We start from the raw sequence: 142878 nt of genomic DNA on the forward strand, positions 1-142878 counted from the left end.
ATCACAACAACAGTATAGGGCTCAATTTTCCATTGCTATATGTACACAGGAATCTTGACAGAATGTACAAACCACATTAGTAGCTACTGATAGTATGAATTGTCTAGATAACAGAGCTCAATGTAAAGGATGTGGAAAACATGTACACTTTAATTTTATATACAAATTGTTCATGACTGTTAAGTAACACGGCCATACTCCATAACACAGTAATTGTCTGTAACACTATATAGACAAAATCCAACTGATCAAGACTGGAATTATGGAAGCATTACTAGTCAGTGGTGGACCCTTTCTGAAAATAGTACGTGTCCCTACTTTATTTATGATTCATGTGGGTGATAAAATCACCAAGTATAGTGTATTATTATATTAGGACTTTTTCTACTGGCCAAACTTCATATTTTTGCCTTTGAAATCACCATTACAGCATTCAACAGCATGTAGTTACCTCATTTTTTTTGTCTTCATAGATAATATACCTACTGACGCATTATCTATACTTAAAGCTAGGCTGAAGTTGCAATTCCAGAGTGGAACTCCTCCTTTCAAAAGTCTGGATCCGCCCCTGACAGTTATTGAAAACTTCCTCAATCTGAAAATTCCTAGATCCACCACTGCTAGTATGTAGGGAATAATCTATGGTATGAGCTATGTAGTGTCTCCTGCACAAGAAACCTAAGACTAAAATATTGCTGTATTTGTAACATAGACTGATACACTATATACAATCATATAATGAAACAATAAATCAGCCCCATACACAAGAATAAAGTACATAAATTGTGAAACAAAAGAATAGGACAGGTGTCCACACAGCATCTCTATACATGGCAAATGTGCATGAGTGACTTATGTGAGAGGAAACCTTGTGTCCTGATTTGTTATTGGTGTAATGGCTCGGTGATATGTGTCCTATGAAATGTCAAACATGTTTTATTTTTCTTTATTCTTCACTTGATGACATTAGTAACTCCTTGACAACATGTCAGCTGAAATTAGATGCAGACAATATACAATTCATGTGTGGATCTGCAGCTGTACAGTAGATAAGCAATGATGGTATATTAGAAGGATTGGAGGAATATAATATTTGGAGGGCAAAAATATTGCAGGCCATGAGGTAAACTGGAGGAGTATTGAACTGGTAGCTAAACAATTGCCTGTTAAATCAACTGTGACGTATTTACTGACTTCATATAGCTGACTGTGCAATAAGGGTTGTGCATGTACATGAGTGTTCAGAAATTATTCACCTACATATTATCAAAACTATACACTACGGTCACATTACCTTATAATGTAGTGAACTCCTTATTGTCACAAACTATCCTAATTATATAATGATTATAGCATTTCACTAGCCATAGCACTGTATAATCTTCATTCTGAGATTCTGAAGTCCAGAATTATTCTTTCACACCAAATGTGACCCCTAGCTATATTTCAAAATATTTTCATGAATGACAATCAATACCATGCAATGTATCTTAAACATGAAACCATGATTTAAACCTAATAATGACTCAGAGCATGTTAGTGTTGAAACAACACTACAACTTTGCAATGGATATGTGAAATATAAATCCAAGGCTGCAGCACATGTTACTGTCAGACCTTCAGTGCTGGCCACTCTAAAGCTTTAAAAATAACATCAACAGTACACTCTTGGCCATATAGCTATATACATATGATTTTCTGAATTTCTCCAATAAGACAAACTGAATCTAGTGGGTCCAATAAGACAAACTGAATCTAGTGGGTCTGTTAGCTATTGACAGAATCCATCAAGAACAGTTTCCATGCAATGTTATGTACACAAGCAGGGATGGTTAAGAATCCCTCTCTGATGAGGTACATGCATGCATGTATGCATGGGTTCACAAAATGAGACACAATGTTACGACTTAACTTGGTTCCCACACATGTACCAGCACACCTTCAGGATGTTGTGTAATATCATTGAAAATCATGTGATGTTGTCATTTCACATTATAAATCATAGTACACAAGCAGACTACACCAACTATATACAGGCTGTATATACATGGCAGGGGATTTCATCATACATTCATACACATCTTCTTATCAATCTTATGAATATATGCATACTCTTAAGTAACATCATGCAGTGGTTAATTATGGGTTATTGTGGAACTTTACGTTCCACGGCTTCTCTCCTTGAGAGAGTCCACTTGCAGGCTACTATAGCTAGCTCAGAGAATTTGTCTACAGAAGACTCAAATGCTTGAGTGGTGCACAGATCACAGGGTGGCAATGCTGCTGCTTTTCACATGGCTGCCAGTGGAGTATATAATGCTTGGACATTTCTGATGTAATCAATTGCATCATACATAAAATTTGTCGTCACAAAACATGAATGTACACATACCAATTAAAATTTTATGCTAAAATGTTTAACTGTATGTTTGAGGAGGTCATGGTGGTGGTAGGGGTGGTGCCAGATGAGGAGACTGTGTACATTTAAAATAAAATGGGAGCGAAATTCTACTCAGTATTTTTGTATAGATATTGTTATTACTGTAATTATGGGTATACAGGCTGCACCTTTACCCTGTACCTCATAATCACAATCACTACATTGTGTAGTGCCTAAACCTCCTAAATTACTCCTGACCACTAAATTTTTCTCTGTGTGTGTTGTGTGTGTGTGTGTGCACGCGTGCACGCACGCTCGTCTGTGTGTATGCGTGTGTGTGCACATGTGGATAAAGATGTCTCAATGCAACAACAACACACAAGTGACTGGATTTGTAAAAAAGTATACACCTTTTAAACATACAAAATTTGACCCATTTTTCAAATCTTAAAGCTTCATAACTTTTATATACCAATGCATATAATTGCCTGAAATTTTCCATGAGTGCAGCTAAACTATCTGGCTGCATTTTAAAACTAGCAAGTTATTCTATATTCTTATTCTTATCCTCTTTACCAGTTAGGCACTGGAGGGCGTACACAGAAGGCAGAGCCTGTATGAGTTAATCAGTGTAAGGAGTCAAGTGTTGAATCATTTTGTTTGCTGTCATGTAAAATGTGTAGAAAACATTTTGCAAATCTGGTCACATAGATTGTTACGTCAGGGTGGCTGCAGAAGCCAGGGCCAACTGTAGCATTACACATAGAAGGGAAAACATACCTTAGCATGAAGTATGCAAATCTGTAGTTCGGTATGCATGGAACCAAATAATTTAGAAGTTGAATTTGAGATTTCAGCAGCTTAATAAACCAATATGTTATATACTTTACTCTTGTATTATGGTGACTGCTTTATTAGGGCAATAACTTGATGATTTGCTTGACCCCTGTTTCCCCAAAGCCTCAGAAACCCCCCCTGGGGCTGCCCCTGATCACCATCATACTGACTATTTGAAGGATATATAACTACACTTCATTTATGCTGTTGAAACCTGAGAACCTTTATATTACCCTACCGCAACAACTACTAGGTGTGTCTATATAAATCTAGCTGGGCTTTAGCTATAGCTAGGAGTTCCGTTTTCGAGGAACTCAACTTGAAAATAATTTAGAATTCGTTATAAATCCGGTTTAGCTACGCACAAAGATAGGCATATGGGTGTAGTCGCCAATAGGAGAGACTGAAGGAACGATAGCTAATTGTAGCGGTTTAGAAAGCAGCATTTATATCTAGCTAGCCAGCGCTATACTGCGGAAGCGTTCTTCCCAACAGAACTGACCCGTCTGATTGTCAATTTGGTACACTCCTTCGTGCATCAAAATACCGTCAACAGAACGATCATTAACAGATTGTTAATAAACCATTAGCTGCGCATGAACTGCACGCGCAATTACCCGCGTAAATATTTGCATGGTAGCTATACAAGTGTTGCAGTTTCCCGGATTCCCACTGGATATAAAGACTTACTGTCTAAACTGAATCGCTATAGCCAGCTACGAACCCCAAGCAGCAGCAGAACTCATTACTGAAATGGCAACGTCACATATGTGGAGTGCTATAGTCACTGTGCTTGGTTGCTCACTAGTCTTTCGGCTCGTGAGCTGCTGCTCCAGCGCAGACAAGGTAAGAACGTCTTTAGGCAAAAGTTTAGCTTTTCGTGTGCGTTTGAGAGGCCATAATATCTGCACGCTTTGTGAGGGTAGCTATACATGAGGTGCATGAATGTGTAGCTTTTTTTTTTTTTTACTGCATGGAACAAATTCCAGCTACAAACTTGCATAATCTTATACTGATCATATTTCAACAGAATTCCCATCTGTGGCAGATCGGTAGTAACCCAGTTTCTTACATATTTGGTACAATGCATGTACCCTACAACAAGTTATGGCACAATATTCCTGATAATGTCAAAGTGGCATTTGCTTCCAGTCAAGATGTGTTCCTGGAGCTGGACAAGAATGATGAGGATACAATGAACAGCATCAACAATTGTCAACTACTACCCAACAATGATACCATCAGCAAATATGTGTCATTGAGAGTGTATAAACGACTGACCAAGTACATGAGGAGACTGCAGAGGGAGATCCCTAAATGGTATGGTGATGGAGGAAATGACAAAGTAGCAAAGAGAATTCTTGGAAACTGGCAGCGCAAGAGACCAATATGGGTGACCCTGCTGCTCAGCTCACTCAACAAGGAAGCTGTCGAGAACAATGATATTCCACTGTTGGATACGTTCCTAGGAAATGCTGCTCGTAACATGGGCAAACACCTCAAAGCTGTAGAAGACGTACAGGATCAATGTAGTGCATTCAACAAACTTGACAATGAACAGGTTTGTACTTGATGTACGTACATACATGTACACAACAATAATGCTTGTTGTAGATGTGTATAGCCATTCTGAGCTGTACGCATCTGCATAAGATAATTTCTATGTACAATAGAATAGTAGCTAGCATGAGATTATCCTGTAGTTGAAGTTGGTTGTTTGAAATTTTATAGATAGATCAAATTACAGGCTTAGTTAAATGTTACATAGTTTGTTACCTGAGCTCCGTACAGTTGCTATACAGGCTGCATATCATAGCCAATGAGCCTCCCGGATTTGATATAATATTACATCATGTGCATGTTTCTATAGGCTGAGTACGTAATGAAGAAAGAACTTGATTTTTTGGATGAGCAGGGATTTGAGGGAGGGTCTGATACAGCAGAACGTGACATCAAGTTCTATACATGCGGAGATTTTGAGCAAATGGTCATGTCAGACAGCTTGCTGCCTGTGCCAATTCACAACACCCATAATGAGAAGCAGCAACAGATTGTCAATAACATTGAGAGGCTATTAACAACTCATATGATTGTGAAGAGGAACAGGAAAATGGCCAGGACTATAATAGCAACCATCAAAGCCAATCCCAAGAAGACTCACTTCTTTGCTATCGGAGCAGGTAAGTATATTAGTAAAATTAATTGCTTTAAATGTATAATGATATTGTACTCTTTCTCAGGTCACCTAGTTGGCAATGACAGTGTTATTAACTATCTAAAGAGGAGAGGAGTCACTGTGCAACATATACCAAGTGACACTACTATACAAGGGTAAGTTATACCTGTATGATATTTGTGCAGGAAGTTGCTTGTATATTTGTGTGTAATTGATTTACACACATAAGGTTTCCTACAGGCACCATGCACTGTTATAATTCATTGCTGATTTCCTGCAGGAGTCAACTACCTGAAGATTTTGAGTCACTGGGTAAATTCAAGACTTTACCAAAGAACATCAATATTGGTGACCTGTTGCCCACCTCTACACCTCCACCAACCACCCCTATTCCTCTAGGGGAAGTATCCACTGGAACTACTACACAGGAAATGTCTGACTATTGGCAACATATATATCATGAGTTAGAAACGTGAGTAGCTTGTAGACATTTAACTTGACTTCATGTAGTAAATATTATTGTGCACTTAATAATTGTAGCTAAAGGGTAGGGCACTCAGTAACTAGCTACCACCACACACGTACAATGCCATTTGCATGGTCATGATATTACTGCAGATCTGCTACATCAAGACCAACCTATGATATGACACTTTCCACCATTTCAACCAGATCAATTAGCAGAACAAGTCCAACCACAACCACTTCTACTAGTCCAGCTGCTACTAGTAGTCAGACACAGGAAGACATCACTACCACATCACATCACAATACAGATTCTCCAATGGAGTCAAGTTCCTCTGGAGTGATGTACAACACTACAATAATCAGAACATTGTGTCTGATAACAATTATCTGCAGTAGATTACTGACATAATATAACTAGTAATGTGTGTACATTTTTAAACTTCACTGTGTCTCAGTATAATAGACTATATTGTATTTTAAGCTCTACTAGTACTACTTGCATTCAAGTACGGTATGTAGCTATAATGAAATCACATGCAACATTCCTTTCTTGTTTAATAAACAAGCTACATACAGTACAGTACCAAGAAATCGGCAATTATATATGTACTTTACAAGGTTTCATGTGCAGCTGCTCTAGGCTATAAAAAAGTCAGTGGGTTTATACAAGCATGTGTGCGCAGTAATATGGCTATGCAATGAATATAATATCACATAAGCCAGATCAAAGAAAACATTAAACAATTAATGTATATATATAACATTTGTTTATGTAAACTGTCTGGATGAACAGACTATAGATGTGCATGCATACTGCAACTGTGGAATAACAACAGTTGTCAAAGGAATGCACACTGCATAACTTAGTTATCATCTCAAATGTGTTGTAGTAAAATATTTTAAGGGAGCAAACCTGAGGAACAGTCACATTATATAGCTAGTCTAGCAAATGTATTAATTCTCTGATACACAAACTCTGTATATTATATGATAAGTCATCAGACTACTGTCTAAGCATGTTGGATGTTGTGTATTTAATGTTGGAAACAAGTGTAAATACATAAATTTAAAAAATGAAAAAAAAAACTGGTTGTAACACAAGGTATATGAGTAAACAGTTTTATACATGCTGTATATGCTGTTAACAAAATGCTCATATCCTCGAAATACAGACCCTATAAATATCTCAAGTTATACATACAAGAAACATACATTGTTACTGAAATTGAAGAACATGAGACAGTGATATGTAGTAACTGACTGGTTTGATAGTGGTATGCAAAACAATAGCTGGTATGCTTGGTTACAAATAAAATTATCTTCCCAGTTGCTATGCCACTTAACCAAATTAGACAACTTGTCAAACTGATACTACAACACTTGGTCATCCCACACCATCTCATTAATCATTATATTGTTATTAACAACATTCATCAATTGATATGAAATATTCTAATCCACTCAAATTACAGCTCTACTAGTTCTCTAGTCTACATATTGGGTTAGTGTAGACCATCTCAAGGTTGACCTTGTGACCGACTAGTTCACGAATATTATCCACTCCATACATGATCATCGTAGGTCTGAAATGAGTATCACATTAACATTTTGTATCATGTATATGCTTTACATGCAAAGTTAAGTATTATCTTTTGCGTAATACGAATGGTAAATAAGATAAGAATAATGCTATTATGTGCATGGCTGTAAATGTAGTTTTAAGCATACCATATTTCCTTGGTTAAATGTCATACCTTCAATAGTAACTGCACTTAAGCGGTGCCACAATCGATTTTAATTGAGTGGTGGTTGAGTTCAAATATTCGCTGCATCGACTTTTCAAACCAAGGCAATAAATGCTGTGGTGTTTAACCAAGTATATATGGTACTTACAGAGATAGTTAGACTTTGGCCCTTGATTAACATGCACCCTCAGTCAGTATACCACACTGTATGGTGTTTATGCTATCACATTTAATAGTGCCACTACACATTTGAACAGTGTATCACACAAAATATAATGTAGGTGTCACTTTATCAGTAAATATTACACCTGTGAAAATCTTTCCCATCTTTTAAAGCAAGATTTACATCTTTTGTAAGCAATATAACCAAATAAAATGTATCACGTTATGAAACTAACTAGTGACTTCTTATATGATACAGTTTAGGAGCATTAGTTGGAGCAACTGAATGTAGTAATAATTGTATTAATATAGTTGTCCTTCTTATGTACGACAGGTTAATGTGTAAAAGTACGTCCAGTGCAGCAGTATTATTGGGAAAATTTTGTTGTCCTAAATTTCAGGGGGGAAAGATAGTACTGCTGTGGTAAAAAACAATATTTGAAATTTGACAAAGACGGTACAGAGACAAGAAGTTAGTTAGATTACTGCGTGCAGGTGTACACATGCATAGGATCACTATCTGATAGGGATCAAAACAGAAATTAAAATCTGAAAGTTTAATACCACAAAGCTTACCAGTGTCAGTGGTTAGTTAATATCAATATAGTTAAATGTTTACATTTTCCCTAGCTTAAACAATCCTTTCTATATGGCTAACTACCACCAACAAGCACCCAATATAATCTTGATGCATGCATACCTCTGTTGTAAGTATTCATGGTCCCACCTGGAATACTAAGAGGGTCAGTGAGTCACCCTGGTCAGTATATTACTGGTTTGACAAGCTGGTGTGGCTCCACGTAAGTTACAGACAGCAAGACCCAATTTCAAACACAACTCACCGTTTGTGAGATTGCACATAATTTGAAGCTGCTACTGCACTCCGGCTCATCTAGTCTCTTCCTCTAGTTCCTATTCTAGGTTGGCACTTATCAATCAGAGATCATAAGCCACTTCCTTTTGTGTTTACAATAGCTAAATGATAAGTGTCATTTCAGCTGGAGAATAAGATTGTAGTGCAAATTTCTTTTCAAATCAAATTGCCTCCATCGAAAGCTCTTGGTTATATATACTTTTGTTGTAGCACAATGGTGATTGATTATCATTACATGTGGTACAATCTGGGTTGGAACAAATTTCCACAAAGCAGACGAGACCTGTTTGACAAAGGCAGGTCTTATTTACTGTGGCCAAAGTGACCCAGAAAATCCAGGTATTCCAATACTGTTTAGTATAGAAACAAATACATGGAAGCGTCAATGTATTTGTTGGTACAACAGAAATTAAAGTATTGTTAGCTTAAATTATCCACAAACTAAATTCTAACAATGATTAATTGGTAGTTTAACAGATAGGTGAAGTACAGACCTATGCTAATAACATGCACAAGACTCAAGCGGTAAAATTGATGCGATAAAAGTAGCAGAACCAGTACATGTAATCACATTGTTTGAATTAGCTACAAATTGTCATAAAGAGGTGCCTACATGCTGATAGCTTAACAGCCAATAGCAAATCAAATGAGGTGATGTTACAGCTAGCATCCTACGCACACTAACTGCACAAATCACAAGACAAAACTAACCTCTCCAGTGATAGCCCCCAAGCTATGACAGACACATTATCAGGTAGCCCCATCGGTAGCAACATTTCTGGCCTAAACACACCAGAGTTACCAACCTCCACCCATTTCTTGAGACCTATAAACATACAGAAAATCCTTTTACCAATGATGTATGGCTTCTTTTGTTACTATAGTTGCGAGTTAATTTACAAGTACATACGTACAGGTACATTGCATGTAGTACAGACAACATATATACAGGTATTTTAGCATACAAATTTACTGCATCCTATAGTACATACCTTCGTGATAGCTGAACACCTCCATGCTAGGTTCAGTGTATGGGTTGTATGCTGGTTTGAATCGTAACTTCTCAATACCTGCACATATGGAAACAGAACTGTGATTGCCACATCAAACCAACACTTGGTATAAGAAAACTGCCACAACCTTGACCATGGGCGGACATAACAGAGCAGTACCTCAACAAGGGACAGAATTGGGGTTACTGCTTTAAACGTGTAGCTTGTTACATATCAATAGCAATGTAACACACTATAGGTTTACATTACTCTAATGAATTACATATTATTCTGAGGGCAGTAACTAGTAGAATATAAGATATACAACCTGCTAAACACAAACACCCCAAGCCTACAAATAACATATTTCTCATGTATTTCAGCCACAAAACATAGCATCTTAGCCTCAGAAGCACTCCCCATGCATTATCACTCTTTGTAAATGCCTACCATGCTATCTCCAGCATTGTCTTAACTCCCATATGTACTTCTTGTGTGCTGGGTACAATTAAAAGAAGTAACATATGTTATAAATTATGGAGGTAATATCCATTACATAGTATCCGTTACTTGTTGTGTACAGTACTGCCCAGAGATAACGTTACAATCCCTTGCGAGTGTTCAAATCCAGGCCACCACTTAACATGACACACGACTGGAACACATCACCTGCAAAAGCACGTGGTTACTGGAGCAGCCACCTGAGGGAGCTCGTGTGTCGTGCTACACTTGGTGAGTTAGCTAGCACACACAAGCCAAAGAAACTCGCAGGTCGACAATGGGCTACACGAGTGTCAACTGCTTGCGAGTGTAACGTTACCTCTGGGCGGTACTGTATTACTAGTTACTGCATTATTACATAACACATTACAATTGTAATGCACTATTCTCAACTGTGATCATGGGTATTTAGTTGCTGTAAAATAGCAAGCAACTTCTTAAAGACACCAAAGAAGTGCACTTAGCTGTGGAAAATTCACCGTAAACAACTTACAATGTGCATGTTATTCATACTTGAATAAGAAACGGCACAGTTTCCCATATAGTAGATGTTTACAGACAAGCTCATGCTATTAACTAGTTAAAACATTATAACTGCATCACAACAAGTGAAGGGGCTCAGATTACTATGGCTATCCCACAAGATGCACTTGTCAGGTGCCTTGAGAAAATAACCACATCAGTAAAGTACCATGAATTGTCTTGATAACAGAGCTCATGCAGCCATTAGCAATGTAAAGGATGGGGAAACATGATGGTGTGCACTACACACTTGAAGTCTACAAATTGTTCTCTAGTGTTAAGCAACACGGACATACTCTCCATAATACAATAATGGTCTGCTACATTGTATAGTACTGCACTGCTTAACACTGTAACTCTAGAACAGTATGAATACACACAAAGATGTAGCTAGTTACTTGTGAACGAGAAGCCTAAGACAATATTACTATGAAGTAATGAATTGGCTCTCATGAACAAGAATAAAAGGACGTTATTATAAAACAAAAGAACAGGGAAGATTCTCACAGTGTTCTTGTTGGCAAAACCTAACCTATGTGAGAGGAAACCTTATGTCTTGACTTGTTGATAATTAATGTTGGCCCTAGTGTCATTGTGAGATGTGTCTTCAGACACTTTTGATTTTTTTATTCTTCACTTCACTTAACAACAACTCGTACGTAACCTAGTAACTCCTTCACAATATGTCGACTAAAATAGAATGCAGACATTGCAAAAATATTCATGTGTTTGTGCTTGCAGCAATGATACTAGCAGTAAACAGTCAAGAAGTAAACATTATTGAAGTGATAAAATTTGGAGAATCAAAATATCAGAAAAATAGTATTACAGATAAACATTTGGCACACTGCATGCATACACACACATTTGAACCAGTAGAGCTGTTGTGAGATACCGACCTTATTCAATATTACAGCATACACAGAGACAGTCTAAAGGGTCACTTTACTAACTGCATGTTCACAAATTACTCACTCAATAAATCCTACATGTTTCTATGCAGCTCTAAAACAGCATACCGATAGTCTATTGTGGCTATAGCACTTTCAATTTAGCACCTCAGTTTACTAATTGGGTTAACAACTACACTATGGTCACATTACCCTACAATGTACTGAACACTTTGATGGTCCAAATTGACTACCACAAACTATCCTTTGTTACATAATGAGTATAGTAATGGTTACACAATCACAGGAAGTGTTGACACATGCTTAACTACAAACTAGTCAAGTTGTGAAGTATCAAATTACTATACAATGGGAAATTGTGAACGGTTCTTACGTTGAGCAACGATTCTCTGTGTTGAATGGTCAGTGTTTTATATTGTTAACTTGCTGAAGATTCATGAGCTTGTGCCAAACTCTAGTGAAAAAGCCTCATTCTTTGCCATCAATTAATAGCTTCAGGTGGGAATAATTTTCCTACACGCACGCATACACACACACGCACGTACGCACGCACATGTGCATGCACGCACGCACGCACAGACACACACACACACACAAACAACACACACACGACCACAAGTAGGTAAACTAGCAAGCAAGAGCTCCATCTTTTACCAACCTAATTTCCTAAAGAAAGCATACAGGATTCCAATGAGGTGACCCAGTGTTAGATCATAATCAGCCACTACTCCTTCAATCTGGTGAAACTCCGCCAAATGAGTTGCATCTAGTGTCTCATTACGGAACACACGATCAATAGAAAAATACTTTGCTGGAGTGAACTTTTCCTGTGAAGAAAACATCATCACCAATAATACTAACATTTGAACACATACAACATACCACACAAGTGGAACCAAATATAAGTAGACATGGACGTACATGCTTGAAGTACATACATGTGATACATCTACTTATAAGGCTTTATTGTTAGTTTCTTATCCTTACCACATCACCATTCATCAGGTTATTGGTATCATGCACTGATTACTAGCCATTACACATATTTTGAAAGTCAGTAAGTACGGTACCGCCAAAATGCAACATCACAAGTACATGATTAAAAAACTCGATAATAAAGAGGCGTGGTAGCTGTTTTGTTTGCGAGTAACAAAATAGTTGTCATGCCCCTGAAGGCTCATGAATAAATTGGTTTCCATGCCCTGTTATGAGCAAGCTTTTTATCTGTGTGCAATTAGTACTCGCTACATTGCATTTGGGCGGTATGATAGCTGCTAGAGTAGACTAAATTTGAATTCATAACAATGTGAGGTAGCTACGTACGTAATTAAAACCATCCAGATAATAATAAAATCTTCTCACTCTCATCATTGTTATTGGTGGATGACAAAAACTCTAGCCTATGTCAAATTCCAATGGAATGTGGCACAAGGCACTGCTAATTGGCACAACCCCACATATATGTCAACGTATTGTCATTAACAGTTGATACTTTATTAGTGCAGGACTGCTTAAGGGTATGTGTGAATATATGACAAATTTTTTTGCCTTAGTCGGTCTAATCAGTTCACGTATATGAATCACAAACAACCCTAACTTGCCGATGATATTAGAACTGATGTGACATGCTAAAGGAAAAACTTTACACTTTGTATGGCATTAAGTACCTGACTGATAGCCAGTGTGAAATGTGTACACTATGAGTGCAGTAAACAACACCATCTAATAATGAACATTGAGATCACACACACACTTGGCAGGTTGAACTATAACACACACTGAGACTTCAACCCCGAGGGGACTTAGTAAGGTTTTAGGTTGTGTTAGAATATGAATATTGAGGAGAGGATTGACAATTGAAGAGCATGTGGCCTACTAGCTCAAGAAATAGCTATCAGGTGTGACATTAAAATACTGGAGGCAATATTATTCAATTATGACAACAGAAGGAATATGTGGATAACCAAAGCCAGAAATTAGGGACTTCATTACATAGAAGATTATATGCTAATGGTTAAATCACTATTTGAATTAAATAGATGAATACTAGTAAATCAAGGCAATTCGCATAGCCATTTGTTCTTGCTGACTAGATCCAATACATTTGTACTTCATGCAAACACAAAGACAATAGTGATAAAACATTTACTGCTGGGCTAGAACGAAGGTCAAACTTTAACTTCCAAAGTTTCTTACCAAAGCTTCGAAGCTTTGATATATGCCATATTAGTAATTATTGTCATACCTGATCGGTATACAGTTATTTGGTCTCACACTTTGCTGCAGCTGTAGTAGTAGTACAGGTTCTAGTACAACAGCTTAGACTACAAATATACCAAATTTAATCAATGATAGTTGCATGGTTTTTTGACTGATTAGACATGCCAGTATCCATGGTTACAAAGCTTTGGAGGAGTAAAACTACCGTTAAAGATTGCAAAACTTCCGAACCTTTGTCCCAGCCCTACTATGAAGTTATCAGATAATTGTTGCCAGTGTTTGACACATGCCGCACACTTAATTCAAGTACATAAACGTGTAAAATATAAAATTGCAATAATCAGACCTGCAAGGCATCTGCAAGAAGCCCAAAAGTTACACAAAGTTTTGGATTCCAGTGGAACACGATACCCCCAGATCATTACAGGCATTGAAAGTATTGGGTAGCTGGCCAGAGTTAATTTTAGTAATTTAGTGGCCTTGCATTTGAGGTAAACAACTAATTATGTTCATAGTTAAAATTGTGATATTGTTGAATTGCAGAGGGAAAACTAGTAATAGCTAACTGATAATTGTTAATGAATGTCAACAAAGTTTTAATTGATAACTAAACCCATACATTAAAGAAATATAACTACAGACACGTACAGACACACAGACACATACACATACATTGACAACCACATGTGACACACATTCAGAAGACACAGACCTGTTGTCCTAGTTTGTATAACATCCGGGCACTAACAGCAGTCGTGTGCGTCCTCAAAATATTCTTCTGAGCTTCCTCCAGTTTCCACTCATATTTGTACCTGCCAGGAACACAGTAGAGCTTACAGTGGAACCCACACACCATGTGACCATACATCCAAATTAGCAACGTGTCCTGTTGTACACTTAGACCAATCCAACTCAAACCCACAATCATGCTTTTCAGTTTTTAAAGAAGTACATAGAAATATTTGATGGTGTTAAAGGATGCAGTATTCCCTTGTGAGTGACTACAATAAAGTCTTAAACACTGATGACAACTTCTCAATTTTGCAAGATTGGTTACTTGTTAGTTTTTGAGTCCATGTTCAGCTCTATTCAGCTCTCGATCCTGTTCTACTACTGTACATCACTGTCTAACCACTTTGCTGTCGGATCAGTTTAGTTACCGTCTTAAAGGCAAATTAAATAGCAAGAATGGATGCGCATTCCATTTAGAGAAGTTCAGTATGGTATGGTATGTTACACATTGAATTTAACCATAAACTGATTCAACTCGAGATGGAGGGTAGTGTAAATGGGCTACAACATATAGGGTAACCATGGAGAAGAGATGCGATTATTAAGATGATCATTACAATTTATAATAGCACAGATCTTCTATACTGAGAGGTAGGTAAATCAATTGGTATTTTAAGCAGTTTGAATAGCATAAGATATTGCGAGTACAGATCTTTAAATAAAGTAGTGCCAACAACGTGAACAGAACCCAACTTCACTCTATTTTCTTTCTATCAACATTCACATGGTAGACACATGTAAGCAAATGGTAGCCAGATATTCTCACAAGTCTTATCAAAATACATCAACAACTAGTGATTCAGGAGTACCATACTGGCTGAAATTTGAATGGAGTGTATGTAGTGATTTGATTATCTAATGGCTGGACTTCCTTTTGTTGGTGCCATGTGTATTAACTCTTATATGTTACTCAAGAGTTCATAATAAAATGAGGCTATACAGTACATACATGAGTATTCACTGCTCACTCCTAGCAAACATGCTAAAGATACCTCTCACTATTTGGCTTCCAATTTAGTACACAGATATATTGAATTTTACACTCAATTTTTTCGGCTCTAGAATGCATGCTGCCATATATTAACAAGAGCTCAGTAAAAAGACTGGTTAGCTGCTAAGGTTATCTAGTAACACAATAGGTTCTGCTTGTTGCTGATGAGATTTTGCATCTACTGACAAGCGATTACATATCTAACAAAAGAAATCTCTAAATGTTTGACAAAAGAAAAAGTTGACAAATTTGACATATCTGTTATATTCTTTAACTTATAACACCATTTGAAAGTGCCTTTACAAGTATGTGTTTAGATCTTGAATTTTCATGATTGTCATCAATGTTTAATTCGTCAAATCTGATCAAGTGTGGATTCGTCGGCACTTTTCCTTCCATCAAAATTTCCTGTCATGCAGTATGATATAACTATTATTGTCATACATGACTGCCTAACCAAACATGGTGCCTGGCATTCATGCTGGTATTAGAAACCATTACAGACTTGGCTCCAGTTAGGGAAAGAAATGCTTTATGCGGGGGTGGTTGGAAAAATGATTATAAGAGTTCTGGGACACATATGGAATAGATCTACCAATTCACACATTAGAATACTTGGTGCTGATGCTGGGGTTGAGAGGGTTTGGCATTCCTTTGAGATCAGAAGATGGATAATGATGAAATGCTGTTGATTTCAGTTCCGTTTGAACAGCTCCGTCCATGTTGTAAGTTTCACATTATGAGTGAGACAAAGCTAAATATGTATCTTCAAGCTAAATCTCCATTATTGTAATGTTTCTGGGTGGGTGGTTTCGACTAATCCACTTTGCTTAATATTTTTAAAAGTTGCCACAAAATGCCTCAAAGTGTGGAGAAATATGTTCAGCATAACCAACCCTACATATACCTCTGTAAAAGTACAGTATCTTTTAACATAGCATTAAAATAAAACACCCCTGGGGGTATCCCTCTTCATAGGAGTCACTCACCCTTCAGATCCAAAGCCTCCATCTTGATGAACAGTTTTGACCTTTTCTAAATATTCCTTAGGAAATTCAAATGACCTTTCTGGATCTACACACACAAAAATGGTAAAGCAGTCAGCTGTAAGGATCACTATTCACACTACCTTTAAGAAAGAATGTATCATGAGCGTCCCTCGCTGGGTGTTGTTGTGGCTGAAACAAGGCATCAAAATTCCAGAAGGAGCTCTCAATATAATTGTTTGTAGGCATTTCAGCAAACCTGTGGGTAGAGACACTTATGTAAGTTGATGAAGGGATATGATTCTCAACAGTACCCCACTGTACTGTGCAATGTCATCTTTGTCATAAATGTGTGGACATTAACAAGCCAGTACCTATGCATCTACCAGAGCCACAACACTCGACTGTTACTAAAAGAACGTATCTGCATGTTAGCTATGTGAACATGTCATCCACCCACCAAGGCATATAATGGTTTGCAAATATGAGATGGTGATATTCGATACACAATTAAATCATACCCCATCTCTAGAAAGATCTGTCGGTATTGTGCTCGGACTTTCATTAGCGGATGTAGATGTCCCCTTATAGGGGGGATCCCCATTGCACTAAAGTTATAATCCTTGAAAGTTCTCTCCTTCCATGAACCACTGAAACACAAGATCCAACATCACTGTAACCATAACAACAACCAGAAATTCACCTAGCAATCATCTCTGGAGTAAGGTCAGTGTCCTGTTTTGCTACTGACGTGGAAAACTTAGCTCCTTTTGAGACAATGAAACTTTTGGTGACACTACAAGTACATGAAGAGTATGGTTTATGTACATATGACATTTAACGCATAGAACTATTTTCTGAAATACGATACAAATGTTCATGTATGTCACATGTCTTTGCAACATCCAACAGTGTATATACATTACGGCCTGCCCACAATTTCTTGAGAAGATGACTGTAAATTCAAATCTTACTATTCTTTTGCTGGGAAGTATGCAGGTGACCGCTAAGATTCGAACACAATTCAAATTTTGCAATTTGTATAATCACAACTGGAGGTTATTTTGGCTCTGTACTTTACAAAATCTTAACCTCACAAATAATCACAACACTAACGTGTTAATAACTAATTTTCTTTTCTTGTATTCTTTTAGTTCATCCTCTGGGATGGTAGTGTTGCCCTTAGCAACCTTTTGGAGCTTCTCCTGTACCACGTCAGTAATACTGTCTACCTGTAGAGGACATGACATTGTCAGCTACTGCATGGAACCCGCCACCCACAGGTTTAGTAACAACTTAATTATGGGCTCTTGGTATGGCTGTATTGTATATGTTTGCCTTATATAGGACATTAGTAGCGTAAGTGACCTATTATCGAACGGTACCTATTATCGAACATAAATATCATGTAACGTATTCGGAAGTTTACAATTTTATTCCGCATACTCGTAAGGTGTTTATATGGAGAATTCCAATGGTGTAGCCTATTCTTAATGAGCTTTCCATCCTTTAGAGTTTATGTGTGGACATCACAGCAGTCTTGATACTCATCACCACTGACGAAGAAATGAAGAAAAAGAACACAGGAATCGCTGTGAAAGAAGTACAACTTGAGCGTGATTTTGGCGGCGGATTTGGACTTACTGTTTGTCATTTACCTGAGTAAAAGATGTATCCACGAGGACTGTACAGAAGGGGTTGTTGTAAACAAGGATAATAAGACTGTGTTATTGGTCATAATGTGCTGATTTCTCACTGTACGCATTTTACACTAAACGATTCGCTGTTGTAACTCACAAGTGCATGCTTGTATCAAAACTATACTTCAGTTACAGTATCATGGTACTTCAGATAACACGTTGATATAATAGTTAAGAGTGTGTAGGGTGCACTGAAGTCACCACAGTAGAAAAGGTGCAAAACGTTTGATAATTGATTAACGCAAATTAATGGGCGTTCAATAATAGGTATTGGTGTTCGATAATTCAAATTTTACGGAATGCAGAAATCCACTCATAACACGGACACTAATCGGATACTATTACTCAAACTTACGTGAGGTATTCTACAAGAAAGGCGCTACCTCCTGGTTAAAAGTCGAGGTTGATACTACTTTCCTGGAGATATTTATGAAGTAAAGTATAAACTTTGTTCGATAATCGGTCACTTACGCTACACAGATATGAGCAATATCTCTTCCTAAATTATAGCATTGTGGAATTTCGCTGCATTTAAAGTGTATACTGGTGTCTGTATTGTGTACATATATACATTTTCTGATACACACACTGAACTATTCATATACATGTTATGATAATGCATGTAAATATTCTAGAAACACACTGTATTTCTACCAATATCAGGCCATTGAAATAGTTTACAATGCACACATACATCAATACATGTACACTGTACCTTTCTGAACACTCTTGCTCCATCCTTAGCACTCTTGTCCACTCTCAACCAACCATTAGACATGGCCTTACTGAACCCCACCTTAGCATTAGCACTGCTTTTCTGTAAGAGAATAATAATAATTATAGTGTTACAATATGACATACATATTGCTCTCTATAATTGCACTGTCAAGACCCCAGCCCCTTGTATAGGCTACATGTACGTTGGGTTCCAAGTCTCACTACTGGGATGCAAACTAATACATCTAGTATTTGGCCACTTTGACAGACTAAGGTTTGCATGGCTAAACTTGGAGGGTGGAGCTACACAGCATATGCTTATCCTTTATGCCCTGGGGCAATTCACCCCCTCCTGTGACTGCGTAGTATTTATTGTTCAGACAAACACGATCCATTACAGCTATTCCACTTGATGACATCACCCAATACTCACTATCACATCAACTTGAAGGGTACCAACACTTGGGTCCACTGCACCATACACTACTGCTTCATGGCTTCCATGTTGTAGCACTTGCTCGCCCTCATCTGTTAGTGACCATGAGTTGAAGGAGCGTTGTTCACTTGTTATCACCTTCAAATAAATCACTTCAGTCACTCAGTATTAATGGATATTTCATTTATTGACTCACTTCTCCCAGAGATTCTATACTCTTAATGGCGCCAACCACAGTCTGGTGGTCCCGCCCCGTGTTAGTCGCGTACTCGTACGTATCCAACTGTCCTTGTTGATCTATCACCTGCAAGATCTCTTCCAGCAAACTGGCCATGATTTAGCAGAAAACCACAATTAGTTATTGTGCGTATTTCGAAATACATTATTTATTTGTAGTAGGTTAAAACGTCATGTCTGAGTTTTTTCGGTCAGCGTTAGGATATTTTAGCGGTACTTCGGGAGAAGAAAGCGAGTTCGTTGGACAAACAGTCGATTTAGGTAGTGGAAATAAACTAAAGATCAAGAAAGTTATCGCGGAAGGTTAGTATCAGTGGGCGTTAATTAGAAATAGTTCTGTTTTGGCTGAAAATGAACAATAAACCAGTAGTGAAGTGGTGTATTGATTGTGATTAGTTGACTGTTCTAAGTGTTTACACATCACTTTTTTTGTAGATTTCCCAACAAAAGTTGTGTTGGACCAGTGGGTGTTTCAGGACGTGCCTTTATTGTGTAATGCGTTGTGTAAAGGCAACTTGTGTTAAAATATTTGGTATTTAAAACTACTACGTGTATGTAATGTAACATTTGTGTTGAATGTATGTTTCAGGACACTGCTGAAAAGCAGACTGAAGCAGTGTCCCTCAAAAAATACATAAAAACTGCCGTTACCAGTCACCATTGTGTGAACATCAATCTTCTCAGTTTGATTTGGATATGATGTTTGTTTCACTCTTCAGTCTTTGGCCAATCTTTTGCAAGTGGCTGGTTGTTATTATATTGTTTTAATGTGTTGACTTGGTTTAAACAAATGATCATCTATTGTCATTGTCTTATTGTTCAACCTTCTGGTCTTTATTCAGTCATTAACATGATATCACTGACAATATCAATCAAATTAGCAACTATGAATTGTGGTACTCTCTCAACCGTGAAGTTCTTATGGCCAACCATTGTTTGTATGCATGTAGTTTGGTATACGATATAAACCTGTCTTAGCCACCAGAAGGTCACCTTTTAAAAACTGCCAAATAGAAAATAGATTTCCCAAGTGCTGTAAATAGTCCACTTGTCTAACATAGCCTCCTGCTTGTTAAGGGAAAAAATTCATGGCCTGCCAGTTTTAGACATCCAGATACCATTGTCATTTAGAGAGAGAAAAATAGCTGATATTTCTTGTCCATTTTCTTTTATAAATTTTCTGGTATCGGTACATAATTTGATGTGCTATTAATGGTTGGGTGAAAATCTGTTTGTGTAGCGAGATATGTGGGTCTAGAATACTTATTGCAACTTTTACCAGTAAAATACAAATGCAGACTTTGTTGAAAAGAATTTAAATATTGTTTTTAATGTCAGTTTCATACAAATCAGTGTAACACAATAATTTGTAATGATGAATAGCCACATTCATACAATATTGCGAATAAAACTTCATCTGTCGTTCTGCCCTACTGTGGAATTAATTTGCCTTTTATCTGCTCTTCATTACATCCAGGTCAATTATTAATCAAGGTTTTGTTTAGGGAAATTTAATTCTCTTGGCCCGACTATATTTGTATCAATCAGACCTGCCCTAGTACCCCCCCATGTGCTGAATTAGTATGTCTATTGTGACATGTGGTGCGTTTGACATGTTACAGTGTGTACCATTAAATTTTATGTGTATGTACCAGTACTAGTCAAATATAGTATGCTGTAATACTGTCTTACCCTTATAAGTGTTGTGTGTCATTGTGTGTATACTAGTATTTTAAAAAATTGCTAATTTAAAAATGAATCAAGAAAGAGTAGTGAAACAAGAGATGAATGATGGTATTACAGTATAGCTCAGGGGAAAGTCCCTACTTTGGCATTGAGCAAAATTATAGCTAATTTGCCATAGTAGGGACTTTCCCATCGAACTATATATGCTGTAATACCATCATTAATCTCTTGTTTCACTACTTTTTCTTGATTGCATAGACCCCTACTTCATTTTTAAATTAACAATTTTTTTAAATACTAGTTTTTTTTAATTGTAGCACAGCTAGTTACAGTGTAACTTGTGACTGTTCTATTAGCTTATTAAACTACGTACTGTGCCAAAATTGGAAGTACATAGGCCCGTAGTAGCGTGCATAGCTTACCTTTGATCATAGTAGCAGTGGTGCTCAGATTTATGACCTGCCTCAGTACGATGGTCTATGTTCTATCCCCCCCCCCCAGGTCAGAAGTTGTTCGAACGAATAGGCCCTTTCAGTTGTCTGGAGCTTAGTCTCGACTAACAGGATGAAGTAATACAATTTCCACTCGTGTACTATTCAATCACTCGCTGATCTCGCCATCCGACACTGAGTGGCCAAGTCAGTGTGTTCAGAGGAACAAGCTGTCGAGTATTGGTCCATCTCAAATCTTTTCATTGATTGCAGTCCAGGCATTGGTAAAAGTTGGAGTGACAACTCAGTGGCCTTAATGTTTCACGTGCAACACTTGAAATTATAAGCGAAATTATAAGCGCCCCGCTCTTTCAGCTGCATAAGCGCTTTCTGAAATAATTTTGTGGTGTCTACAGAAAAGTGTTGATACCAAAAATTAATGCCTCGGTATGGTTTCGATGCTTGACAACCAATCTGATTGAAGATAAAAGGAAGGAAAGGCGCACAGGGCGTACACCCGTCTGAACCCCAAAAGGCACATCCCACTGGTGAGTTTGTTGTTGTGACGTAAAATGGTGACCGTGCGCTGCTTTGTTTTGGCTCTAGGCTTGCAACTGTGGTCAGTGAGTGAGAGACGAAATTTCAAGTTTTGGAGATTTTTTAAAAATTTTATATCCGGTCATCAGTGTTTTCTTGTTTTTAATGGACTAATGTTATTCTGTAAAGGTGATTTTTGTGGCATAAGATGTCTCTAGGATGGTTTTTGAAGGCGACATTTTAGACAGCTCGCGTCATTTTCAGGGGATCCCTACTTAAACAGTACTACCGTACTGTTTGATACTGTTGAGTGTGTAGAATGACTTCAATTTTCTGTACAATTGTCGGTTTACGATACATGTAATGTTTGACTTGATAAATCATGGTGAATATTTTACAGTATAAAATGGCTATATCATGTCAGATGTATAGTTACTGGATGATATAGTTCTGAAAGTTGTTGTAGCACTAACACTGGAGAATAGCACAATCTGCTTGGGACTTGCATGAATATTAAGACAAGTTTTTTACATGTACATGTCTGTTTGGTTGTCAGTACATTACCACTCTGCTAATTCCATGTATTACGAGTGCTTGTGTTACATTGTGTGTTGTGTGTCATGTCTACAGGTGGGTATGGATTTGTGTTCATTGCACAAGATGTTCGTACTAGCAAGTTGTATGCTCTGAAGGTGAGCCAGGCCAGTAGTAGTGTGTTGTATGTACTAGTGTGTAGTAATGGATGATTTTAACAAAAATATAATCACCATCAATATACATGTTCATTTGGAAGGTTAAACATTGTACCCTTCCAACTATAGCAGCATATATGTGGCACTACTAGCTATGTGCAACTACTGTATTTCAGTTGTAGGTATGTGTACTATACATGCATGTACATAATTCAGTGTTGATAGTTTTATTATGTCTCCGATGTGACGTATATATACTGTGATATATTCCTTTAGCGACAGGTCGTTGTCAAGGAGCAAATTGAGCTGGTGAAGAAGGAGATCTCATTTCTTGTATCCTTGAAGACCACATCACATTATAATGGCTGCCTAGTAACCTTGTTGTCCTTAACAACACGTTGTTGCTATAGAAAATATTATCAGGACATAATAATATTATTCAGTTTGTGGCAGCTGCTGGTGTGCCTGCCAGCAAGACGTCTCATGGTAGTGCTGAATTCCTTATCCAAACTGAGCTCTGTACAGGTAAGATTGTGATCCCTCAATGGAACTATACGGTAAATGTTCTGTCTAAAATTTAACTCATACTACATGCACAATGTTCCTGATAAACTTGTGGACACTGATGACAAGGACATACGTTCATACAACACAGCATTAATGCACACCTTACTCTAATAGAATGTACACAAGTTCTTCCAATACACAAGACACTGTCATATGGGGAAAAGCACACATGGCTAAATTTACCATGGCTAAAAGTTCTCAGAAACTTTTCCTGACCGCATTCCCAATACAAACAAGGGTGAGGTTAAAATTTTTGTAATTATAGAAAAATTGTTGAGTACTGAGTAATTTGTTATCATGCATGAAGCAATCTTCAATACGAAATGAAGAGTGTATCATTACTTCAGCTACAGTTACACCAACCTCGTCACTTTTCACCAGCATTAAACCAGGTCTGCAGCCCAGCCTCTTTTGTGAGCCACACCCACTTATCGGGATATGTTGCTGTCTGCAGGCTCCCGTGGAGCCATGCCCACTAATTGATTTTTATTGTACCTAGTCTTTCACAACAATATCCCAAGTGTTACGAGTACAAGGGAGCTGGAGTATTTCACCTTGAATCGGTGTCCACTGGGAAGCCTTGAGTCAGAATTCGCCTCTTCCTCCAGTATATAGCTAACGTCACCAAATGTCATGTTTTGCTCTTCGCATCCACACATGATGAAACTGTAAACCGAAGCTACAAAAAATTAGGACCATGTGTTATGAAGGTTTTCATGTACAGTTTGTACCTTTTTATCTATTACTTTGTTTGCTACACAGGAGGGCAACTATTAGAAGTGGTGACTAATAACCACCTCACTCCACGTCAAGTGCTGCGTGTCTTCTATGAGACATGCTCGGCAGTAGCTCACATGCACAATCAAATTCCACCAATCATTCATCGTGATTTGAAAGTAAGTGTGTACATGTTGAAGCCACCACCTTAATTACTCTCCCCAGATTATGGTCACACTCTTAAATTTAAGCCATTCCTACATGTGGGTTACACCCCAGATACATACAAGCTATACCATAGTTTTAGTAACCATCTATTGAGGTATTGAATAAGCTCCCCTATCAAATCTCTGTATGGATCATATACTAAAACTTAGTGTATCCACAAAATTCCATTCTATTGCATCCAAACTTCAAATAGTTTGTTTGTCCTGTAAACTATCTTAATCTGTTACTATAATCTACTGTTTATAGGTGGAGAATCTATTGCTCAGTGCTAAGGGAGAAATTAAGTTGTGTGACTTTGGTAGTGCCACAATCAGCCGAGTACAACCTGATGATAACTGGACCCAGTCTCAGAGAGGGCTCGTTGAGGAGGAGGTAATTCTTATGTATTGGTGCACAGTGTGCCACAGAACACCTGTGTCACAAAGGTGTTTAGATAATGAACTTGTTCAGGTAATGAAGTCCATTCAACAGGTCTAATAAAACATACTTTTCTCCAAGAGGAATGAAACAAACTAGTCTAATAGAATGGTCACTGTATGATTGGGTAATTTTGGTAATTGAGATCCTACTCTACACACAAGCACTGAATGTATTATCTTTATGAGTAGTACCAGCTCATATGTACATGTCCCCCAATACTGTAGTAGGTTTTGTGTGTGAGATTAAATGTTTTGTGAAGCAGCTGAATGTAACCTACAGCAGTAATTTTGTGATAGTGAAATGAGAGTATTAGATAGCTAGTTGCCTAGCAGAAATTGTTGGTAGCATACACACGCTGTACATAGCTTCAGTAAGTTTAGGCCTCATACATAGCACAGGCTAGATAATAGCAGTTAACTATAGAATATAGTGTGAATACTTATCTGTGTAATGTTACTTCTAGCTCCAACGTAACACCACACCAATGTACCGTGCTCCTGAGATGGTAGACCTCTATAACAACTATCCCATCGATGAGAGAACAGATATTTGGGTTAGTCCATCCCTGCTACTAAAGTAGGAGCCTTTTTATTCCCTCATACAGGCTCTAGGATGTCTCCTATACAAGCTATGCTATACTATCCATCCATTTGAGGATGCCTCCAAACTGAGTATCATCAATGCTAACTACAAGATTCCTGAGGATGATGTGTCATATTCTATATTTCACTCATTGATTCGTATGTGTGTCTGTCAGTGTGTGTGTATGTCCCTTGATTAGTGTGTCCTAGATGTAAGCCGCGGCACCATCCCAGAGCCTATGTCCTAGATATTAGCGATGTCCAGTCTAGTGTATAGCCACAGTACATATGCCCACAGTGTTTATGAGACACTGTGTATACGATATTGTTGTTTGTCTTAAGACACAAACTGCATGTGAAAGACCCTATTTTGTTTATAGGTCTGAACTATTAAGGGCTTTTTGCTATGATCATTAGGCCTAAATATTTTGGAGAAATTTTTTCAATGGCTTCAAGGTTTTGGGGGTAGCAGCGAAAATTTTATCATTAAAACATCAGACTTCCATATATAGTCTAATACGTTTTGGGATTGTTCACAGAGTGAAAATTTTAAATTTATTAACCTCAAAAATATTGTCCCTTGAAATGTTTAGGCAATACGGTACCTTCTTGTTGCTGGTATTAGTGGTGCTTGCGGTTAGATTGTGTCTTACATTTAGGTGCCTGTCTGGTGGTGGACCCATGCAAACGCCCACCAGTTAATGAGATAATTGCCCACCTGTATTCTGTTGCCCAGCAACTGGGTGAAGACCTAAGCTCTGAACCAGTAAGTAACGTAGTGTTGTCATGACAACATGACTGTGATATAGTCAATAATGGCAGTTATAATGTGGTGGTATTTCAACACATCTTCATGTATTTGTATATATATTGAACGCTCACATAAATTGTTCATAAATGTTTTCGGGCTACATATATGGCTGGCATAGGTGTAAGGTTTTTGCTAGATGTTATCTCTTGTGTTATTGACTGGTATACTGTGTTACCTGCAGACCGATCCCTTACCATTGTCAGTTCCACATGGTGAAGGGGAGTGGCTGGAGCATACTGCACAGCAGGCACACAAACTATTTGGCATGGTGAAGGGTGGAGCTGAACACTTGTTCAAGAACATCAAGGACACGTCCAGCAAAGTGATGCATACTGTAGCTGGGTTAGTACATCTGTTCATTTGTTTGTCTGTGCATTTGTGACTTTTCTGTCTGCTCATCCTTTTATCTGTCCATCCTTTTGTTTGTCTGTCCTCCTTTTTGTTTTTACATATTGTCTGTTTCTCCATCCATCTCTTTGTCTTTTACCCAAGTGAAGTTTTACATACTTTAATCATACTTGTGCTTCAAAAAAGGCTAAGAAGTAGTGTTTTAGTGTTTTACATTATCGCAATACATGTTACAAATTGCTGAATGTAAGTTGTAAGTCTGTTCAATTAGAGTATTTTGTATACTGAAGAATGTGTGCAATTTTTCTCTGTAGAAAACGCACAGTACTAGACATCAGCTATATCACCTCTAGAATATTAGGTTAGTCTGTAATGTATGATATATCTATAATTATTGGTTGGAACCTATTTCACAGTGATGTCACTACCGTCAGAGGATCCATTACAAGGTCACAATCTTGATGAGGTCAGAGCATTCCTGGATACAAGACACCCCGAGCAATACCTGGTGTTCAACTTGTCAGACCAGTCCTACGATGCCAGCAGACTACACAATCAGGTTTAACCAGTGGCATTTGTGATTATGGCTTTAGTTTTGTATTTGTGTTCTGCCACAGGTGGCTGATTTTGATTGGCCAGCAAAGCGTATGCTGGACCTTGAGAAGTTGATTGACTTATGTACCAGTATAGACTCCTGGTTGAGAGCTGATATCAATAATGTTATTGTGGTGCATTGCTCGGTGAGTAAAATGTATTGGTATATCTGTATATGTGATCTAATTCAAGAAAACCATCAATCTACACACAATAGTACTTTTGTAATAAAATGCATTTAAAAACAATGGGTAAAAAGTGCAAGCCCCAGAAAAAAATATGCAAGTTTATATTGCCTTGCTGGTCAGTGAATTGACACTCCAGTGGATAATGGGCATCATCATGTTCCCCTATTCTTAGGGAGTTCAAAAATCCTTGTTTCATCTTCATACACAGGTGGGTTTCTGAGTTACAGACATTTGTTTACGTTGCAGTGATGAAAGAATTTATGACGATCTTTCTCCAATGAATTTGCCTTCCTTCCGGATCACAGAAGAATACCTTTGGCAAAAGCTATACCTTGGTGGATTCACGAAACAAAGATTCAACTCCATACGCCATTGTGTCAGGAAGTTATGGTGGTTTATGTAAGCGCCTGTAGATTATTTTCTCGATGTCTTCTGTACATATTGATTTATTCACTTGTCTGGCTGTCTACTGCTGTATTTCCCACATTACTTAACTTCTGAAGCTGAAACTTAGCCAATCCATTCCTCTGTCCTTGTAGACAACAAAGAACCAATAAAACAAATTTTGATAAATGTGCGTATATCGACGGTTTTCTAAAATTAGGTCACATATGGAGTGTTATAACAAAGTTCCATATGTGTATAGTAACAACATAAGTGATGTTTGTTGATAAACAATATACATATAGAACATCACTTACTCTAATAGAACATTCATTTTATCACATGTAATCAAGTTAGCTGTACAACTCTACCATAATAGTAGGGACAAAAATTTTCCTGAGTGATGACAACTTCATGAATACGTAATTGTGACTGGCTGAGCAAAAAACTGGTCGTTTTCACAGATTCCTCAAATTCCATCTTCTTGCTTCTCTGTTATCTGTACTAACAAATAAGTGGACAGCCAAAGTTTCAGCCTGTTATGATGAATAATCTTGGAGTTATAGCACTAGACAGTTGGAACAGCAATAAATTTTATTTGTACAGCAACAATACACAAACAAAATATAGGCGCTTGTTTAATCAATCAATATCTCACGAATGAAACAAACTACAAAAGGCGGGACCTGCTCACCATGAACTACCAAATCCATCAAGGTATAGTGTTTTGCTTGTACTCCTTTGTGTGGACAATGAAGAATGCTGTTCCAACAAAGAAATGATCGTGGTAAACTGTATTTCTAGTGTATTGTAAATAAGCACCCATAACTCTCTTAGTCATGGTTAGGCTGGGTGCCATGTTTGCGAAAGAGACTATCTCACAAGGGTCGGAATAATTGAATGTGTACAGAAAGTGAGTGTACACAAGGCAGTGGTGCAAATTGTCCATGGTCATGTGTGCTGGTGACAACAGATATGGGCGTGGTTCCTGAGGATCATGCAGTTGTGAACCCTGCATGAGGGCCAAGACTTAAGTAGGTAAGGGGAACTGTAGGCGTGATTCACCGTAGCCAGTTCAATTACTCTAATAGAACATACACTAATGATGAAATACTCTAATAGAACAGTCACTTTAGTGTTCAGATACTGAGGTGTAGAAGATGTACTGTATGTATTTCCAGCATGTCACTATGTGCTAAAATTTCCCCTGCAAAGCACACTATGGTTATAATAATGACATCATGAATGATTACATCACTAATCACATGTTTATAGGATGGACGATTGTTGTCAGCCACAACAGTTGTAGCATACCTTGTTTTCATTGGATTATTTGCTGCTCCTCTCACTGGCTACAAGTTGTTCAACCTCAAACGTAACCCATCAGATGCCAGCAGTGGTCGTCATAGCATCATCCATCCTCCAGCATCACACCTCCGGTGAGCCGACATGATGTCACATGTTGTAATAATCACTGTTGCTATAGTTATGTCCAGTGTATCTCTGAGATGGTACGTGAAGATGATGGTTGCTATGGTAATGGTGTTAAACCACACCCCCATCCACTCACGGTATATTCCATCAGATTGACCACAGTCCCAGTATTCAATATGCACAGGTTAGTAATAGAGGGTGGTAGGGAGTGAACCTTATCATTACTGGTTTGTATTCCATCAGGACTGGGTGTAAACCATTTATAGAAGTGTTCCAGAATGAAAAGAGAGTCTTTACCTCAATTGGACATGAAGAAATGGACAAGTTACAGTAAGGACAATTGGGATAGACACAAGTAGTATGTACATGATGTGGTTTCAAACAAGGAATAACCAAACTTAAAGTGAGGGGGCTAAGAAGGGTGGTGGATTGTTGACATAATTTATACAAATGTTTAGCATGCAGAACATGCTAGGAGGTATGGTGGCATGCTCATTAACCTTCTGAGATAGGATTTGGTATCAATCCTGACTGAATTTGATATCTGAATGCTTTGTTGAAGTACATGACTGCTCTATTAGGGTATATCGACTAACAATGCAAAACTTAACCGCTAGGGTCATTGTAGTCCATGTAGCTATTAGCATTAGTGCCATCACCTTGCTTGACTATTACAACCAGCCTTCAGTTTGCTAGAGACCCCACCTATCTCTTCCTGCAGGAGTTACACAGCTGAAGATGGGGAGGTCATTATTCCCATTGGAGTTAGTGTGTGTGGCAATACTGTAGTTGTGGTACATCACATCAGAGCCATTCCCATTGTGAAGATGTCTGGAAGGGTGAGCATTAAATAGTATGCATTGTTATCACCATGGTGACTACTATACAGGGTATGTCTGCTGTACGTATGTTCCAGTTTCAGTTTCACACTGGAGTGGTGAAATCTGATTGGACAGAAGTGATGTTTAGTAGGTAATGAGTTGATGTCATTAAATATTGTGATTGATGGTGTGCATTAATAGGAGTGATCTTGATGGTAGTGCAATATTAAACGAGAGCAAGTTCCCTTCTCCGTTTAAGGTCATAATGAGTGTTGGTGTTGATGTGTCACGACAGGGACTGTCAGCCGACAGGTGTGCATCATGGGAGAACCTGCCACACCCACAGGACACACCCCTCACTTGTTTTACATCATCAGAAGAGCAGCAGTCCATCTTGAGAGAGTTTGGTGAGTTGTTTGTTGTTGCATGTGTGTGTGTTTGTGTGCATGCATTCATAGTATATCTTCCTTCAAATTATATATATTTTCATCCATAGCTGAGTTTGACAGCAGGGCTACATACCATCACAAACAGAAACTACAACAACAACAGTCACAGTCACGTAGTAGACTTCACTCTCCACCTTCTTCATCAGCTCAGCAATCTTCAACATCACATAGCAATGACCATCATCCCTTCACTGAGCCAATGACAACTGCCTACATCCCTTATCATGATCATGATGAAATATCTCCCTCTTCAAGTGATGATGATAGTGACAGTGATGCTAATGTATTATCCACTGATAATCCTGGTAACTCACAACAAGCACAATTTGGTACACTACTCAACCTAGATAGTCCTCCTGCTAGCACTACCACTACTACTGCTGTGAACAATACTACTAGAGGCCCTCAGCCTGGTGATGATTTAGCTGCAGTGTTTAGTAATCCTTTGGTTAATGTTAAGACTGCTAACTTGTTAGATGTGTCAATTGATGACCCAACTGGCAGTAATAGCAGTAATCACTCTGTGTCAGCCCCTCCGTCACGGATGGGACTTGCTACATCATCTAGCATTGAAGACCTCCTCTTTGGTAGGGAGGAGAAAAAGACAACACCTCTGTCCCCTCTACAAAAACCACTATCAGCAAGCAGTGGTAATCTAATGCGAGGTTGGGGCAGTAATGACACTAATCCTGTACAGCAGCCCCAGAATCCAACAATCTTCACAGAGCCAACAGTAATTGGTAATATGGGGGCACAATTTGGAGCTAACACTTCTATGAAGGGAGCCGCACAGTTTAATAATCATGCAATGGGCAAGTCAATGTCTCAAGGTGCTAACTTTACCAGCACTGCCAATAAGAACAATGACATGTTTGCTCAGTTTGTCACACAACAGGCAGGCAGTATGTCATCTTCACAGAACAGTACTCCTGGTACCAGTCCATGGCCTGGAACTAGTCCCCACCCAGGGGGAAGTCCCTATCAAGGGGCCAGTCCCAGATCTGGGGGAAGTCCTGTGCCACCAGCAAATAATATGTATTGGCCCAGTAGTGGATATCAGTCACAAATGGGTAGCCATCTTTCCCAGCAGAACAAAACCAGACACCACACGGCACCTACAACCAGTGGTACTCCTGCAGGAGGTGGTTTGAAGAAGCCAGCTACTAAACCACAGCCTGCTACAGGATATAGTAGTGTGATAGGGAACAGAGATGAACGTGGAGTTAGGAGATCTTTAAATCCTACTGGTTAGTGATTGGTGTAAATATACCTCACATAATTATTGTATAGTAGTAGAGACATCTTAGGATTACCAATTGCCATTCTCAGCTACATGTAGTATTGATGTTTACATAATAGTCACATGTTTAGTAGCTATGATTTTACTCAATAGAAGTTCATGTGTTAATCCTTAAACTATACAGGGTTAAAACCTAAACTGAATGTTGATGATTTCCAAGACCTGCTCGGTGCTGAAGGGTTCAATGTTCCACCAAAGGATAAACACCCACATACACTGGATGACCTGAAGGATAAGGGTGATCTGGATAATGAGGCAGACCCTGATAAGGTTAAGGTATGTGGAGCAATCTGATCTTGAGAATGACCTTCACTTGGTGTACACCTTGTAGGGCTGAGCAATAGTATCGATACTGTGATATATCGTGATAGTAAATCACAATTGTGATAGCGATAGTAGTGATATCACTATCGCGATAGTTATGATAAACTCAGATCTGCATTAAAATGGTATTATAATAAGCCTTCTATATTGTTTTACAGTTAGTATTACCAGCTTTCTTATAAAGGAGTGGCCTGTAATAGGGGTATACCAAAGTCCATATTCATCGGTCGCCCACGCAGTTAATTAACAAATGTCCTGTGCATGCAAAACAACTCTATATGACTGCAAATCATAGCTATACAACTAAGACTTTGTTAAGAGCAAAGTGTTTCATAAACTATCGGGATGGTATTCACTATCGCGATATTTAAGGAGTAACTATCGTGATAGTAAAATTTTTACTATCGCTCAGCACTAGCGCCTTGTAATTTAAAACTAATCTACCACTTGGCTAAAATTGACCTAACCAAATGCTGGGGGAGGGGGGGGGGACCAGTTACAAGGTCTTGTATAATTCATTTTGCACTCCGTTTGACAAGTACTCAGCTACCTGCTACATCAGTTCTAATAGTAAACACAATTGACCTCTTGTAACTGGTATAGTTTATTGTGTAGGTGGTTATGCTACATATCATCAAGTACCGTCAAGAGTTCATAATAGTAAGAGAGGTACTGTGTTATGAACTCTTGGTACCGTATATACTATTTTGAGGTAGAATGTTTTGTTGATCTTGAGGTTTTGGGGGTTAGCAGTGAAACTTTAATCCTTGATATACTTAAACCTGCGGATAGTCTGGATTGTTCGCAAATCTGTGAAAACTTTATTTTTAGCTACATTGCACTCAACCTCAAAAGTATTTCCCCTTAAATTTAGGCTACATGGTACTTGATTTATTTGTTAATTAATTAATTACTTAATTAACAATACCTCCTCCAAGTCAGCTACATTTTACCCTCACTTTGTCACCTGTGAAGTGGATTTAATGTAGAGATTTCTACTCAAACATTTCAGTAAAATTGTATAAGTTTTAGTGGGTTGGCTTGAACCGAACACTTACTTTATGAGGTCACCCTGTTACAGGTGATGTCATGGTGTAAAGGAAAGGAGAAGAACCTTCGAGCATTACTTAGTTCACTACACCTCATCCTCTGGGAGGGAGAAACTCGATGGAAGGAGGTCGGGATGCACCAACTAGTCCAGCCAGACCAGGTACTGTGTGAGTTGAAGTGTACAGCCCCAAAACACTTTGTCATGGTCAAAGGACAATGCACACAGTTGAATGTATTTTGCATGGTCACTATAATGAAGTGGTCTCTATATGTGACCCAGTCTGAGTCTGGGAAAACCAGTCTTATCGTCTATTTAAAAGTATCGAGAAACGCCGGTTTTAAGTATTTAGTGTGTTGTAACTTGCCAATAGTTGGAGCTATGTGTACCAAATTTTCACATGTTTTACACCAATTCCTTACCTTCCAGAGCATCTACTGTGCAAGTAGCCAACAGCTAAGTTTCTTGCCATTTTAGATAGTTTTTAAACTGCAATTGACTGTATCAGACGAGCTCCAAAAGGGGAGGGAGGTGGGGGCCTGGAAGGAGGGCAAGAGGCTGCTCAAAAAATTGAAAAGGAAGGTGTAGGGATGAATTAGGCCAAGTTATGGCCTCAAAACTGGCTGAAATTCACAGCAGAGGTGTTTATTCAACACCACGAGGGTGTACAGCCACTTACAGCTATCCACAGGCTGACCAGAGTTCCATCAAAACCCCACACTGCATGTACGGATTGCCACTGGGCTTGGAAAAAGCAGCCAGCAAAACCAGACCACTCAAGTCTAGCTGATTTTGATTGTGAAATTAGGTAGATTATTTAAATAGCTTTGTGTTCTGGGTAAAAATCCAACCTGCTGACATGGGCGATAAGACCGGTTTCCCAGACTGGGTCACATATTAAAACAAGTATACTCTCTGGGAAATAACTAATGTTGTGTAGTTAATTTTAACATAGCCTGTTTACCTTCTCTTGTGTTCTTCATAGTAGTAGTTAGTTATCAGATAGAAATTTGTTGTGCATACCAATAATTGTATATTTGTTGCTTCATTTACTGAATTCTACAACAGGTCAGAAAATGTTACAAGAAGGCTTGTCTGGTGGCCCATCCTGATAAGGTATTATTTTACAATGATGAATAACATTTACAACTTGTTTCAGTTACAGGCAATTGGTTCACCTCATGAGAATCTCGCACGACATATATTTATTGCACTGAATGAGGCACACACAATATTTGAGGAGTCTGGAGGACAGCCCTTGTTTTGATCTCTTTCTGTTTGTATTATTTATTTGATTTGTAATGTGTCAACTAATACTGTTTGGAATAAAATAACTGGTACTTATATCACTACTTTTGAGCACTTAAATACTATGGAATCATTTTGATTTTATATTTTCATATCATCATCGCAATGAATTGTGGAGGCTAATACGGCTATAAACTGTAGGTGATCAGTATTGACCCCTAATTTCTTCCATAATACTAACTGATATAGATACTATGGATAGTGATGCGTGTTACTAAAGTATAGTGTCAGACTTTAACACTGAATGATTTGACTGCTATACTGGTTCATACACAATGTTTGAAGCCAAGTATTATTGGATTAACTCCACTACTACATCATTGACTACTTGATCAACTTTGTGTTTGACCAAGGCTATATAGTCCTCACATCATGTGTACAGTGCTTTGCAACATGTTGCACTATGTTGATTCCTGGATTCCCATTTCTGCCCTTGATTGAAGTGCTACAAAATTTTCATTGTACATTCATCCAGTATTTCCGTGTACATCATGGACTTTCAAGTAGCTGTTCCCAGCACGAAATTTTCATTATTGTAAACTATAGCCACTGAGTTATGTTTTGCTCACCCCAAAAACTGTAACGACTGCCTGCAGCTGCTTAGGAAATGGTTTGGCCTAACATGTAGTTATTACTGGAGTGGTATATACATGCTCAATGATTATTTTTGCACTATTAAGTGTTAGTGCCTATAGCCTTGTTATAATTCATGGTCTTTTACAAGTGATCAACTGGGGTTGGAGGGATTTTTTTCCTTACTTTGGCCCCTTTTCTGTTACACCTTTTCAGCTATAAGTCACTAAGTCTAAGTCCTTGAAATTAGGTTAGGTAATCCTAAGGCTGCAGCACATGTTGCTGCAGACCTTCAGTGCTGGTCACTGTAAAGCATTTATACAATAATAAATACTTTAGGATTAAGGAAGAAAATCCATCCCTCCTGGAGGAGACTGAGTGTGGCCCCAACTAGACATTGGGTGACCTGCAGTTCGATTCCTGGGGTTGGAGGGATTTTTTTCCTTACTTTGGCCCCTTTTCTGTTACACCTTTTCAGCTATAAGTCACTAAGTCTAAGTCCTTGAAATTAGGTTAGGTAATCCTAAGGCTGCAGCACATGTTGCTGCAGACCTTCAGTGCTGGTCACTGTAAAGCATTAATACAATACAATACAACTAGGAGTCACTTATTGCAGCTAGTTGATGTGCACTGCTCATTTCAATCAATCAAACCCACAATTTATATATTTACTTGCCTAGACTGCAAGGTGTCAGGTCACTGCCTGGCCTGGGATTTTTATCTGCATTCAGCATAGTTTTCAATTACAGCTGCAGGTTTCTGACTCCCTGCATGCCTCACAGGCTTATACTGTTAGCCTCCTTGCAGGTCCCTAGAGGCCAAGGATATAGCTAGTCATCAATAAATGAGAAAGTACAATGAAGAGCCACTAAATTCATATTATCAAACTATCAATCAGACTATAAAACAAGGCTACTACAAACTGGTATGTTGCCACTAATGTACATTTACGAAATTGCCGACATATTATTCTTCATCAAATCCATCAAAAATCCATCAGACAAATTTGACATCTTGAACTATACCAACTTTACTACAGGTTCAACAAGATCTGCTGGCACAAAGTTATACCCCAAGACAGCTCATATCAACCCTATCATGAACTCATATTTTTATCATTTACCAAGATTATGGAACTCTTTACCAATAATTGACCTATCTCAATCACTAGATGTAATCAAACCAAAGTTGAAAGCATTTTTATGGAATCATTTTTTAGCTAACTTTGATAATACCCCCTGTACTTTTCATTACCTGTGTCCTTGTACCCGCTGCTCCAAGACTCCTGCACCAACCAACTATAATTATTTGTAACTATTATATAAATGTATGCATGTATAGTTTTTGTAGTTAAGTAATTAGTGCTCTAGGCTACCAGTGCAGGACACTGGTAGTCCTTCAGAATTGTATGTCTCTGTAATCACTGTAGCCTCTACTGTATGTAATTCCAATTCTGTAAAGCAATTATTAAATAAATAGCATGTGGTTGTTACTGGAGTGATACATACATTATTTTTGCACTATTAAGTGTTAGTTCCTAACCTTGTTATAATGGTCTTTTACAAGTGAAAAAAACTATTTCTACAACTAGCCCAAACCTGAGACCAGGGGGGGGGACATATAAACACAATTTCTTTGTGTTTGAAGTATTTTGTGTTCTATATTGTCATGATAGTTGTGTAGCAAAATGTCAGTGAAGGGAATGATTGAAGGGATTTCAGGGGAGTGTGGGAACATATTAATTTACATAGTTGAAACATAATTGTGGCAAGATGGAATCTGGAGACAAGTGACTGAGATATGGAGCTAGGAAATAGCAAATAAACTTACAGTGACGTACAAGCCAATTCTTTAGATCAAACTATTGTTTTATAAGTAGTGTTGTTTTACCTAAAACTAAATCCTATTTTAGTAAGCATAAATTACCTGACTTTTAGCCGGTGTACTATAAAACTAAAATGTTTTTTTGCTACTGGTAGCTACTCAGTAAAACTAAAATGAAAACCTATAGCTACTAACTTGAAGGCAATTATTTTATATCAACACTGGACTGTCCATAACTATAAGTTGCAATTCAGTTTAGTGGACCAAAGTGGAAAATGTTTGAAAGTGGCTATCTCAAGATTGGATCTTGAGGTACTTTTAGTCAAATCCCTGTATTAAAACATGCACAGCACATGTATATATATTTATATTAATATTATGTAAATTTTGACTTTATTCTTTTCTGTGGTGCAGTTGATATTTAGTCTGACTTTTACGACTTACAACTATAAACTTTTTTGGCCACAAACTAAACTAGCCCCTTTTTTAGCCGCTGTCCTAGCCTAAGCTATCAGTTACATATGAATATAAGTTGAACCAGCCCGTTTACTGCATGAGCAACAAATGGGCGTGGCTGATCATAACGGACCAACAGGCCCGTAGCCAGGGGGGGTTCGGGGGGTTCTGAAGAACCGCCCTCTTGGAAAAAAGGTCCACAATTTCAGTAAAAAGGTCCACAATTTTAGCATAAAGGTCCATAATTTAACCAAAAAGATCCACAATTTTAGTATACAAGTCCAAATTTTCAGGAGCAAAAGTCCATTAGCTACAGTTTACTAGATAGCACTAATAAGAAGCTAAATTAAGTGCTCCAAGTAACTTATTCAGTGCTTGTATTATATGCAATGCAAGATCGAGATACTCTAATAGAGCAGTCAACCACTCTAATAGAACAACCACTCTAATAGAACAGTCACGATTACATTTTCTTTTAAAAGCTACTTAATTTACATGTAGATTGTCTAAACCGAGCTTTCATTAAAATGTAAGATTTTGGTAGAAAAGCCTCTCCATACAGAGCCCACGAATAGCACCCATACTTCAACTCCATGCAATGTGTAAATTTCATTGTTTAAGACACCCTTTGTTCTGCTCCACTGCCCCTGTTGATCATGGCAGAGTGCTCAATCTTTCCCATTCTTATTCACTGTGACATTCCAATATATTATATTTAGATACATGCATGTGCAGATGGTATACAGTAGCAGTATAGAGATATTTTTCCAGATATCATCCATACAGCTGGTCTTCAGCTTACCTAAAAAATTGTTATTTATTGACTGAAATGCCACTAAATTCAACCTTTTAGTACCTATTTTCAAAAAATTTCCTGGGGAGGCATGCTCCCAGACCCCCTAGTTTTAGCATGCTGGGTGCGCACACCATAATATAATCTGAAACATGTCATATAAAAAGGTCTACTTTTCTTCTAAAAGAGCCTACCCAGATAAAAGTCTGGCTACGGCCCTGACCAATAATGAATGTGGTATAAATGCAGTTTTGCACAATTACAGGAGGTGGGAAGTTTACATAAGACAAACCCATTTCATTTCCGATCCCATTCAAATGGCGTCATTTCTAGCAGCAGCTGAAAATCTACGTCACCTTAAGATTCCTAGTTCTCGGGTGAGACCAATTGGAGTGGAACTAGGTCGAGGATCGTATGGGAAAGTTTTCGAGGTGAAATACGATGGAAAGTCGTGCGCCAGTAAAGAGGTTCATCGTTGGATGATGGAACTTCCCACTGCCGAAGAACAATCGAAAATAAAAGATGATTTCTTGCGAGAATGTCACTTCTGGAGTACTCTACGTCATCCTAACGTTGTACAGTTCCTAGGAATTTACTATCCTTCTAGTGACGAGTCCGTACCAGGGGCGGATCCAGAGTCTGGAAAGAGGGGGGGCACCTTGCTGAAAAAAGTTGAAGAGCAAAAAAAAAAATAAAAAAAAGGTCACAACAATAATAGCTAGTTATCCTTTACCAAATATATTATATCACGTATGTTATGTAAAATAAAATCCTATTTATAGCTTCATAAGTAAGGCCCCTATTTGGTGATTATTAGTTTCTCATCCACCGCCCGCATCCTCAGTTCTTAAGCTACCGCATGGTAAGCCATTATTTACTCCGAGCATGCTCAGAAGAACACGTGATACCAAACTGTTATAATTTTTGTTGATGAACGCTACAATGCGCTATATATCACCAGGAGAACTGTTGTTTTCCTTAGCAAATTGCTGCAGTGCCAGTTGCAATCGTGCTCTATCGACTTCATCAAAGCAGGCTTTCAGTTGACTGTCGAAAACGAGGGGTCACCAACTCACGAAAAAGTGGTACGGATTTTAAAATCTTAAACAAATTTCTCAAGATTTCACGGGTTTCAAAAGATTTCGCAAAATCGAACGAGAGCTGCAAAATCTGATTTTAAATTACAGGTTGGTGTAGAGTGATAAGTTCTGAAATCACCAAAAAGTAGTGAGAGAAAGAAACAGAAGTTCAGCAGGCATGTAAGAGCAAGGCCTCACGAAATTGAGAGGAATTGTGAAGCCATATAAAACCAGGAGTAAAGCCTTGGCATAACTATTAAATGAAACCTTACAAAACCAGGAGCAACTCGCAGCTGAAGCCCTATAAACCAGAAAAAGGAGGGGAAATCCCGTGCGAAACCCCTCAAAACCAGGAGCAACTGTCAAAGCTCTATCTGGTGTGAAACCCCACAAAACCAGGAGCATCTCAGTGTATGCTTAAGTTGCTTTTGTAGTTGGTGTGTTGCTAAGTTTATGAAGTTTTGCTAAGTTTATGTTGCTAAGTTTGCAGTTTGCTAAGTAAATCCATTCTTACTTTTGTGCAGGAGCAGTTTGCATGAATTCCCCAGGTTTTGTTTGGCTTCTTTCCCACAGCTCCTGGTTTTGTTTGGCTTCCACAAGTCGCTTAATATAAATCGGCTTCTTTCCCACAACTCCTGGTTTTGTTTGGCTTCCACAACTCGCTTAATGCAAATCTGAAACGGAGAGGAACATCGGATTTCATTCTCAATTCGATTCTCTCCTGGTTTTGTATGGCTTCTTTCCCACAGCTCCTGGTTTTGTTTGGCTTCCACAGCTCGCTTAATACAAATCTGAAACGGAGAGGAACATCGGATTTCATTCTTAATTCGATTCTCTCCTGGTTTTGTATGGCTTCTTTCTCACAGTTCCTGGTTTTGTTTGGCTTCCACAACTTGCTTGATACAAATCCGAGGCGGAGCGGAACATCGGATTTCATTCTTACGTTTGTGCAGGAGCAATCTGCATGGATTCTCCTGTTTTGTGTGGCTTCTTTCCCACAGCTCCTAGTTTTGTTTGGCTTCCACAACTCGCTTAATACAAATTCGAAACGGAGCGGAACAACGGATTTTATCTATATACTTTTGGACAGTTTGCATGGATTCTCTCCTGGTTTATTTGGCTTCTTTCCCACAACTCCTGGTTTTATTTGGCTTCCACAACTCGCTTAATAATATAAATCCGAAACGGAGCGGAACATCGGATTTCATTCTCTCCTGGTTTGTGCGGCTTCTTTCCCACAGCTCCTGGTTTTGTGTGGCTTCCACAACTTGATTATACAAATCCGAAGCGGAGCGGAACATCGGATTTCATTCTTACTTTTGTGCAGGAGCAGTTGAGTGTAAGCTACGGTACCAGAACGAGTATAGAATCAGAATCACGATAACAACATAAGATTTCGTATTTCAGGCAGGATTTTACTGGAGGTGTACGAGATTTCGAAGCAGTTGGTGACCCCTCGGTCGAAAAACAGTTGGCGATCACGAAAAGTAGAATCAGCTGGTGAAGGAAATGTTTGTAGTAAGAAAGAAAGACAATTTGGACAAGGTCTGTACATCAGTGTGTTAATATTATAAAATAATGGTAATACCCTCCCGCCCGCATCATAATAATTAGAAAGGCTGGATGAGAAACTAATAATCACCGAATAGGGTCCTAAGCTGCACTGCCTCATGAACATTGTGACTGCTTTATTAGAGTAATTGACTGCTCTATTAGAGTATCTCGATCTTATATGCAATTTCTTGAAGGGGGGGGGGGGGGCATTTGCCCCAAATGCCCCATCCTGGATCCGCCATTGCGTACTGCCTGTTATGGTGATGGAGAAGATGCAGGAGAGTGTAACATCACTGGTAGATAAACATGATAATATTCCCTTACTGGTGAAACTGTCAATACTACGATGTGTCTCTAGGACTGAGGTATCTTCATGGTCACAATCCTCCAATTGTCCACCGAGACTTGTCTCCTAATAACATCCTGGTGACCCTTCATCTTGAAGCAAAGATCACAGATCTCGGTGTGGCAAAGACAATGACGATGGGTCCAAACAGCAAGACGATGACTAAAACTCCAGGAACTGTTGCGTTTATGCCCCCAGAGGCATTGGACGATAAGCCAGTATATGGACCACCATTAGATATGTTCTCTTTTGGAGGTGTGATCCTCCACATCACTAGCCAACAATGGCCTACTCCAAAAGCTGTGAAGCAGTTTGATCCCAAGACAAGGAAACAGATAATGTTGTCACTGAGAGGTAGAACGACGTCAAGAGTACATAGACATGATGATTGGAAATGATGCAGATTTGAAGCCATTGGTTGTGTCATGTTTAGAAGATGATCCAGAGTTACGTCTTCCAGCAGCAAACATGTCTGAGAGGATCAGGATGATGAAGGAAGAGTACAGCAAGAAGACATCTCATGATGGTATGGACCCCATCTCATGTTTGGCTGAGATACAAGCATCAACACAGTCATCAGCTGAGATCAAACAAACATCAACACAGTTAAAGGTTTGTTAGTACACAGCTTATGATGTATTAGTATAAATGTGATATTGTTTAGCAACAACTGGTTGTGAAGGAGTCCACCATACCTGACTTGTTCAGTGAACCAGTGAACATCAAGTGGGAGGAGGGAGCCCCTGCACCAGTGAGTAGGGCTCGACACACTGTAGTGTTGTGTAATGGAGTGATTTATGTGGGAGGTGGCATGACCAAAGGTGATGATGATACAATACAATTCCCCCACACACTAGACATGTATCATCCAGACTCTAACACATGGGACACTTTTGATACTCCACATGAATCATTTGCCATAACAGTGTTGACTGGTAATGTTGTTATTATTGGTGGGAGAATTAGAACAAGTGGTGAGCTCACTAACAAGGTACTTGTACTGGAGAGTGGCCAGTGGAAAGACTATACAGAAATGCCTACAGCAAGATGTAATGTCATTGCTATTAGCCACCTGTCAATATTGATAGTGATGGGTGGTCAGGATGGTAAGGACACAATCAGTACAACAGATCTATTTGATGCTACTACTGGCCAGTGGTTCAAATGTGATGATCTCCCTCAACCACTTTACTGGTCACAATCAGTCATAGTAGGTGACACAGTGTATGTGTTAGGTGGGTCCACTAAAGAGAAACCCTCTACAGCAGTGTATGCTGCTCCTCTTGATACTTTGTCTAGTCACCAAGTAAAGTGGCAAAATCTGGTAGATACTCCATGGGGTGGTCCAGCTGCTGTTGGTCTGAATAATAAATACTTGTTAGCAGTAGGTGGAAATAATATTTACACCCTCAACTCTACAGCTACTACATGGATGACCATTGCAACTCTTCCAGTATTGACAAGTGCCACAACAATTATTTGTGATGACCAATGCAGATTAGTAATGATCGGAGGATGGGATAGGATTACAAGACCTACCAACAAAGTATGGATTGGATCATTCCAGTAGTGAGACAACACACAATTTGTATAAATTATATTTTATCTTTTGTTGTTCGCAACCTAAATTTATATTTTTACTGATAGTCAATAGACTACAAAGGCAATGAAAACTTTTATATTATAACAAAGTAGTGTATTGTTATTATGGTATCAGTGTTAATGGATGTTGCATCAAAGTATTGTGCAGATTGTTTTAATAATTTGATAAAGTTTGAGTTAAGGCCGCACCCTTTTTACAGCTGGGCTGTTTTGGATTAGATATCATTTGTTTTTGTATTTGTATAATATAGCTATGCTGGTATTTGTCTACCTTTTTTTTCCTACAGGAAAACAGAAGAACTAGACTCTATACATTATTGTATTCATATTAGCTAGTGCATGTATGAATTAATAAGTACATACATGTATGGATGACTTTCACATTGATAATCAACATGTACATACTGTAATGAGTTTGGAAAATTTGCTCTACACTATCTCCCTTAACAGTCATCAATTACACAAGACTTGCAGCTTAAAATTCTTTGTAGCTCCCAGCCAACTACAGGTACTATAATACAAACCAGTTGCTCTCTAGCAGGAAGCTCTCGAGGTATACTAAGTGAAACACTAGTCCGTACAAGCATAGAGTGATTACCTCGCACTATATGATGCACACCGTGCGGAGCTTACCCTACTTCAAATTAATACGTTCTATGCTGTACATGAAAATATATTAACACCAACTACTCCAGCTCCAGACTACATAATACTATTATACCTGGCTACATTATGCATACATCACTAGGACAATACCCAACATCTTACTTCACTAATGACTAATACAGGAAAGTTTGTATGCTATGAGCTAGTACAGTGATCTTAACAGCTTGTTTGTTACTGCCAACCACATCTAACAATTTGACAGTGACTGGCTGTTGTCCTCTGTTCATCACTATGACAACCACCATCTTAGTAGGGGTAAGGAAAGCAACTGCCTCCAGAGATGAACCAATCACAATGTTGGATATCTTTATGGATCCTCTGGGAACAAACTTGCTAGAAAGTTATGAAAGACTGTATATTAAATTGTGTATATGATTAATTTTTAAATTACAAAAAAGATCAGATGTTTATCATTCATTTCTAGCTTACATTTTATGTGCTATATCACTAGTGGCACACATTTGCGACCCACTGAACAAAAACCCGATTGGTTTAAATAAATCACATTGGTTTAAAATGCATGCAACAAAAATACTTTTTAAGAACATTCTCTCTTCAGTAACTCCAACAGCAATCACCAGATAAGCTGAAACATTGCGGTTTTTTTCCTCCAGACTAGGCATTGGCCTATTATGCTCAAAATTTATCTTTAATTTTCTTACCAGAATTTCCCAAAAATTTCTCCTATTGTTCCTTTTTCATTCTTGTATCTAACTCATTATTCTACAATATTGCTCATTTAGTTTCTGTAGCAAGTTGCTTAGTTTTCAAGATGCTGATACAAGTAGTTTTACAAGAATTAATTAACAGCCATAAATGAAGCATTCCATCTTACACATCATGTTTCTAGCCAATAGTAGACACAACAAACTTAGAATGGCTGCAATCTGTAGTAATAATTCAAGTGTTTTCAATTATTAGCGTATAGCTATAGCTACATAATGATATCAGCATGTTCAAAGACTTGAAGAAGATGCCATGGTATAAAGATGTACAAGTTTCAGAATTGCAGATAGTCATGCAATTAAATCAATTAAATCCCTGATGCTGGCTGCGGGTTGTTAGTATGAAATGATCTGACTGCTCTATTAGAGTATGTGAGTGTTCTATTAGAGTATATAGATCCTTTTCATCCAGCACACTTGTCAGTGGCGTATCTACGGCAGGGCTTTGTAGGGCCTAGGCCTTGCCAAATTTGGCTAGTCCCCTACCAAACTGAAGATTACTAAACCCAACTTTTCATGGGTCATTGCATTATCTAACAAGTGAAACTAGTTATTCTATACTAAAATTACTCACCAAATTATTAGCATTGAGCTGTCACGAAGCCAACAATTACTAATTAACACCCATCAATTGAGCACGTGATTAAATCACTTGTTGGTGATATTCATAAGGGTGCTGGTGTCTTCCTAGTGTTCTTGTAGTTCATATTTATAGATCCTTGTAAGATTTCATCAGATATAGGTGTATAAACTAGCTACTTCATGAAAATCTAAAAGCATGTTTTTTGTAGCTGAAATGGCCTCAGATGTCATTTTGCATCTGTTGAAATTCAATTTTTTTTTCTGGGGGGAATGCCCTAGCGCTAATATACAGTGCCCTAGCTGTGCCCTACCAATAGGGAAAGTCTAGATACACCACCACTGACACTTGTAGCTGTAGATATCATTCTTAGTAGCTCAACTCTTTCTTGTAGCTAATCAAGAAGGGACGCACCCTTTAATTCCATCAATTATTCCCTGGACATCTGATAATTCTAAAATTATGCCTGTAACCATCCTATAATTCCAGAATTATTCTCATGAAATTGGTGACATATTATTCTAAACATTTACTGGGGTAGGCCTGCACCTTTTATCCCGGCATAATAATCATGCCAGGATAATAGGTGCAGGCCTACTCCAGACAACAAATGAGTCATAAAAGAAGTTCGAGAAAAATATGCAAACCATAGTTGGGATTTTGCTTAGCAGGACACATTTGATATTCTTTTTCATATAAAATCATATTATGTATAACATTTTACAAATGTCAGTCACACACCAATGTATTCAATCAGGCTATATAGCAGTCATGCAGCAGTGGAAGATCATAAGTTTACATGCATCACATTATAGTGCAGCGGTTAAGCCTCAAAAATAAAGAGGAACGTTCACTTTGTGATAAAAGCATGGAATTTGGTGGAGATGTAGAGTAAGGCATTCTGAATCATTGCAGGATGGGTACCACCCAAATATAATTTAATTTAGTGGATTATTACACAATAAAAATAAACCATTAAATACCATTGATATGACAGTATCATATAGATCAGTACACACGTACATTAATTTACATAAATTGTTTGCTACAATGAATGCAGTTTATGAAGTGATATATCATACCTGTATATGGGGACCTGGGGACAAGCATTGAATTTACTTAACAAGAAGTTACGTTTCTTCCTGAATAGAATGGGGATGGAAACTGTCTGAAAATGGATTGCTTCCTATGTTTTGTTACAAATTCAAAATGTCTTGCCAAGGACTATGCAAATGCTTCTGAGCCATGTTCAACCCTTTTTGCATGTGTTACATGTTGAGCTAATGCTTCTTTTGTGGGTGAAATATTTATAACTACATGTACATATGACAAAGAGGTTTGGCATGCTCCATTACATTGTTTGGCTTCAGATGTTTTAAGTAAAGCAAAACAACATATTACATCTTTGCAAGCATCTCATCATTCAGAGCACAATCACTATTAGGAGCACTATAAAGTAAGCCAAATGTTAAATTTAACATTTCGAATATCCCATGCAGATTTTCTCCCACTAGCAAATGCTGATGTAGTGTCAAATGGATGGAAGAAAGGCAAAGAATTTGCCTTTTCATTACCTAGTTTTGATGCAATTATAATTAAATATATAAAGGTAAATCTTTAAACTCCCGTTCAAAGATTTACCTTTATATATTTAATTATAAAGATTTACCTTTATAATTAAATATATAAAGGTAAATCTTTAAACTTCCTCTGTCAAACCCAAATCGTTTTCTGGGGCAATTACTAAACTAGAACATCAGTGTCCATATTTAGTGGACCATGTCTTGTAGCATGAGCAGCAGGAATTAACAGTGTAGTATCAGTCACTTCATGGTTCCAAGGTTCAATTTCTGCTATCAATTCAGTGCTAACTTTATTCGTTGAAAGATCTCTGTTAAGATGAGTGGTAGCTAGCTATAAATTACTTTGTGGTTAATGTCTACATTTTGTGTTTGGAGAAATATACGTAGCAAAGATATTTCTATTATTGTTACTCAAAAGGTAGACCAGTTCTAGGTAATTGTGCTATTTAACACACATCTTCTGGAACTTCCCCCAGCCTTATGAACCTATTGTTTGAAGAATAAAGATCCAATACAATGTCTAGCCTCTCAACATCTGCAAACCAAAAATGGCATCAGATTGTTGTCCGCATATTTCAAAATATCTTGATTTTACCAACAGGAGATCAGACTTGACTCATTACCTAATGCAAGGATTTGGTAAGCTTAAGCCAGATGATCGATGGAGAAAGTACAGGACAACTTTTGTGAGGCTTTAAAGCATTTCTAATTTAAAAGCTGATTCTTTTGACTGCCATACAGTAAACAACCTAGCAGAGAGTTGACAATCTTTTTTGAGTGCTGCTGTTTTAAACAGTGTTTTCGCTCAAATTATTGAGCTAAACAAGTTTTGCTGTGATAGCGAGTTTGTCTCTGTGCCTAATTGTTTAGCATAAAAATAATTTGACTGCATCTTCATTTAAATCGATCCATAGGGTCTAGCATCTCCTTTGCAATACCCAGCTTAATAGAAGTAGTATTAACCTATTTTTCAAAAGGTGGTTGGTAGTGCAGAGCTTGTTCATGGTGCCTAGAACAGATTTTCCATCATCCACAAATTGAGCAATCCATCTCTATAAGTTGCACTATATAACTCTGTGCCATTCTATTATGTGTTGATCACTGAACACTAGTACTCCCATATCTTGAATGTGTGCTGGTAGCCAGCATTCATAGTTAACACAAGTAGATGGAAAAATTAGCAATTTTAAATTTGAGTAAGGACCACAGTAGAAAGAAAAAGCAATGAAACAAGGTACACATGTAACCATACTAGTGCAAATTTATCCCTACTTTAGTCATGGTTATAGTTAAAGCTACCCTGAAACAGCTAAAGTAGGGATAAATTTACACCAGAATGGTTACATGTATAAGCAACCCCTCCTTGTTTCATTACCTTTTCTTTCTACTGTGGTCCCTACTCAAATTTAAAATTCCTATATTGCATATCGCATCAAAAGAAGGAATGGTCCAGCTATAAATTGTTATCTGAAAAGTGAAGTATCTATTATACTTCATTGTCAGCTATGTTCAGCCTGTTACACAGCATTATGAAGGGAAGCCATCACACACTACCTCCGAATCAACACCTTGTACTGTCAGTAAGATGAATGGGACACAAAGGAGGTCACTGGTAAGTCCATGAAGAATGCATTGTACACACAACCTTGAATAGTGAAAAAATCAAGTCAGTAGCCTTAGCCGTTATCGAGTTATGCTTGTCTGAAGGAATCAGTCAGTCAGTCAGTCAGTCAGTCAGTCAGTCAGTCAGTCAGTCAGTCAGTCAGTCAGTCAGTCAGTCAGTCAGTCAGTCAGTCAGTCAGTCAGTCAGTCAGTCAGTCAGTCAGTCAGTCAGTCAGTCAGTCAGTCAGTCAGTCAGTCAGTCAGTCAGTCAGTCAGTCAGTCAGTCAGTCAGTCAGTCAGTCAGTCAGTCAGTCAGTCAGTCAGTCAGTCAGTCAGTCAGTCAGTCACTAAAACATTCTGTTTAATATATTTATTTTAAAATTCCATAGCAAAGCATTTCGGGTTGATCTGAAGGCTATTCTAGGTATATAATTTTAATATTGCCTCCTCCATGTCAGGGAAAAGTGAGGGTAGTTTTTGAGTGATGTTTTTCATGGGCCATACCCAAACCTTTGTGGACCCTACTATACAGTGATCCACAACAACAAAAAACACGGTGTTAATCGATTCAAAGTATCAATGTAATTGTTAAAATTAATTTTGGCTGCAATGCATTTCAGGTAAAGTGCAGCTCTTTTTATAATGGTCCATACAGTGTGTGGTCATAATTATACTGAAAAATACAAGCAATTTACTATAAACATGTTCTTGCTACACACAAACATGTTTTCATGTTCATTTATATGTTGTATACATGTAGAGCTAAGAAGTGTATGTTTGTAAGGTTTCATTGGTTCAAAGCTTTTCAAAAATATTAATAATGGTGGTTTTACCATTGTAATTTTTAACCGTACCCATCCTAAAATGAAATGCATGCACACCAAATTTGGTGTTTTATCACAAAGTGAACGATCATATGACTTAACCGCCCCACTATTAAGTTACTGAATAGTATATGCAGTATTTCTCACCAAAATTATTGATGAGAAATCAGCCTTCATGGCACCCTGGCAAGCCCAGAAGTACTCTTCAGTGTGACCTGAAATGCTTCCTGCTACACTTTTTTTAAAAATTCAGTATATTTTCTGCTGAAATTACTATAACTATTACCTTCAGACAAGTGTAACTCAATAACAGTTATATGGCTACAGGCTTGATTTTCACTGTTGGATGTTGCTTCAGCCCAACAGGTACCTTTTGGAAATGTATACAACATGGACCTACCTTTGTCCCCCACTGACAACACAAGGTATTGATTTATAGTAGCATGTAATGGCTTCCCCATGCTGGAATTAGGCACTAGTCCATTATGCTTTATAGCCTCCATGTTTTGCTTATAAAAGAAAATTGCATTTTCTGAATGAGTGATTGATCAAAAGTAAATATACAGCTGCCTGTGTCTGATTTGGCAGTACACTATGAACCACTGCTTTCAGAGCATATCAGTCTACCAACACATGGTAGTGTGTCGTTTGGCCAAGAAAGCTGGCACATCACACCATGCATATATTAACAGGTAAAAAATTTTCATACATGCATAACTCCATAACCTTCTCCAAAGCACACAATGTTACAGTATACATATCTGGCATGTCCCCCATGCAGGTAGGGTAGGCCTCACAACAAATTTGATGGAATTCACTCCAGTCATTCCCAAGATTTGGACTACCAAAGTTGATTTTGTTTCTATGGTATTTCTTCTTAAGGGATCTACAGGGCCCAAAATTTTCTTCTTTTTGCACACTTTGCAAAAGTTGCTCAAAAGCACAATTTCTTTGAAATTTTGTGCAGATAAAGGTGAATTACATAGAAAGTTTACTAAAGAATCTGATAAATATTCACATTATCATGAAAGCTAATTAAAAATCTAATTTCTGTCATAACTATACGGCAAACTGTTTATGGAAAATTGGTGTGTACCATGGACCATGGACCATGGACCATGGACCATGGACCATGGATTTTCTTTCAGTTTGAACATTGCGTACTGTGTGTTCGAAACATGTGTTGAATAAATCGCATGGGCTATAATGCAATACGCAATACTTAGTACGCGATACGCAGTATCAGTTCAAATGGACAGAAAATACACACAGTACATATATAGGAACCATTGTATCAGTGCCTTTTGATGGCTTGAATAGCAAAGGATTAATAGTTACAAAGCAAAACCCAAACAATTGGAGTTGAGATACTCTAATAGAACAGTCACTGCAAGGTAACAAAAAATGTCAAAAAGTTACCAGATTGTGAACTGGGACCTCCACACCAAACACCCAGATCCCTAACCATGGTGCCACTGCATCATGGCTGTTCATCTTACTTAATTTCTAATGAAAATTCTTTATAGTTTCATAAATCTACCAAAGGAAATTCTTTATAGATTGTTCTACACAACATTCAATGTAAGTCCTCAAAAGTGTGTGTTCTATTAGAGTACTTATATAATTATCTGTATTAAAGCCAGGCTCAAATAAATGCCAGGTCCTAAATTAAGGCTGGGATGTTACCTTAATGAACCTAAGGTTGGTATCAGATTACAATGTCGGGAAACAAGGCCTACTACAACTAATAAAACCAAGGAGCAGCAAGATTTTTTCGGCTGGTTCACAAGTGGATTACAATAATATTGACAAATAATCAGCAATACAATTATAACTTCTGTGTTAACTAATCATCGTTGTGTCTACATGTAGATAAGAATAAATGTGGATAATGGCTGGCCTTATCAATTACAAGAAGTGAAATCCACACAAAATAGCCAAGCTCCGGTGTGGCCTTCAAAAGCTTGGACAAAAAAAATATGAAATTAAAGGAAATGACTACAATGATGCTAAGGACAAGAGACAATATAACACGAGGCAAAGCTGAGTGCTATATTTTGTCTCGAGACCACTATTTGAGTGCTATATTTGACATATAGCACAAGCCTAGGCAGTGCTTTATCTGGTATAGAGAACCATCAACTTGAGGTACACACAAGACACACAAAACAATTAGAAACTCACGGAGTAGTCCTATATAGGCATTGCGTCTGAGAGGATGAGTCCAGTTTGTCTTCTCAACAACTAAAACTCTTCGATTGTGGTACTTAATAAGCATATTCCTAGGACTCATTTGTTTATGTGAACAAAACATAGTAAAAACGTTCACTGCTGCTGACCACAAGCACCATCATTGAAATCTTCAAGTATGTCTATAGATTAAATCAAATGGTTTTGCTCTTACTAGAGTCATTTTGTATTACTTTTATAGAACGAGGACTTTTTGCTTTGTTCCTCCCACGCAAGGTTCTTTATTAACATTTATAGCATTAACATAATTGCAGCCATTTCTTTGTTATCTTTGATTTCACAATTTTCTCACCCAAGGCTGCACCCTCTTTTCACAGCTTGACTGTTAAAGGTACAGTACCGATCAAATGCCATGTTGTCTTGCGAGAGTGTAAGCAATTGAAAAACTCGTTAATTAAAAGATGTGGCAACTATTTCGCTCGTGAGTATTCATCCCAAACAAAATGGGATGAATGTATGTGAGCAAAATGGGTGCCACACCCTTTAATTAGTGAGTATTAATCACTTACACTCTCATGAGACAATGTTGTATTTGAGTGGTACTGTACACTAGACTCTTGGTTATCCGACACTAGTTTATCCAAAATTGGATCTGACTGTTCTATTAGAGTATTTTGAGCACAAGTATATGTCCTATTAGAGTATTTCAACAGAGTGCTGTTTGTAAATGTACGGGCTTTGGTTATCTGAACACTTTTACCATTGCCTGAAACACATTGGGTTTGGATAACCGAAGGTCCACTGTACATGCTTTGCATTCAGTTGTTATGAAAGATCTGCTATCCTGTGACAGCTTTCATTACAATAATAGTATAGTAGTTCATTTCCTGATGTGCATGCATACATTTTCTGGATTGTCTGTCTGTGAATGCTATCCCACTAGGGACCTGTGAGAAGGCTAAAGCCTGTGAATACAGGGAGTCATAAATTGTGTACAATACTTGTCTAAGGTGTGAACAGTTTCCCTTGGCTGCATTACACATTATCGTGTATGATGTCAAAAACAGCTACTGTATAATCATACATTATTATACTACAGCAGAGTGAGTGACATACACGTACAATATTATTACCTGATGTGTCCCACGTAATAATAAAACACTTGAGGATAGATGACCTGATTATCATAGTCTACTATTAACATAGCATCACTACCACACTTGATCACACCCTCACACTCATCAGGTCCAGCATGGTCAGGCCCACCCAACTTGTCCAACAAGAGATTCCAGTCAATAAAACCGACCACCCAGTTGTTCATGTCTCCCATCATATCATGAGCATAATGCTCCCCTTTATCCCACTTTGGGTCCTTAGGTGTCCAGTCTCTAGCCACTGTGGCCTCAGTAGCAAGGATTGGTCTGTCTGAAAAGAGATGGTGGGTGATGTTAAGGTTAGGGAAGTCATCTCCCGAGTACCAGTGTACTGCTGTACCCCACACATACTGGGCTGCATCACTGTCTGAATAGATGGTCTTAGCCCACTCCACTACATGATTCTTGTTGTGGTCATAGATGAGGATATTTACGTCAGGATGGTCCCTCTTCAGTTGTGGTCCCAGGTATGCTTTAATGTAATCTCTTTCAGTCTCAGCTGTGAAGTGCATGCCTTCATACTCCATGGGACAAGCTCCTGGCTCATTTTGAACTGTTACTCCCCAAATGTTTATCCCTTCTGACTTGTAAGCTGACACAAACTTTGAGAAGTAGACAGCCCATGTCTGTTTGTACTCATCTTTGAGATGACAATCAGTACAGCCAAGGGGACAGTAAGGTGAGCCAAGCACCTTCATCCATCCTGGAGGACTCCATGGAGAAGCAACGATGTTCAGTGAATCATTCGTCCACTGCTGCCTGGTGGAGATAACTTTTTTAATAAAAGGTATGATGTTTTCCTTGTCATGGTTGATGCTAAAATGAGTGAGGTTTACATCATCCTTGATGTTATCATAATTGTAGTTCTCTAGAGAGAAGTCACAAGACCCTACAGGTAGTCTAGCCATGTTGTACTGTAGTCCAGCTTCAGAGAAGTACATATCTATCACTTGAGCTTGTAGGGTGGAGTTGAGTTTGGAGAAGACGTAAGATGCAGCATCCGTGAAGGCTCCACCAAACCCCAACACCGTCTGGTAAGTCACGTTCCTGCACAACAACGAGAGACAGATCTAGAACGTAACATCACTGCTAGCCCGCCCTCTACGTACCTGTTCACTGTTATAGTGGCATCGCTGGTGAAGTCGCTACCAAACGAGATATTTGCTTGACGAGTGAGGCGGTCATCAGTCCCCTGTGCAGTACGGTACCACTGGATGGTTGTAACACTATTACCTGGCCACAACACTTGCAACAATACAAATAATCCCACAACTGATTTCGCAGGCACAGCCATGTGGCTTCTTGAGCGATGGAGTGACCTTTTACCACCTTAAATACATCGACCTTTGTGCGTGTGCCACGAGGAAGCTAGTTTGCCGTTACAATGGATTCACCACTAAGAATATGCAGATTAGCGAAGTCCCAGTTGATCAGTTACAGCGCGAGAAAGTATAGAAACGAGTAGGTTGCTGTACGTTCTATTAGAGTAACTTGTACTTTGACAACATTGGAATCACAAAACAATGCAAACTTAGTCACAGCTGCCCTACACACAAATGGCAGCTATAAAAACTAACTCTACAAAATATAATAATTACAATCAATCAAGTTTCACCTATCACCACAAGCAGCTAGTTCAGTGGAGTCCTGTAAACAATACTGTAATAACAACACTGTTAATACTAACAGCATTACCTTGATTGTATGGCCATAGTTCCTGCTATCATAATCTGAGAAAAAAAAACGTAACACACTGAAATGCAGCAAAGCTAGACAGTACAGCTCTTTTTGGCATGGACAAAAACTGCTGTATACATTGTAATGTGGACTTTAAAAATGTTTGCTGGATTTTGAAAAAGAGAGCATGAATTGTTTCTCCAACAAGAGTTTTACCACTTCCAGTATACAATAGGGCTTCCAAACAATTACTGTATGAGCAGAAATTTTGGCGTAGAATTAAAATTGGCGGACGTTCACAAAATCACCAAATTAAAATCTCACCATTAGTGTTTCTAATATTGTTACTGATTGAACAGGCGAAAGATCAAGCAAGAAGCAAGGTGGTGTATCTAGAACTGGAGGTCAGGCAGCGATTAATCAAACAATTCTACAATTGTTTGTATAAATATCACACATTAAGGAGGTCCTATACTATTTCGCCAAAAAAGATACCAAGATACACCTCAAGAAACACGCAACGGAGCCGGATCGTAACTAGCTACTTGGCACGGAGAATGTTCCCAATCACTTCGTTTCCTTTTGCTACACTGTCATGGATTCTCCATGAAATTCTCTTCAGTATTAGTATTAGTATTAAATTATGGACATGTAGCTAGCTATACAAAACAGACAAAAATAATTGTTAATAGGCCAGAGGCCTTTTAGTCTGTCCATATTCTGTTATTGACCAGAAATGGTCTAAATAGTATACGGGCCAACGAATACATATATCTTTGTAAATGAGAAGCCAGCTAGACAATTTGCTACCACGTGGGACTCCATGTTGCATTTCGTCAAATTAAACTCTCGCCAAATATTCTGCTCGCCAAAATTTCTGCTTATACGGTATGTCATTTGAAAGCATTTGTGGGGTGAAGTAATAGTTGTAACATGGGCACAAAAGATTTGCCTATGCCCAAAGCCATTTTGAGATGCAGCCACTTTCCCAAGATAAATCTCAATACACCGGTGTACATTTATTCGTATTCCTGTGAAGAAGTATACAAATTATATCCTCAGGAATTCCTTTGATCTGAGGTGTGAAAGCGTTACATACAACTGTAAGTATGCTGTATATTGGCTCTGTGTTAGTGTTTGTAACATCTACAGTGTCTACACTGACCACACTAGTTATGGATAGTCGGTTACAGTTGTTCACAACGACATGACTGTTTGCCGACGTCACAGACTCCAACATCACTGATCCATCCTGAGTGTCAAAGAACCTGAAGTCTACAGTCAGGTCATTACTCTCCTGTAAGCATAACATTATTATCAGTCTTATCAAAACAGCATGACCCACCTTAGCAGCAACTAGGTTCATGGCTGGAGTCAGGAAGATGGCTGGTCGGACCATCATAGCAAATGACATGATACCCATGCCACGATCAGTGACCTTCAGCAAAGCTGGACACAAGCAAACAAATTATAATATTATAGGCATAAAGTGTAGCAGAATGACCACACTATGGTACACCGGTCTTCAGATTTGTTACCAACCACTCACAATTATCCACTACTATACATTTCTTTTAAAACATTTGAGAATATCGTAGGTGTATGACAGGAAATTTTGATGAAAGAATAAGTTTACAAATTTGACTTAATTTATCAAACCTTGATTCCTTTAAAAGCTGATGATTTTGTGTGATCATCAACATTTAATTTGTCAATACTGATAAAATGAGGATTCTTCAACTTCCTTGTTGTACGGGTATACAATGATAACATGGACATGGTACAGATGTACTGTTTTCTTAGAGGACTATATAGAACAACTGAACTGAAAACAACTGTACACTTTTCCAAGGAGATGGTGCATCTCACCCAGTAAACCCACAATCACTTCTTCTACACTCCACTACACATAACCACTTACTGTTAGGGTCCATAGGGTTGGAGGATATGCTGACACTGCCATTTGGCATTACTGCCAGAAACACTCCAGTGTGGAAGGCTTCCAGTTGAATGATCATGTCATTGTGGATCTTGTTAATTACAGAGGGAGCACCAAAAGGCGTCATCAGTGGAGTACGAGGAGTATAACACTGTCTGTTTAGCCGCACAAAGAATTGTGCATCAGGTGATGTTGGCATTACAGTGTTAGGAGGGTTGGCTACACCCTGGGAAGACATATTGACGTAGTTTCCTGGGTTTGACACAGACTCCAGTGTGACATAATTGTCTGGCAGAACACCCAATTTCAGTTGACAGAATGGACCACCCTTGCCCTGTGAAATATACACACAATATGCTAACAAGCTTTAACATTAGCACATCTCCTATCATATCTTAAATATTCTTGATCAACATACAGGTAAAGATTTCAAGGGATCAATTAGTACTACAGTTGAGCCATTATCCACAGCCTAATGTCATTTTCTTTACAGTAGGCAATATGAAAGTACTACATAGAGTGCTAAATACAATAAATGAGGTTTTACCATGTATAGTTCTTGTTGCCATAAATTATCAGTAACTACAGTAGCCACACCCACCTTTCCATGCAAACCCCCTCCTCTGATAGCAATGTAGTCGGACGGTGATGTCACTGACTGCAACTTCACTATGACAATCTGAGCTACTGACTGGACTGGTACCACATGAACCTTTAAGTTACCTTGACAACACAGAATAGTTGCTTACAGATACAACTCAAATTTAACATATTATATTTATAATTACAATGGTGTGGTAATTTTCAATCCATGGCGCAGCATGGAGACATGCAATACACACATTGTGAAACCTTACTTAATACAAGTACACAAAAAAATAGGAATTTTCAACTAGAGTAGGGACCATAGCACATCGGTCCATCACAGTAAAACAATAAGAAGTGTCATATCCCTACTGTGCTCAAGATTATAATGTGATTTAATATCATGGACTACTTCAACTTGTTTCAGTACTTTTTATCAATGTGCTATGGTCCCTACTCTAGTTGAAAATTCCAAAAATTTTTGTGTACTTGTTTGTTAACTTTTTTTGTAAATAATTATTATGACTGGTGAACCCACACATACCGCATCTGAAATGGTGCCGCGTGTCCCAGTTATATCAATTATCGTCTGAAAAGTGAAGTATCCATTACGCTTCGCTGTCGGCTATATTCAACCCATTACACAGCAGTACGAATCAAGAACTGTTTGAAAAGCACCTCTGCAATCAAAATAGCCACTATGAAAAATACGGACGATTTCCGTTACGAAGGGAAGCCATCACATGCTACCACCAAATTGACACTTTTTGCTGTCAGCAAAGATGAATGGGACACAAAGGAGGACAGTGGTACCCGTAGCCTTAGCTGCTATTGAGTTACACTTGTCTGAAGGCATCAGTCAGTCAGTCAGGCAGTCAGAAAATTTCTATTTTAAAAAAAAAATTCCATAGCAACTTGTTGAAAGCGTTTCGGGTCGATCTGAAGCTTGCTTGGGCTTAGTTTTACCTAACCAATACTGCCTCATTGTTGTCAGAGAAAATAAAGGCTGGTTTTTGGGTGATGTTATTTCGTGAGCCACGCCTACTCCTTTGTGGTCCCTACTACAGTACCTTCGTACTGTATGATGTAAGACCACTTCATTATAGTGACCATGTCAAGTAAGTCCCATCTACTTTAGCTGCAACATACAATGAAGCAACATTTGTACAAAAGCCCTCAGAGAAATTGAATGAACATATTGATGTACTATCACCAGATCCGTAGTGCCAGGTGACAACAGACACAATACGTGGATCGGCTATGCTGCTTTGTCCCATTTCCTATAGCAGGGCCATGATTATATCACCTTGATTATCACCTTGATTAGCACACAAACCAGGTATAAAAATACAATTCGTACCTAATGAACGACTTAGTAGCTTTGGCTCCAATTTGTACAAAACTAGCAGCAACGAACACGTGGACCATAGTCCCATTAGGCATTAGCCTTTTATAGCTCACTCTTTTTACCATATACAGGGTAGGATCTGTGAAGGCTCGTTAATTTAAGGAGCCAAGAAACTTCTAGTCTAAATACGAGGAACCCGCAAGAAGCATGAAATGTTATAGATTGCTGGTAAAATCTGGACTAATTAATGATAATACAGGCTGATTTGTTGCCTCCCTGCAGGTCCCTAGAGGGATTGACAGTTCAGGTAGTTGAACAATGATGACAATGATAATTAAGATCTTATGGAAATCTTGAAATCTCACATGAAATCTTAGATTTCAAATCTCGTCCCTGATTTTGTCGAGTTTGTTGATCCCTTATTTGAATTGGTGGAGTTTGACTCGATGTAATACACCACTATAGTGGAGTATTACTAGATATTATAGTGGAGTATCACTAGGTCTAATACACTATTATGGTTGAAAAGAATTTATTACTATCACTTTTGTACATCAGGAGTTCATCAAGAGTAGCGAGGAAGGCCAAGACGAACAGTAAATATCGCCATAACTTTGGAATAAAGTACTTGCAGAACAATCCGCACATTGTATTTGTTAAACTCATCGAGACAAGCCTAATGGCACCTTGTTTTAAACCTATGAATGAAGTACGCAGCAGCTTAAGTGGTAACAACAAATTCGCATACAGTCACACAAGACAACTACAGTAATCCTCAGTGCCCCAAGGATTAAACAATATGAATACCTTTGGGATCTCAACTAATTAAGTTCGCATTAACAGGTTTCAGTGTAATATGTAACACTTTGCGTAGGCAGATCAAAGGAACTTTTGGGTATCTGATATTACCCTATGGCCAGGGAAATATCTGTATAATTCCCTGTGGTTAGGGTATTATTTCTATAATGCCCTCTAGCTTACAAGGTAGCGGTAGCGCCTGGTTTGTTTTATAAAAGCTCAGACTGAAAACGATTATGGGAATAAATTAATGCTCACATGACTATTATCATGAGTTGGAGTTTGGCTACAAGAAGCACTCAGATGGAGGCATTTCAGTATCCTTGCCATTCTACAAGCTGGGAAACATTACTTGAAGGTGAGAACTAGTTTTATTGCACCTACACAAGTGTTTTGGCACGTTTTCAAATACTGACCATACTCACATTACAGGTAACACAAGTTAACCATGCTACAACAAAGCTTACCCCTTTAGGCCTTTAGTATATGTTGTAATTAGTCTATAAACAACTCAATAGCATTAAAACACTTGTAAATTCCCCACAATTTGCAAAAACTCAACTTTCCGTGATATCTTTAGGACTCATCCGTTTATTATAACAAACGTAGCTGCAATGTAGCAATGTTAATTATAACAAACATTGCTGCCTAGCCACAATGTAATCTTTCAAGCATGTATATAAAATGAATGCAGTGGTTTCACTCATATTGGCATGGGTGGTTAATCAGCTGACAGGCTATTAGCCTGCAATAGAAGCGTTGCATAATAGTTGTAACGTGGACACTCGTGGTCTGCCCAATATGTCCGCCCTCAGCCCTCAGGCCTGCAGCCCTTGTACTATGGGTGGACATATTAGGTAGACCACTCATGCCCATGTTGCAACTATAAAATGGACACCTTGGGATCAACCAATAGTGTCCTAATTATCAAGGTGTCTTGATTTTCCAGGTCAGTTTACGTAGTAAGGGGTATTCTGGGACCTTAACTAAGTGTCTGGATTATGCAGGTGTCCTCAAGTGTCCACATTAACAGGTTATAGTGCTGACACACATGTGACTTACAATCAGGCATGAAACTTCCAAATCCCATGAGCTCTGAGTTCTGGATACGTAGTGGGTAGCCACTGGATCGAACAATCAGTTGAATCTCGTTGCCATGTTGAAAAGCATCCTAAGCAAACAACCACACAATTAACACGTCAACTAACAACACATAAATTTCTTATAAAGTCTTGCCCATTCATATTTACACATGTGCAATTCATATGTGATAACTCCAGCAAATATCACAAGGCATATACTTTGAATATATTTGTGTCATTACAAATGCACACATGCATACATACAAAAGTGCATGTATGACCAAACTATTGAAGTTACTAACTTACCAACACACTGAATCCTGTAGGAGCTCCTGGGCTGCTAGTACCAGTAGTCATGATCGGAGAGGATGTTGGTGGAGGCATCACAGGAGTGCTCTGAGGGTAACCCCCCTGAGGGTAAGCCCCTGGATAACTGACTGGAGGTTGTTGATAGCTGGCCTGAGGCTGGGGTGGATACCCAGTTGGAGGCTGTGCATAACCAGTCACAGGTTGTGGATAACTTGTTGGAGGCTGTGTATATCCTGCCTGAGGCTGTGGATAACCAGTTGTAGCCTGTGGGTAACTTGCTACTGGAGGCTGTGGGTAGCTTGCTACCGGAGGCTGTGGATAACTTGCTACCGGAGGCTGTGGATAACTTGCAACTGGAGGTTGTGGGTAACTTGCCACTGTAGGCTGTGGGTAACTAGCTGGGGGTGGTGGTTGAGGTTGACTAGGATAAGTTGTAGCTGGCGGGAATTGCTGAGGCGTCGGCTGAGGGGCTACCTTCACAGTATCACTGCTGGAACCCTACAGCAATGTAATACACAAACATCATTGCCACAAGTAACACATTAGTTGCTCATACTCAATGGGCTTCCCTTATAGTCAGAGTAACACACACAACTGGACACATGCTACTGTAAATCAACATGTGGGTACAAAATACACTTGATCACATAACATGACATATCATCTGTATTCTGTACCTTGTAGAAGGATTTTTGCAAAAAAACTATAAGTGATTTTTATCATGAGCCCACTATCGTGGTTCATGTCACATACAAGTTTAATTTTTCACACAGTAGCATGATGTAATATGAAAGTATGGCTTCAAAAGCATGGCTACTGTTAATGTAGTAAAGCGATAATTATGGGGTGTCAAAATGTTAACTATGATCAGTTGATTAGCAGAGTAGGGTAACCAGCTACTGTGGTTGACGTTGACACACTTTCCATGGGTTGGTCTAGACCATGCACAAGTTGCTGACATTTTTATTCACTGTTCCAAACACAAGAATTCTCTCGAAGTCAAGATGATGGATATCCTGAACACAGAAGTCTACTAATCAAGGATTATGTACTCTAATTCATATCCTCGAAAATTGTGTGTGCTGCTTAAAGGATTTGCCATAGGAACAAGTATTTTGTCCCAAAATACAAATTTTTTGACTTGTCAATTTTCCACTTACATGATAACAAATAAGAACTGAACAGTGTCCACAGTAGTATGGGATGTTATGAATCACAAAACACGGCAAACATAATAATATGTCACTATACTTGATTTTTCCATGTGTCCAGTCACATATATACAAGAATTAAATGTGTTATTGGAACAGCCAGTGTGTATGCTAACAATACTTACAGTACCACTCAAATGCAATGTTGTCTCACAAGAGTATGAGCAATTTAAAAACTTGTTAATGAAAGGGAGTGGCACCCATTTCGCTTGCGAGTATTCATCCCATTTTGTTTGGGACAAATACTTGCAAGTAATATAGGTGCACTCTCACCAGATGACGTTGCATTAGAGTGGTACATACTGTATGTATGTATAACTGAAGTCTCATACACAACTTACACAGTACTTCAGTGACCAGATTACAACCCCACTACAACACCATCCCTCCCTCCCTCCCTACCTACACTCACCGGGTCACACACAATGATGTAAAACTGGCCATGGTCACCTTGTGCGGTAATCCCTGGGGGCTTTATTGACCTGTCTTGTTTAGCCCCAAGATATTGTCCCCGATTTTCCACTGACTCAAAACAAACATAACCATGGACTAAAAATAACAAAGAAACAGTACACAAATGACACAATACTGCCGTAATAACACAAAAAGGTCCCACATGCCCCATAGTGTATGACTTCTGATCCTTCTATTTAGTATCTGCTCAGTTGTATAGTTAACACACTTCACCTGCAGGTATACTACTGGTGGAGTAATGGATTACATAAGGTGTATTCTAGGTGTTGTAATGTGTTGACATTACTGTGATCAAAATGTGTATAGGTTAATGGCAGGCAAGTCAGGGTAGGTCACATTAGTGGACTGACATTGGACTAGAAGTAAGAGAAGTGGAATCCTCACTACTCCAAATGTTTAGAAGATACTACTATACAGTATTGTTTTTCCTTCAGCTTTATAATCCAACAGCCTTGAATATATTAATTCAACAAGACATGCATTATAGTCCTAAAGTGTCAAAACCCACAATCACACTCACCAACATCATGTGCATACAGATGGGTATATGGTCCACCTCTACCCTAATAATAACATCATTAGTGATGACATCATTAACAATGACATCACTTACAGTTCCTATAGTTTCTCCATGTCTGATGGCTATCCAATATTCTGGATTGCGTACATTCTGAAATGACACCACCTGACCTCCTTTACTGTGTACTTTGAACATTGCTGTAAGGGAGGAGGATCACATGAGCAACCTGTAGCAATAAGGTCTAACCTACTGAGCTGTCTAATACTCACACAAATCTAACTATGTTTTCAATAAGGTATAGACCCCTTCAACTTTCTCCAACTAGTGTCGTACAGTATGTCATATATAGCCACTTCTGAAAATATACAGTCCCCTCCCCCAATTGTAGATGCATCAAAATTAATGAGAAAAAAGCTGCGTGAGCCCCTCCCTCCTCCTGGTCAAATACTGATGACATATATACTATGACAAAATCTCTGTCATTGCAAAAACTGCTCATTCAAGAATTTAATACAACCATGTTGTCTCAAAGAGTTTCTTGATATGATTAGCATTGTGTAATTAGACCCTTTACCAACTCAGAACACTTTCAGCAAGTAATTGAAGTGTATATATACACTCTTTGGACTTAAAGTGTGTGTGTGTGTGTGTGTGTGTGTGTGTGTGTGTGTGTGTGTGTGTGTGTGTGTGTGTGTGTGTGTGTGTGTGTGTGTGTGTGTGTGTGCATGCAACACGTAGCACATGGTCCAACTAAATGCAGAATTTTTGATTAAGTATACCACAGCCATGTTAATCATACGAGTGCTAAAATACTCTAATAGAACAATCATCGATTGTTCTATTAGGGTAAATGGTTAGGCCAAAACCAGACCAGCTAAACTATTGTTACGCCCACTGTATTTGCAAACGTACCAAATTTTCCATTACAGCCTGCAGCATCAAGTTTGCCATTGTCTTGGATACGCAGCGTTTTCCCAGCTGCTTTAGAGTACAACCATACCACAGCTCCCTCTGTCAGCAACTACATAACAAAGTCATGAAACCTGACCATGTATTAATGAGAACAACTAACCTTGCTCCTTGGTGGACATGATTGTTGGTTTCTACCCTGTAAAGTGAAAAACATGTAAACTATCTTTCACAGATTCGGTGTTGTCTTATCAAATGGTTATTAGTATAATCCATAGAAAAGCAGCCAAGCTGCAAAAAGGGCCTTATTAAAAAAATTCTGTTTTCCTAAAAACGAAGGTGAAAAGTTGTGAAATCAAAGGTGGTAGCCTGGCTACAATGATGTGTATGCCAATAAAAAGTAATGGCAAAAATAATGACAATACTATTGTTGACTTTAACACCTTTGATTTCACAGCTGGAGTAACACACATCACTCACAGGATATAAAGGCACAACACAGAACTTTTCATCATCTCCCATTGCTGAAGCTACAGGTGCCTTGGGATGACCATTCTGTTGGACTGCAATATGGTGGTTGGGATACTTCACTGACTCCAGTGAGATGTAGCCAAATCCTGTACAAGAAATATGACACATGTTTAAGTGGTATCATAACTAGGCCTATTACTGCTAAAGAAGTTAAATGATATCATGTACTTCACTGCTCTCAGTATACACACAGGTTACTGGGACTATTTGAACCCTGTTTGTACAATAAAATAAGTGAATTTTAGTGTATATGTACTTAGTGCTCTGCGATATACCGGTAATACCATTTATCGTGATAAATTAACATAACCTGTTATCATACCATGACAATCTTTGATAACCGGTATATTGAAATATCGGTATAAGATTGTTTTTAACCAGCCTTTGGTGTTTAATTACTCAATCTGTTGAAGGCTTAGCAAGCCACACCCTAAACAAATATGGGAAGGTACAAACACTGGACTGGACCACTGGAATGGACTACTGGACTGGTTGTTTTTGTTTTTTGATTGCATTCTTCTACACTTTTGTTAGGCACATTAGCTGTTACACATATTCAACACACTTGTTTTAGTCATAACTGCTTGAATGTGAGTGTGACATGTCCCAAGATTATTGTATTAGCTATGGTATTGGTGATATATTAGTTTTTCCCTATTGAAATTTCATGTTATTGTATAGAAATGCCTCCTTGGTGCCTTCTCTACCAAATCATTCTATTTTGCAGATAAGAATCATGACTCTGTGTACATAATCAAGGTTGTGATACGTACAACACACTTACACAGTATTACAATTTACTGATTACGACTACAGTGCAGTGTACACAGCAGCTACTTGTACAGGTGTAATGATATGTATGTAATAGTTGTAATATGGCCACTTGTGATTTGCCTAAAATATATGCACTTGGGCACAGGCTAATACACTATGAGGTAAAGCCGAGTGCTGTATTTACCTTGAGACACACCCGAGTGCTGCATTTTTCGTACACACAAGCAAGGTGGTGCTTTAAGTGTTTTATTGTACTTCTGGGTGAGTGATTTTCTGAATCACTTTAATTTTTGGTGATCCAACTATCAGTAAGTGGTCATATTTGTAGCCGTAGAATGAACTGGTAGGGTTAGTTTGGAGCGCTTGACAGTGTCACGCACGTGATCCATGTGCCATGTGTGGAGTTGTAGCTTAAATGTTCCGTGATCAGACCATCAGTAAGTGTTCGTGTAATCTATTTCTAGTCATGGAACCAACTGGTAGGATTAGTCTGGCTAGTTTTAGTGATTTACAATGTCATGCATGCACGTGATCAATTGTGCTATAAGTATAGTGTACTTGCCCAATTACCCACATAACTATACTGTACAGTAGCTATGCAGCTATTTGGAAAATACAAACAAGCTAACTATATACAGGGGCGTAGGGAGGGGGATTCCAAGGGGTTCAGGAACTCCCCCTCTGTAAAATTTAGACTTCTGCAAGCAGGACCCTAACACACCATTTAGTGTGGCTGGACAAAATGAGTGAGTAATAAGTAATACACTGCGCCGAGCACTATGTGTACTGTATATACAAAAAGGAGCATTTCTTGAGGCAAATTAGACTTAAAACAAAAGGACAAATTTTAGTTCTAATTTAAAATGCCCATAAGTCCATTTTTCTTGCACCCACAATCACAAACTATAAACGGTAGGACTAGTTCACTTACCATGATCAATGACGTTGAAATGGCAGAACACCCCTCCCTGACCCTGTAAAGAAATAAAGATTATATCTCTTTATGTCTCAAACATCAATCGTGCTTGGACTTGTTACAAACATCTATGTACAACTAGAGACTTCAACATCGTGTATAATTCCAAATAACATGTAACCATGCACTGCATGATCTAAGCCATTTAACACAACTCACATTTCCTATTATGGCGTTCTCCTTCAGAGCCAACCAAAATTTGTGGTTCTTCTTGTTCTGTAGAGCCACCACTCCATTGGGCTTAGAATGGACAACGTACTGAGCTACAGTAACAATAACAACACTTATTAACTGTTATGAACCCTATAACACATGTACAGATGTATTATATTTCAGACTAGCACAGTAATTATATTTTTATAAATGGGCTATAGTATGTCTGTCTCTCACAAACACCCTACATTAGCACAATGTTGCCACCTACAGTAAGCAAGTACACTCATTGTGAACACTTTAACAAAGGTTCAAAAGCAAGTTACTATACTTGTATAATAGTATTAACACTTTTCAGTACAGTAAGAAAGTGTGACAAACAGTCGGGCTTTTCAACTTTTCAACTAAGTCCTACAGACTATATAAGCTAAATAAGTATATTCAACAAATCTATTTGTGAAAAAGTAAATGCAATGAGATAAACTTTTCTGCTAAATGGTGGTACACAGTATAACCAATCATTGCCATCTTTAATCAATGCTCACCAAATTCGCCATGAGATCCTTGTGCATCAACTCTTGCTTGCTCAGTTATTCTCAAGTTTTGACCTTGTGACTTGGACCACAGTCTGATCACTGCTCCATCTATCAGTACGTTCTGTAACCAAATCAGTGAATGGTACGTAACAGTATAAGAACAATTGAATGCACATCACGTGTCAGTAATATAACATCACCCCTTAATGACAACACATGCCTGACCTGCTATAAAATAATCCCATCAACTCAATATTGTACTTTGTGTGGGAGGATCAAAGTACCATTGTGTACTGTTTTTCATACACTACCAATTAGCTACACAACTGTACTGTATGAGTTATGTGAACAATTGGGCAAATACAGTACAGGCAGAACAGTTATACAAAGAATGTTATGAAAACAGCTCCACTTAGACAGCACGATTGATTTTGTACATGAAATTGCAAATTGCTAAAACTAGCCAAACTAATCCTAACAGTTTGTAGGAAAAGATTACATGAACACTTACTGATGATAGCCTGATCACCAAAATTAATATTAAAGCTGTTAGGGCACGCAAAATGAGTGCTCCAAGCACGAAGACCAGGAAGTACAATATAACACTTAAAGCACTGTCTATGCTTGTGTGTATGAAGAATACAGCACTCAGCTTCGCCTCACACTACATTAGCCTCATGACATGCCCCCTCGTGCTGTATTTCCATACACACATGTGGTGGTGCTCAACTACATGTACAACATGTAATGGTGTGAAGCATTAAATCAACCATGCATTAAACTGATAATCTCCTAAAGATAATATTTCAATCATGTGCTGCTGTGGACAAAAACAAGACTCATAACCTGCAGCTGGACTCTGAACTAACTCTCTGACTCAGCTGGAGACATAATTTTTGTAAATTTTGAGCTACACTATGCTCTTCCTTACAGATCTGAAATATGATACATACATACACTAACTTACGTGAAATATTTAGAATTAGATTTGGTAGGAGAGCCTCCAACAATTACAGTCGCAACTAATAGTCAAATCACCTGTAGCTAGACTATGTAGTAATGGAGTTAGTACTTGTCATCGAGATAGTTGGCTATACCAGCTACAACTAGCTCCAAGAGATTATAAGAATAGCCAGTCAATCATCATTGTCAAGCACTCAATTATCTGACTCATTCTATTCTAATAAATCAATGCACGTGCGATATTCATTATTAATCAGGAAGAGCAGTATCAATTGTTGTAGCCTAAATGACAGTGCTTGCAGTACTACAAGAGTTTGATATATTGTTACAGTCTGGATCACTGATTATTCCCAGACATGCCACACACATCCATCATTGCTATAACATTCAGTTGTACCCTAATTAAGTTATTAAGTGCAGTCCTTTTTTGGATATGCTTCACAGTGAGACATTAGCTGGTGGTTTGTGTTTGTGTGCAAATAGTGTTGCACCACCTTTGTACAATTGTTTAATAGTCACCACCATATAGAAGCCTTACTATAAACTCAATAAGAGCCACCCACGGATAAGAGCAGTGGCTTGCATCTGAACATATTGATGCAAGTAGGCCACCAAATTGTTGGTTTTGTAATTCATCACAGTTTCATCCCACCTCACTTTATTTGCCATGCCAGGTTGGTACTAGGGCTGAAACGGATAGCAACTTTTACTATCCGGATATCCTGAACAAAACCTATCCGGATATCCTACGGATAGTGACATCATCACTTGCTATAGAAACATTTTATAGTTTATTGTAAGAGGTCACGTGATGGACAGTCGATAGGCTCACGTGAGGTGTTTGGAAGAGTCAGTCGAGCAGAGGGCCAACAGGAGTTGTAGCTCGACTCTATTCAGTGACAGTTTGCTTTTTCTTAGGATCATAGATAATGAACTCAGTTATATTATTTTATTAAGATTGCTAATATTAAATAATATACTTTGTGTGTCAACCGGAGGCTCGGCTGCGGCCACCTGGGCTTCGAGTAGGAGGTACTACTGGGGTTCTACAACTTTGGAGGTCCTACCGAGACCCTGAAGAAGCAGACAGGAACGTGAAGGAGCTATGGACGCCTGCGTATCCTGTAAGAGAGAGGTTACGGAGGAAGAGAAGGCCATGGCGTGTGACCTTTGCGACAAGTGGGAACATGTAGGTTGTTTAAAACGTAGTGATAAGCTGACCGATGAATTGTATGATGCATTGGTTGGGTGTCGGTCTAAATCAGTGTTGTATGTTTGCACCCCTTGTCGAGCAAAGGGCACGATTACAAATCGTTTGCATATGTCAGAGTTTGAGCTTGCACGTACGCAAGATGCTAGACACGAAGAGCGGCTGGCCAGCGCGCAACGTGTCGACGAACTTAATGCTCTAGTTATGGAGCTACGTGATGAGAAGAAAGATCTCATTACCAGACAGACAAGTCTGGAAGGCGAGATACAGGTCCTCACTAAACAAATGGTGTCATTTCGGGGAAAGGGCAAATCGTCTGCTGAAATTGCAGGTGCAGAATTACAACCAGTTGTGGACAAGGTCGTAAGGTCAGAAAAACCCACTGAAGATACAAGTTTACCAGTGACCCAGACAGAAGGTAGCCACGACAGTGATGGCAGTGATTCTAGCAGTGATGCCTCCTATGCTAGTGGTAGCAATCAGAGAGGTCATCTGCCGAATAGACAGAGCAGAAAGTGTGACCCTCATCCACCGGGATTTCGTTCTCTTACTAGCAGAATAGACAAGTTTAGTGGCAAACGGGGTGACGATGATTTTGAGATATGGCTGTTAGACTTTACTGAAGCAACCAACGACTGTGGGTGGAGTAACCAGCAACGTGCCCGTTGGTTCTCATGGTTTTTGACTGGTCCTGCGAAGGCGACATGGCAACATACTGTGAAGGAACGCGACAAGGCTTCATGGTCAAAGATAGTGGAGATCTATCGTGGACAGTATGGTGTTCACCTCGACCCACGCACGGCCTATCAGAGATGCCAGGATCTACAGTACAGTCAGTTTGGGTCAGCTCAAGGTCTGCTGGACGCAATGCGTGATTACCAGCGCATGGCACCTCGTAAGTTAAATGATGAAACCCTGGAATCTATTTTGTGGAATAAGGTTCCACTAGAGCTCCAAAAAGAGTTGGGAGAGATTCCTGCTGGTTCTGTACAAGAACTTCTACAGAGACTGCTGCGTGCCGAGATAGTTATTCAAGAGAGAGCTAGACGGGGTGGTTCAGGTGAGAGAATTCCAAAGAAGGAAAGGCAGAGTGAAACTGTCTACAACAAGTTTGGCAAGGTCTCTCAAGACAAGAATAGTAGCAATAGTACTCCAACAAAGCCTAAGAACCAAGTAGAGATGTTCATGAAGGGTGTCAAGTGCTTTAAGTGTCAGAAAACAGGGCACATAGCCAGGAACTGTACAGAGTCTAAAACCAAATCATCCTTAAGGGTTGACGTTGATAGTCCGGAGACTGAGGAAGAATCTGAGTCCAGAGTAGATCAGGATGATGAAATGTGGATGCGTACAATATTATCTGAATCTGATACTCAAGCAGTAGCATTACAAGTGGCACTGAAAGGCCCAACTTATAAGGTAGACATTGTGGTTGACGGAATTAAGACAAGAGCTCTTTTAGACAGTGGTGCACAAGTTTCTTTGGCTCGACAGCAGTTACTACCCCACATTAAGCAGAAGAGTAACTGGTCCATAGAACAGTGTAGAGAAAGAAATTTCAAACTAGATGGACAACCTTTGGGTGCTGGTGGTGAATCACTGGGTGCTAAGGGTATTGTGGCCTTACAGGTCACAATTGAAGGTACTAATGTTTCTAAATGTGTACCCTGCTATATTCTAGACTCTTCAAAGCCTATTTGGAGGGGCGAACTGCAGAACTGTTGTTTGATCCTTGGTACTAATGCCATGGAGGATTTGGGCTACAAGATAATTGACAGCGTCGGACAGCCAGTGATGTCAAGCAGTCACGCAGAGTCAGCAGTGGTAAGACAAGTTGTTTTATCTCAAACCCTGAGATTAGGACCACAACAGACTAGAGTAGCTCGTGTAGAGCTGAGTGCCAATGATGATGAAGATGTAAGCAGCCAAGTAGGAGTAGTGACTCCTGATGAGTCTGTATTGGCCAGTGATTGCTGTGACTTTATGGAAGGATACTGGACTGGAGAGAGTGATTTTAACATTCCAGTAACTAATTGGGGTGTGGAGCCAGTTGTACTCACCAAAGGTACTGTCATTGGAGTTATTGATACTGTTTCTGTAGTTGAGATGGATGACAATGTTTGGAAAGATGAATCCTTTGGAACTATTGCCGTAGTGAACATGGGTAATGGTGACCGTGAGAATCTCCTTAAGACACAATTAACTGTTGGCAGAAACTGTACACCTGACCAGAGAGTAGCCATTATTAATTTGATGAAGAAGAAGCTTGATGTGTTCGCTTTAACAGACAAGGAACTTGGAGAAACTGATTTGGTAGAGCACTCCATAGACATGAGCGACACTACACCAGTTAAGTCTCCACCAAGAAGACTGCCATATGCTCTACGCAATGAACTTGAGAGTGAGTTACAACATTTACTAGATACAGGTTGTATTGAATCCTCAGGAAGCTCTTTTGCTTCAGGATTGGTTTTAGTCAGGAAAAAGGATGGTTCCCTAAGAGTTTGTGTTGATTATCGTGGAATTAACAAGAAGACAATACCTGATCAATATCCGATCCCTAGAATTGACGACCTAATTGATGCTGTTGGTAGATGTAAAGGAAAGATCTTTACCACACTAGATCTAATGAAGGGATATCACCAGATTAAGATGGCACCTGATTCTAGAGATAAGACTGCGTTTACTTGTCACTTGGGATTATTCCAATACAGAAGGATGCCATTTGGTTTGACTAATGCTCCAGCAACCTTTCAAAGGTTAATGAATAAGTTATTTAGTGGTCGTGACTGGAGTTTTGTTTTTGTATACCTTGATGACCTTCTAATAGTGTCCCAATCATTTGAGGAACATCTTGTTCATGTTGAGAAAGTGTTACATCGGTTACAGGAAGCAGGCTTACGACTGGAACCTCAGAAGTGTGCATTTGCACAATCAGAGATCAAATATCTGGGCCATACCCTATCACCACAAGGAGTAAGACCAAATGATAGTAAGGTGAGAGCTGTGAAAGAGTTTTCTACACCAACCTGTTGTAAAGAAGTGAAGAGCTTTCTTGGATTGGTGAACTTTTATCGACGCCATCTATCAAACCTTGCCGTGGTAGCTAGACCACTCACTGCATTGACAAGGAAAGATAAGGAGACAGGGTCAACAGTACCGTTTGTGTGGGATAGTCAGTGTGAGTCAGCTTTCCAAGAAGTCAAGAGGATGCTAGTTTCAGCACCCCTCTTACATCCACCTGACTTAGACAAACCTTTCTTTTTGTGGACTGATGCTTGCGGTAAAGGATTTGGAGCCTTATTAGAACAAGAAAGTGATGATGGTAGAAGATATCCAATTGCCTATGCTAGTAGACAAACTAACGTAGCTGAATCCAGTTATGCCCCTACTGAGCTAGAAGTGGCTGCACTTGTTTATGCAGTGGAGCATTTTGAGGTTTACCTGTTGGGTAACGACTTTACTGTGTATACTGACCACAAGTCACTGGTCAGTGCATTTCTTGCCCATTTGAAGAACCAGTCTAAAGGGTTACTCGCAAGATGGTACTTGAGAATATCTAGATTTTTGCCCAAGATGAAAATTGAATATAAACCAGGATCAGCAAATGTTGTGGCTGATTGTCTTTCCAGAGCTCCTCTACCAGCTACTGAGGTCGCAGTATTGCAGATTTCTGAGAGTGATGAGTCACTGTTACAACTTGTTCGTCAGGAACAGAGACAGGATCAGGAATTGGTACAGCTCATGAATTATTTAGAGGATAGGTCCTTACCTGATAATGTACAAGCTGCCAGACACGTAGTGGGTCAAGCTAAGAAGGGTTTTATTCTAGTTGATGGAATTCTTTACTATGAAGGAGGAGAATTTCCAGCCAAGCGTCGACTGATAGTTCCAGCTCACTTACACCAGAAGATTGTGGATGAACATCACGATGGAAGCTTCGCAGGTCATTTCTCTGTGAAGAGAATGAGCAAGAGAATTGGACGCTACTTTTACTGGAGAGGTATGAATGCTGATGTGTTGAAAAAGTGTGAATCTTGTGTGAGTTGTGCTTCTGTACAGGGTTGCAGTTTTGTGGGTAAGCCACTCCTAGTTAGTGTTCCTGTGGGAGGCCCATTTGAATGCCTTGGTATGGATTTTGTTGAGCTTGATTTAAGTGAAAGTGGGAAGAGATATGCTTTAGTTTTTCAGGACTATTTAACTAAATGGCCTGAAGTGTACGCTGTGTCTGATCACAAAGCAGAGACTGTGGCTCAATGTTTAATAGATCTGATTTGGCGGCATGGAGTTCCCAACAGAATTATACATGACAGGGCACCAGAGTTTCTATCAGATGTGTTGCAGGAAACAGCTCACTTAATGGGAATTACTCAATTGCCTACTTCTGGTGGACACCCTCAAACAAACGGTCTTGTAGAACGTTTTAATAGAACTTTAAAACAAATGTTGGCTAAAGTAGTGACCAGAAGAGGCCGTAATTGGGATAAAGTGCTTGGAGCTGTCTTGTTTGCTTATAGGAGTACTCCACACCAATCAACTGGTGAAACACCATTCTACTTGGTGTATGGCAGAGAGCCTAATCTCCCAACAGCAATGAATTTTCATGTACCTGTGACTAAGTTCCCTGTGGTAGAAACAGATTACGGGGTTGCTTTGGAAAAAGAGCTTAAGTATGCCCGATCACTTGCTAAACAGAATCTGGAAACTTCTCAAAAGCAACAGAAGAAATACTATGATAAGAAGGCAAAGGGCAGTGATCTCAAGGTTGGAGATTTGGTAATGCTTAAGGTACAACCAAAGTTCAAACTTGACAAACAGTTTCAGGGACCTTTTGTAATTGTGTCACTGACTAATACGAATGCTGTCATACAGGTAAAGGGAGATGAAGATGGTGAGACGATGATTGTGTCTAGACAAAGGCTTTCTAAATGTAGTGTACAAATGGCTAAAGCAAGACCATGGTTAGGCCAATCTGGTAAACTCAGAAAAAGAAGAACTGTAAGAAAACCTAAACCTCGCCAATCTAAGTCTGCTCAAGATGCTCAAGTTGATGTGCAGGACAGTGCTATTGATTATAGAACAAGATCAGGACGGACAGTTAGAAGACCAGCAAGACTGATAGAAGATCGCCATGATGGGCAATCTTTTAAAGGAGGGGGAAGTTGTAAGAGGTCACGTGATGGACAGTCGATAGGCTCACGTGAGGTGTTTGGAAGAGTCAGTCGAGCAGAGGGCCAACAGGAGTTGTAGCTCGACTCTATTCAGTGACAGTTTGCTTTTTCTTAGGATCATAGATAATGAACTCGGTTATATTATTTTATTAAGATTGCTAATATTAAATAATATACTTTGTGTGTCAACCGGAGGCTCAGCTGCGGCCACCTGGGCTTCGAGTAGGAGGTACTACTGGGGTTCTACATATTGTAAACATCCTTGTTTTACTAGTACTAGAAGCAAACAAACATTAACATGATAGCAAAAGGTTTGTGGTAATGTTACACTGTTACTTTGCACTGTCTGTAACAAGATTGGCAGCTGGAGAAAACATGAATACAAGATGTAGCAGTTGCTACAAGACCTTTTCCAGGTACAACTAGTTGTAAAGAACTCTTTATAAGGTAATAACTATTGCTACAACTTCTTCAGCAACATTCACAGCCTCGCTTCGTAATTTAGTGATGGGCGTGGTCGCGAGCAAGCTGATTAACTTACCAGGCTGCTGTTAACTTCACATAATCTAGCTTAGCTAACTCTCCATGATGAAAATTGATTCAGCTAGTGATGAGAAGTTGGACAGATAAATGGCTTTAAGTTATTACTATCCGCTAGGCTTCAAAGTACTATCCGGATATCCGGATCATACGGATATCCGGATCATACGGATATCTGTTTCAGCTCTAGTTGGTACAATGTGATAAATACACATTGCAGCTAGTTGTGCCACCAGGTTATAGCTAAACTGCTTTCCTGTTTTGGGATAGGGGTTTTCTCTACTCAATGACAGGGGAATCAGGCCACAAAACTGTACAGATACACTCACCCTTGCTGAACAAATAGACATGTGCTGCATTTGGCTGGTCACGCCCTACACGTACAATAAGGGATATAAAAATGGCTTTCAAAAACTGCGACTACCCTAAGTACAACACTCACCGCTACAGGGGTGTAGGGCGGAGGTGCTCCATGAGGGTGCGACATGACGTAGACACCTGATGCGCTTTATTAAGAACTCGTGCAAAGGAACATGTCATGAGTGCATTGATTAGAATTTCCGTAAATATCCTATAGTTTACAGAGAAAAGTTACCTGGTATTCCCCTCCTGCTTCCAAGAATTAAGCTCATTAAAGAGTCAGTTGTCCTCGCAGTTGCCACGGAGCTAGTGTATAAATTAATGGATTCGCTAACTGTATCAACAATAGAAGAATTTGAGGCGCAAGATCATGTTGAAGTATCGCGTTATTTGATGATTCCAAGGATGATTCTTAGAGGTGAGGTAGTGCCAACAGGGGTGGAGCTGGGAGTTGGTTCGTATGCGAAAGTTGCTGAGGTGAAATGCGATGGAAAATTGTACGCCAGTAAAGAAATTCATTGTTGGGTGCAGAGACTTTATGCTGAAGAAGAACTCGCTAAAATGAAGGATGAATTATTGCAAGAATGTCACTTCTGGAGTACTCTACGTCATCCTAACGTTGTACAATTCCTAGGAATTTACTATCCTTCTAGTGACGAGTCCGTACTGCCTGTTATGGTGTTGGAGAAGATGCAGGAGAGTGTAACATCACTGGTGGATAAACATGATAATATTCCCTTACTGGTGAAACTGTCAATACTATATGATGTGTCTCTAGGACTGAGGTATCTTCATGGTCACAATCCTCCAATTGTCCACCGAGACTTGTCTCCTAATAACATCCTGGTGACCCCTCATCTTGAAGCAAAGATCACAGATCTTGGCTTAGACAAGGCATTGTCAGCAGGAGGAGATAGCAAGGCAACTTCAGGAACTGCTGTGTTTATGCCCCCAGAAGCACTAGACAATAAGCCAGTATATGGACCACCATTAGATGTGTTCTCTTTTGGAGGTGTGATCCTCTACATGACTAGTCGACAATGGCCTACTCTAAAATTGCAGTCAGAAATTGATTCCAAACAGCAGAAAATTTTGTCTGAGGTGGAACGACGTAAAGAGTACATAGACATGATGAGTGGAAGTGATGTAGGTTTAAAGCCGTCGGTTTTGTCATGCTTAGAGAATGATTCAAGATCACGTCCTACAGCTGCAGAGTTATCCGATAAGATCAAGATAATGAAGGAAGAGTACAGTAAGTTGACAACTCGCGATGGTATGGACCCCATCTCATGGCTGGCTGAGATCGAGCAACCACCACAGTCACAGGTTAGCATTAACAAATAAAAATTTATTCTACATATTTTATGTTAGGAGTCCATCATACCTGACCTGTATAGTGGCTCAGTGTATATGAAGTGGCAGACTGGGACCCGTGCACCAGTCACTAGTGGAAAATATGTAGCACAAGCAGTTGCACTTAATGGAGCAGTGTATGTTGGAGGAGGTGGTAGCAAAGATGATCCTCATTATAGAATAGATGTTTTTCATCCTAGTGTGAACAAATGGGGAGAAACTATCTTGTGTCCTCATCGGTTATTTGCCATCACTGTGCATCAAGGAGAACTGACAATTGCTGGCGGAAGTACTAGAGATGGATTTATCACTAACTTGGTGCTTGTGTTTCAGGAGGGTGAGTGGAAGAAATATGCAGAAATGCCTACAGCTAGAACCATGGCCACTGCTGTTAGTCACAAGTCAGTATTGATAGTAATGGGTGGCAATAATGGTTACAGCACACTCAGTGCCACTGAAGTATTTGATGGTACTACTAGCCAGTGGTATAAATGTGATGATCTACCTCGACCACTTCAGTTTGCAGAGTCTGTCATAGTAGGTGATAAGCTTTATGTGTTAGCTGGGGTCACACAAACTAAAGAATTATCTACAGTGGTGTACAAGTCTTCCTTAGGTACTCTATCATCCAGTCACCAGTTGAAATGGCATCATTGTATTGACTCTACCCGACATGCGGTATCTGCTGTTTGTGTGGGAGACACTTACCTATTAACAGTTGGTGGGAGAGGTAGATATAATACAGTGACTGTGCTCAAATCATCTAAGACTGATTCCTCTGCCACGTGGGTATCTGTTGGTAGTCTGCCAGTAGTACAATATCATGCTGCTGCTGTCAGTATTGATAAGATAATTGTGATTGGAGGTAATGACTATGATCTTAATATGACTAACACCGTGTCTATTGGAACATTCCAACAAGCTAGCTAACTATACAGTGTAGCAACCTTGTACTGTGTGCTTTGTTGTTATGTGCCATCTGAAATTAAACTACCAATTAATGCATGCATGTGTGTCGTTCGTGGGTATAGATCTTATAGTCCTGTGGGAAGGGAGGATGCATTGCATGCCTTTTATATGCAAAGTGTGGCCCATCTGCACCTACATCGAATAGGGGTTCAATGACTGCTGCGGTCTGCTATCACCTGCCTACGTGGAGCTAGATCCATCCGTGGCAGCCCAGTAGTGATTGGAGCACTTGACCTTACAACATCTGAAGGTCAGGTGCTTCCTTCTAAACATCTTTGTCCGGCATCCTACAATCTAGTGCTGGGAGTGGTGGCAATTAAGGGATGTTGATGTACATGTTGCTTAGTAAATGCATACCGATGCGTACGTGTACGTATATCAGGCACGCCCACATAACACTCTAATTAAACAGTCAGCACCACGAGGTATAAAATTAATCTGTTTACGTTGTGCTTTATTTAGACATTATCCTTCTGCCTTAGTCAGCAGTTTCCGCAGGCGCCAGACCGTACCCATTACCTGCCAAGAGTCTGGCTAAGGGCGGGAATCAACTACCAACAGATGGGTAGCCCAGCCAAGTATTATGAGGCGTTCAAGAAATCGTATCCCAAGTTGATATCAGCTCTTCCAATCGATGATATGTTGTCGTACTTAGTGGCGGCAAGAGTACTTCCTGGGAGAGTGAAGGCGAGGATGGACGCGGTGCCGGTGTGTAGCGATAAAGTTAAGCTAATGCTGGATGAAATGGAGGGAGGATTGGAAGCAGATATTCCAGATCAATTTGAAAGTCTTATCAAAGTTATGGAACAGTTTAGTATAGACGAAGATCACATTGTAGTTAGAAAATTAGCAGAAAATATTAGAATGGTTATCACTTCCGGAGACACACCTGAAGATCTACCAGTATCACCAAGAGTTATGTTGCCACAGGTTTGTAAAGTGCCAAGGATACTGAAATAGTTGTATGCTGTCACCTGTGGACCCCTTCTAGCTATGCAACCCACCATGACATTAGTGAGACGCATTTATGTATACATGTTGCTGTCAGACCTTCCTGAGTGCTGGTCACTGTAAAGCACTAATAGCAATAACATACCAAGTTCACTGAAAACCCTAATTAATCAGCCACTTCTCAACTTTGTTTCAGGTTCACCTTGTTAGTTTTTACTCCCTTTTGAAGTATTTAATCACAGCAACATAAGGCTATAAGGGTTATAAAGTAGAGGTATATTGATAGAGAAATTTTTTAACCAATCTGAATCTAGATGCCAATCTGATGATATAATAAAGTGTAGCCATTTAGTTTGGAGGAAACAAAATAGGGAACTTTTAGCATTTTAATTTCTTGCTATTTATGTTAGAAAGTGGTTTAAAGTGCTAATGGATGCCTGTGGCTGTGTGGCCTCAAATAATAACCCAGACAATAAGGCACCCATGCACAAATTATTTTTATGCATGCTCATACTAAGATTGGTCTGCATTATCAGTATGATACCGTATACCCTAAATATTTCGAGGGGCAAATTTTTCGAGGTTGAGCAATGTTGCTAAAAATAATGTTTTCACGGAATTGCAAAATGTAATAGACTATATGGAGGTCTAAATATAATGGATTTTCTACTGACTGACTAACAGCCTGATGCCTTCAGACAAGCGTAACTCAACAACGGCTAAGATACCAGCTTAATTTTTTAACTGTTCGGCATTGCTTCGTCCCTAGATGTGCCTTTTAGCATACTACAGAAATGCATGCATCATGGATTTGCCTTTGTATTCCATTTTCATTTTACTGACTGCCCAAGGTGTTAATTTGTGGAAACGCTATGCTTGGCTTCTCATTTGTATACAGGAAATGTCCGTATTTTCCGTGGTGACTGGATTGATTGCAGAGGCATTCTTTGTTTGTAACGCTATGTAACAGGCTGAAAATAGGTGACAGCAAAATGTAATGGCCATGTTCACTTTCCTTTCCTGGGGACAAGGCCTGACCCGCATCTGTTGTATATATACTTCGAACTATATAGTTGGCCCCCCACTCTTTGGCCTGCTCCACCATCCGAAAGAAGTTAATTCTGTGAGTACTGCTCATGAGTGTGACAAAATAATATAATAATGTGATTGTTCGTTCAGAATTAATCATAAATTTAGTGATTAAGTGATATGCATTTTTGTTTCATTTCTCCATTTCAGAGTAATGCACTTTGCAATTACCTGAAAATCAGGTAGTTCAGATAGCAAGGTTCCACATTACTGCAAAGCCTTGTGAATATGTGTACACCTAATACCGTATAGCTGGTAATTTTCGAAAGGTTTTTATTTTCGGATATTTCGAAGAGGCCCTTCTCTTCGAAAATAAATTCCCACGTCTGGTTGTTTTTCGAAAATAAATTCCCACAAGTGAAAGCAACCGTCCAACTTTCGGGAATTCGTTCGTGTATTCTTCGAGTTTTAGCTCAGTATTGCTGATGATAATGGGTAAACTGTATCATTACTGTACCAATAACCAGAAAACAGGTTCCAGAATGGGAATTGATGCCGTCTGCTCTAGAATCTATGGTATATGATCGAGTGTGATCGTGCAAGTGAATTCACTCCACCCGAGACTCCCTCAGTCTTCTCTCCAGTGCACAGGAATGGGGATTATTCCATCAGTAAGTCAGCTTTCGTTAAACATTCACGCATCTTCATAATTTGTGGCACGGATTTCCGTTTATTTGAAATCCATCTGGACTTCGAAATATGCACTCTTCGAAATTAAAATCTTTCGAAATTCAGATTTTGCTTCTTGTGCGAAAATTTCTGTTTCGAAAATAACCCGCTATACGGTAGTTGTGGAGCTTACATTATTGTCTTGCGTATTCTCATTACATTTTGTAGGAGCAACCAGTTGAGGAGTCCTTTATACCAGACCTATTCAGTGGACCAGTGAACATCAAATGGGATCAAGGAGCTCCTGCACCAGTGAATAGAGCAGGTCACAGTGCAGTGGTCTATAATGGAGCAATTTATGTTGGAGGTGGCTGGTATGGTGATGATCAGTATCACTATCAAGTAGACATTTATCATCTCAACACCAATACGTGGGACTCCATTGATACTCCACATGCGTTATTTGCCATGACTGTCCTTATGAATAAACTGGTTATTGCAGGTGGACTAACCAGTAGTGGTCGTAATACTAACAATGTGATTGTATTGGAGAACAACGACTTCAAAGACTTTACAAAAATGCCAACAATAAGATGCCGTGCAACTGCTATTAGCCACCAATCAATGATGATAGTGATTGGTGGTTATGATGGCTCAAGGAGAATTGGTACCACCGAACTATTTGATGGAATGACTAGCCAGTGGTTCAAATGTGATGATCTCCCTCAACCACTCTCACATTTACAAGTAACAATAGTAGGCAACACACTCTTTGTCATGAGTGGAGCTGATGCAGCCAATAGCCCATCCAAAGCTGTATACAGTACTTCCTTGAATACTTTGTCCAGTCATCAGTTAAACTGGGAACGACTTCAGGATTCTCCACTGCCTTGTGTAGCTTCGGTTACTTTGGGTAACAAATATCTACTTATAGTTGGAGGGAGGTCTAGAAGTAAAACTGTTTATGTTCTAAAAGATGGATCATGGAAAGTGATTGGAACTTTATTGTTCGTTCAGTACTACCTTGCTGCAGTTAATTTGGGAAATAAAATTTTTGTGATTGCCGGGAAAAATTATGACACTAGTATTGGCAATGTTGTGTCCATCGGAACATTTTTGTAAATACAATAAGGATTTTGCTGTTCTGTTATTAAGTAATTGTGTTTGGATTGGTGAAGCATGCATGGTAAGCAGACCAGTGGTTAAATATGGAAAAGCCAGTATAACAGTCTATCTTCTGGCAGGGAACATGGTATTAAATTATCATTTTATAACTAGTAAAACTGAGTATCATGGCAAAGTGTAATTCTGTTTGTGCACCTATGTGTAGGTGTACATGCATGCGTGTGTGTGTGTGTAGTGACCAGTCCAATTCTGTTTGGTCACTTCAGCTACTTGATTTGTAAATGACTGAGATACTCTAGAGCAGTCAACCCCATAACTCTAATAGAGCAGTCAGCTAAAGGTTTCAGTTAGACTACCAGTTCACAACTGGTATTGGTAATTATGCCTCAAAGGTGGATTTTAAGAATCGTCTCCAGACCCTCCTACAGTGGAACCTCTTATCCAGGCATTCTGATACATACTACTGTCCGTATCTCAGAAATGTGTAATGATAATAATATATATTGTGCTAAAGTAATCAGTTAGTGCTATACAATTAAGAGGAGGAAGTCACTACAGAGAAGTCATGGTGTGGATTGTAAAAATGTATTGTTGCCTAGCAACCAAATGGTAGTTATTAGTAAAAAAAAATAACCACCTAACAGGTAAATAGCAACTTTTAGGTTCCTTCCTTGTGTTCATCTAATTATAACCCAAACTTGATTATGGTCAATAGACTACATGCCACATGACCACTTTGGACTGTGCCAGCTGTCTGGTGCCCAGATAAGGGAGGTTCCACTGTAGTTTTGCATGTTCTTGTGCTTTGCAGTTTAGCTATATCTTGTATATATGTCTCATGTACAGCACAGATGGTTATGGCCTGACCACTTTTTTCACTTCACTGTGGCTTTCTGCGCGCGCACTTACACTGCATGTGTGAATATATTATGCATGAGTCGAGTTAACTACCAGTGCATGGTTCCTCTTTTTGTGTATAGCTAGGCCTGAGTCAAATATGCTCAAAAGGTTGCCCAAAATGCTAAAATTTTCACCTATTTATGCTCTTCAGTGCTCCCATTATGTTTGCATTATGCTTCTAGGTTAGCAACATTTCTTACAATTATCTTGGAACATTTAATCAGTGAATGCTAATTATCTTGGAACATTTTAATCAGTGAATGCTCTATTAGAGTATTTCACTACAAAGTGACTGTTCTATTAGAGAGTATCGATCTAAGGAGCTATGTACAATGCATTTGAGTGCTCTATTGATAGGAGAAACAATCTATTTAAGCTCCATAGTTTGAAATATCCACCTAATATGCTAGCATTATGCTGGAATAGTACTCCAGCCTATAATGCTGGCATATTTGACACAAGACTAGCTATGTGTAACAATGTGAGTTTTGCACAAATTAAAGTCAGTCTTGTGAGTGCATAAGAGTGTACATGTACTTGTGAAAGGAAATGTGTCTTTGCAATTACATGATCAAACATCTGTTTTCCTACAAGATAATGAGGTATATCAGGGGCGGATCCAGAGTTTGGAAAGAGGGGGGGCACCTTGCTGAAAAACAGTTGAAGACCAAAAAAAAAAAAAAAAAAAAGGTCACAACAATAATAGCTAGTTATCCTTTACCAAATATATCACGTCAATAAAATCCTATTTATAGTTTCATAGGTAAGCTACACTGCCTCATGAACATTGTGACTGCTTTATTAGAGTAATTGACTGCTCTATTAGAGTATCTCGATCTTGTATGCAATTTCTTGAAGGGGGGGGGGGGCATTTGCCCCAAATGCCCCATCCTGGATCCACCATTGTATATACTAATGGCTCATTTGGTTGCATGTACTATTATTACAAGAAAAGAAAGGCATAAGCCTGTGAGTCCTGCTCATGTACAAAAAGAAAATAATCATTAGAGGTAATCAAATAAAATCTTAAAGCTATTTACGGAGTTGGTTGACACTACTTAGGTAGACTATTCTGAGCTTTTATTGATCTCATAGAGAAGAAATTACTTCAAACAGATCTTTGTGCATGTGGCTTGAACAATTTGAGACTGTCTCCTCTTGTTACACTAGACAATTATTGTTGGTGAAAAAACATTTCAGACTGTAAGCTGATATTGTCATGTAAAAATATTGTACACCATCAACATATCTGTACGATGTCTTAGGTAAGATAGTGAATGAAGATTTAGAGCACTTCGACGATCATCATAATTATTCTAAATTAAAAAGTTCTGGAATACATTTCATAGCTCTTCTTTGTACCTTTTCCAACATCTGACAGTCACCAATATAATTAGGTCCCCAGACAACATTGGCATACTCCAACATTGGTCTTACTAGAGATTTATAAAGTATAAGAAGTGATCTGGTGTTTAGCAAGTTGAATGTTCTTTTAATAAGTCCTAAAATATGGTTAGCTTTGTTTGTAACAACAGTTGTTTGACTATGAAATTTCAAATTAGAATCAACTATTATTCCCAAGTCTTTATGCTCAGACACAACTTGTAATGGTTGACCATCCATGAAATATGTATAACACAGGTTAGTGTTCCCCAAATGCATGATCACTGTATGCACGGCAGATTCAATATCTTGTGGTTTTCAGTTTGCAGAGATTGGCAGCAGTCTTGTTTTTGAAAATGCAATGTGTCAATGACATAATATTCCCGGCATGCTTACACTTTCACTGTGACTTTCGGTTTATGTCTTACCTTCCCCTTTGGGATTGATCGAAACTAATGTTCTGATTCGCACTGCTGTGTAACAAAGCATAATGGTTACTTCACTTTTCAGACGTAACAACACTGCAGTTCACACAATTTCGTTAAAAAGATTGAGATGCAGTAATACCGTATAACCTAAATATTTCAAGGGAAATTTTTTGCTGATTTTAGGGGTTACCAGTGAAATTTTTATCCTTGAAATATTAATATTAGACCTCCATATAACATAATACATTTTGGGCCTCCATATAGTGTAATACATTTTGGGAGTGTTTGCAAATCCGTGAAAATTTATTTTAAGCAACACTGCTCAACCTTAAAAAATTTTCCCCTCAAAATATTATTTAGGCTATACGGTAGATAGTTAGAAATTCTAATAGAACAGTCACACAATCATACTGCTCTTCAGCAAACATGTAGCTAAAACCTCATCTAAATCTGTGCATCAACAGGTTGGAAGACTTGTGACCAATTTTCAGGGGAGTGGGAAAGTCTGGTTGTCAACCCTCTCAGTTACAACACAGATCAATCATGAAAAGATGTTGTATCAATTGCTATCTTGGTTTTAAAATGTTTACAAAATCTGTTGGCATGTGTGACCACATAAATGCATGCATATAAATAATCTTCTTTTTTTTCAATTGTTATTTTAACAGGGAGGCAGCATCAGCCAAAGCTGTTCTTCAGCTACACCCTGCACCACAACATACATAATACTAACACAACACATGTACGGTACTTAGTAACTACTTACAATCTTCAGTAATGTGCTTGAGCATATATTGATCTGGCCTACTCCGAGGGTCGCTTGGAGTCTGGTGGCCTTAATAATTAGTATTAGTATTACTTTCAGGAAAAAGGCACAGCCTTGTTTGATTGCTGGTAGCTATTTCCAGCTGTCCAACACTTTAACACCTAGTGCTGGGGGTGGTGGCAAGGGCAGTCCATCTAGCCCAGGGGAAAAAAATACTTATGTACAAAATTAATGTTTATAATTGCTAATAGTCCTAATTTTCTTTTTTTTTTGGTTTTACCTCAAATTCAAACGTGATGCGCTTAAATACATAAGCTACCTGGCGCAAACATTAAATCTTTCAGATGGCGGGGGCACCGCCGGAGAGTTCAGGTTACCAACAACCAAGCACCACTATGCCGGTTAGTTTTATATGGTTTTAATACGTTGTCGTGTGTTCAATATCGCTTGTCAATTCAGTCTACAGTCTCGTGTCCAGACTCTGGAGTGGCGCTTACTGATTAGAGATTATAAGTTCCCCCCATCCGAACCCAGAGCCTATTTGACAAGCGTCATCCCCCAGGAAATAGGGTCATCCCCCAAGAAATAGGGTCTGGGCACGAGGCTGTCAATGTTACAGCGGATTTCGATTGCGTTCGAATTTTCCGTTATCCGTGTATAGTCACTCATCAAAGGGGTTCAAAGAGACAGTGCTTGGTAGTCTCGCGTGGCCAGACGACAAGGGGGTGTCACGTAGGTACCGTATATTTCGAGATTGAGCAATGTTGCTAATTTTCGCCGATTTGCAAACACTCCCAAAATGCATTATAGCCCGAACTAGCTATATGGAGGTCTAAATATTTCGATGGTAGAAATTTCGCTGATAACCCCCAAAGCCGTAAAATCACCCCCTCAAAATATTTAGGCTATACGGTACGCGCTGTAGAGAGATCTGCAACCACAGTCAAAGTCTTGACCGGCCGAAATTTTGTTTTGACCTGTGACTAAGAGCCTTTTTCAATCTTTGACCGGTACCCTAGTGACGATATTTCAGTACTTTTCGATTGTGGGTTGGAAATTTTTAACCTTGACCGTTGACTAAGACTTTCATAGATCTACCTACAGTGAGTGCCTGTGTGTCACCCCCTTGCCAGACCACTTTTTCTCGGCACCGCACTTATCGATCACATTATAAGCACCTGCTTCAAGCAGGTGCTTATACCGTATAGCCTAAATATTTTGAGGGGGAAAATTTTCGCTGATTTTGTAGTTTTGGGAGTTATCAGCGAAAATTTTATCCTTGAAATATTTATACCACCATATAGTCTAATACATTTTGGGAGTGTTTGCAAATCCGCAAAAAATTTATTTTTAGCAACATTGCTTAACCTCATAATCTTTACCCTCGAAATATTTAGGCTGTACGGTAATGCAATCGTTAAATGCCGTGCCAGGTCTGGCCATGCGAGACTACAGTACTTGGTCATTTCCAAGTCTCTACTATTAAGAATTTGTCCAACTTGATAAACTTTGTTTACGCTGACATAAAGATATCAAAACATGTTGTTAAGAAATGGTTGGATGCTGCTGCCTCTGCCAGTACTTCTGCCTAGGGATGGGCAGTATTGCTTTTTTGAAGAACGGTACAGTATTAGGAAAAATACCTCGGTATCACTAAATACCTTTTATATTGTACACTTTAAAAACCTGCGTAAGCTATGATTTACACTTATACCCACATTGTGCTAGTAGTGAAAGTCATCTTTTAAAGGAACAAATGAAATGACAATTGTACCACAAAATAAGGTTTGAATATCTCAAAAGGTAAATTATTGTGTTTGTCTTGTCCACAGCATAAACACATGGTTGTATGGGGCTTGACTTCATGTGTAGCCAACTCTAAACCACCAAAACTTTAATTAATACATTGTATTCGGTATCTTTAGAAAACCACAACAGTATCTGAAAAATACCTTTTTAACCACTAATACCTAAATACCTCCCAACCCTACTTCTGCCTCTCAGAGAATTTTTCTGGCAAGAAACTGTAAGGAGCCGGTAGTGCACAAACTAGATAAGATTTTTAAATATTTTGTAATACAGTACTGAGCTAGTCTTTTGTCTTTCTCATTATGTTTTTACCTTGCCATGCCCACAGTGTGTTTTCTACATGGGTCGCATGTTGCCCGAGGTTTCACTGCAAGTCGTCAATTATTGGCAGGTACCAATTATCAACATTTGTAAACTATTGAGGCTACAGGGTATATGGAGGCTACCAAGTTCCCAATGGGCTGTTGTATCCTCTAAAACATTTCTTAGAATCATTTTCATTCGGTGATTATTGTTGTTAAAGCACTATACAAGCCATTCTGGCTAAGAATGGAATTGCATAAAAATAATTTTATATTGGAAACCAGTATGCTTTTACTTCTAACTTGAATATCTCTTGATGGCTGGCCTCATCTTCGTAAAACTTCTGTGAAATTAAGTTATCCAAAGACTGCACCTCCCATAAAAATTTCACAAAGAACCAACGAGCCATCATGGAGTTACACACAAAATCGCACACTGTGCCAATAATTGGTCAATCACGGAAGTACAGTTGCCAATAATAGGTACCCCATGCAGATAATTGGCATATGATAGGCATTACGATTTTCCTCATAACAAGATGTTCACTCACGTGAGATAATTAAAATTTGGTGTGCTAAGAGACAAAGGACTGCTCTGTTAAATGGTTCAAACCAGAAGTTCATACGCCGTTGAATTAAGGAATTACAATTGCATGACAATATGGTGACAGTAATTGGCGACTTACGCTACCTATTTGTTTTATTGTACATTTTCTTCATCACAAATAATTTTGATGATGGTTCTCTTTCTCTAATACAGAAAATTTAAATACAGTCAAAATCCTGTACCCACTCCAAAATGAGGATGTAGTTTGTCTGAGTTTTTGAAAATTTGATAAGGGAGGAAGGCTTATTCATTATTACACCAATGGCTTTTAGCCACAAAACCAACTATGAGATGAAGTCAGTTTTACAATTACTGTACTGTTGTTGATCTTCTTTAATTTGTTATTAAGGTTCACATATACCCTAGTTGCACCACACTATCACTCTATGACAGACACCTCAACTCTCATGCATTATGCGTGAGACACACCCATTGGATTGTTATCTCATGCATGGTTTTCCATCTCACACATTGCAATTCCTGGAAAATTGAGCTCTCATGTGATTTAGTTTCATTTACAACCTCTCAAAACAGTGCTCTGATAGCTAAAAATTTAGACAAATGTACCAGAAAGTGGCAAATTTTGCTGAAAACTTAAAATGAGAGTGGACCTCATTCATAAGTGGGCCAATCTCACCCATTTTAGCCTCAGGTCTCATTCCTAGTGGACTTTACAGGTTGAGGTCTCTGCTATGAATATACTGGACCAGAGCAGTTACACATAATGCTTCAAACTTAGCAACTGAATACAGTGGTGTAGCTTTTCTGCCAGGTCTAGATCTACACAGACCAATTTACATACAAATACAATCTCTACAACTTAATTGGTGAAAACGACATCTATCTTGACCAAGAGAGGCTTTGACAGGCTTGCAAAAATGAGCCAGAGAATGAGATATCATCTAGTCTCTGGACATTGGCTGACACACTTCTTGAGCTTGTGACCTTAGCAAAATCTTATAGAATCCTTTGTTTTGTTCATCATTCATTCTGTCAGCATACACCAAAGGGTTTTGAGGCATATGCCTAGCAGTCCACTATGAGTAAATTTCAATGTTAATGCTGAGCTCCAATCAATTATGGTACCAACAATGGAATATTTTCATATATCATATTCTGACTTCTATAAGGATGACTTCTTTAAGGAACAGATGAAGCATGGCTGTACATGCAGTATTATCACAACAATGACATTTGGAGCATCCAAATCTCCTTCCCACAGAGCATCACTAGATGCCTCCCTTGTCATGATTTTGAAAGCATTTGTTAAAACTTTTGCCAGTCCTTGTTGATGATGATCATGTGTTCTCACATATGTAGCTATGTAGGAATATCCACATAACTAATTACTAGTTGATTTATAGAAGCTCTATGTATTGAAGATGTAGGTAGCAGCAACAGGTCAAATCCTGAAGGGTGTGAGTTACAGGTAAATTATGGCCAGTCAACGTTCTGATCATAGTCACAGATCTATACCACACATGACTATATATGTTACAACTCCTTGTAATTTTACCTCACTGAGCCAATGACATCACACGGCTGTGTCCAGAAGAATGGCTGTGCTGAATACCGTGAAATTAACTCAATAATCAATCAATCATACAGGCTGTCCACAACAGCTACATTAAGTGGACTCCCATGCAGACATCAGGGCATCAGTTTAGTAGTAATAAATTAGTTTAGTATTGTTAGGGAACCATGCTTGTAAATCCTAACTTTTATGGATGAAATTTGCCACCAATGTATGTGTATTTCAATTGAACCCGTTTGATAGAAAGATTCATATAATCCAAGAATCTAATATGGTCACCCGGTAATGGTCCGTCTTTAGTATTGATATATTTGTAGATGTTTGACCCAGTATTGAGCTATAGCAATCTGAGGTCTTTACAAAAATGTTCAACAGTTAGACCTGGTTTCTCAGTGCCCAGTCAATAGGGGGAATCACATGATGTCGGTGGTAAGTAATACATTTATAAACAGTGTACTTTGCTGTGTCAACTTCACCAGTAAAGAATTGCGCTGCAGGGAAAGAGATATATTTTTAGAGATGGTGTTAAAGGTACAGTATTCTCACAGACTCAAAAGTATATTGAGTTACTGGGCATAGCTAATAGACCACAAAAAGTATTTGTGATTAATTTCCCACGTCATTAGTGTGTATTGTGTAAGTTATGAAGGCATACAAGTTAGAAAATTAAAGAACTGCATAATGTTTTCAGAGATGCACCACAACCCCTTCATGTAGACGTTCATCTAAAAAAGCTTTATATACTTTTTGGGCTTGATAAGTTTTGCTCACATTATTATAATACACCGTCAGCCAGACACAAGATTTCCTAAACCAATTTGATGCATACCTTATGGACATGTAGCTCTTGCATGATTATAAAATAATCCTGAGTCTGAAGAATATATGTAGGAAAATAATAAAAGCTGTACCTTATATTGCAACAATCTACATCTGCAGTTGGTAAATGAATCAGATCCCACGAAGACATGATAGAGGCCATTTAAGCCACACGTCTCTGGTGTATAGCTGTGTAGGTGCAATAATATGTTTTTATAGCAAACTCCAGTGTAGTAATTACATAGTATATAAGTAAACACTTAAATGTTAATACTAAACAGTGTAATCGCTGTTATGAAACTTGGGTTGCTTTTTATGTAAAATTTATTTCCATGCAAAAACATGCCACACATTACTGAAATACAGTGTCATAGTTGATGATTCCTTGCTGTGTAGGTGACCACCCAATTGGAAGAAATGAGAAGCAACAATGAGAAGCTGATGGGAGAGTTTGATGGCCTTAAAACTAAAGTTGATGGTCTGATGGTGGAGAACAACAGTCTTAAAGAAGAGAACAAACAGTTGAAAGCTGAGAACCAACAATTAAAAGTATGTACAGTTAGTAAGGCAAGCTCCTGGTAGAGCACAGCATGGAGTTTAAGTTCCATTGCCACTTTTGTTGTAATGCAAAAATTCAGCTATATAGCGTCATCATTCATGACATTACAAATGCATACATAGCATAATACATGTATAGCAGGAATTATTAGCACTTGTATACGTACAAAACCAGCCAAGCAGTAAGAAAGTGTGTAACCAGATTGTTGTGGTGGCCACCAAAATGTAGTTGCAGTGACATTAATGATGGCTGTGCATTATTGGCATTAACATCATTGTAGTCATTCTTCATAACTTTTCTCACTCAGGTTTTTGAAGGTTTACCTTTATTCGTATATACCTTGTTTGTTATTGCACTTCACTTCCTTTTGTATTTATACACCATAAGCTGACCACAAGCTGGCTATGAGATTGATGATTATCAATAACAGAAGTTACAATCATACTTTATTGCTTAAAATTATTGTTTTTGTAGTACTCTAATAGAGCACACGTTTTGTGGACAACACACACATACACACACATAGAATGACAGATTTTCCATTGGTACAATTCACTAGATTTATGCAATTTTTACTATTGAGTAGGTTTAAACTGAACTTCATTTATCAGTTATTGTGAGCTGACAGTAGTGGTTTGATTTGAAAGTTAGGTGCAGAGGTCCCTGGTCCAAACTATGGACAATTTTTATGCGTTTCATGCACATTTTTACTTCTTAGTGACTGTTCTATTAGAGTATTTCAATGCTGCAATTTTACACTGGGTTGGTAACTCTGCTGCGATTTCTTTTAAATAGCAAAAAGGTTTTATTTTTGATGGTGGTTAACTCCTGTAAATATTGACTTTCTTCTGGTATGTGGTTTACCTTATAGTGTAGGTGTGACAATGTGTTTGTATTTTTAATGCAAATAATTCTGTGAATGTTTATCAAATTTGCACCAGGGTGTTTGTAGTGTTAAAATCTTTCCATTTGGAGAAGGGAACACAGAGGCTTATATTTCAAACTGCAAAAAAATTATAATTGTAATAGTAATATGATTATGTGACTTTTTGCTTTTTGGTATGATTGGATTGTGCCCACTGATCAGTACAGTGCATTATTGTTGTTTAGAAACAACTGGTTGTGAAGGAGTCCCCCAGACCAGAATTATTTAAAGGAGAAGTGGACATCAAGTGGCAAGAAGGAGCCCTTATACCAGTACCCTGTGCCAATCACTCTGCCATACTACTTGAAGAAAAGGTGTGCATTGGAGGAGGTCATGAAGGCACTGGCACACCATCTTATAGGATAGATGTATATGATCTAGCTGACAACTCCTGGAATTCAACTCCCATCACTATTCCTTATTGCAACTTTGCCATGGCCACTCTCAACAAACGGTTGATCATTGCTGGAGGCCAAGACAAACGTCATAAGGTGACCAACATGGTGTTTTCAGTAGATGGAGATCCAAAGAAATATACCAAGATGATAACACCAAGAAGTTTGGCCACAGCTGCTGGTCATCAGTCAACATTAATAATAACTGGAGGTGAAGGAGATCGCCGCAAAAAGATATTATCCACTGAATTGTTTGATAGTTCCACTGGACAGTGGTATGCTACCGACCATCTTCCACTACCCCACTGTAGATTACAGGCAGTTATTGTAAACAACAACCTCTACTTGTTAGGGGGAACTGATCTGAGTGATGATTATTCCCCAACAGTATTTACTGCTCCTCTAGACACCTTGTCCAGCCATACCTTAAAGTGGAACTCCCACCCAGACTATTCAATTTGCCAATCAGCTCCTGTTAGTGTACAAGATAGACTGTTCCTTGTAGTTGGAGGAACAATAGACATAATGGATCATCAGTACATACCGACGCGTGATATTCGCATGTTTGACAAGGTCAGTCAGAACTGGATATTCGTAGGATATCTCCCAACAGCAAGAAACGCAGCAGCTGCTGTTTTCGTAGGTGATAACACAATAATTGTGTTTGGAGGACTGAATGATACCAATGACTATACCAGTACTGTTTGGATTGGCTCATGTGAGCCATAGTGACCCTGTATGGTGTGCATAAGTAATTATTTCATTTATTCAGAGCTCTTAAGTGAGCAATGTAATAGTAGCTTGATGTACATTGTACCTATTTTGGAAGCATTTAAGAAGTCAGTGAAATGTGGAGTTAAGAATTATGGTGTAAAATTGTGCGCCTTAGCAACACTGATAGTAAGGAAGCAGCTAAACATGGTCCTCAAAATACAAGGGAGATACAACATGACCCACACTCGTGGAATAATTTCTATGTGGGTCCATATATATAATTATCTTTAGTTCCCTATTATGCTCCATTGAGTTCCATTATACTCTGGTTAAGTTCTTTAAACACTTGTATGACTTGAGTTCTAAAATATCTTACTAGAATATTTGTATCTATTAGTATCTTAATCTTTAGTTGCTCTCCCCCCTTCCCAAATGAAGCTATAGATCTGATATGTGACTGTTAACCTTTTAATGTACACTAATACTAACTATGGAATGCATGTGTGTCTGCTTTAGTGTATTATCCCACAATGAAACATTGCATGTTGTATAAGCCATGCCAAAATACTTTTATGTGCCATGACAGTACAAATTAAATCATACTATAGTATTATTATTATTAATGGATGGATATACAAACAGGGTTACAAATAATATAAAATTTGGATCAAAAGTAAAGTTTAGGCACTAGGCCTTTGTTCATATCCATATCCTATGTCATTCCAATAATTATCAAGACTTGCTTTGAAAGTAAAGATTGTTGGTGCTGAAACAACTTCTGGCAGGGAATTCCATGTATTTATCACTCTCTGGGTGAAAAAATTCGACCTTAAAAGTAGACATGATGGTTTTTTGAAAAGTTTCATGTGGTGTCCTCTAGTGTGATGCCCAGAGTTTAGAGTAAAGTACCTTGCCCAGTCAACATCATAATAACTGTGTAAAAGCTTGTAAGCTTCAATGAGATCCCCTCGTTTCTGTCGACAATAAAGAGAATAGAGTCCAAGTTCTCTTAACCTTGACTCATAAGGTAGTTTGACTATAGTCCATTCACAAGTTTAGTGGCCCGCCTTTGTATATTTTCTAGAGTATCAATGTCCCAGGCTAGATATGGACACCAAAGCTGGATGCAATATTCTAGCTGTAGTCTAACATAAATTTTATACAGGAAGATAAACAATTCTATAGAGAATTTTGTAAATGTTCTTTTAAGCATTCCCAGTATCCTGGTTGCAGCAGCTGCAGCTTTTTTTATTTTATTAAAGCTTTACAGCACAAGTGCTGTAGGACACCTGGTCCTACAGCCTGCTCAAAGACTTTTTAACTACTTAAGGTGTGTTTGAAAAGTTGGAGAAAGGAGAAAAAATCCATGACTGGACCTATAGGTAACCTCGAACCTGCAGCCTTTGTCACAGTGCAAGGAAGGTTTAAGAGAAGATGTTATCCATATGCCTAGATCTTTCTCAAAATCTGTTTTGTCAACTCCACAGTAGACCCCAAAGTTTCCATTATATAATTCCTGTGCTTTTACCTATATGCATCACTTTGCACTTCTCTAAGTTAAGGTTCAGTAACCAGATCCCATTCCATTCTTGCAAGTCACCATTCTTGCATGTTATTCAAGTCTAGATCTAGGTCTCTTATATTATATTCAAGTCTCTTCTATATCATGTGCAAATCATGACAATCATATAACACATTCGATCTTACATAGTTACAAATTGAGGAATGACTGTTGTCATATAGATGAAAAATAATTGTACATAATTATAGATAAGAATTTTTATAATGTAGGAATACATGCGCACAGCTATAATATTCAATTGCAATACCTTACAATAACAAGTGTAAGCTAGAAATTTCAAGAAAAAATTCAATGAAACAAGCTACACTAGCTGACATATTAATTCCTACTTAACTTAATTCTTATTGCAAAGTACATCAAAGGTAGTAAGAATGATGCCAGACACATTAATCATGCAAGTTAACACACCCAATTATCAATGACTGAAATGCAAAACCACTTCTTTTTTATGCCATTATACAGCATTACAAGTAAAAAGCAGTACAAGAAGCCACTCTTTGGAAACGAAAGTGCTGAAGCCATGCCAGCACAAGTTAAATATCAGAGAGGGTTAAAAGACATGGGATACATAGGAGAACAAGGTAGGTCCATGATGTATGCGTAATATAGTAGCTGCTGGAGTTGGCAAAAAAGCACATCTCATGATCAAGCTGAAGCAATGCCAAACGGAGAAGAAATCAAGCCTGCATGTAGCCTATCCATAGTCAAGTTGAAAGCATCAGTCAGTCAATCAGTCAGCTAGTAAAATATTTCATAGAAGTTGGTTAGAAGGGTTGAGGTCACTTTGAAGACATTTACCAATACTGCCAACTTGAAGTTCAAATACCGATACTTTACCAATACTACCAGGTTCAAATACGACAACTTTTAATTCACTGTACATGTGTTAGCTAATACTATATATACATATTATAGTAAAAGGCACACATGTTAAGGCCTCAAGGTTAGAGATGGTGGTTATAGCTATTAATCAGTAACATATATATGAACTATAAAGAAACTTCCAAGAATTATTAAATATTTGTAGGAGTCAATACAATTATTCAGATTGTTTTAAAACATATAATTGAAGGGGTCAGTGGAAAAAGGGGACATGTGCCATTTTAGATTTTCCATTTTCTAAAAATTTGAATGGCTTGTTTTAACCATGTGAATAATATTGTCATTAAGTAAACAACAGAGTTTAAAAGTTCATGGCAGTCTCAAATTGATTTTTAGCAAATATTACAATATTTCAATTATATACCAAAATTTTGTTTAATGCCCACTATGTGGTCACCTAAATTTTCAAATGGCACTTGTCCCCTTCAATTATGGGAAGGATAGCAGCATAGATAATGTATGTCACATGGATTGGAAACGCCCGTATTATTTACATAGTGACGTCATGAGCTATCCTCGTTTCGCTGCGCGTAAACTTTATGGCCTCGACAGGTGGAAGATTTCGCTGTTCTTGTAACCATTAAATTGGTGTTTGTTGTTTACAGCTGGGTTAGTTACCACCCACACTAATTGGAGGCCGGACTGGGTAGGGCCGCTGGAGAATAGTAAACAACAGCGTAAGAAAATTCACGTTCAAAGGTGAAATATGGTGTTTCAAAACGGTTGTGCAAATTTCCTGAAGAAACAGAAAGTGTAGCATTGTTTCTTTGCTGCTGTTTACACCACTTGTAGCAGGTAGAGTGTAGTAGGCTAGCTAGATATTCACTGCTTCGCTGTATATTTTCACTGCTTCGATAAAACTTCAGAAAACAGACACTACGTTGTGCTATTGTTTAGCTCAAGCTGAGCAGTACTGTAGCTTAAAATTTATTTCAATGTATCACACATTTCTTTGGTTGTGTAAATGCAGTGACAAGAAGTTGGCTAATAGTACTGCTGTTGAATTATTAGCTGGTGCGTACCTGCCATTGTCACCTGTCGCAAACAATATTTCTCCGAGGACAACTGAAGTTTGCACTGTCAAGATTAGTTCCGTCTGAGCACTGTTCCAACTCATTACAAAGTTGTACCAGCACGAAAACCTTCATCAACAATATGTAGCTTCAAACAATAATGTTTCCTTGCTTCATGATCTATCTCTCGTACGTAATCACTCGATCATTTCCATCACTACTTCTTTTGCCCTACAAAAATCGCGTTCACGTGATCACGCTACCCAGTGTATAGGCGAAGAGCCACACCCTTGATTTTACTGGCACATCCGGTATTTCATCATGGCAGCTACAGTTGCTAATGATCTTACTTTGCAAGACGTTAACCCCACTGGAAAGGAAATTGGTCGTGGTGCTTATGGGAGAGTGTTTGAGGTCGACTATCAAGGGACCCTGTGTGCCGCCAAGGAGGTACACGCGTTACTACTACAGTATTCGGACAGCCAAGAGCTTAGCAAGATCACAACAGACTTTCTTAATGAATGCCAAATATGGAGTACCATTCGCCATCCTTGCATCGTTCAGTTTTTAGGTATATACTTATTATAATTGAATTTGCTTATATGCAGTCTATAATACAGGAGTATACTATCCGGTACGTGACCAGTATAAATTACCTGTTATGGTTATGGAGAAGATGATATACAGCCTGAGGGGTCTGGTGGAGAAGTATGCCAGTATACCGTTAAATGTGAAGTTGTCCATATTGGATGAAGTGTGCCTTGGTCTAAGATACCTCCATAGTAGGAATCCACCAATTGTACACCGTGACCTCACCCCTAATAACATTTTACTGGGAAACCGTCTTGAAGCCAAGATCACTGATCTGGGTGTTGCTAAAATGATGCAATCAGATAGTAAGAAAACCATGACTAAAATCCCAGGAACACCAGATTTTATGCCACCTGAAGCACTCACCAAAAGACCTGTCTATGGTCCTCCATTGGATATATTCTCTTATGGAGGAGTAGTCCTTAATGTTATTACTCACCAGTGGCCAGAACCATCTGATCGAGAACAGCTCAATGTTGACACTGGGAGATTTGAGGTGATATCAGAGGTGGCGAGACGTCAGCACTATCTTGATACACTCACTGGAGGTGCTGCTGACCTGAAATCAGTAGTGACATCTTGTTTAGATGATGATGCCAGAAATCGTCCAACAGTTATGCAAGTGTCCACAGAAATCAAGAGGATAAAAGATGTGTGCAGTCAACAAACCAGTCATGATGGGATGAGTCCCATCGTATGGTGGGTTGAGGTATCTGGTCAGTCATCATCACAACAAGTTAGTTGTAAAGCAACAGCAATGCTACTGGTATAATAGACACTTGTTCAGCTTAAAGTTTGGTGCCAGCTTATTTTCCACATCAGCGTAGTATAACAGGATTTCCACATTGTTTTTGTGACCAGCTTCCACGTGCACAAATTAAAGTTGTATTTTCACTATGACCAGATTTCTACACTGATAGACTTGCTGTTTGAAAAGAATCTTTTCTCAGACCTTGTGAGGACCACAAATAGCTAGTAGTTTGGTAGAATTCAATGGCCATAGCATTCATTGTATTATGTAATAAAGCTGGTAAAGTCACAGAAAACTTTCTTCAGTGTCTCTTTCTTTATCAGTTGATAGTGTAAGGATAGCCCATAAGGACTTAACATCTAATCTTCATTTATCTTCTTATATCATTTTTTAAGAATAGATTCCCATCACCAGAATGACCCAGGTATCTAAATTGAACCATATGAAGAATGCATGCATATCCGCACTTATGCAGCAAATTAAAGAAACTATAGCTTTGTATTGAAAGTAGCTAGTATAAATGCTCTATATACATCTATATAGATGCTGCACAGGTGGGTAAGCTTTATTAATTACTCTGAGGAGCATAATTAAAATACAAATGAATCTGGTTTCTATGCTATTCATTGAGAATAGCTTTCCTAACAGGATGTATAAGTGTTGTAAAACTAAAAATGACAGTGTGGGCCTTGCTAGTAGCCTCCCAGGAAATTGCGTATCTTTACTAAAGAGGTAAGCACGCCTCTAATGAGCAGACTCAAAGCTTTGTTAAGAGACATTATATTTTTGTTAGAAAGCACCATAGACAAACTATTAAAAATTAAGATGGTTCTGAGTGTTGTTTGTAGTTAATGTACTCTGTTTGTATTAGCTATACCGTACAACAGCTTATATGTGCAAGCTCCAATTGTTTGCAAATTATTGAAGTTTAATTTACAAAATTGTCTACTGTCAGGGACTGAAATTCTTATAATTTTCAAGTGAGCCGAGTTTCACCAAAACTTACTGTATTAGAAACATTAATGTCAGTAGTGTAGAAATATGGAGAAATTGTTCATGCGACATGTCTCACAAATTCAGCAATTGCAGAAATTAGATGCTACACTAATATATTTTAGCTGCTTCGCAAAATTTTAGACCTTATACAACAATAATCTGTAATAGTACTTCCTTAGCTAAAATGGTAATAAATGGATTACAAAATTAATAGCGAAATGTATGCATTAAAGTACCATACAGAGGGAAATTTTGGTGGGGTAAAATTTGGTAAATAGCCTGCAGCTAAATTGCATTTGGCACAATAAGCTTTGGCGAAATCTTTAGCTATAAACAGGCACTACGCATTAATTGACAGGTTACTTAGGCAAATTTGTAGCAAATCACAAATCAGCCTGCCAAAGTTTTCCTCTATACAGTAAGTAATTAACACCATTGTTCAGTCAGGCAGTAGTGTTCCTGAGATCTCCAGCCGCACCAGTGATTATTGCTGCCTTTTCTTTATCTTATCTGTCATTCTTGCTGTATTTTTTGGCACAATTGAGGAATGTAATTTTTCAGCAAAGCATTCACAGTGCATGACACATGGATTAATATACAAGCTATATCTATTATGACTAGTGAACCTGCAGAGTTTTACTATAATAACTGGTTATTGGAAGGTAATAGGATATTGACTGGTTATTGTCTGATTGTAAATTAACAGACATAATGGTACTCAACATGCCTGTTGGAAGCCTTAGAGTGGTACCAAAGTGACCATCAACATCCTGCCTTACAATAACAGTTATTACAATCATTTCCACATGCTTTGAAGTTAACACTTGTCAGCAGGGGTAATTTATGGTTTACCAAGTGGGTGGGCAAAAGCAGTAAAAGGCTTCTTAGCCAACAATTGGCTTGACCTAGACAATACTGGTTATGAATGAAGTATAGAGATTAAATTTGCACTATGTACATAGTATAGCTGCAGGTTTACGCGGTCCATAGGTGGCGGAAGGGGGAGGGGGGGCTAGGGGGCCAAGGTTCCCCTCAGAATGATATCATGCCAAAATTATCCTTCTTGGAGTGGGGCTGAAAACCATTGATATACTCTAATAGAATGCTCAATTACCCTAATAGAGTGGTCAAGGCCTTCATATAAACGTGTTCCTAAAAGTATATAGTTAAAAAGAAAAAAAGTTGCCTGTACAGCAGGAATCGAACCAGGTACCCCTTACCACTGTATCAAGTGTTTCCGGGTGGATATAGGCTGTTTTGTACTGCTTATAAATGCTATATGTGAATGCATCAAGTAAAAATCAGGCCTTCAGATCACTCAACTAAAAATTGCAATTAACTTAACATATTCATGGTCTATTCACTGTAAAAAATTTTATACAAATTGAATGTACCATGTCCATGTATCAAATAAATTTGTACCGCTGTTCATTTTCAGTTATACCACTATATACCAGTGAATATATCCCGGTATAAAACAGTTTATTTCTCTAAAATCGTTTGTGAGTGAAGGCCTGATTTTTACTTGATGCATTCACATAATTATGTTCATTAACCCTGCAGCTAAAAGCTTTGCCAAAAACGTTATTAACTGCAAATAGCCTGTTTTAAATAGTTTTGACTAAAAGTTGGTGTTTTAGTTAAAATTGTACCTATAAAATTGCTATAAACATTAATTTTGGTGGACTTTGAGACATTGTGAAAACTATATGGCTACAGCTTCTGTGGGTTGTACCCCCCAGCTGCAAGACATTCTATACTCTGGTCAGCCCCCCCTCATATCAACTACTTCCTCCGTCACTGGGTGGTCTCCCTTGTTTTTATTACTTTGTTTCTATGATATCTGCTCAAATCTAAAATTACTAATTTTTTTCTGTGGATATATAGTGCCTAGTTTTTAGAAGTGGCTCAACATCAACTTGTTACTGGTGTAATCAGAGGCCATAGTCTAGTAAGTAATAATAGCAGTCCACTGATCACCCTTACATCTACCATATCTATCCACACAAAAAGTTTACCCTTCAAGGTTTAACCTTTACAGATTGATATTTGCTTGTGTTAATAATGGTCATAAATCTGCAACCAATGATTTGTCTTGAAGTACACCACTATCATGAGCATTAATGGTACATGGAAATTAGCTTATGCATGGAAATAGCTTATGATTATAGTGGCATATGTTTGTGCAGGAGTCATTATTTACCACCAAACTAGAGGAGATGGAAATTAGCAATAAGAAGTTGAAGGGAGAAGTCACCATTCTTAAAAGTGAAATTTCTGATCTGAAGGTGGAGAATGATGGTTTGAAGGTGAAGATTGATGGTTTGACTGTGGACAATACTGGCCTCAAGGCAGAAATTACTGAACTTAAAGAAGAAGTCGACCAACTCGAAACTAAAAGTCAAAATTTACAGGTTAGCTCTGGTGTAATTAAGCTCAGGGCTACTTGGCTAGCTCTGATAAAATCTGTGTAGCAGCTTTGATAAGGTATTATGTCTCTATTACAAAACATCATAAGACACCTGAAAATTTTATTTCCCGCATACAAGTAAATTTATAAGAGTTCAGAATGTACGTTCCACTAACTAACTGCTTTACCAATGCTTTATATTTCAGTATGATGATAGTGCATGGAGCTATTCTCACCAACTAGCAATCCAAAGTTTACAATACCAATGTTTTACACCACCAATGTTTTGCACTATTGTGGTGCATATGTACATGTGTGCCTTATGCAGGTAAAAGGTCAAAACCTTTTCAATGATCACTTTATTGCAGTGCAGACCTAGAGTTTGTTCACTGTGTATATGTCTAGTACAATAGACAATATCCACAATGATGTTTTTGACAATTATTGTCACAACACAAAATGGCCATGTTAGTGTGGTGACTTCATATGGGAAGGTATTGGCTATTATAGCATTAAGGGTGAGGCATATAATACAAAACAGATGTATCCATTTGTGTACGTATTTAAGAATTTTGGTCTGCTTTCCTTGTTGGAGCATCATCACAATACATGCACTATTTCTTATCCTTTATATTGTCCAATATGTAATAAACTATGAACAATATCCATATCTAATACCAGAAGCTCATCATCCTCAGACTCGATGAACTTCTGCTAATGTGCACTACAAGTATAAGGAAAATTAGGAATCTTTAGGGATCAAAAAAGTAGGGAGACAAGGGAGGTCGCCTACACCTGCAGATATACTAGCAAACATTTAATCCCAAATTCAGTCCCTAATCTCCTTATACTTGTTTGTTCACTTTTTTTGTAAATTATTATGACTGGTGAACCTGTGCATACCACATCAAAAGAAAGGATGGCACCAGAGTTAATATTTTCATCTGAATATAATGCATACCCCAGCTATCAATCGAAAGTGAAGTGGCCATCACACTTCGCCTTCAGCCTGTTACACAGTGCTAAAAACAAAGAACAGTAAGAGAAAGCACCTCTGTAATCAATCCAGTCACATGAAAAATACAGACAATTCATGCACCCCAACTATCAATTACTGACTCAAAAGTGAAGCAGCCATTGTGCTTCGCTTTCAGCCCATTAGTCCATTACACACGTTACAAACAAAGGGCAATATATTAGAAGCGCCTCTGCAGTAACCACAGAAAATATGGATGATTCCTATTCACAGCTGGAAGCCATGCATCACACTACCACAAATTGACACCTTGGGCTGTAGCAAAAGAAATGGGACACAAAGGAGGACAAAGGTAAGTCCATGATGTGTGTATTGTATGTACTGTAGTATGCCAAAAGTCATGTCTCAGGACAAAGCGACGTAAAACAGTGAAAAGTCAAGCCCATAGCCTTAGCTGTTATCGAATTACGATTGCCTAAAGGCATCAGGCAGGCAACCAGGCAGGCAGGCAGGCAGGCAGGCAGGCAGGCAGGCAGGCAGGCAGGCAGGCAGGCAGGCAGGCAGGCAGGCAGGCAGGCAGGCAGGCAGGCAGGCAGGCAGGCAGGCAGGCAGGCAGGCAGGCAGGCAGGCAGGCAGGCAGGCAGGCAGGCAGGCAGGCAGGCAGGCAGGCAGGCAGGCAGGCAGGCAGGCAGGCAGGCAGGCAGGCAGGCAGGCAGGCAGGCAGGCAGGCAGTTAATCAGTAGAAAATTCCATTCAATTTAAAATTTCATAACAATCTATTGGAAGTATTTATGGTCATACCTTTGGGCTTGGTTAACCAATACTGCCAAGGTGTCAGGATGTATACGGTGAAGCTGATTTTTGGGTAATTTTTTGGCCAGAAAAACCATGATCCCTAATTTGCAGTATTGTATGATGAGCCAAAATCTCTGAAGTCCTTGCATTAACACTTCCTTTTATTATGACATCACATTTCATCATTGTGGACATCGTCCATTATTGTTAATTTAAAATAAAGTACAGTTCCAGTGATAAAAAGTAGTGAAATATTACAATACATAATTATATGGAAAAAAATCCCTACATTTTCATGACTTGTTGTGATATACTATAGCGACACAGTGCGAAAATCGTGCACTTTTTCATAAAAGCATAAAACTTACCACATCAATAGTACTCCTCACAGCATAATTTTTTTGATATACGGTGCCAATGCAGATTTGGCCTTTGGTGACCTTTACGGCCATTTTTGCCCAGAAATTTGATCAATTTCGTCCTTAAGGCATTAATTAACTTGTTAAAACATGGTACCAAAAGAAAGGTCTTGTTGAACGAAACAACTTAGTCTTTATTTGAAGTTAATATATAGGTGATTTCATTCCAAAGTTATGACCATTTATATTACCCATGAATTTAGAGATAATTTACCTCCCCAAGGGTAATTTACACCCCAGGGGCAGGTAAACTCAGAGAATTTTGCAGTTAATAAAATGTTGAAAAAGGAATTACCTATTAACTTCTAAATAAAACCAAGTTGTTTCATTCAACAAGACCTTTACTTTGGTACCATGTTTTAACATGTCAATAAATGCCTCAGGAAGATAAAGACAGAAATGATCAAATTTCTGGTCATAAATGTCCATAAAGGTCACCAAAAGTCAAAACTGCGATGGTACTATATCAAAAAATATGAATACTGAATCAAGACACACGGTAGTGTGTCGTGCGGCCCAAGAAGCCGGCGCGCCACACCGTGAGTATATTGACAAGAAGAACGAAAACGTAATTTTCACACCTTTGTATCTCGGTGATCACTTATCTGATTGGAACCAAATTTGCTACACAGTTGCCCGCCAGCCAAGGGAGTCTACATTCCAAATTGGAAGGAAATCGCTCTAGCCATTTCCGAGATACGAGCTGCCAAAGTTTCGTTTTTTTTTCTTCGTTTTTTTTTTCTTCTTCTTCGTCTTTTCGCACACTTGCAAAAATTGCTATAACCAGCAAACGCGTACTCCGATCGCCTTGAAATTTGGCACACAGAAAGGGAGTCCAAAGGCAAATCCTAGCATCAAATTTGGTACAAATCCGATGAATGGTTCAGGAGTTATGACCGATTATTCGTGTAAAACAAGATCGATTTGTTGTCACGCCTACAGGGTAAACCGCTTCATGGAATGAGTTGAAAATTGCTATGTAGATGGAGTAACCATCGTAGGAGTGCCTTTTGGTGGTTTGAAAGGAATCGAGATAAAGACCACGGAGATATGACACAAAACCCAACCTGTGTCACAATTACGCGATCGATTTTTATGAATAAAAAAGTATTAGTTTTCACGCCTACTAGGCAAACCGCTTAGAGCAATGAGCTGAAAATCGGTGTATAGCTGGAATAATCTTCATAGAAAGTCCTTGCAGTAGTACAGAAGAATCGGATTACAAACCACTGAGTTATGATTCGAAAGCCAACTCCGTGTAGCAAATGCGAGATCGAGATACTCTAATAGAACAGTCACCCTAATAGAGCATTCGGCTAATTTATTTACTCCATTATAGAATTTTATTACATCACAAGTTATTCTGTAGGGAGTTCAGTTGCAAACAGTTAATCTTATAGACAGTTCAGCAAGAAGACAGTCACCATGTGGAGAGTTAAGCAAATATACCACTATAGAGATTCAGAACATTACAAGTCACACTGAAGAAAGTTCAGCTATAAACAAGTCATGCACTGTGTAGAGAATTCAGCTACAATTAAGTCACTCTCTAGAGAATTCAGTTACACAGAATTCTGCTACACACAAGTCACTGTGGAGAGAGTTCAGCTACAAACAAATTACCCTTTAGAGTAATCAGCTACAAACAAAACACTTTGCAGGGTGTTCAACTGCAACAAATCAATTACCTTTAGAGCGATCAGCAATGAACAAATCAACACAAATCTACCTGTAGAGAGATCAGCTAGAAACAAACCACCCTGAAGAGAGTTCAGCTACAAAAAATCACCCTGTAGAGACATCAGCTAGAAACTAGACGCAATGTAAGGAGTTCAGCTACAAGCAATCACCCTGTAGAGAGTTCAGCTAAAACAAATCACCTTATAGAGAGTTCAGCTACAAACAGATTACCTGCATGTAGAGAGATCGGCTACAAACAAATCAACCTGCAGAGAGATCAGCTATATACACACAAATCAACTTGTAGAGAGATCAGCTACAAACAAATCACCCTGTAGAGAGATCAGCTAGAAACTACACACAATGTAAGGAGTTCAGCTACAAATAAATCACCTTATAGAGAGTTCAGCTACAAACAAATTACCCTATAGAGAGATCGGCTACAAACAAATCAACCTGCAGAGAGATCAGCTACACACAAATCAACTTGTAGAGGGATCAATTACAAACAAATCACCCTGTAGAGAGATCAGCTAGAAACTACACACAATGTAAGGAGTTCAGCTACAAATAAATCACCTTATAGAGAGTTCAGCTACAAACAAATTACCCTGTAGAGAGATCGGCTACAAACAAATCAACCAGTAGAAAGATCAGCTACACACAAATCAACTTGTAGAGAGATCAGCTACAAACAAATCACCCTGTAGAGAGATCAGCTAGAAACTAGTCACAATGTAAGGAGTTCAGCTACAAGTAAATCACCCTGTAGAGAGTTCAGCTAAAACAAATCAACCTGCAGAGAGATCAGCTACAAATAAATCACTTTATAGACAGTTCAGCTACAAACAAATTACCTTGTAGAGAGATCGGCTGCAAATTAATCAACCTGCAGAGAGATCAGCTACACACAAATCAACTTGTAGAGAGATCAGCTACAAACAAATCACCCTGTAGAGAGATCAGCTAGAAACTAGATACAATGCAAGGAGTTCAGCTACAAGCAAAATCACCCTTTAGTGAGTTCAGCTACAAACAAATCAACCTGCAGTGAGATCACCCACAAAAACACACTTGTACAGAGTTCAGTTACAAACAAATCACCCTGTAGAGAGATCAGGTAGAAAAATTCACCTTGTAGAGAGTTCATTTACAAAGAAACCATCATATAGAGAGTTCAGCTACCAAGAAATTACCCCGTAGAGAGATCAGCTAGAAGAAGTCACCTTGTAAAGAGTTTAGCTACAAAGAAACCATCATGTACAGAGTTCAGCTACAAAGAAACCACCTGTACAGAATTCAACTACAAACAAATCACTGTGTATAGAGATCAGCTAGAAGAAGTTACCTTGTAGATAGTTCAGCTACAACAATCCACTCTGTAGAAAGATCAGTTAGAAGAAGTCACCTTGTAGAGTGTTCAGTTACAAAGAAACCACCATGTAGAGAGTTCAGCTGCAAACAAATCACTCTGTAGAGAGTTCAGCTACAAAGAAACCTCCATGTAGAGAGTTCAGCCTCATACAAACCACCTAGTAGAGAATTCAACTACAACAAATCACCCTGTAGAGAAGAAGTTACCTTGTAGAGAGTTCAGCTACAAAGAAACCACCATGTAGAGAGTTTAGCTGCAAACAATTCACCTGTAGAGAGTTCAGCTAGAAACAAATCACCCCGTAGAGAGATCAACTGGACGAAGTCACCTTGTAGAGAGTTCAGCTACAAAGAAACAATCATGTAGAGAGTTCAGCTGCAAACAAATCACCCTGCAGAGAGTTCATCTACAAAAAAATCACCCTGTAGAGAGTTCAGCTAGACGAAGTCACCTTGTAGAGAGTTCAGCTACAAAGAAACCATCTTGTAGAGAGTTCGGCTATAAAGACACCACCATGTAGAGAGTTTAGCTGCAAACAAATCACCTGTTACAGAGAGTTCAGCTACAAAGAAACCATCCTGTATATAGTTCAGCTACATTTCAAGTCACCCAGTAGAGAGATCAGCTGCAAAAAAATCCTGTGGGGAATAATGAGCATGTAATAAATATATGTATATAATTTGTATAATTACTAATAAAATCAAAAATAATTGAAATACTAAATTCTTCTTTAAGTTCTTTTCTTCTTCCTGTGGTAAAGAAAAAAACACATGGGTTAAAAAAGCCCCAAAGCCAGCCATAGGCCGGCTTTGCAGTATACAAATACAAAAAGAAGTGATATCTAATCAAAAACAGCCAAGCTGTAAAAAAAGGTGCGGCCCCCATAAAGGCAATGGTGAAAAAAGATGTGAAATCCAAGGTGGCGGCCAAGAAATGGCTGTGATGGTAGGTTAATGGTTACATTTTAATAACGGCAATTCAGGTGAATTTTGTGCCGCTTGGTCTTGGCACCAAATTCACCTGAATTGTTGTTATTAAAATGTAACCATTAACCTACCATCACAGCCATTTCTTGGCCGCCACCTTGGATTTCACATCTTTTTTCACCATTGCCTTTATGGGGGCCGCACCTTTTTTTACAGCTTGGCTGTTTTTGATTAGATACTATTTATGTAGATAGTTTCATGCTTTTATGAAAAAGTGCACAATTTGGCTAATTTTGGGGGCTACACCGCTGTACTAATAGCTACTATCATTCGTCTATTGTTTCACTACTTTTTATCACTGGAACCCTACTTCATTTTAAATTTTTAATTGTACTGCCATATGGAAGGAAAGCTTGGTGCTGGAAAAATTTGGTGAATGACCATGAATTTGTTTTCTCCACTCAAACGATTTGCTCGTGAGAAAAACAACCACTTATTGTAGCTCACATACTTCTAAGCATATATGCATATGAACCTGCTGCTGATGGAGTCTCTGCATATCACTGCTGAATCATCATGCTAGAGTCTTATATTGCGTTTACACTGCCATTGCTACACGGGTTGAGCAGGGCTACCATGAAACTGTTTACTTTAAAGTGTAAGTGTAAACAAGAGATGAGTCGACCTATCTATTGTTGACTCGACTTGCTTCATGATGTAGGGTCATACCCGAGTAAATCGTGTCAGCTCTGGTTCATGTGAGGCACAACGTGGCGCTTGAAGTGATAGTGATATCGAAATGGCGGTATGGCAAGACGATGAAACGACAAAATTGTTGGAGTTGTGGGGGGAAGAGAGTGTGCAAGCTTCGCTGGAAGGTTGTATCAGAAACATCACCATTTACGACAAGATTGCAGCAGAGCTCACTTCATGTGGTTACCAAAGAACGGGAATGCAGTGCCGAGAACGAGTCAAAAAGCTCAAGAAAGATTACAAAAAGACAAAAGATAACTTAAATGAAATGGGAAACAAACGAAAGCTTTGTAAGTTTTACGAGCAAATAAACTGTATTCTCGAAGACAGACCATCACTAAACCTGCGATAGTCCTTGATTCATCTGATTATGATGTGGACAAGGCGGTGGAACTTCCCGACTCAGGTGAGTTGCAATCTTGTATTGCAAGTAGCAGCAATGACCTGAAAACCAATGAAGACAAGTTGAAGAAGCCTGAGGAGATATCTGAAAATGATGAGCCAGTAGAGAAGGATAAGCTGGGAGAGAAATCTGATAAGTCTGGAATGAAAGGAAAAGGGCTCAAGAAGGATGATAAATCTGAAGTGAAGAAAGAGTTGGTCAAAAGAAAGAAGAAACCAACACGCAAAGAAAGAATGGAAAAGTCCATGAATGTAGTTCTTGAAAAGGTAATGAAAAGACAGCAAGAAAGTGATGACAAGTATGTAGAGCTAGAACTTAAGCACATGAAAATGGAAGAACGAATCATGGAAATGGAGAATGAGCGAAGAAAGGAAGATCGTGATTTTCAATTTCGAATGTTATCAATGATGTCTCAAGGCCACCAGGTACCTTTTCCAAACCCATATTACACAGTTCCACCAGATTATTCAGCAGGTAGCAGAAGCGGTAGTAGCTACTACTCTGGCAGTAGCACCAATAGTGGAGGGTATCCCATGTATCAGTCTTCGCCAGGGTCATCACCAGACATTGCATAGTGGACTGTGTTTAACATGTTATGATTTGGTTATTGTATAATTTACCCATGTTTAATGTTATAAGACCACAGTTTGTACAAATTTTTATTACAATCAGTATATCATCAAAATTAATGATGTATACACTTCCTATTATATATATATCAAGACACACGGTAGTGTGTCGTGCGGCCCAAGAAGCCGGCGCGTAACACCCGTGAGTATATTGACAGGAAGAAAGAAAACGCAATTTTCGCACCTCCGTAGCTCTGTGCTTCCTTGATGAAACAAGACGATTTTTGCTGTGGACATGCCCCCCAACTGCAGCACTCTACATTCCAAATTTGAGCGAAATCGCTTCGAGCGTTCCCGAGATATGCGACTTCAAAAATTGGCTGAGTTTCTTCGTTTTTTTCTTCTTCTTCTTCTTCTTCTTCTTCTTATTTTTCTTTTTCTTGTCGCACACTTACAAAAACTGCTATAAAACTCGAACGCGTTATCCGATTGCCTTGAAATTTGGCACACAGAAGGGGGGTATAAAGGCGCATCTCGGTACCAACTTTGGCTGGAATACCATAAACAGACAAAGAGTTATGAGCGATTATGCACGAAAAATAACACCAATATGTTGTCACGCCTACAGGGTAAACCGCGTATGGGAAGAAGCTGAAAATCGGTGGGTGAATAGGTTAACTATTGAACCTCAAACCTTTTGTGGTTTGAAATAAATCGAGCTAAAAACCTGGAAGATACAGCGAAAAAATCAACAGTGTGTAACAATTACGCAATCGAGATTAGCTAATTTTTAATATTTTTATTTTATTATTATTATTATTATTATGCTTGCCACGCCTACCAGGTAAACCGCTTGGGGTAATGCTTTCAAAATCGCTGTACAGATGGAGTTATCATCTTAGAAAGGCTCTTCAATGGTGTAGAAGAATCAGACTTAAATCCACGGAGTTATAACACGAAATCCAACTTGGTGTAGCAAGTGCGAGATCGAGATACTCTAATAGAGCAGTCATCCTAATAGAGCAGTCACCCTGAACAGAATTAAAGAGATCAGTTAGAAATAAGTAACCTGTATAGAGATCAGCTACAAACAAATCACCCTGTAGAGAGTTCAGCTACAAACAATTCACCCTGTTAAAACATCAGTTAGAAGAAGATTTCTTGTAGAGAGTTCAAATACAAACAAATCACCCTGTTGAAAGATCAGCTAGAAGATGTCACCTTGTAGATAGTTCAGTTACAAAGAAACCACCATGTAGAGAATTCAGCTACAAACTAGTGACCCTGTAGATACATCAGCTAGAAGAAGTTACCTTGTAGAGAGTTCAGCTACAAAGAAACCATTCTGTAAAGAGCTCAGCTGCAAACAAATCACCTATACAGAATTCAGCTACAAACAAATCACCCTGTAGAGAGATCAGCTAGAAGAAGTTACCTTGTAGATAGTTCAGCTACAAACAAATCATCCTGTAGAGAGATCAGCTAGAAGAAGTTACCTTGTAGATAGTTCAGCTACAAACAATTCACCCTGTACAGAGCTCAGTTAAAAGAGGTTTCCTTGTAAAAAGTTCAGCTACAAACAAATCACCCTGTAGAGAGATAAGTAAGAAGAAGTTACCTTGTAGATCGTTCTGCTACAAACAATTCACCCTGTAAAGAGATCAGCTAGAAGAAGTTACCTTGTAGAGAGTTCAGCTACAAAGAAACCATCATGTAGAGAATTCAGCCGCAAACAAATCATGTATAGAGAGTTCAGCTACAAACAAATCTCCCTGTAGAGAGATCAGCTAGAAGAAGTTTCCTTGTAGAGAGTTCTGCTACAAACAAATCACCCTGTAGAAAGATCAGCTAGAAGAAATCACCTTGTAGAGAGTTCAGCTTCAAAGAAACAATCATGTGAGAGTTCAGGTACAAACAAATTGTCCTGTAGAGAGATCAGCTAGAAGAAGTTACCTTGTAGAGAGTTCAGCTACAAAGAAACCATCATGTAGATAGTTCAGGTACAAACAAATCACCCTGTAGAAAGATCAGCTATAGAAGAAATCACCTTGTAGAGAGTTCAGCTACAAAGAATCTATCGTGTAGAGAGTTTAACTACAAACAAATCACCCTGTAGAAAGATCAGCTATAGAAGAAATCACCTTGTAGAGAGTTCAGCTACAAAGAAACCATCATGTAGAGAGTTCAGCTACAAACAAATCGGCCTGTAGAGAGATCAGCTAGAAGAAATTACCTTGTAGAGAGTTCAGCTACAAAGAAACAATCATGTAGAGAGTTCAGCTGCAAACAAATCACCTGTAGAGAGTTCAGCTAGAAACAAGTCACCCTGTAGAGAGATCAGCTAGAAACAAGTCACCTTGTAGAGAGTTCAGCTAGAAGAAGTAACATTGTAGAGCTACAAAGAAGCTACCATGTAGAGTTCAGCTGCAAACAAATCACCCTGTAGAGAACTCAGCTACAAACAAATCGCCCTGTAGAAAGATTAGCTAGAAGAAGTTACTTTATAGGGAGTTCAGCTATGAACAGATCACCCTGTAGAGAGTTCAGCTACAAACAAATCACCCTGTAGAGAGTTAAGTTACAAAGAAACCACCATGTAGAGAGTTCAGCTGCAAAAAAAATCAATCACTCTGTAGAGAGTTCAGCTAGAAGAAGTCACCTTGTAGAGAGTTAAGCTGCAAATAAATCACCCTGTAGAGAATTCAGCTACAAACAAATCACCCTGTAGAAAGATCAGCTAGAAGAAGTTACCTTGTAGAGAGTTCAGCTACAAAGAAACCACCATGTAGAGAGTTCAGCTGCAAACAAATCACCTGTAGAGAATTCAGCTAGAAACAAGTCACCCTGTAGAGAGATCAGCTAGAAACAAGTCACCCTGTAGAGAGTTCAGCTAGAAGAAGTCACATTGTAGAGAGTTCAGCTACAAAGAAACTACCACGTAGAGAATCCAGCTGCAAACAAATCATCCTGTAGAGAGTTCAGCTAGAAGAAGTCACCTTTTAGAGAGTTCAGCTACAAAGCAACCACCATGTAAAGAGTTCAGCTGCAAAAAACTCAATCACCTTGTAGAAAGATCGGCTAGAAGAAGTTACCTTGTAGAGAGTTCAGCTACAAAGAAACCACCATGTAGAGAGTTCAGCTGCAAACAAATCACCTGTAGAGAGTTCAGCTAGAAACAAGTCACCCTGTAGAGAGTTCAGCTAGAAGAAGTCACATTGTAGAGAGTTCAGCTACAATGAAACTCCCATGTAGAGAGTTCAGCTGCAAACAAATCACCCTGTAGAGAACTCAGCTACAAACAAATATGCAGTGAAAAAGATCAGCTAGAAGAAGTTACCTTGTAGAGAGTTCAGCTACAACGAAACCACCATGTAGAGAGTTCAGCTACAAACAAATCACCTGTAGAGAGTTCAGCTAGAAACAAGTCACCCTGTAGAGAGATCAGCTAGAAACAAGTCACCTTGTAGAGAGTTCAGCTAGAAGAAGTCACATTGTAGAGAGTTCAGCTACAAAGAAACCACCATTTAGAGAGTTCAGCTGCAAACAAATCACCCAGTAGAAAGTTCAGCTATGAACAGATCACCCTGTTGAGAGTTCAGTTAGAAACAAGGAATCCTGTAGAGAAATCACCTAGAAGTATCACCTTGTAGAGTTCAGCTACAAACAAATCACCTGTAGAGAGTTCAGCTACAAACAAATCACCCTGTAGAGAGATCAGCTAGAAGAAGTTACCTTGTAGGGATTTCAGCTACAAACAAATCACCCTGTAGAGAGTTCAGCTACAAAGAAACTATTCTGTAAAGAGCTCAGCTGCAAACAAATCACTTGTACAGAATTCAGCTACAAACAAATCGCCCTGTAGAGAGATCAGCTAGAAGAAATTACCTTGTAGATAGTTCAGCTACAAACAAATCACCTGTAGAGAGTTCAGCTACAAACAAATCACCCTGTAGAGAGATCAGCTAGAAGAAGTTACCTTGTAGGGATTTCAGCTACAAACAAATCACCCTGTAGAGAGTTCAGCTACAAAGAAACTATTCTGTAAAGAGCTCAGCTGCAAACAAATCACTTGTACAGAATTCAGCTACAAACAAATCGCCCTGTAGAGAGATCAGCTAGAAGAAATTACCTTGTAGATAGTTCAGCTACAAACAAATCACCCTGTAGAAAGATCAGTTAGAAGAACTTACCTTGGAGAAAGTTCAGCTACAAAGAAACCATTTTGTAAAGAGCTCAGCTGCAAACAAATCACCTGTACAGAATTCAACTACGAACAAATCACCCTGTAGAGATCAGCTATAAGAAGTTACCTTGTAGATAGTTCAGCTACAAACAAATCTCCCTGTAGAGAGATCAGCTAGAAGAAATTACCTTGTAGAGAGTTCAGCTACAAAGAAACCACCATGTAGAGAGTTCAGCTGCAAAGAAATCACCCTGTAGAAAATTCTGCCAGAAACAAATTGCCCTGTAGAAAGATCAGTTAGAAGAAGTTACCTTTTAGAGAGTTCAGCTACAAAGAAACCATTCTGTAAAGAGCTCAGCTGCAAACAAATCACCTATACAAAATTCAGCTACAAACACATCACCTGTAGAGAGATCAGCTAGAAGAAGTTACCTTGTAGATCGTTCAGCTACAAACAATTCACCCTGTAGAGAGAGCAATTAGAAGAAGTCACCTTGTAGAGTGTTCAGTTACAAAGAAACCACCATGGAGATTTCTGTAATCAATATATGTGACCGGATTTGCGAAAAGGGGTCTTCCACACACATCCAATTCCGTAAATGTTGGAGACCATAACTCAGTGTTCAAGTAACATAATTATTAACCTGAACATTTCACCATGTATTCAGCTATAGTGGTGCTCACCACTGCCCAAATATCAAGGCAATAGCTCTTTCCAATCTGAAGTTATCAATTGTCAAAGTTGGCAAATTGGACCCCTTTTCGCAAATCCGGTCACATATGTATTATACAGTATATATAATTTGTACATTTACTGATAAAATATTTAAAGTACATCTACTTCATCTTTTCTTCTTCCTGTAGTAAAGAAAAAAACATAGGTTAAAAAAGTCCCAAAGCTGGCCATAGGCCGGCTTTGGGGTATACAAATACAAAAAGAAATGAAATCTAATCCAAAACAGCCAAGCTGTAAAAAAAGTGTGCGGCCCTCAGAAAGGCTATGGTGAAAAAAGATGTGAAATCCAAGGTGGCGGCCAAGAAATGGCTGTGATGGTAGGTTAGTGGTAAAAATTTTAATAACGACAATTCAGGTGAATTTTTGTGAAGCGGCACAAAAATTCACCTGAATTGTCATTATTAAAATTTTTACCACTAACCTACCATCACAGCCATTTCTTGGCCGCCACCTTGGATTTCACATCTTTTTTCACCATAGCCTTTCTGAGGGCCGCACACTTTTTTTACAGCTTGGCTGTTTTGGATTAGATATATATATATGCTAGGAGTAGTACTGGACAAGAGCATTCCGTATGGTTGATGCAGCATCACTTGTTACAGCTGTTGTCCCAGCTGAAGGTGGCTGCTCCAGTAAATCACAATGTTCTTCTATCCAACTTTCGTTAAATCGATCATCATGTACTTCACAGACATTATGAAGAATGCAGCAAGCTGTTATAACAGTGGGAACATGCATGCTCAACAATCATGTCATTACTTTTACAAAATCTTCTCCACCTAGCTTTCAATCTACCGTACGCATTTTCAACAACAATTCTTGCACGAGACAAGTTGTAATTAAAGTTCTTCTGTCCTTGCGCTAGGGCTGAACCATGAGGAAACGGCTTCATTAACCATGTACTTAAAGGATACGCAGAGTCAGCAACTAGAAATATTGGTATATCCACTTCTCTAATCCTCACCTTATCTCCTTGCAAAATATTGTTTTCACTACCCAATTTAAATATCTTTGAGTTAGCAAATACACGTGCATCATGCACGCTACCAGGCCAGCCCACATAAACATCACAAAATAAATATTCATGGTTTACAACACCCTGTAAAATTACTGAGTACCAGCCTTTCCTGTTGTAATAGTCTGTGTGGTTTAATGCTGGAGGATTAACAGGTATGTGGCATCCATCCACTGCACCACCACACTGAATCATTCCCCATTTCAGTCTGAATCCGTTTACCACATGTACAAGTTGTTCATTCATGGGAAACTGTATGTACTTCTTCAAGAGTATCCTAACAATTGTCTCACAAGTGTCATGAACTATCACGCACACAGTACATCTTGCTACTCCAAATAAGTGACCTATAGTTCTATATTCCCCACAAGTAGCCAAACACCATAGAGTAATTGCCACTCTGTGTGGTACAGCAATTGCTTTGCGTAGCACAGTATCCTGTCGTTTAATCAAAGGACCCAGTTGTGTGCAGAGGTAATCAAAGGTATGTTTGCTCACTCGAAAATTCTCCATCCAATCCTCCTCTGAAAATGTGTTCAACACAATATCATCCCACCAGTGTGTGGATCTAGTAAAAAAACCAAAGACATGCATACATATAAGCACCCATGCAATTACCAGATATAAAATACAGCACAGCCTGTAGCTTCTTTTCTTGCAATTGGCCGTCCAAATTAAATAAGCTAGCTAGCACAAGCAAATATGGCTACTTGTGTATTTTTTACCTGTCAAATTTCCACACTATTTTGGGACGAGGAATAGAATACAAGAACGAAGTAGCAACAAACAATACCATTAACCAACTAGTCAGTACTCCCCACGCTTGGATACTCTTTGTGACAAAAGTCTTCGTCTGCTTAGGTTTTTTCGTCGCTGTCTTAGGAGTCTCTCGTACTTTGCTCTACAGGCGTTATCAGTAGCGAAGGAGTGAACAAGAATAGCCACTGGCTTATTACCGACAGTCGCCATTGTATAACCGAACGCCACAATCAGTTGATAGATCGATAGTTAAAATTACACATGCGCAATAACACATTAACTTGTAATCAGCCTTCAAATTCATAGCAAGTGTAAACAGGAGTGACAAAACAGAGTTGACCCCAGGTCAAAGTCTTACCCGGGTAGCTTAGTTGCAGTGTAAACGCAGTATTACCATTGCCATCAACTATATAGGACATTTGGTATCCTCGAACCTTGAAGTCCAGACACAATGTGAGTGCTACCATGCATATATTGATCTTATATTTGATTGCTGCATAGTCTTAAATATGAGACACTTGATTAGATGTCAAACTCAACACCATGCCAGGTACATCGATTGGTAATTAATTAAACAAGGGCATGCATTTTGCTAACAATTCATCAAATTTTATTTCGCCAACTGTGATATTTTGCTTCATTCGCCAAGTTACCAAAGTTTCCATCAATCCGGTGGTTTATTTTTTTATTACTGGATAGTTAGATTATTATATTCCATAAGTTAGGTAGAGATCTGTACTATGATGTACCACTCTGCGTGGGCAGTTCAAAGACGCCGCGAGTGCTATAATTTGTATATAGCACTGCTGCACTAACCGCAGCGAGTGCATTATAACTTATAATGCACTTACCACAGTGCAATATATTTAAATTGCACTGGCTGCAGTTTTGTGCTACATTGCACAAGTGCCAGTGGCTAAGGCTGCTACGTACACCTCACCTAATAGGTGGCAAGACGCTACACTGTTTACTCGAATTCTTATATAGCTTAACATTTGAAATTCGATTGTGGGGCCATACAGCAAGGGGCCACTCATGCTATGAAATTTCGTACAGCCACACAGAAATTAATTTTGAAATTTGAAATTTGGAGTGAAATCAGAAATTTTTGGCACAGACTTTTTAATTAGCGCGCCCCATTATCATAACATTATCTGTATTCCCCATGTCTATGCAAGCTATTACATAATAGAAATCATTTAAGTGTTGTACATATAAGGCATCTTAGAAACCACAATTCTGTAGTGTCTTCATTTTTTACTGCTCCAGTGAAATTTACAGCTCAGATTTCAGTCTTTATAAGCATAGCAGATTTCAGTGGACCTCACAAAGAGCAACTGATTTGTTTGCAGCTTTAGTAGCTAACATTCATTCAAGGGGTATGCAAGCTATATAAATTTAGCTATACTGGATTTTGTATTTGTGTATGGTGGTAGCTTTCACCTAGGGAAGTGCATGGGCTGCTAGCTTAAATTGGCTATTTATAAATGTGATATTGAAAAAAACTGAAGCTAGCTATGCAGAATTCTTTTTATTGTACATCCAGCACTGAGTATGCACTTGTGACAGTCATACCACTCTGTGCTGACATAAGCAGCATGTCTTTATAATTATATAATGAGAATAGGCTTAATTTTGTGGTTGTTATTATGCAGTGTTGGGAGTAACACGTTACATAAGTAACGTGTTACGTAATATTATTACTTTTGTGGTAACTAAGTAATATAACGAAATACACTATAAAAGCAGGTAATATAACTCAAGTTACTTTACTTACAAATGCAATGCGTTACCTAAGTAATATAGTCACTGTAACGAATATAGTATTATTACTACAAGTGACGAAGTTATTTAGTAATCCATTGAGTAATGCCTATAGCCACAACGAAGTAATGAAGCCTACTGAATGAAGCTTATTCACCAGCTTCTTACTTATAACCTAGATTTGCACATTGTCCAACAATGCAATCATGTCACATGATAAGGTGGTAGTTTCACACGTGACAGCTTAAGGCTGTGGACACAAAATATGTAATATTATATATTATATTTACTTTATTTTATGGGTAATATGTAACTGTAACTAAATAGTTCAGTTACAAGTAATATGTAACTAGTTACTTTTAAAGTGTAACTTGTCCAACATTGTTATTATGATTTACGATAATTATAAGGTAGCATAAAACCTCATTATGGCTCTATATAATTCTACATATGTACGTATACTGCATGTGCCAACTAAGGTACCTATACTGTAGCTAGAGTATATATTGGTGTTTTCACTAATTTAATGGTACTGTGATATATACCTTTGTGTATGCATGCAAGTAGAGTATAAATATTAATTTTAGTCCTGCAGTAATTAACTCTAGGTGGTAATCATCATACAGGTCTCGTCTGATGACTCTACATCTGTTACCATTAATGTATGTTTATGAAATGAACGATATTATGTTCTTTGTTAATTAAGTCTTACAAGCAACAGTCATCACATTTTCAACATTACTAAGTATGTCCAGTTTAGTATTCTAATACTTGTTTTGGTTCATCTGAAAAAATGATCCATCACAGATGTTCCTCCAACATATATAGCTCAGAACTTTTACTTCCATTGTTTACCACACATTTGGAACTCATTACCTAAAATAGATCTATCTCTACCTACAGACACCATTAAACACAAACTCTACAACTTCATGTGGGATCATCTCATACAGCAACTTAATAATAACTAATGTTCATAGTTTCCATTACCTTTGCCCTTGCTGCCACTGTTCAATAGCATCACCAATGATTACCAATGTAATATTATGGAGTACTGTTGTGACTAATTTTGTTTAACTTGATGTAGTGAGTCACTGGTGGCACTTTCCAGTGGCTTTTTATGGACTGAAAAACATTAATAAATAAATGAATAAATATTATTTTTGCAAACCAATATGCAAATGCATGCATGACTCAGTCACTTTGAAATTTGGCATACTAACTTTGGTGTGAAATTACATATATACCTGATAAAAATTCACAGAGTTATAGGAAATTGTTTTCAAAAAATACTGTCATTCCTACAGGGTAAGCCATTTATGGGAATAGCTCTGTATATAAATTAACTATTGTAACTCAAACTATTTGAAAATTGCAGTGACAGGTAAGGTGTACAGTATATGGCAAGGTTGAAACACTCTAATAAAGCAGTCACCAAGAAGGAAAAAGGTGTCTGAAAATTGTTGTTGTCCAGGGTTAAATCAGGGAGCTTCATGCCTAACTCCCAAACCCTTCACCGCTGAGCCGCCATTGTCAGCTGCTTAATTTCTACCTTATAAACGAAAGCTCTAGTTTAAATACAGTTTATGATCTACTTTTGGAGAATGCTAGAAAAATTTATGTGCATTATTAATATTTCTTGATATGGTGGTCGCCACCCTTGATTTCACAAGTTTTCATACCAGCTTTTAAAGGCTACCCTTTTATAAAGCTTGTCTGTTTGCATGGATGTATTCATGGATGTATTATATAGAAGCATTATAAATTTAACCTCCCATAAAGTAGAAACATAAGGTTTTTTTGTACTGATTGTAATGATGGTGTTGACAGAAGACAGCATGTTGATCATGATGGAGTATATGTACTGATTTATGTAGCAAAAACTGTTGATGACAGATCAGATTGGCAGTGAATCACCTCCTGTTCCCCCTCGATCAAAACGTGCAGTACAGACAAAGAAAGTAAGGATAAGAAAACTTGTGATTTTATGTAGATAGCTACATGCAATATTGGCTATTGTTTCACACTTGATGTGTCATTTGTATGGTAACTAAATTACTGGGAGAGGTTTGCATTTTTCCACCAGAAACCAGCTTTGCATTACCTCTACAGTGTCTTGGTGGAATTAGTCGGGTATTGTCAAGCTCCAACACACCTTCAAAACTTACCAGAAAATGTTTCTGATGAATGTTTATGAAACTACATTGTTTTCAACAATTTTTTCTAATAACTGACTGACCGACTGACTGACTGACTGACTGACTGACTGACTGACTGACTGACTGACTGACTGACTGACTGACTGACTGACTGACTGACTGACTGACTGACTGACTGACTGACTGACTGACTGACTGACTGACCGACCGACCGATTGACTGACTAATCAATGCCTTCAAACAACCATAACAAAACACATTACTATTTATCACGTTTAGATGTCACTTCAGCCGGACACTTGACACAATATATTACCGTAAAGTTGGGTTGTTAAGCGCATGCGCTTATAATTTTTGGAGAAAACGTATTGTAAAAATCATACTATCTGTTAGGCGCATACATCTAATAAATAATTATGGTGAGTGTAACACGAAATCACCATGTTGTGAGAGTAGTTAATAGTCACCACGCCAGTGTGTAAGAATATTTGACTCCATTTCTTGGTGAAATCCTTTGTGACAAACAAGATTATCACTATCCAGATGGCTGATTTGCTGTATACACAGCGAAGGGAGACCTCAAGGGAGACGTAAGCACTTGAGGAGACATTAATTTTTCAGTACTCTCAGCTTTTCTTGACATTTCTTGCTGTGTGTAGCTTTATCGTCACATTTTCCCATGTGCGCTTATCATCCATGGTTAATTACAAGAAATGTGTACGCGCTTAACAAATAATATGCGCTTAACAGATGCATGCGCCTAACAGATGCATGCGCTTAACAACCTGACTCTACGGTATTAATGATTGATGATTTGTTTAATTTTGTTATAGGAATTGGAGGAAGTAAAGAGCAGCAATGATAAGCTGAAGAAGGAAGTTGATGTTCTTAAGACTAAAATTGGTGGTTTGAAGGTGCAAAATGACAGTCTTCAGGAAGAGAACACACAGTTAAAAGATGAAAATCAACACTTAAAGGTTTGTGTGTGAGGCATTTTCCTTGAATTTCCATGCCATGAATCATCAAATTTACAGTTTACCAAGTTTTGCCTTTCATGATATGCACAAAATACAAACATTTACTTTTTGAATTTGTAATAGATTTTATAAAAAATTAAAGGCTTGACCAAGATTTATACATGACATTATTTTCAACAAATCTGTAACCATGTAAGTGTGTATATATTTTATGGTAGTACACGTCAATAATTATACTGTAGCTTGCAACTAGTAATACACATTAATGATTACTGTAGCTTGCAACTGGTGTTATCTGCCTTATTGTATAATATACATAACACACACAGATTACACTAGAATATTCTCAATGCAGTCATGTCTTGCTTATAGGAACAACTGGACTGCAAGAAGTCTCCTGACCCATTCAGTGGGCAAGTAAACATCAAGTGGCAAGAGGGAGCCCCTGCACCAATGCCCTATGCCAATCACTCTGCCATGTTACTCGAAGGAAAGGTGTACATTGGAGGAGGTAATGAGGCCATTGGCACACCATCTTACAGAATAGTTGTGTATGATCCAGCTGACAACTCCTGGAGTGCAACTCCCATCACCACTCCTTATTGTAACTTTGCCATGGCTATTCTTAATAATCGCTTGATCATTGCTGGAGGCCAAGACAAGAGTCATAAGGTGACCAACAAGATATTTTCAGTAGATGGTGATGAGCTAAAGAAGTATACCAAGATGATTACGTCAAGAGGTTGGGCCACCGCTGCTGGTCATCATGGAACACTGATTATCACTGGAGGTGAAGCAGATCATCACAAGAGATTAGCCTCCACGGAATTATTTGATAGTTCCACTGCACAGTGGTATGCCACTGATAACTTACCACTACTCCATTGCAGATTACAGGCAGTTGTACTAGACAACAACCTCTACTTATTAGGAGGGATTGATCAAGGTAACAATTATTCCCCAACAGTATTTACTGCTCCATTGGACACACTTCCCAGCCATGTTTTGAAGTGGGACTTCTACCAAGATACTCCATGGTGCCGTTCAGCAGCTGTCAGTGTACAAGACAGATACTTACTTGCAGTAGGGGGAATAAGTAAGACAGGCGATCGTTTCACACGTACAGGTGATATTCACATGTTCAACAAGGTTAGTCAGAGCTGGAAAGCCATAGGAAAAATTCCATCAGAAAGATATACAACCGCTGCAGTTTGTATAGACGATAACACAATAATGGTGTTTGGAGGAATGCATGATACCATGGATTGTACTAATACTGTTTGGATTGGCTCATTTGAGTCACAGTAACCTTATCCTGTGTTTTATATATTGTTTTTTTATGATTTTTAAGCTGGTAACAATTAAGCAAGTATTATAGTGTATCTTGTAACATTTGTATGTATATCTATAACAAATTAAGACTTGAAGTGCGACATTGCAGAGTCATGAATTGTGGAGATAAACTGTATGGTCATGTAGTAGGTGGAAGCCTTTTTTACAGGAATGCAAGTCAATACCTTATAATTATATCCTATAATAACAAGTGTAAGCAATTAGAAATTTCAAATTTGAGTTGGAATCACAGAATGAAACAAACTACGTACACCAGCCTGCAGCTATACTAATTCCTACTTAACCTGTCAGCAGTACAGCTATGGCTGAAGTTGGAATTAAATGTCAACTAGTACAGCTGCAGGTGTGGATGACCTCCCTTGTTTCATTCTTTTTAATTCTGTGATCCCCAAATCTTTTCCTTACACTTGCTTGTTAACCTTTTTGCAGATTACTATTGCATACCACATCAAAGGTAGTAAGAATGGTGCTAGACACATGAATCATGCAAGTGAACACATGCACACCCAATTCATAATCGATGACTGAAATGCAAAGTCACTATTCCGCTTCCTTTTCAGCTATGTTCCACCCATTACACAACATTGCAAGCAAAGAAGTACCTCTGAAATCAATTCAATCACTCTATGGAAAAGAATGCACTGATGAAGCCATGCCGGGAGTTACTGCTTTACATGGTAGTGGAAAAAGACATGGGATACAAAGGAGAACAAAGGTAGGTAGGCCTATGGCGCATGCACTGTAGCAGCTGCTACAGTTAGCGAAAAGGTGCAACTCGTGATATCAGGTTGAAGCAACACCAAACAGTGAAGAAATCAATCCTATAGTCTATAATCCATAGTCGAGTTGTGCTTAGCTGAAAGGATCAGTCAGTCAGCTAGCAGAAAATTTCATAGAAACTTGTTAGAAGGGTTGAGGTCACTTTGAAGACATTTACCAATATGAAGCAGTAATGAAGGAAAAGTGAGGCTGGTTTCTATGTGACATTCTTGGTTAAGATTAAGAAAACCCAAATCTCCCTACTATAAAATACTATTATCGCATTTTGCTAGCCATTCCTTTATAAAATTTGGGTCTTATTTAACTAAAAATAATACCTCAACACATTAAATAATTTGATTAATTTCTACAAACTTTACTAGTCATTAGCTGGTATTTTGCTAGCTCGAGTATGTACAATTTGAGTTGTAGCAATAGCTGGATCATTGTGGCCTTTTCCTTTACATGAACATAGAGACTTGTAGCTACGTAACATAAAATGCAACTGGGTTGCTGATTCTATTCATAATAATTGTAATACAATGCATGAATTTCAAGTATTATACATACCTGGTATAACATGTTGCATCCTTTGGAATAAATTATGTGTCATAACAGCATTTTTCATGCTCAAATCATGTAACTTACAAACCAGATTTCCTTACTAGTACATGTATGTATGAAGCATACAGCTTACAGATTAGGCAGCATGTGCTCTGGACAGTGCACAATTCAAAGATGTTTTTGAATAGGACTTGTACCTTTCTTTAGCATTCACAATTTGATGACACTTGCTGTGCATTGTTTGATTTACACTCCATATTGTATATATTCACTGTATACAGTATACATGTGTTAGCTATTACTATATAGCAAAAGGCACACCTGTTTAGGCAAGCTAAGGTTAGAGATGGTGGTTATATTAGTCAGTATGAAGAAACTTCCAAAACATTTATAGGAGTCACTACAATTATTTTTAAGTATATAATTATGGGGAAGGATAGCACTCATGCATGACTATACGGTAGTAGGCATCACCCCAAAAATTTCGTGTACCACCCAAAATTCTGCCTTTGAAAATCATCTTAGAGACATCCTACATGATGAATATCACCTTTATGGAATAGTAGTAGTCCATATAATATAAAATACAGCATTAAATTTAGTAAAACACTTACAGGTGGCTGATGCAAGATACTCTAATACAATGGTATTCTAATAGAGCAGTCACATCTTACACTGTAGCAACTAGTATTTTAAAAATTTAAAAGAATTTATGCAATAGAAAGTAGTGAAACAAGAGATGAATGATGGTATTACAGCATAGGTCGGTGGGAAAAGTCCCTACTTTGGCACATTAGCTATACAATTATTTTGTTCAATGCCAAAGTAGGGACTTCCCACTGAGCTATGCTGTAATACCATCTTTTATCTCTTGTTTCATTACTTTTCATTGCATAGATCCCTATTAATGTTTTAAAATACTAGTAATTATTATAGTTTATGTTTGTGACTGTCAAAGACTTCAACAAAGCTGGTTGATCACTCTGCCGAAACAAGATTATCAATTTTTTTACTTCCCGTGCTATTCAATATTTGCAAAGTTTGTACCTTACAGAAACCTTATACACTAAACCCCTCAGCAAAAATTTCTGTCAATAATATTACAGAAGGCAAACCTGCATGAAGACCAGTCTTCTAATCATAGTTTCGATAATTAAATTTATGAATGTACAGACACAAGCCATTACTACCCTTATAATTGCACAAAAGGAAGAAAATCTTTGATGGTTTTGAAGAATCTATGAAGGAATTAACATCAGATCATGGGATGGAATTATTCTTTTATACCATTTTTAGTTTCTTAGGATCCTAGCTATTTATAATTGCACACTTATGTCATTTACTAATAGCTATTGGATAATGAAGTTACAGTATGTACAAATATACTATGGCAGCACAATATTTAATGATGAGTAATGGATGTGAAAATAAACTGTAACATGAACTTCCTAGTGTTTATGTAGCCCAGCTATTTAGTAGTGCTCAGAGAAATGTCACATCTTACATCCAGGTTAGCTGTATTGGAAGGAGTCACTGCCTTCTTGTCATCTTCAAACTTCACTTCTTTAGTTTGTATCTCCATTGCAGTTGGATTGATTGTAGTAAACATGTTAGTTGGTTGGCTATTGTCAGGTAAGTATCTGTCAGCATCGTCAGCCAGCTATATGGAGTGAGGGTAGTTAACAGTGGTGTCAGGGTATGAAACAGCAACGTACATTCCAGTATGGCAAGTCATCAAAAAACTCATCATCTTTAGTAGACTGAAATAAAGAAAGTCTGGTAACAAAACCTAACAAAAATAATTGAGCATTTAGAGTGAAGATATTGCACATTGCATTATTATATCACTTACCTGTAACAATACCTCCAAGAATAGCAATAGTGAGAGTACAAGCTAGTAGAGCTAGTTGGTAGCCAGCTTGTTGTGGACCAGATCGTCCATCACCACACTCCACTCCTAGTGACACCTCCACAGTATTGGGGCCACAGATGGTAGAGTTGTGACCTGGAGCTCTGGCTGGGAACACTACATACAAACTGTAGAATCATAAGTAACTACTCTAATAAAGCAGTCATTATGATGAACGACACTCACCTATTCCCATATTCCACGTGGTTATCATCAGTTTCCATCTTCCTGGCTATACTAGCTGCAGCACTAGAAGCATTACCAGAGAATACTCCAAGGAGACTATGAAGATTGTGCACTCCACAAGTGTCTTGTAGGTAGAACCATTGATCCATCAGTGGCTAGGATTATAGTGCATTCAGTGTGGTAATGGATAATAAGACATTATGTTCTATTAGGATAGCTGATGTTACATTGTTTTTAGCAAAAATAATTATATACTATTTAGATTGTAGGAAACAGGCTAAATTAAAATTGCTAGTAATGTAAGGTTATTTGCAGCCCCGTGCAGAGGTCTCTCTGGGGAACAGCTTCACTCTGAAGCTGCAAATTACAAATATCTAAATTGACATGCACTATATAATACTAATACTTTTCATGAGGGGCTTATCAAATGTATATGTATAGTTGTCCAGGGGCGGATCCAGACTTATAGAAAGGGGGGGGTCAAAAATGAACTGAGGCACTACATTGTCTCTGGTTTGATAAGGTGAGACCAAAAAAAAAAAAAAAGGTCACAGCCAGCTGACAACAGCTGCCCACCTCACCAACCATGCATTTATCGTTGATAAAGTACATAAAAATCCTTGAATAGCTCACTACACACTGTTCTAATACTGTGACTGCTTTATTAGAGTGACTGCTCTATTAGAGTATCTCGATCTTGGTATACTAAAAATTTTTGGAGGGAGCACCCCGTATCCGCCCCAGGTTGTCATATGTCAGCAAAACACCTGATGCATAGCAGCATATGTATTACACTAATAAGACATATAACTCAGCTTTCAAGAGCATTCCTTAGTCATGCAAACTAGTAGATATATGTGTAGAATGCTATTAGAGAACATTATTTTTTGATTATATATGTGACCGGATTTCATATAGCTAACAAGGCTTCCACACACAAATCAAACTTACGTTTTTACCAGAAGTGGATTGCTGGTCTAATACACTATCATATTCCACACTGTACTTCCTTCAGCACTGGCAAGTCTGGTTTCTGTAGCAGCTTTCTTCCGACCCTGTCAAAGCCGCGAGTGGGAGATTGGCGCCATTAACTGATGGCCATGGCTTTGTGATAATGGTGTGTAGTGAGCTGGGACTTCACAGAGAGCTCGCCAATAGTGTTCTCAGTCAATTTGGAGTGATTTGAGGGCCATGGAGGGCCCAAACTTGACCTCCGGATTCCAATCGTCTTCTTACTTCATTTTATACCCCTATGTTGAGTCCACCCACCACCCCCCACCCTATTACTACCACCCCCGCCCTCCCACCCTATTACTACCACCCCCCACCCTATTACTACCACCTGTGATATTATTAGCTACCCGCTCGAAAAAAGCTGCCCAAAACAGGGCAAATTTTGGGTATCAGAAATGTATAGGTGGGGTCTATTCTACGGAACGGAATGGAATGAAGGACTAAACTGCGGAACGGAATGCTTTCTCAGATTGAAGCTTGCAGCTTACCATTGCTGTACAAGTTATCAGTGGCACTTCCAGCAGGTAATCAAATGTACCCCAAGAAAGATAAAACGAATTTAAGGATCGATTGTGGGTTCTTGTTGGTTGTCATTAGTAACGAAGTACTAATTGTGGGAATAGCTGACTCAGTGTGTTCATCTTCGGATATATCAAGTAGGGAACTTAATGCATGACTTGTTTTTACTAGTATATGAGTTATTTTTACCTACTTGACTTTAGAATGTACAGTCTGAGGCCCAGCCTTTCTAATCGGCATAAATCAGTATGTGTATAGCTACACTACAAAGGAAACAAGTATGGTGACAAGCTGAATCAACTCAGTCTAAGCAGAATCTAAAGGAATTTTGTGCAGTGTGTGAGGAGCAAACATTCAGATACCTCAAGGAGGCTATATTGTGTGAACATCAATGATTCATTAACAGAGTAGTGGACTATTGTCAGATATCTCAGCCTGAGTACTGAGTTGAATTCTGGATGGGGTCTATTTTACAGAATGGAATGCTTTCTGAATCAACTTGCAGCTTGGCTAGCTGCTATCATTGCTGAAATTGCATTTTATCAGTGGAACCTCCAGGAAAATGGAATAGGATAATTATAAAACATTAATTAAGTGATTGTTTAGGTAATCATGACTTTATTCAGTCTAATAAACAGAATATATGGTTGATTGAGTGAGGTATCACTTTCAGAATGTTCAGACGACCAGTGATGAGATGCATGGATTCATCGAATTTTTGTCGTGGTTGGAGACATTAAATATCCAAAAGCAAACTGACTGTATAATATTAATTCACTTTCTTTATATTTTCTCAATTTTGAGCCTGTATACAAATAATTGAATTTTCCTTGTCAATAGAAATCCTAGAATAAGATGGGAGAGAAAACTTATCTTTGTTTACCTATACTGTACAACCAGAGTTCGTAATACTGATTTGTATGGGGGAGAGTGTCTAACTCTCAGTATGGCCGTACAAACACCCTGCGTAAAGTTCACCTTTCATCAAATCAATACCTTTACTGGGGGATAGAAAACTGTTGATTAGTGTTGCTGAAGAAGGTAAAGCCTTTGTTCTGAAATAAGGCCGAGGTGTTACTTTAAGCAGGGTGTTTGGTGAATGCATTCAAGTTAGACACTCTCCACCTTATTATGAACTCTTGGTACAACTTCAAAGGAAAATGAAGAAAACATACAGATGAATCAATAAAATCACTACAGTAAGGTGAAATACAGACTAGTGAGATCTTGGTTAATTAATGACAGTGGTTGGAGATTAAGTGTGGTAGCTTCTTGTTCTTGAATATGTTGCAAAGTGGAAGTACAAATCAAATGGGATATCAATTTCATTATGAAAAATTTGTATACATAAATAATCTAGCATTACTATTTCATTTGTCTTCCACTTAAACATGCTACAACAGTACTAGTGTCAGTACATTGGCAGTGAGTCTACCTTGAAATTTCAACTCTAGAGTAGATCCAACACAGGACAGCCCGCACTGTAACAAATACATGTGATCCCATTGTAATTTCATGGACCAGCTGGACTGGGAATCACTTGAAAATAAACGAACAAATTTAACCTGTTTTGTTTAAAGTGAAGCATATGAAATGTTACACTTAAGAAATCCTAGGATTCTTAGGTGGTATGTAATTAATGTGAGTGTTCCATTTCAGGTCTGACTAGATACATTGAAATTACACACACATCCTGGTCCAAATCACGTTTGCCTGGTGGCTACGGGCATGGTTTCACATGCGGCTTATAATAGAGATTTGGCTGATCTTGGATTTTTGGCATTTAGCCTGATTCAAGGTTAGCAGTCAGACACATCCTTGAATTGTGCAACAGATAAAATCAGCTCACTATTGAATACGGCATTAGTCCACTGCACCAGCTGTTAATATATAAATAACTCCATGCATACACTTTCAGTGATGTTTGCAGAATATACCCTCCTTGCGGTCTGCCAAAATATTTGCTCCTCACACACTGCACAAAATTCTTCAAGTTTTAATTCAGCTGGCTCTTTCCTGTTACCAGTATCTTCCTGCTTGCTTTATTTATACACTGACTTATGACTTGAAAGACCAGCCCAGACTGTTTTCTAAAGTCTAAATAAGAAAAACAGCTCACATAAAGTTCCCTTCCGTATGGATGAACATCACTGATACAGCTCATCCCACAATAATACTTCGTTACTAATGACAACCAACAAAAACCCACAATCGATCCGTTAATTCTTTTTATATTATGTTTAATCACCCACTGGAGATGCCACTGCTAACTTATAAGGGAAGTTTCAGCAATGGTAAGTTGCAAGCTTCAATTTGAGAAAGCGTTCCGTTCCGTGGTTTAGTCCATCATTCCGTTCCGTTCCGTTCCGTTCCGTAGAATAGTCCCCACCAAATGTATACACCCACTCAGTGATAGCTAGCTAGTAAATAGATGAATAATTGGTGCAAATTTTGTTTGCACAGCTGTAGGCACTGGGAAGTTATTACACAATGATTCCTTAAAATCGCCATATCTCCTAACGAAGCTTTGTGCGTCGAACTCGGCGTCGAAGCCTTGTTTTGTCAAATTCAGTCACATATGTACTATTACAATAATAATCATTGGCGGCGGAAAGGGGGAGGGGGGGGGGGGGGCGCTAGGGGCTGAAGCCCTCCCCCCTCAGAAAGATATCACGCGAAATTATCCTTCTTGGAGTGGGGCTGAAAACCGTGATCAAGATCGAGATACTCTAATAGAGCAGTGACTCTAATAAAGCAGTCACAGTATTAGAACAGTGTGTAGCGAGCTATGTAAGGATTTATGTAGTTTATATAAGGCCACTCCAAATAAATTCTCTGTTTCCCGTCCTGGACACTGGCATATTCGCATGCGGGCGGGCGGTTCATTTCCATTTTTCATTATAAGATTGGCTAGCCTTTCAAGCCATTATTTGCCTGGCACAGCCAAAAAGGCTGCATAAAAGCATGCTTAAGCTTGTTCTTTCCTTAGTAAGTTGCAAAAATAACACAAACGCGATGTTTGTGCTGACTGATAGCACTGCTGACACTGCTTTTACTGAGTCTATCAGTATGCAAGAATAACCGGAAAATAATGGAAGAATACGGAATAATGAAATATTTAGAGCTGGCAGTAACCAGATGCGGGCGGTGGACGGGAAACAGAGAATTTATTTGGAGTGGCCTAATTCGTAGCTGGTGAGGTGGGCAGCTATTGTCAGCTGGTTGTGACCTTTTTTTTTTTTTTGGTCTCACCTTAGGCCATACCTATTGGATCTTATGTTGCACAGGCGAAACCTTGAAAAATATGGGTAGGTAGGTCGATTTGATAATGATAATGATAGTTTTTTCAATACTATTATTTAATGTAAACATAAAAAGTATCACAGTACATGGCTACTAAACTTTAAAATTCAAACTACATAAAGCATGGTACATCAATACAAATACGAAAGCATTTGTTACCAAAAATGAACCTATGTAACTATACGTATGGTTTTAGTTTTTCTTATGGTTGTCTAGTGGCAGGCCTTTTGCCACTAGATCTACACAAAAAACAGATTGGCCGTACAACAGCATATTGCTTGCGTAACTCTTTGATGGAATCATCATTGACTAGTCCATCTGGTAAGCCACAAAAGTAACAGATTAGAGGAAACGATACGTCTAAGTAGCTAAAGTCTTTGAGCAGGCTGTAGGACCAGGTGTCCTACTGACCTTCAGCACTTGTGCTGTAAAGCATTAATAAAATAAAATAAAGATAAAAAAAGATACGAGCGTTGCACTGAAAATATTGTACTTCAATGGAATCACTGCATATCAGAGCTGCACGTGTAACTATCAAGTCATAGCGGCATGAAGTTGGCGGAAATAATTCAGAACTACAGGTATACAGCTTTGAGTAATCAATCTCTTCTAGAAGTGTACATTCTTCTTTGGTCAGCTTTCGTGCAGCATAAATACACCTAGGCTAGAAGCAGTCTCGGCTTATAATAGTTCTACGAACTTTGCTGTTAGTAAAAAGGGACTTTCTTTTGGCATCAAGTTCTTTCGCTTCCTGGAAGCTGTAAGATCCCTTTGAAGGTTGATCTTTGTCTGATGGTAGCTGCCCATAAACTTTGTCAAATGGAAGATACGAATCCTTATGAGAATCAAGCAGAGGTAGAGGCAAGTAACTAAGTGCTTCAAATTCTTCAGCTGTCATGTGCACTGGGTGATGGGCACAGTGGAGGCAACTATTGTTTTGACATTTTTTAATTTGAAAAACATAGTTAGACATGTTGCAGTGCCCTGTAATGAAATCCTGAAGAGGCACAGACTCTTTCATTATTTTGGAGGTCATTTTCTTTTCACTATCTATGGATGGTTCTAAAAACTGTATAAAATTTAATGCATGTTTGATTTCATCTTCACTTGCTGCAAAAGCAACACCAACACCCTGCTCCTTAATTTTCATTGCCTTGAACCGGTCAGCTAGAGTCGTAATTGGACCTTGCATCGAATCTCTCTTAGTGCATCTTCTAAGCCAGGATTCTCAACTAACATCTTGCGCACTTCACCAAGAGTGTTCTTACCTTTTATTATTTCCTCTAGGTCTGGTTCCATAGACCTTCTAGCTAATGCCACATGCTGCAAAGCCAAATTAAGAATAGACATTACTCTTTCTGCAAGATTTGTCCAGCTCTGATAGGGACAAGTACGTACAGAGATTAGCATATCCAAATCAAGTGCACGAAACAAGGCAATAAGACTTAGCTTCACAGATGGAAAAGTGATTCTATGATCAGGACCACCATCACTAACAGTGACTAAAATAGGCTTATAATCCTCCTTTTCTAAAACATGCCTTAGTTCAGATGTGAGCCTTAGTGCACTAGAGGGTTGGGAAACTTTGTCCTTGAGAGTGACACATGCCTTTCCCTGAAAGAAAGAATCTTTTGCAGATATGGGTATGTCAACTATAAAGGACACTGATGGGACAATACCATGCACATGAAAGTCATGGTCAAGGGCACAATTCTGTGGTCCATCTACAGGAATCAGTGACCTGTTATGCCCCCTAACACCTGTTGACACAGGGCAACTTGGCTCTCCTCCAGGTATGATAGCCTTATCATCCACAGATATCATTCGAACAAGGGATTTGTGTTGAACTGAGAAGCCTTTCACATACTTTAAAATATTCCCCACATATCTGGCACCAGGATGATCTTTTCTTAACTGCCGTACCTGTACGCCGTGCTTTACCTTAAACTGCCCAGTGTAACGTAGTGCTGCACTACTGTAGGGATTAGATGGCCAGAATTGCAATCTTATCCATTAAATTGAAGGAACTGCTGGCATATTATCTGTATGTTTCTTCTGTAGACGCTCAGTTATAATATCCCGTAGATGGCAGATGGATATGGCAAGAGGCATGTGCATAACATCACCTTGTCGTCTTTCATCAACAGCTGTTGTGGTTTCTTCCAAATATTCACTCATCTCATTCCAGAAGGCTTCAAATGCATTGGATTTAGGATTTCCATTCATTTCTCGTAACTCTAAGACAATATTTGGATCATCAAGATCAATCAGTGCTTTAGAAACACGCTCATCTATCTCCTTCTCAACCACACAATTGCTGGAAGAAGCATCTCCTACCAAGGATTTATAAATATTACGCAACACATACTTTGGTGTTTTAGACAAACAATTATATTTATGCAGAAAATCTTTCCTGATGGCCCTGGAAGAATACTTAGGTTGGTCGCGGGTAAGTCTGGCAACAAGGTGGCTTGTTTTATCGGCATCATTAGCATCCTGTTGAATTTTCCAAACAAAAGAGAGTGTACCTATCTGTGATCCATGAGCAAATTTGTACAGCATCACCGGAAACCGCAATGATAGTGCATCAATCCAATGACGACGTGTATATCTGTCATCTGGGGCAAAATCATTTAAAAAGACTGGGTCATATTTTTCTTTAGCATTCAAAGTTTCTTCAATCTTAACATACTCTTTTCTGGTTGGATTAGGCGAAGCTGATATCGGCGTAACACTAAAGGACTCCTCCACTGGTTTGGGAGTAACCCTCTCATGTGTTTCCTTCACATTCTCACTGTGGCTTTTAAGGTAAGTTTTATATTTGTGTAGGGATTCAACAAGCTTTTCAACAGAGGACCGAAAACTCTGCCATTTCGATGTTGAAAGCCATGGATGCATTAAATAATCAGAGAGTGAGGAAATGTGCTTTTCAAGCACTCCTTGCAAAAGCTGTGGCTTTTTATGTATTTTCTTTGCCCAATTATTGAATCCTGTAAACCCAGAAAAAACTTCTGGGATTATGCAAGCTCGTGAGGAAAATTGATCATGATGTGGATCCAGCATCCACAAGCACTCTGTAAGGGCCTTCAAAAACTTTATACCTGTGGTTTCGACAATATCTGGACTCCATCCTAAGTTTCTGCTGTTCAACAGTTCAAGTAATTTATTGTAAATGGCATGATCACCTCTCAATGGCTGTTCATCATATGGTCGGGGTAACACTGTCTTGTGAACTGCAGACATCATAACCTGGAAGGCGTTAGGTTTGTTTCCACTGTGTGCACAGGACAAAGAAGTGCTCACACTTCTATTATCTTCCAATGTAAAGCATACAAACTTGCAATGAAACTGATTACAGAGAAACACTGGGGCATCAATGTTGACCTTTTATGAAAGGCACAGGAAATGAAGTTCGCTTGGCATAATACAGTGAGTAGCTATATGATTTATAAATATTAAATACCTTTTAATAACTGTATTCTACTGTATAACATTCACATACATACATAATTCAATAATAATAGTAATATAGCCCTAGCTATATAGCTATATAAGCAAACCTCGTGGGTAGACAAAAATTGATCAGTCTGGGAGATCTCCACTTTTACAACTCTTCTTTCTGTGCTGTACGACTTCAAAAGTAAATCACCAAAAGAGTTTTCCCAATTACAACTGATTATTTTTGAACGCTGTACAAGCTTCAGCCCTTCTTTTACAATCACGCTTAACCACGAGTTAGAAGCCATATTACACCCTGCTCCTTAATTTTCATTGCCTTGAACCGGTCAGCTAGAGTCGTAATTGGACCTTGCATCGAATCTCTCTTAGTACATCTTCTAAGCCAGGATTCTCAACTAACATCTTGCGCACGAGTTAGAAGCCATATTAGAACACATGATCAAAAATCACGTGATTATCATTATCATTTTAGGTTATGAAAAAAGACAGTCGGTCGGGCCCGCGCAACATAAGATCCAATAGCAGGGGCGGATCCAGGGGGGGGGGCTTTGGGGGCTGAAGCCCCCCCCTTCATATTTAGGCTTTACTTGATCAATATGCTGAGTATTGTAATGAAATTTTGTCTTAGCATAATTATATGATCACTAATAATACAAATACTCATAAAACCACCTTATAAACATCTTTCCAAGGTATTATCAGTGGATTTTTGCTAAAGTTTATGCAACAAGGACCCGGGTCAGCATTGGAGGTGTACAAGATCGAGATACTCTAATAGAGCAGTCAGCTAACTACTCTAATAGAACATTCACTAGAAACATGTAGTTGGTTCTGTTATGGAATTTTTCCAAATCTGCCTGCACCTATACATACAATGAAGCAGCGGCGGAGGAAGTAGTTGATATGAGGGGGGGCTGAGCTGACCCAGACTTATTTCTATAGTTTGGTAACGTGAGACCAAAAAAAAAAAAAAAGGTCACAACCAACTGACAAGAGCTTTCCACCTCACCAGCCACGATTTCTAGCTGATAAACAACATAAAAATCCTTACATAGCTCGCTACACACTGACTACTTTATTAGAGTGACTGCTCTATTAGAGTATCTCGATCTTTATCACGGTTTTCAGCCCCATTCCAAGAAAGATAATTTCGGTGTGATATCATTCTGAGGGGGGGCTTTAGCCCCCTAGCCCCCCCTTTCCGCCGCCTATGCAATGAAGTGCATTGGTCTGTTTAAAGGGCTTCATTCTGCTTGTGTAGTTAATATGTATGGAAATACTTAATTCAGGTACACAATTTTCATTGAAAATGCTCTCAGATTCAATCTTGTATTGTTCAAATTTTAAAATTTTCCACTTTCAACATTACATGCACCTATTCAGTGTTGTGCAATTGTGAGAAGGGTGCATCATGTACTTGGTTGTCTGTACCTACCCATTAGCAAAATGCTTCAGAGAGACCTATATAATCTAAAGGCAGTATATAAAATATCTACAGGTATGAATTTTATGTGGAAATGTCTCCAAATTGCAGTATTTTAGCATCTATTTTTCAAAATTTTCCTGGGGGAGCATGCCCCCAGACCCCCCTAGTTCCAGCGTGCGAAGCATGCTGGGAAGTGTGCTTCACACACCTCTACCCAAGAGATTAGTACCTTGAGTTAGCCCCCCCCCCTTTTATAAATCCTAGATCCGCCCCTGAATAGGTATGGCCTTACAAACCAGAGACAATGTAGATCATTTCCATAAGTCTGGGCTGACCAGCCCCCCTTCATATCAACTACTTCCTCCGCCCCTGATAATAATGATCTTGCTTTTGAAAGATGAGAAATACATGACTATGTCTTCCCTTGGCTGGCTAAACAGACATAACATTATTACAAGTGATGTGGATGGAGCAGAGCCTGTGTGTTATCAACAGCTTGTCAGCACAAGTCAATGGTATGTTTAAAGACGTTAACTACTGTACGTTTGAAAAGTTGATAGCAAACAAACCTGCAGTGATCCGATTATATATGCTCAAATGGTTACAGGAATCTGCCAAGCAGTCAGTATGTTTTCTCTCAATTCTCCAGCTGTGCTAATTTCATGTATTTGTATCCATAGTATAATGTGAGGTAAGTTGTGTAATGTTACAAGTTTATAAGTTTTTTTGAAGAGTAACTATTCAACAGTCAAGCCATAAAACTTGTATACTTTACTTCAAATATTCACAAAGACAATGTCTAGTCAACAGTTTATTTAGTTGATTGTTTTCATAACAGTAGGGTGATTGAGTTACTGAGTTGTAGATTGTAATCTTTTACTGTGGTTAAACAGGAAAAATAGTTTTGGTTTTTGCTAATGTGTATAGTCTTAATCATTAATCTGTTAACTACCTACCTATCATAGAGGAGAGATCTGAACGATACGAGCTAGAGTTTCGTGGATTGTTTGAAGCTTTCTTACAGTACAACATCACAGACACAGGCAGACCAAAGTAAGCACCAAATGTGTGTATTAACATAGAGCCCCCAGCATCAGCTGCCTTCAATACATTAATGTTCAGTGCTTCATTAGCTATAGCAGATACACTCCATAAATGTTATTATCACCATCTGAAATGGACTGGCTCGACCCAATACTGCACCAAATGTTATCAGAACAGCTGCTACTGCAACGTCTGCTCCTATTGTGATTATGTCATTATTGGTCAAGTGTTCAGTGATGCTCACCTTAGTAGATTGACTCTGATCTTATACGAAGGTTCTTCATCATCAGGAAGATCCTTTCATAGATCACTGATCTCAATGAAGCCAAACAATCCAGTTGTCAGGGTATCCCATTGTAGCAATAGTGCTGCCAATAACAGGTTGAACCTGATACTACCATAACCACGTAGCCACGTAGGAATGTCATGAGAAATCTAAACCCATGCAACAAATATCATTACATGGACATCTTGAAATGCTGTATTGAATCAAAGTAACTGAAGTTATATCATAGTTATCAGTGCTGCAAATGTATGCACATTGTCCGATGAAGCTTATAAGCACTGAAGCTTATAAACTCCTGATGATCTGTGTACTTAGGGACTAACCAACAATGTCCTGCATGATTTTCCAGGTCAGTTTACATTTTAATCGATATTTTGGTAAGTGTCTGTACAGCATAACTTTCTACTGACTTCTCTTAAATTGTTCCACTGCTTTTTATATCTACAAACTTTAATATTCCTAATTTTACTTGTATACTGTTGTTTCCTTTTTTTGTAACATTATTATGACTGATGACTGGTGAACACATGCATACTGCATTAGAAGAAAAATGCCAGGTGTATTGTTTTCATCTGAGCACACGCCCCAACTGTCAATTAAAAGTGGTCATTATGCTTTATTTTCAGCCATGTTCAGCTTGTTACACAGCATTGCAAATGAATAACAGAACAAGTCACATGGAAAACTCCCATTAGGGAAGTCATCATGCAGTGCTACTGCAAATCGACACCTTGCGCTGTCAGCAAACATAAATGGGAGGACACAGGTAAGCTAGTACATGAAGCATTCATTGTATATACTGCGGTATATCAAAAGGCACCTGTTGGGCTGAAGCAAACTCGAACAGTGGAAAAATCAACAAGCCTGTAGCCTTATCAAGTTACACTCGTCTGAAAGCATCAATCAGTCACACATTCAGTCAGTAGAAAACTCCACTGAATAGAAAATTGTGGCAACCTATCAGAAACATTTTAGATTATACTGAAAGCACTTTTGGGCTTGCCACACTGTAAATTCAGAGTATGAATATCATACAAATTGTCACAGGAGTCATACAAAATGGCCATTTTGCATCACTCCTGTGACAATTTTGTATGATAAAGCTACTCCAAATTTTACAGTGCAAGGTGCCATAAATGTATTGTGAAGCTGGTTTTAGGGTCAGTGATATTTTTGGCTAGAAAAGTCCCAAACCTTCATGATCTCTAATATACAATACTATATCATACTGTACGATAGATGACAATTTTTTTTTCTGTGCACAATTAATGCAATTGTCAGGGGTTAGCTAGCAAAGCCAAATACAACCAATAGTACACTAGCTACTGTAAATACTTTAAATAAATATATAATCAAGTGAATCAAAAGATATGGGAAAATTTTTGGTAGATATACCATATATAGCCGGAAATTTTCTAGGGACAAAACTTTTGTGAATTTTGCGAGTAATGACAGCTTCGTGAAAATATAATCGTGAAACGTTGAGATTGCATACAACAAAGGGTTTCTAGACTTTTGTGAATTAAAAAATGCAAAAATCGGATTTTACATAGTTTTGTCCCTCGAAAATTTCCAGCTATGTGGTATGCCATGCATTCATTCAGTGAGTCATCCACATGTATGGCTGAATCCATATGACCGAGTCTGTATTTTTATAATTCATTGCTCACATCAGTATACCCCCACTAATAGAATTACAATATATCAGACTTTAATTAATATGAAAGGACGCAGGTGGTTTGTACAATTGTGTAACATTTTATAATAATACTGGGTGTACTATGCAGCATAGATAAATCTATGGTACCATGCAGTAGCAACTCAGAGTCTAGTATTGCAGTATATAGCAATACTGGTAGTAGTAGCAATACTGTGTACAGTTCAGTAACAATACCAAGCTCTCGAACAATACTGGTATAGCTAACACTCATGCAGCAAATCACCATGTAGTGTATATACCTATGTAGTTACTGTGTATAGTATTTATATGCGTACTAAAAGGGGCTGCTGAAGAAAGGAAGAGGGACTCTGAAGAGGCGGAGGGGCCGAGACAAGATCTAGCTAGCTATGCCATGAAACTTAAGAGTCACCCCCCCCCGCCCAGTACAGAAAATAACTAACAAGTAAACTATATCATGTGTGGATAGAATTGCTGTATTTCTCCGTCACTATCTGGGAGCGGGTTAGCCGACTCAGTCAGTGGTAAACTGCTCTCGTCGTACTCCACTAGTGTCCCGAATGCATGGCTACTATGGTGCAGGGGAACCACAGCTTCTCCACGTTGAACATCATCTTGAGCTATACACGATTTTTTCCCTCTACTGTTAAGTTTACACTTAATCAGTTTTGTAATAGGATTAATACCTGTTTCTGCACAGTGAGCTCTCCACCGCCGGTGGAGAGCTCACTGTACAGAAACAGGTATTAAGCGATTCTGGGAGAATTTTAAAATTAATGAAAATAGTTTTTATTTAGCATAGCCTTGTACAGTACTCCCCGAGGATCTCATAGACACTTAGTTTTTAAAAATCCGTCACAGGATGGTGGAGTTATAAGCAATTTTGTCCTTGAAAATAGGCTAAATTTTCTCCATATCTTTCCATTGAAAATAGTCCCAAAAATGGCACAATTGAACAAATGCTTATAAGTGAGCTTTGCAATAACATTTTGAACTTCTGTTTTTTGTTATAAATACCTAGATACATGGACCACAGTGTAACCTTACTTGTAAGACCCTCTGAATAAAGGTCACCTCCATAGAAAGCCACTAAATAGTTGCATGCATTTAGCATCTTGCGGATGGCAAAACAACATACACATGGTGAAGTACAACCACTCTGTTCCAGTCACCTCCACTCAAAAATACAATGTGCATGCAAAGCAAGGAGTTGTGCTGTTGATTTATAGCTGCTTATATGATTATTTTGTCTCTTAATGTACAGCTCCTTGACAACTACCAAAATGGTGTATCAAAGAGACAAGCTATTTGTGGTGCAAATTTGCTGACCTTTAGCATAGTAATATTGAAAGCTACATGGACAAAAATGCTCACCTTGGTGTAACTAACATGTCCTGGGTCATTTCTTGCAAAGAGAACATAACGTTGTGGTGGCTATATTGCAAAATAATCTTATAATTGGCATAAAACTCCACACAAACATATCTGTAGCAGAAAACTAACTGCACCATCGTATTCCTTGCCCCCAGAAACCCTAGAAACGATCCAATTGTTTGATCAATCGCTCGTACGGCAGCGAATTGATTGTGCCAACTCTCCAATGGAAGATTCACGTAGAAAATTTTATGCAAAATTTACGGAATTCCGGAATCGCTACCACCGGGTAGAAATTTGCTTCACGCATGCGCAGATTTAATTCGACGCCGCCCGCTCTTTGCATAGTATCTATGGTAAAACCGCAACAACGAGCCGGTAAGCAAAATGCTAAAGTCAGCATTTCACGAATACCGCAGAAATGTCATAATCGTATTAAATAAAGGTCTAATGTGAATTTATGTGATGACGTAATTCATATGTTGTCACGTGATATCATTAGGCGTGGCGTTTATTCGAGTAATAACGTGCGAGGTGAGAGGTTTCCGAAGAGGTTTCATGCTAGAGATAAGAAGCGCTCCGCTAATATCCACCTGTTTGTGATCACTCACTCCATCTTGGTATGATCATGTCAGAGAGCTGTGTTAAGACATGAGCGCAGCTGCTGGCGACAGTCGCGTTGACCCAGAGGCGTCCCTGCGTGATGAAGTAAGTGAAGCCTTTGGCGTACTATTGACTTGGTAATACACAAGTACTTCATTTATTGGATAACATAGCAATGCATAGACCATACTCGCTCATTTCGTTATGATTCATTTGGTCACTATAGCGAGTTGATGTTCACGTGTTGGTTGTGCCTGTTGTGGCGTGGAGAAGCGACCTGCGTTGTGCTTACAGCAGTATCTGTCTTGAATCAGTATCTGCCGGATTTGTAAGGTGAGCGCCTACACAATTGCAAAAAACATCAAACAGGTTTTCTAACTAGAGGCTTTTGTATGTGTTATCTATACTATAGTGTGTACAAGTTGAGCTGGATCCTGAAAAACAGCTAAAAATTAAAAGTAATTTTTTTTTCTCAAGAGAGTAAACATTTCAGCCAACCAGATGATTAATGGTGGCAGCAAAGGAGTCAACAACAGATACATACAGTTTGGCTCCATTACAAGTTTGGGAAAGGGCTGTAATGGGCATTGTATTTTTATGGCTTCCCATAGGAAATGTATGGTGAAAATTTTGATTGGCTGTAAATGTTATGTTGAACCAAAAGATTACATTGTGTGTAATAGAGGATATGCGTGCTATATTATTCGAAAGAAAAATGATCAATTACAGTAGTGCGGCGACGCTTTCCAAAAAAAGTTGACGGTGAACGACTACCGAAATTTTGTGAAAATCCCATACAAAAGTATGGGTAGCTAATGCGGCTCAGACTATAACTCACCACTAATGCTACAGGCAGGCTTTCTCTCGCCAGGTGTGTTACCTCCTAGATAGAAGAAATCACCTCTCCGTAAGAAACGCTGATAACTTCGCTAGGACTATAACTCACCACTAATGCTACGGGAAACCTTTCGCTCGTCAGTTATACTATCTCCTGGGTAGAAGAAGTCACCGCTCTGTAAGAATCGCTGATACTGCCACGCTATGAATCAATTCGCACTTCATTCACCGTCAAAAGATCACGTGCTTATTAGAATGTTTTCGGTATGCATATTGTCTATTCCATCCATGAATTATTAAATGTTTTTGATGATTCAGCTCAACGCGTACATGCTATACATTGTAGCCAAATCTAAAATGTGGACATCTTGATAATCAGGACACCTGTCCATGGTATCCTTTGTATAGTCCACATAGCCAGACCCTTTTCTTTCTTTTGTGTGGAGGTGGGGAAAGAAAAGGGTCTGGTGAACATAGTATAGCATTGTCGTTGGCCTATCCTGAGATTGTGGGGATTCTACTGCACAGCTTCCGGACTGTTTACTGGTCAAAAGACGTGTTTTGTTAATGGTTGCGTCATTTGTATTCTGTTGCCATAGATATTAAAGCAGTAGCTATGGTAATAAATTGCAAATGATGCGAAGGTCAGCAAATCACATCATTTGCATTAATAAATTAAACAATCCAGAAGCTGCGCAGTAGAATCCCCACAATATTGGGATAGGCCAACGGCAATGTTCACCAGACCCTTTCTTTTCCTGCCCCTACACTAAGAAAGAAAAGGGTCTGGTTACGCAAGACTATCTTTTGTATTAGTGTACACACATTTAGACCCCTGAAATCAGGACACCTCGGTAATAAGGACATCTTGATAATCAAGATGCTTGGTTGGCCACAAGGTGTGTGCTTCTACAACCTTACTACATAAAACTCAAGCAATAGGGATATGAAATCATATTTCAACTCAGTATCTCATTTTGTGTACCAAAATATGATGAATCACAAATATGAACCACACATATAATGCATACACCGTTGCCATTGTACTAGTTTCATTGGAAAAACCTAATGGTAAAACTTGACAAGCAAATTGTACCACTGAATTTTGCTTCATCGTATTTTAGTGAGGAAATAACTCTTGTACTGTAAGAGTACAGTTTCTTGGAGGATGGCAGCATGGAGCCTGGTTCAAAGAGTGCTCTGGATAGTGCTGTTCCAAAATTGTAAAGGAATTTTTTTTCCCAGTCCTCTGAAGGCCTGCCGTATTTTCTAATCATCCAACCAGGGGCCAATACACATGTACTGATATGGGCCTGCATCATGACCTGATATTCCAGGACAAGTTTGGGACCTTAACTAAGTGTCTGGATTATGTAGGTGTCCACATCAACAGTTTCCAGTGTACTTCAACCTACATGATGTACATCACTTAATACTGTCTATTAAAGCAATCTGTTAGTGTGCAGCCCAAGAATTAGCACAAACAAAAGCTTTATCCTTTACAATGGTTACCTAGGTATTTCTGATAAACACATACTGGCTAAAATGTATTTTGGACATGTGATAAATTGTTCAGAATTGTGTGAATGATGTGACATCATTAGTGTAAATGTGTAAGATCAAGTATTATGAGGTGTAGTTGTGTTACAAGCCCTGTGTAGCTTGTACACTGAAATCAGGACACCTTGATAATCAGGACACTTGTCCATGGTCCCATTTGTATTAGTGTACACACATTTAGACCCCTGAAATCAGGACACCTCACTAATAAAGACACCTTGATAATCATTTAGGCCTGACCATATTAAGCAGATGGCTGCCCACTTTACAACAAGGTATTAGTGTCCATACAATTTATATTTCTGAAATTGGGTACAAAGTTAGATGATACCTCTAATCATAACAACGTTGTATGCTGTGCCCTATTATTACTTATCTGTTAATAGGGTATTTGCTCACACGACCCTTGCTGGCCTGAGGGTGGAGATAACATCACAGATTAACCCCAGCTTGTTACCAGGACAATATGTGTTCCTTAAGAATCTTGGACGATGTTTTTCATGGGTATGTGTGTAGTGTACTGTGTCAGCTTGACTTTAATTATGTCAGCATGATTCTGGCTACCTAGACCACTAAACAGAACCCCTAATGGTTTTTAAACCACACTGCCACCATGTACAATCCACTGGAAGTTTGCTTCAAACAGTACGTGCCTATCTACTACTCTAAATGGTTTGTCTTGCTTCTATCCATGCCTGTATCGTTATTACTGTATCTTCTGGTATGAATGGAAATGTGAGGAACATGTGTTATTCTCAAGAATTTACCCAGTTAAACTCAAAGGCTGGATAGTAATAGTGTCAGTAAGATCAACATACTCTAATAGAACAGTCATCAAGATAAACTTACTCTAATAGAGCAGTCACTGTTAATGCTTATGAAGTACTCAAGGCAAAAGTGAAGTGAACTACAGGTGTACCGAAGATCCCATACTTAGCTAAGATGACCTCGTTAATAGGACCACCTTATTATTAAAGCCATATCTTATTGTTCTAAATGTGGTACAGTAGATCAGCAGTACCACAATTCTCAGAATGAGATTGTTTATTAGACTTCATCACTGGTGTGTGCTCTATTAGAGTAACACATTAGAGTGGTAGTAGTAGTAGTGGTAGTGGTTAAATAACATTCTGTATATATGTAAAACGGTTTATAGTGTTGAGTTAATATACTTAGTACTCCATTGGACACAATATGATCCCACATATCCCATGGCCCTCAGTACTAGTTCAATTTTGTGGCTAATACATTTCAAACATGAAATGATTGGTCCAGTGGTATACTACTGGTGGAGCATGGGATGAACCATAGCATATATACATGCTTGTCATCAAAATCTTGCTGCTTCTATTGACATATTGTACTTATTGTAGGTATCCAGTAGACAGGAGGAGACTATGACAGTTAACTTGTTCATTCCACCAATGGTAAGCTGCTGAATTTCAGCCACACCCACATTGTTTGCATGGTGTATATTATTATTATTATTAGACGGCTTCACCTGAGATTTTTGTCCTTGATGCTGCTTGTTTCCATGGTTTCCCCGAGGGTGTCATACACAGTAATCAAGGTGTTGTCAACTGCAGCAGTAGACGATCGCTACCACTTGGTGAGTTTGTTTGCATGGGTAGTGACATAATTATAAATCTGAGTTGAAATACAAGTAAATAAAACACAGACCTTCCGGGCTTTCCATCACATGTGGCAGTGCTTGAAATAAGGTAGAATAATAGATTTAGTAAAACATTGTTCAATGTTTTTTTTAAAACCTAAAAAGTCTAGTTGATGTTTTGTCTGGGTTCAATAATGAGTGCATTATTATGTCCAGCCAAAATGGGACATGGTTGGATAAACACCAATTTTGGTCAGAAAATATTAGGTGTCTGACCATTATTTCTCAGCACTGATGAAATGGATCCTGAAT

At 38.6% G+C, this 142878-nt stretch overlaps 14 protein-coding genes across 16 annotated transcripts in view; 9 read left to right on the forward strand and 5 right to left on the reverse strand.

Moving 5' to 3' along the window:
- The first annotated feature begins 3906 nt into the window (after window positions 1–3906).
- Window positions 3907–6436, forward strand: LOC136256685 (metalloprotease TIKI homolog). Its single transcript, XM_066049667.1, has 6 exons — window positions 3907–4063; window positions 4248–4778; window positions 5088–5397; window positions 5458–5548; window positions 5674–5865; window positions 6012–6436. The coding sequence occupies exons 1-6, from the start codon at window positions 3971–3973 to the stop codon at window positions 6268–6270; spliced, it is 1476 nt and encodes a 491-aa protein (XP_065905739.1). The 5' UTR covers window positions 3907–3970; the 3' UTR covers window positions 6271–6436.
- An 834-nt stretch (window positions 6437–7270) lies between these two features.
- LOC136255507 (phenylalanine--tRNA ligase alpha subunit-like) lies at window positions 7271–19798 on the reverse strand. Its single transcript, XM_066048295.1, has 13 exons — window positions 19607–19798; window positions 19408–19548; window positions 18973–19074; window positions 17674–17789; window positions 17261–17353; window positions 17079–17207; window positions 16701–16816; window positions 16561–16645; window positions 14501–14600; window positions 12227–12395; window positions 9635–9712; window positions 9354–9468; window positions 7271–7444 (listed from the first exon to the last, which is right to left on the reverse strand). Exons 1-13 carry the CDS (start codon window positions 19742–19744, stop codon window positions 7339–7341), a joined length of 1488 nt encoding a protein of 495 aa, XP_065904367.1. The 5' UTR covers window positions 19745–19798; the 3' UTR covers window positions 7271–7338.
- LOC136255506 (cyclin-G-associated kinase-like) lies at window positions 19719–34599 on the forward strand. Its single transcript, XM_066048294.1, has 24 exons — window positions 19719–19950; window positions 22932–22993; window positions 23270–23326; window positions 23404–23518; window positions 24323–24456; window positions 24752–24877; window positions 25389–25478; window positions 25530–25665; window positions 26166–26272; window positions 26499–26659; window positions 26980–27026; window positions 27082–27224; window positions 27283–27405; window positions 29107–29270; window positions 29318–29449; window positions 29509–29595; window positions 29987–30104; window positions 30155–30237; window positions 30288–30493; window positions 30583–31782; window positions 31960–32111; window positions 33241–33369; window positions 34276–34323; window positions 34367–34599. Exons 1-24 carry the CDS (start codon window positions 19821–19823, stop codon window positions 34472–34474), a joined length of 3858 nt encoding a protein of 1285 aa, XP_065904366.1. The 5' UTR covers window positions 19719–19820; the 3' UTR covers window positions 34475–34599.
- A 3879-nt stretch (window positions 34600–38478) lies between these two features.
- LOC136256501 (probable serine/threonine-protein kinase drkB) lies at window positions 38479–41498 on the forward strand. The gene is made up of 3 exons (XM_066049477.1): window positions 38479–38767; window positions 41153–41395; window positions 41464–41498. The coding sequence occupies exons 1-3, from the start codon at window positions 38479–38481 to the stop codon at window positions 41496–41498; spliced, it is 567 nt and encodes a 188-aa protein (XP_065905549.1).
- On the forward strand, window positions 41407–42930 carry LOC136255917 (kelch-like protein 31). The gene is made up of 2 exons (XM_066048836.1): window positions 41407–41752; window positions 41805–42930. The coding sequence occupies exons 1-2, from the start codon at window positions 41522–41524 to the stop codon at window positions 42708–42710; spliced, it is 1137 nt and encodes a 378-aa protein (XP_065904908.1). The 5' UTR covers window positions 41407–41521; the 3' UTR covers window positions 42711–42930.
- A 465-nt stretch (window positions 42931–43395) lies between these two features.
- On the reverse strand, window positions 43396–53495 carry LOC136255414 (putative glucosylceramidase 3). Its single transcript, XM_066048169.1, has 3 exons — window positions 53176–53495; window positions 52046–53113; window positions 43396–43741 (listed from the first exon to the last, which is right to left on the reverse strand). The coding sequence occupies exons 1-3, from the start codon at window positions 53358–53360 to the stop codon at window positions 43522–43524; spliced, it is 1473 nt and encodes a 490-aa protein (XP_065904241.1). The 5' UTR covers window positions 53361–53495; the 3' UTR covers window positions 43396–43521.
- Window positions 50885–74343, reverse strand: LOC136255412 (uncharacterized). 2 transcript variants are annotated; one of them, XR_010700890.1, is made up of 20 exons: window positions 74212–74343; window positions 74099–74143; window positions 65898–66009; window positions 65359–65462; window positions 65155–65197; window positions 63399–63535; window positions 63082–63117; window positions 62922–63030; window positions 62103–62206; window positions 62010–62052; window positions 61428–61564; window positions 59802–60302; window positions 59476–59584; window positions 56284–56405; window positions 55665–56016; window positions 55089–55192; window positions 54909–55040; window positions 53762–53796; window positions 53602–53713; window positions 50885–50894 (listed from the first exon to the last, which is right to left on the reverse strand). XR_010700890.1 is itself a non-coding variant. In XM_066048165.1 (19 exons), the coding sequence occupies exons 1-19, from the start codon at window positions 74254–74256 to the stop codon at window positions 53698–53700; spliced, it is 2286 nt and encodes a 761-aa protein (XP_065904237.1). In that variant the 5' UTR covers window positions 74257–74343; the 3' UTR covers window positions 53543–53697. The 2 variants fall into 2 exon arrangements, 1 of the variants encoding a protein (XP_065904237.1); XM_066048165.1 differs by lacking the exon at window positions 50885–50894 and having other exon boundaries at window positions 53543–53713.
- Window positions 74333–76483, forward strand: LOC136255413 (uncharacterized). The gene is made up of 2 exons (XM_066048168.1): window positions 74333–75455; window positions 75501–76483. The coding sequence occupies exons 1-2, from the start codon at window positions 74451–74453 to the stop codon at window positions 76410–76412; spliced, it is 1917 nt and encodes a 638-aa protein (XP_065904240.1). The 5' UTR covers window positions 74333–74450; the 3' UTR covers window positions 76413–76483.
- Window positions 76484–76875: 392 nt separating this feature from the next.
- On the forward strand, window positions 76876–80267 carry LOC136255651 (influenza virus NS1A-binding protein homolog). Its single transcript, XM_066048455.1, has 2 exons — window positions 76876–77381; window positions 79329–80267. Exons 1-2 carry the CDS (start codon window positions 77013–77015, stop codon window positions 80220–80222), a joined length of 1263 nt encoding a protein of 420 aa, XP_065904527.1. The 5' UTR covers window positions 76876–77012; the 3' UTR covers window positions 80223–80267.
- A 3719-nt stretch (window positions 80268–83986) lies between these two features.
- On the forward strand, window positions 83987–91507 carry LOC136255999 (kelch-like protein 4). Its single transcript, XM_066048905.1, has 3 exons — window positions 83987–84103; window positions 89170–89322; window positions 90443–91507. The coding sequence occupies exons 1-3, from the start codon at window positions 84047–84049 to the stop codon at window positions 91379–91381; spliced, it is 1149 nt and encodes a 382-aa protein (XP_065904977.1). The 5' UTR covers window positions 83987–84046; the 3' UTR covers window positions 91382–91507.
- Window positions 91508–94967: 3460 nt separating this feature from the next.
- LOC136256398 (probable serine/threonine-protein kinase kinX) lies at window positions 94968–120508 on the forward strand. 2 transcript variants are annotated; one of them, XM_066049351.1, is made up of 7 exons: window positions 94968–95414; window positions 95464–96170; window positions 99371–99595; window positions 116571–116606; window positions 117822–117905; window positions 118937–119080; window positions 119453–120508. In XM_066049351.1, the coding sequence occupies exons 1-7, from the start codon at window positions 95165–95167 to the stop codon at window positions 120386–120388; spliced, it is 2382 nt and encodes a 793-aa protein (XP_065905423.1). In that variant the 5' UTR covers window positions 94968–95164; the 3' UTR covers window positions 120389–120508. The 2 variants fall into 2 exon arrangements, with proteins under 2 accessions (XP_065905423.1, XP_065905424.1); XM_066049352.1 differs by lacking the exon at window positions 116571–116606 and having other exon boundaries at window positions 94970–95414.
- On the reverse strand, window positions 113022–114410 carry LOC136256764 (uncharacterized). Its single transcript, XM_066049781.1, has 2 exons — window positions 114147–114410; window positions 113022–113989 (listed from the first exon to the last, which is right to left on the reverse strand). Exons 1-2 carry the CDS (start codon window positions 114215–114217, stop codon window positions 113101–113103), a joined length of 960 nt encoding a protein of 319 aa, XP_065905853.1. The 5' UTR covers window positions 114218–114410; the 3' UTR covers window positions 113022–113100.
- Window positions 120509–123136: 2628 nt separating the features above from the next.
- Window positions 123137–125068, reverse strand: LOC136257101 (ammonium transporter Rh type B-like). Its single transcript, XM_066050231.1, has 5 exons — window positions 124803–125068; window positions 123852–124006; window positions 123609–123793; window positions 123472–123545; window positions 123137–123416 (listed from the first exon to the last, which is right to left on the reverse strand). The coding sequence occupies exons 2-5, from the start codon at window positions 123998–124000 to the stop codon at window positions 123225–123227; spliced, it is 600 nt and encodes a 199-aa protein (XP_065906303.1). The 5' UTR covers window positions 124001–124006; window positions 124803–125068; the 3' UTR covers window positions 123137–123224.
- A 13380-nt stretch (window positions 125069–138448) lies between these two features.
- Window positions 138449–142878, forward strand: part of LOC136257083 (uncharacterized) — a 9670-nt gene continuing 5240 nt past the window's right edge. The window contains exons 1-5 of the mRNA XM_066050202.1: window positions 138449–138662; window positions 138784–138890; window positions 141341–141458; window positions 142328–142381; window positions 142446–142563. Coding sequence (XP_065906274.1) covers window positions 138606–138662; window positions 138784–138890; window positions 141341–141458; window positions 142328–142381; window positions 142446–142563 — 454 coding nt within the window. The 5' untranslated portion in view covers window positions 138449–138605. The remainder of the gene's footprint in view (window positions 138663–138783; window positions 138891–141340; window positions 141459–142327; window positions 142382–142445; window positions 142564–142878) is intronic.

Source organism: Dysidea avara, chromosome 5, assembly GCF_963678975.1.
Source record: "Dysidea avara chromosome 5, odDysAvar1.4, whole genome shotgun sequence".
Classification (NCBI taxonomy): Eukaryota; Metazoa; Porifera; class Demospongiae; order Dictyoceratida; family Dysideidae; genus Dysidea; species Dysidea avara.

What these genes read in the sequence shown, in the direction of transcription:
- LOC136255507 (XM_066048295.1), bottom strand. Translation starts at nt 19,744, where the DNA reads ATGGCCAGTTTGCTGGAAGAGATCTTGCAGGTGATAGATCAACAAGGA. An exon ending in GGAGGCTTTGGATCTGAAGG is followed by an intron (nt 14,601 to 16,560) that starts GTGAGTGACTCC and finishes TGTTCCTGGCAG; the next exon opens with GTACAAATATGAGTGGAAAC. An exon ending in TGGGGGCTATCACTGGAGAG is followed by an intron (nt 7,445 to 9,353) that starts GTTAGTTTTGTC and finishes TACTCATTTCAG; the next exon opens with ACCTACGATGATCATGTATG.
- LOC136255917 (XM_066048836.1), top strand. Translation starts at nt 41,522, where the DNA reads ATGATGATTGGAAATGATGCAGATTTGAAGCCATTGGTTGTGTCATGT. An exon ending in AAACATCAACACAGTTAAAG is followed by an intron (nt 41,753 to 41,804) that starts GTTTGTTAGTAC and finishes GATATTGTTTAG; the next exon opens with CAACAACTGGTTGTGAAGGA.
- LOC136255999 (XM_066048905.1), top strand. Translation starts at nt 84,047, where the DNA reads ATGGCGGGGGCACCGCCGGAGAGTTCAGGTTACCAACAACCAAGCACC. An exon ending in AACCAAGCACCACTATGCCG is followed by an intron (nt 84,104 to 89,169) that starts GTTAGTTTTATA and finishes CTTGCTGTGTAG; the next exon opens with GTGACCACCCAATTGGAAGA. An exon ending in CTGAGAACCAACAATTAAAA is followed by an intron (nt 89,323 to 90,442) that starts GTATGTACAGTT and finishes ATTGTTGTTTAG; the next exon opens with AAACAACTGGTTGTGAAGGA.
- LOC136255651 (XM_066048455.1), top strand. Translation starts at nt 77,013, where the DNA reads ATGGGTAGCCCAGCCAAGTATTATGAGGCGTTCAAGAAATCGTATCCC. An exon ending in CAAGAGTTATGTTGCCACAG is followed by an intron (nt 77,382 to 79,328) that starts GTTTGTAAAGTG and finishes TACATTTTGTAG; the next exon opens with GAGCAACCAGTTGAGGAGTC.
- LOC136256685 (XM_066049667.1), top strand. Translation starts at nt 3,971, where the DNA reads ATGGCAACGTCACATATGTGGAGTGCTATAGTCACTGTGCTTGGTTGC. An exon ending in GCTGCTCCAGCGCAGACAAG is followed by an intron (nt 4,064 to 4,247) that starts GTAAGAACGTCT and finishes ATATTTCAACAG; the next exon opens with AATTCCCATCTGTGGCAGAT. An exon ending in ACAAACTTGACAATGAACAG is followed by an intron (nt 4,779 to 5,087) that starts GTTTGTACTTGA and finishes ATGTTTCTATAG; the next exon opens with GCTGAGTACGTAATGAAGAA.
- LOC136255506 (XM_066048294.1), top strand. Translation starts at nt 19,821, where the DNA reads ATGTCTGAGTTTTTTCGGTCAGCGTTAGGATATTTTAGCGGTACTTCG. An exon ending in AGAAGGAGATCTCATTTCTT is followed by an intron (nt 23,327 to 23,403) that starts GTATCCTTGAAG and finishes TTGTTGCTATAG; the next exon opens with AAAATATTATCAGGACATAA. An exon ending in AACTAGTCCAGCCAGACCAG is followed by an intron (nt 33,370 to 34,275) that starts GTACTGTGTGAG and finishes ATTCTACAACAG; the next exon opens with GTCAGAAAATGTTACAAGAA.
- LOC136256501 (XM_066049477.1), top strand. Translation starts at nt 38,479, where the DNA reads ATGGCGTCATTTCTAGCAGCAGCTGAAAATCTACGTCACCTTAAGATT. An exon ending in AGGAATTTACTATCCTTCTA is followed by an intron (nt 38,768 to 41,152) that starts GTGACGAGTCCG and finishes ATGTGTCTCTAG; the next exon opens with GACTGAGGTATCTTCATGGT. An exon ending in AGATATGTTCTCTTTTGGAG is followed by an intron (nt 41,396 to 41,463) that starts GTGTGATCCTCC and finishes TTTGATCCCAAG; the next exon opens with ACAAGGAAACAGATAATGTT.
- LOC136255413 (XM_066048168.1), top strand. Translation starts at nt 74,451, where the DNA reads ATGGATTCGCTAACTGTATCAACAATAGAAGAATTTGAGGCGCAAGAT. An exon ending in AGCAACCACCACAGTCACAG is followed by an intron (nt 75,456 to 75,500) that starts GTTAGCATTAAC and finishes ATTTTATGTTAG; the next exon opens with GAGTCCATCATACCTGACCT.
- LOC136255412 (XM_066048165.1), bottom strand. Translation starts at nt 74,256, where the DNA reads ATGTCGCACCCTCATGGAGCACCTCCGCCCTACACCCCTGTAGCG. An exon ending in GTGTTGTGCCTTTATATCCT is followed by an intron (nt 63,118 to 63,398) that starts GTGAGTGATGTG and finishes TTCACTTTACAG; the next exon opens with GGTAGAAACCAACAATCATG. An exon ending in ACATCATTGTGTGTGACCCG is followed by an intron (nt 60,303 to 61,427) that starts GTGAGTGTAGGT and finishes ACATTGCTGTAG; the next exon opens with GGTTCCAGCAGTGATACTGT.
- LOC136255414 (XM_066048169.1), bottom strand. Translation starts at nt 53,360, where the DNA reads ATGGCTGTGCCTGCGAAATCAGTTGTGGGATTATTTGTATTGTTGCAA. An exon ending in GCCACTATAACAGTGAACAG is followed by an intron (nt 53,114 to 53,175) that starts GTACGTAGAGGG and finishes GTTGTTGTGCAG; the next exon opens with GAACGTGACTTACCAGACGG. An exon ending in TATTACGTGGGACACATCAG is followed by an intron (nt 43,742 to 52,045) that starts GTAATAATATTG and finishes ATAACTTTCTAG; the next exon opens with CAAGTTTGTTCCCAGAGGAT.
- LOC136256764 (XM_066049781.1), bottom strand. Translation starts at nt 114,217, where the DNA reads ATGGTATTGTTTGTTGCTACTTCGTTCTTGTATTCTATTCCTCGTCCC. An exon ending in ATAGTGTGGAAATTTGACAG is followed by an intron (nt 113,990 to 114,146) that starts GTAAAAAATACA and finishes TTTTTTTACTAG; the next exon opens with ATCCACACACTGGTGGGATG.
- LOC136256398 (XM_066049351.1), top strand. Translation starts at nt 95,165, where the DNA reads ATGGCAGCTACAGTTGCTAATGATCTTACTTTGCAAGACGTTAACCCC. An exon ending in CTAAAAGTCAAAATTTACAG is followed by an intron (nt 99,596 to 116,570) that starts GTTAGCTCTGGT and finishes ATCATCATACAG; the next exon opens with GTCTCGTCTGATGACTCTAC. An exon ending in ATGAAAATCAACACTTAAAG is followed by an intron (nt 119,081 to 119,452) that starts GTTTGTGTGTGA and finishes TCTTGCTTATAG; the next exon opens with GAACAACTGGACTGCAAGAA.
- LOC136257101 (XM_066050231.1), bottom strand. Translation starts at nt 124,000, where the DNA reads ATGGATCAATGGTTCTACCTACAAGACACTTGTGGAGTGCACAATCTT. An exon ending in CACGTGGAATATGGGAATAG is followed by an intron (nt 123,794 to 123,851) that starts GTGAGTGTCGTT and finishes ATGATTCTACAG; the next exon opens with TTTGTATGTAGTGTTCCCAG. An exon ending in TCTTGGAGGTATTGTTACAG is followed by an intron (nt 123,546 to 123,608) that starts GTAAGTGATATA and finishes TATTTTTGTTAG; the next exon opens with GTTTTGTTACCAGACTTTCT.